A 128,774-nucleotide genomic window follows, 5' to 3' on the forward strand; every position below is an offset into this window, starting at 1 on the left:
CAAACGTAGCACCATAACCTTCATGATGACCTTGAAGAGCACATTGCATAGACTAATTGGTCTAAACTGCATTATCCTCTCCGGTTTGTCAACCTTAGGGATCAAGACGACAAGTGCATCGTTGAGACCTTCAGGAAGTTGACCTGTTACAAAAAACTCCAGAGCAAGCTTCTTCACTGAGCTGCCAACCGTGTCCCAGCATTGTTGATAGAATACCGGCAGAAAGCCGTCCGGACCAGGAGCCTTAAACTTCCCCATACTATAAAGAGCCTCATCGACCTCCTGCTCAACAAAGGATTTCTCCAAGCCCGCCACTTCCTCCTGACATAAGCGAACAAAGCCATCTCCGGACAACTGATCGACAACCAAGTCAACATCATCCATGGAGTATAACCTCTGGTAGTACTCCAGAGCCAGCTGCTCAAGTGCTTTCGCATCCGTAACCCATCGACCCTCTTCATCTTTCAACATTTCAATGCGGTTTCTTCTCCTCCGAATAATGGTCGAAGTATTGAAAAAGATGGTATTTCGATCAAACCATTTTTCGCGAGATTTCTGAAACCAAATAGTTTCTTCTTGCTCTAAAACCACATCAAACTCTTTAAGAAGCTCTACCTCCTGTTGTAGTAGACTATCGGTCTGATGAGTATCTAACAGCTCTTGAACCCGTTTGATCTCCCTCGCCAACTCCTCCTTACGTTTATGAACATCTTCAAAAACCTCTTTATTCCAACACTTTAGCTTCTTCTGCAGTTTAAGCAGAGCCTGCGGAGTAGAGATTTGACTATCCTTAGAATTTGCCAACATCTCTTTGAAGCTCTCGTGTTGCAGCCAAGCTGCTTCAAAACGAAACGGTCTCCTTCTCGGATCTACCTCCACCGCAGGACATAACTGGATGTACAGTAGAGCATGGTCTGAAGCAAGGAAGGGGAGATGTGACACCGAAGCCTCCTGCCATTTGAGTCTCGCATGTGCGTTGCAAAAAACGCGGTCTAGCCGTTTAGCCACATATGTACTCTCCACACACCCTCTTCTCCATGTAAACTTGCTCCCCTTAAACCCCATATCAATAAGGGAAGTTGCATTCACCCATTCCCCAAATGCTAGTGAGTCCATCCACAACCGCCCATTACCACCAGTCCTCTCATCCAAACGGAGAATTGTGTTAAAGTCACCACCCACCATAACCGGACCCACAATCCCATGGAGCATATCCTGCAGTTTCTCCCAGAGCCCACTTCTCTGGCTAACCGTCGGAGCTGCATACACCACCACTAAGTGCAAGATATCATCTTCCTCTCCCACTGTTGAGTAGACGTATTGGTCCGTCGCTTCCACAATCTTCACCTCCCCAACACTCGATCTCCAAAGTAGCAACAACCCACCACTTTGGCCTACCGCATCTACCCGAAATGAATTCTCAAAGCCAAACTCCGACAAATTGTCCCGGCTCTATCTCCGCTAGCCTGGGTCTCGAACAGAGCTAAGATGTCAGTATGAAACCGTTTCAGCATATAACGGATAGACCTTCGAAAGTTAGGTTTATTTGCCCCCCACAGTTCCACATTAGTAAATTCATCATCACGACCACAACCAAAAACGATCGAACAACCAGGGCCAACTGTTAGGCAACCACCAGCTCCATATCGCCATCCGACAAAGCCACTTGGTCTGCAGGATCCCTTTGAATCGGATTTGGACCCAACTCCTGGCGAACCGAACCCGGAACCTCCAATCCCGCCGATGTCGCACCGATGTTCGAATCGTCTGAACCATCACCACTCTGTATCGCAAGATTACCATCGTCCCTTCGAGTACCGTCTCTCTCGACTCTGAGACGTTTACCCGATGTGGACCAATTAAGCTCCTCCAGGACTGGGCCAAAAACTAACCCTCTGGTGGATCTGTTATTCGACTTGGGCCTTGGCCCATTCACAACCCCACATTTTTTGTATCTGACCCGCTTCTCTTTCAAACCCACTCTCGCGCCATTTCCTTCCTTAATTGATGCCATATTGAGTTCCCCTTTCTTCATGTTAAATATATTCTTTCCATTCTTGTTTGGAAGCCCAACCAATTCATTCTCCTTATTTGCTCCCCGAGAATCTCATACTTCCCTTGCTGGCAATGAAGATATATCTTCCCCCAATCCGGAAAAGCTGTTTGACACCGTAATCTCCGCAGTTTCCTTAACTGTCGAGATCTCCCTAAGGTTTCGGCCCAAATTCTCTCCCGATCGACCCGTCGAAAAGGAAACCTGCTGAGGTTGCTTGTCCGATCTATTTCCTAGTCTACGCACCACCGTTAAACCCTCCTCATCCTTGTCCCCCCCACCGGACCTCCTCTCTACCGGCGCGGAAGCCTCCACCACTTCCTTTACCGGTTCCCTCAGTGGACAACCATGAACCAAATGTACGTACACTCCACAACCAGAGCAAATATTGTTCAAACCTTTGTACATAACATAGTACCGTGCATCGTTAATGACTACTGATCCCTTCAGTGGATTCCGCAAATCAACCTCCACACATATACAAGCAAAGCGTGCTCTCTCAACATTGGGTCGATCTTAATCGGTCTCCCAAGGCTGCCAGCTATTTCCAACAAGATAGCTCTATGGTACAGATTAAACGAAATATGAGACAACCTGATCCAAACTGGGGTGGTAACAATCTCATCCATAAGTGGATCAAAGTTCGGTGACCACGCTTGCACCATGAGGTAGCTGTCAAACGCTTTCCATGGACCCCCTGTAACCGCTGCCAAATACTCTTCTTCAACCTCAAAACGAATCATAAAAAACTGTTGTGGAAGATCCAGAATAGTCATCGACCCTCGAGGTTTCCATAACTCCCGCAACTTCCTGTTCAAGACTGGAAGTGGGACATTCCGACCAAGCACTTTCACAATCATACAATGCTTCCACAGCCCATTCATAGCCTCCAACACATCATTCTGAATAGTAATCACCGGTTCTCCATGTTTACCGTCAGAAAACTCTACACGTAACCTCTCCGTCACGTAATCATCCGGTAATATCCCCTCCGGGGAAAGTCTACCTCTACTCAGACTCCCCGTCACCTTCCTTACGCATATCCCAGGAGTGTCTGGTGGATCTCCCGGTGGAGCTCTTGTAATGACTTGTAACTAGAAATATGGACCCGACGAAGAAACGTGTCCAAAGACGAGGAGGAACCTCGAGGAAACGGAGACAAGAAACACTCGAGGAAAGACTAAGAGACTTGCGAGAGAAGTCATCAAGTTGACAGATGAACCAAGACCGGGGAAGGGTCAGGAATCGTTAGAGTTCCCGGTGAATTGGACAAGGGATGGTCGAGGTTGATGGAAAAGACCAAAAGAAAAATGGCCGTGGAAGAATGGCAAGGAAAAGACGTCACGGAAGGGAGGTCCGGGGACGGCCGTGAAACGTGTATGTCACGGACGGGAGGTCCGGGGACGTACGAGAAAAGTCAATCTCGGACGAGAGGATCGAGAACTGACGAAGAAAGTCGAAGTCTTGGATGAGAGAATCGAAGGCTGACGAAGAAAAATAACTTTGGACATAAAAAAAATGTGAATTTGCAGAAAAGCGCGGGAGCTTGGGACGCAAGAGAGACGTGGGAAGGATGGAGGAAGTGGAAAGGTCTCTCAGAGGGCTGAGAAACGCCACGTGTCACCATCACAAGCTCTCTCGCCAGAGAGTGAGATGTACTCGCGGGTGAGTGAGACTGGAAGTGCTCTGCATGCAGAATTTCTGCCACTTGCCTAGACAGAGAACTCGACCAAGGGCTTATAAAAAGCCTCTTTGGTCTCTCATTTTCAACAAAGCCTCTCTCAAACACAAAACTCTTGCAAATTTCTTGAAGAAAATCAAGAGACTTCCAAGGGAGGAAGAGGAAGAAGCTCGGCGGAGCTAGAGGAGAAAGAGGAGGCGAAGCGCTGTCGGATTTGCGGTGTGGAGGTGGAGCTCGACTCAGTCAATCATCGGCCTAAATCACTGTGAGTTGAGGATGAGACCCTAGATTTGTTGAGTTTTACTCTTGGTGTGAGTCTAGAGAAGTACATGAGCTTGGGGGCTCATGTGACTCTCTTGTTTTCTTGAGTGTTGCATGTTTATCTTTTAGATCTACATGGCAACAAGTTGAGATATGGGGAAGAGACTAACATGCATACATGGAGTGTGGCATCTAGTCTTGTTTGGGGTTAAAAGATCATGCATGCATAAAGAATTGAGTAAATCGGTTGCATGTAAGGTCAGATCCGAAATGGATAATCATGCATGCATCTTTTGTGAATTATTTCTCAACCGGATGGGTAGAAATATTTAAGTGGTGAGATGGGTGAAATTTGCAATAATTAATTGCATAATTTGAGAATTTTTTTTTAGTAGCATGCATGATAGAATTTGGAGAAAATTGGGGTTGAATCACTTGCATGTCAAGGAAAAATATTTAAGAAAGGGTTCTTAATTTTTCCTTGAGAGTTGTTTGAGTTGCATGCATGTGGATGTGGTCTTAAATGCTTGAATTTTATTTCTTGCATGTTCAGAATTTTTGGGTGATTTTTCCTTGCTTATTTCTTGCATGAGTTGCTTGATTTCTTGCTTGGAAATTATTTGTTAATTAAGTACTTGATTCTTTGTGTCGGTAGACTTAGAATAAGTACTTGTCTAGCTAGTTCTCATGTGTCATGGTGGACTAGCAATCGACTTCTGTCCCCGAGAAATGTGGTGTTTCAGCAAGTTAACTAGTGAGGTCTCGTGGCTGGACAAATCGGCGTCTAGTGAGAGACGAGACCGATCTTATGCATGATGATGAAAGTGTGTGTGATCCGGTTGGTAGCCTTTGTGGTTTCAATGCGGTGTGGTATGGGGAGATGGGACAGAAGGTCATTAGGGCCCTAGGTTGCGTGTGTGAGAGGAAGTTTAGTGTGTACCAAGGGTGGTAGCATCACTAGTACTTTCATTCCTATGAGTTTTGGGAGTTGTGTTGAGATAGCCTATGGTGGCTATGAGTCTAGAAGTGTCATGTTGGGTCATTTCTAGTTCTTGATTGCTTGATTGCTTGATTTTTTGATTGCTTGATTGCTTGATTGCTTGATTGCTTGATTGCTTGTTTGCTTGTTTGCTTACTTGCTTGCTAATCGCTTCCGCATAGTGCGATTCTGATTGTGGTTGTGGGTAGATGTTTGGGGGTAGTTGGTTTGAGAAGTTTGAATTTTAGAGAGTCTCCCAACTCACTGAGTAATCGTGGATTACTCACTCCTCTCCTTGGACTGTTTTCTTACAGGGAAAGTAACTGGGTAGAGGTTGGCAACTAGGAAAACCGGATAGGATGTTTTGTGCTGTGTGATTGTTTGAATGAAACTTCTTGTTTTCCTTGACATGCATTTCTTCAAAATGGATCAAACTGTTTTACTTTGTATTCTTATTTTGAAAGTAAATCGAGATATTTTCTATATATACGGACAAGTGGAAAAGTACATGGTCTAGTCCGGACCAGCACAACACCGTGCATGCACCAAAGGTTGCAAAGCCGGAGGTGTAGGTGTAGCGGGTAGGTGATGGCTAGTGGACTGGTCGAAGAACCTAATTCGTTAGTGGAACCTCGACTGGACTACGGCTGTCTACCTCTTTGTGACACTCTCCCGGACCTGTCCGCGGTTTGTCCGGCCAAGTGATGGCCAAGTGACCTCACTCATTTTTTTATCGGTTCTCAAAAAACTGTATATGCTTTTGTAATAACTCTTTCATTTTAATGAAACTTGTTTTTGCCAAAAAAAAAAGTGTAATCATTATAATGAATGCTAATACAAAATACAAAAGAAATTATCAAATATCAATAAAGCAAAACAGATTATTTTTATTTACCTGTCAAAATGTAACTAGAAATGTTATTGGATAATACACTAATTGTTGATTATGAATAGACAAAACACAAAAGGGAAGCATCCTCGTTATGTAACTAGGGTTCTAAAATGGAGAGTCTCACCCGATGGAGATGGTCTTATTATGTAACTAGGGATTTTACTTGGCTATCACTATTGACACATAAGAAGGAGATGAGCGATTCCAAGGAAATGACATGCAAAGACGATTCAAACCAGCCGATCCTTATCCTGGACCTGATTAGATCGATCTTGGAGCGCTTGAGCTTTGATGAATTTCATCGAGCCAAATGCATTTCTTCAGGATGGTACTCGGCTTCGAAGTCATGCATCAGTGTAACAAACCCAACAACTCCATGTCTCCATGGATCATCCTCTTTCCAAGAGAACATGTGGAAAGCAACAACGATTCATGTAAGTTGTACGATCCTCACGAAAAGAAAACTTACATAGTAAGAGATCTCGGATTTGATTTATCTAGGAGTCGTTGTTTGGCCAGTTCTGGTAGTTGGTTCCTTATGCCAGACCATAGATTTGAGTTTCATCTTATGAATCTGTTTACTCGTGTGAGGATCCCTCTTCCGTCTCTAGAACCAACGGATGTCAGCGATATTGGAATATGCAATGCGGTTTTGTGGGTAGATGAAGAAAGCAAAGATTACTTGGTTGTTTGGAATATTGGTAGCCTTTTTGCATATCACAAGAAAGGAGATAATGACAACAATAGCTGGAAAGCGTTTCAACCTTTAAAGAATCGAGGCTGCATCGATATGGTGTTTAAAGAAGGCAAGCTTTACCTTCTTAGTGTTACTCGAAGGGTCATTGTTTTTTATTTCTCCGGTAATTATCTCCAGTGGAATGTGCAACTTTTCGATTTATGCCGTACGATGATTATCCCTTCGTTGGAAAGTGTCATTACAAGCTCGCTGTGACTTTGTCTGGAGAAGTTTTGATTATTGTAGATCAAGTGAAACGATTTCCTACGACGACCGTCTACAAGATGGATCCCAAATCGTCAAAATGGCAAATGATCAAGTCTCTAAAGAGAGAAACATTGATTTTAGATCTTGGATTGACGGTTGAGAGGGAAGTTATGAAAAATTGCATCTATTTTAGTACCGATCAATTTCGTAGATACAAAGAGATTATTAGTCTATGCTATGATTATTACAATAACGGTATTCGCATCTACCATATGCGAAGCCGTATTGTGGTCCAAGTGTTTGAACATCTGACTGCTTCCTCGACAATACTTTTCAAGGATGCTCGTTGGTTTTTGCCTACTTTTGGTGTAAAAGGGTTGCTTTAAGACTATCAAGTTTTGTAGAGGGCATTTCTCTTCCACTCATGTCACGGGTTCAGTTCAAAAATGACAACAGTTTTTAGTTTACAAAATGGCTCAGAAGTATGGTTGGTTGGAGATGGTGCTTATCTTCCTATTTCTCATAGTTTCTTTTATATGTTGTCGAACAAGAGTGTTGCTAGTACGAATAATAACTGTTTTATTTCATTATCCATGTTTAAATAATGAATTACTAGGTAGTAACCCGTGCTATAGCACGGGCAAAATATTTTATTATTTTAAATATCTAATTTAAGTTTGGTTTTAATTTGGATTATTACACGTATATACTATATAACCTAGAGGAACGGGAAACACGTCCCTGTCCCGTTTTATCATGTCCTGTTCCATCTCCTATCTTCCCATATCTATCATAATTTTTTGTCTTATTGTAACGCTCCGATCATCACCTTAGTGGGCCCACTCATGTCCATTCCCGATCCATAGGCCCACCTTGCTTAGTGGGCCCACATCCATTCCTGGCAAGTGGGCCCATCCATATCCGACAGTGGATTTGTTACGTCCAGGAGGTTTTAAAGATTTATTTACCATCCCTACAAATCACCACATGATCTTTCAATGTGTTTTGTCTCCATTCGCACAGTTCCGACAATCACTTTCCGGATGGTCACTCATCCTGAAACTACTCCAGCTCAAACATGCTTAACTCTAGAGTTCTCTCAGGACCTTTGACCGAAAAGAAAACTGCACTTTGGTGACATAGGTGACCAAATAAATTTTTTTAAACCTCTCCGCAAACCGGGATGTCACAATTATGATCGTTCTCTTTTACATAATTACTTGGTAGACAATATTTTTAATAGAGATTGGGTAAGAAATTTAGATGGGATACCCATATTCTTCTTGAATATATATATATTTTTTATAGAATTAGTTTTTACTATCCAAAAAAATACAATTTTAACAAACTATCTAACAGTTTTAAAAAATACTAAAATATTAAAGTTACCCGTTCCAAAGTGGAGAATTACTTCACGAAATATATAAAGTCTCCATTTGAATATTTTCAACCAAAATTTCAAAATATCCATCTCATATTAGTTCTTTATATGTCATATAGTGAATTTTTTTAAGAAAATTGTTTAAGTGCAATCTTTTCTATTATACGAATTACCCATTTCCATTGCATATCCATTATTTCTCATTGTAATACCTTAAATTCCCCAGACTTAATCATAATTTCATTTACATAATACATCAAATTTTTTAGTTTTATATGTTTTTTGTTTAATGGCACACAAAAAAAAAAGGTTTTTCTTATTTTTTTGCTCTTTAGTCGTGGAGTTTAAAAAAAAAGGTTTTTCTTTATTAGGTGATTACAATAATGATTTCTCATGTAATGTAATTTATTGCATATTGTCTTTCAACAAAGACAGTGATGATGAATCAAAAAGTTTTTAATCATGGACTGATGATTGTGGAAAAATAAGATACTTATTTGTCATTTTTTTTGGTCATCAGATATAACCAAAAATAGTTTGAGAATCGAAAGTAACCCAGAACAATAATAAAGACCAACAACATTATTCATCAACATGCACTTGATCATGAAGCCAAGATGGCCCACCAAGTGCTAAATCGTAATAAAATCTACCATTTCTCGTGACACTATTCGCGATAACAATCGTCACTTTATTCGCCGGTAAGAAATTGGGATAGCAGAGTTCTCCATTGAATATTTTTTTATTTAGTTAGTTGAAATTATCCAAATTTATAATTTTCAAAAAGATAATTGTTTTCAAAATTAGCAAAATTTTCAAAGTGCCTATTCCAAAGTGGTTAATTACCTGTCACATAGTCAATCCTTACCTAAATTAGTGAAAACTTGACAATTGAATTTATTTATCTATATTTTCTGATTTGTACTTTTATCTAAAATTTATGTCTCTCTTTTTCTAAAAAAATTGATCAAAATATTGTTTTTCATTATTCGTATTACCCGTTTCAGTTTACTTATACTATTACAGTATTTGTGCTTAATTAGTAAATTAAATTACTTAAAAACACTGATAAAACATATATTTAGTCAAATAATTAACATTTTTAGGCTGTAAAACTTTAATTGTCTAATATTAATATTTTCTATAAAAATTAGGTTGCCATTCTTTTTAGGTGTTTTGTTAATATTTTGGTGTATATGTAGAATTCTCCAACCCGTACCGAAAATAAATATGATCATCATCTTCACCAGCTGGAAAATATACATTTTTTGCAATCCATCCATAATAATCAAGCACAAACCGTGTTTGTTAAAAATGTTAAAGTAATTTTGTTACGTGGTGTTAAATCTTGTCCCGTCACATCGCTTTCCTTCCCGTCCTGATCCATCCTGTTAGATATTTTATGTCCCATAATCATTTCTTTTTAAATAATTACTCATATAATAAATTATGACTAAAAAATTAGACAAAATACACGTATTCTCCATTTGAATGTTTAATATATATAGTTACAATTCCATTTGGGCTGAAATTTTTGTTTTTAAATATGTTTTAGAAGAATTTTATTTTAAATTGTGAAAATTTTCTACACCAGTATCCCTACTTAATTACATTTCCATAATTTTCATTTTGTTTTAGTTACAAAAATATTTAATATATGGCAAAAATGTAATCCATACATTTAAGCATAATAAATCACGTTATATGAGAAATAATTGTATCAGTTAATACTTGCATAATCATTAATGTACTTTCCAGTTTCCATGATATTAATAGAACTTTTGATTCAATTTTAGTTAAAATTGTATATTATTTTTTTAATATCATTAGATACAGTTTCTTGTAAAATACAGTTTCTTGGTGAGAAATTCTGCTTGGCTCTCATCTTCCATCTCATTAGATACAGTTTCTTGTAAAATAAAATCAGCACAATAAACTTTCATAATACTGTACTTAACTTTTTTGTGTTTACTATCCCCACATGTCTTCGTTATCAATATCACCATCTCTTTCTTATAACTTTTTTGTGTGTCAACAACATCAAACTCATGCAATAACTCCTTCTCATCCTCATTTACACCAGGATCAAGTTCTAGTTCTACAACACCATCTTCCCTGTCAGGCTTAGCTTTGGCCTCTCCGTGAACATCAATCTCACCTTCTTCTACTTCAGACTCCACCCCACCATCGTCATCAGCCTTTCAACCACATTTACACTGGTGTAGAAAATTTATTTTATACAAAAACCTAGAAACAATAAATCATGTAACAGCTTCCAGCTTTCATATTCTATTTGAAACTAAGAAACCAAGCTGAATTAGGTTTGATAACATATGCTGGTACTACTCCGCTTTTGAAGAGAAGAAGAGCCTTTGAGCACATAATCACCTTTGTACGTATAACACAAACATTATTCTCATTATTGGTCGAATGTTGTATACGTTTCGGTTGGTTGGTTTGAGTTTTGGGAAGTCTATTGAGGAGGTTGGAGTTCCATTGGTTCTTTATTCTGTTGTCTGTTCAGCCTGGAAGCCTCCCCAGCTATCAATGACCATCTGCATTAATTAATTATCATGTCAGGTAACAAATAATTTTACTACAAAAAGAAAACTTCTATGTGGTTTGGTGAAATACTGTTTCGAAATAGATTATGGAGACGGATTATGAGTTCTTTCTCAGATGAGGTGCTGCGGCGCTTTATCCCGGTCTCAAATAGTTCTTCCACCGAAGTCTACAACTTTTGTTAAACTCTTGAGCCCTGTTATGTTTGCAGAAGACTATTACTGTACGTCGAAGATGTACCATGTACACATAAAGATGGATAAATAGAGAGATTCGTACCAGCTTGGTTTGGGAGAGTGCTCCACTTGCCTTCACCATGAGTGGTTATGTATTCTCTTAGGATCTTGTCTTCATGATCAGTCCAAGCTCCTCTGTTTAACTCCGCTCTCTTCAGAGTATTAGTTGCTCTCTTTCTCATTCTCTCATGGTTGTGATGGCTACAAATTGTCTTTAGTTTAGTGTTGTGAACAGAAACTGTTTTTGTGTTTAGCTGAGTAATTTTTATAGGGGAGTTGTTGCAATGTCCGTACGGCAATCGCTTTACAACTAATCTCTGCAAATTTATTCGCAATCCATCAGTGTAACAAACCAAACCAAACCTGCAAAATTAATTAATCAAAACTTGCAACTTAGATTAGCCAAAACGTAAGAACCATCTTTTCTTGCTTTATATATCTCTGTTTTTCAAATCCAAAATTACTTAAGGATGCATAAATCTTTCTATCAGTTTTATGACTGTAGGTATCATAATGTAAAAATGTTGACCAAACGTTTTCTCATCAAATCCGATACTAATGAATGAAACATTTTAACTGATTACCAAACCTATCGACATGTATAAGAAATCGGTTTGCTGCAAATTGAGAGGAGAAAGACAAAATCTAAATAGCATGTGTCAATTAACTTAGCACAAACTTACGATCAAAGATAAACTAAGCGATTTGCAGAAAAAAAAAAATTGAGATAGAATCAAGATCAAAGAACTAATTTTGCCCTAAACAATGAGTGGAAGTCAAAAGAGATCTTATATCTCTATCATTGAACGAAATAAAAAGAAGCAATTAGGGAGAGAGAGAGAGATAAGGGACGATACCAGAACGGCTGCGTTCGCCATGTTTATGTCTCTCCTCTATGGCTCTATCGGTTCGCCTGCGTTCTCCATGTTCTCTTCTCTTTCGAAAAGAAAAAAAAAACAAAAAACAAACACAATAAAGAGAAAAGAAGATCCGCGTGTTTTAACCGGGTAGGTTTACTAATACAACCTTTTAAAAAAAATATGGATAGAGTGATGAACGGTTATGATTAAAAGAATCTCAAAATCTATGGCCAAAAGTTTTAAATTGTTAATTAATGAAAAAGATCCAACCCGGGAGATGGATCCGCGCGTTTATCCGGATGAAGAGATGAGTAAAAAGATAATTTTACCTTTTTTCCAAATGAATAAAATAGTTTTGAAACTAATGGCATTGTATTGTAAATTCTTACAAAACTAAGGTTTTTTTCAGGCAACGTTTTTCTTTTAATAGTAGGGATATCATTTACAATTATGGATTATACATGTTTGATCGAGATGTGTTTAGTATCATCAAGATATCATGAAGTTGATTTAGAGCATTTTCAAGGCAGTTAGGCAAATATAAATTAATGTCAATAAGATGAAGAAAGAGTAATATACATTAATAATATTCCTGAGTTTCAAGGTTCTTGATCAAGACAAGAGTAAAAACAATGATGCAAGAGAGTTGAAGGGTACACTCATATTTTGATCTACATTCACTTAACGAAGTAAGGAAGGTCAAGAACGTAAAGAAGGAAGTAAGCCCAAGTCACCCCAGAGATCCCTCCGAAGAAGAACCCTCCTGTGAACTTAGCCCATCCCTCAGCCGTTTGAAGCTGGTCAGGCTGCTTCTTCCGCCCGGTCAAAGTCAAACTCGGTGCGATCGACGGCTCTCCTTCCTTGAAAGAAGAGATTCCGTAGATGGTGAGGCACATGCTGAGGATGATGACAAGCCCAGCCGCGGCTAAAGAGCCGGCCTGGCCAGCGTAAACTGTGTTCCTTAATGGACCAGCCTTGACGAATGGACCCACTAAGAAGAAACCATGGGCTAGACCCACTTCGACACCACGGAGGAGCGGGTTGACAGCAGTGCGGTAGCCAGGGAGGTTGGAAAGGTACCACGCGATCAAGGGACTAGATGTCACGGGAGTTTCCAAGCTTCCGATGAACGGATCACCATTGATTGGTTGAACCACTTGGAACGTTGGCTGCCAATTTGTATACTAGTTGTTAGACCACTATACATAAATCACCATTGCATATGTTATTCTTTTTAACTCCTATAAGTGCCCATGGAAGAGGTTCTATAGAATCATCAAAGACTTTTATAGATAATAACAAAACATAAACTAGAATATGGCCAATCTACGAAACTAGTGGTACTATTGTATGTCACATGAGTTAATTCACACTTTGTGTCCGATGATTAATAAAAAATATACCTTGTCGGATTTAACAGCTCGGACGGTGAAGGAAGAGACTCTTTTGGTCGGAGAAACACCGAAAGGAGCCCCGGAGATGCCCTTCGGAACGGCGAGGCGCTTCGCTAGAGAAGTGGAGGAGAAGCTGCTCCTTAGCTGGCTGGCCATTGGAGATGCACTCGCTGCCATTGGTTTTGTCTTAGTTGTGTTCTTCTTCTTATGAAAATAAAATAAAATCGAGTGTGAGATCAGTTTGTGATGAAGAAATAAGCAATCTACGAAACTTGAGATTGCGTTTGCTGATGTGGCAGGACAGAGGATCTGGTTCTTGAGATTGTTGTGGCTCTTAAGCGTCTATGTGTTTGATGTATCTGAGTCTCATTGGATGTTATCTTATCCACTTCGCCCCCAACATTTTTTTTTTAAAATTAATTATTTTTTAATACCTTTGTGAAAAATATGTCTTTAATTAATATATATCTTTGTAGAAGATGATTTTAACATTAATTTTTAAATAACCTTATTTAAAACTAAATAATATATCAAAAACAAAAAAAAAAACTTTTTTTTGGTACTCAAATAAGGCCATTGGAGATTCAACCGCTTATAATTTGGTTACCAATAAAAAATGAATGACTCAAAAAAGAAAAAATTAATGCCTCAAATAAATAAATAAATAGTTTGAAATTCATCCAGATTCGCATGTCTTTGTTTTCTTCTTTCATTTTCTCTGCGATATGGAACATGAATCCGGACTAGTAAAACATGTTTTTCTTTTAAAATGAAAGATTTATAGATTTTAATTTTTGAATTATTATGTGCTAAATTGGATAGAAACAATCATCGTTAAAAGAAAGAATTATGACAATAATTTTATATTTTTATATCAAACACATACACTTACAACATCTGGACCATAGAAACTCTTCTTCAAATGTAAAAACTCAATCTATAAATCTAGTAAACAATTAGTAGATATTGGAGCAAAGAACAAAATAAAAATATAAGTAATCTAAAACGACGTCATCTAATCCTCCGTTTATTTCAGGCTTTTGTCTTATAATGGGCCTATAGAAAAGGCCTATAAGGGTTTTTGGAACTAAAAAGCAATACATAGAAGAAAGCAAATTAGGGTTTTGGATTTTCGAAAGCGCAGTCTTAGCCGGAGGAATAAGGATCTCAGAGAAGAGAAGCTCCGTTCACCGTCGCCGCCATGGGTCGTATGCACAGTAGAGGGTTCGTTTCTTCTTCTTCTTCTTCTTCTTCTTATCTGATTGGGAATTTTTAATTTGAATTACAACTAAGTTCTCTTATAACTCCGTATCTGTTTTTGTGCTGTGTAGTAAGGGTATCTCAGCATCTGCTTTGCCGTATAAGCGTACACCACCGGCTTGGGTCAAGATAACATCTCAAGATGTAAGCAAGATTCTTATTTAGATTTTAGATTTTGATTTGTTTGGCACCGAGCATAGGCCTTAATCATAGTTTAGGTGACGAGTTGAGAATCATTTTCATTTAGTATGTGAGAACAAAGTATTGTAATCTTGGAGAAGCTCTTTTATCAATCATTGGGTAAGGTTCCTTTTGGAGATTTCATGTGTTTGCTTGTCTCTCTCCTTGGGAGTAACATGTTTAGTCTAATTGATCATGATGTTTGTGTTGATGTATGGATTTAATCTGTTGGTGCTGGTCTCTCAGTTACATGATGCGGCTGTAAGATTAATGTATTTGATGTTTGTGTTGATGGAACCATATAGGTTGATGAGTCCATTTGTAAGTTTGCAAAGAAAGGTTTGACACCATCTCAGATCGGTGTCATTCTTCGTGACTCTCACGGAATCCCACAAGTGAAAAGTGTTACCGGAAGCAAGATTCTTAGAATCCTCAAAGCTCATGGTAATCTTACTTTTTTTTTTTATCATCCTGTTTGGAGTCTTCTTTTAGTGTCTGTTTGCTACAGACTAAAACATTCAAGCAAAGCAAACTAAAAGACTTCTTGTAACTTTGGTTTAAGGTCTTGCTCCCGAGATTCCTGAGGATCTCTATCACCTTATCAAGAAAGCAGTTGCTATCCGCAAGCATCTTGAGAGGAACAGGAAAGATAAGGATTCTAAGTTTAGACTGATTCTTGTAGAGAGCAGAATCCACCGTCTTGCTCGTTATTACAAGAAGACCAAGAAGCTCCCTCCCGTCTGGAAGTAGTAAGTACTTTTACAAAGAGTTTTCTTAAAGATCTCGATGATTGATCATATTACTTATGAATATTGTTCCTACTTCTTGTTCTTGCTTTTGCAGCGAGTCTACTACCGCAAGCACACTTGTGGCTTAAGAAGCGCAATACCATAGCATTTGTTTAGGTCCTTGGAGAACAACCATTTTCATATGGATCTTTATTTCCAACTTTGTTCAAGTTACTTACAATGAGATTTTGTTTTGGAATTCTTTTTTTTTTTTTGTACGCAGAAACCATACTTCATTAATTAAAAGATTCTCACACATTTTAGTGTTTAATAGCATGGATTGTGAAAGATAAATTTGTTTTTGCAAATGGAAATTGGCTTTTTATGTAATTTTTGGATACACGTGAGACACGTTGTGGAGACGTTGCTTTAATTTTGTGTGGTCAAATGCACAAAGTCATTTTACTATTTCAAAGAAATAAAAATAATAATAAATAAAAAGTCTTATTTAACAGCATAATTTTATTTTTTTTTGGCCAAAAAAATATATTTCTTTCTTTTAACAAAAATAAAACCATTAATAAGAACCCTAAACGAAAAAAAGAGGTCTTTAAAACGCAACAAACCAAAAAAAAAAAAAAAAAAAAAAAAAAAGGGGAAGGTCTTGAAACTTCTCTTCTTCTTCTTTTGCTTGTGGTTTAGGTTTTGAGAGCAAAAGAAAAAACGAAGACGCGTCAAAGGTGAAGTCATATAAATCATCTTTGCACCTTTCTGGGTTTCGTTTCAATCTCGCAAAAATTGTGTGGGCTGCTTTTTATTTCTTCAATTTCTCTCTAAAATTTAATTTTTTTTTTAGGTTATCTATTTCATCAATTCGTTTTGGGTTTAAGTGTGTCTTTCAAAACCCTAGCTAAAATCGTGTATATGGGAGTTAAAGTTTTGATCTTTTTGCCTTGTTTCAGGTATTGAAATGTGTCTATTGCTTCTGGCTTCTTCTGGTTTATGGGTTCCTGTGACGTTTTGAGAGTGTTGTTTGGTTTAGCTGTCTGGTGCATTGCTTATATAACTGTTGCAATCTTTGCATCTTTTAGAATCTTTCACTCTATTTGTTCAATTTGAAGAGTGTTTTTTGTGGAGGTTTGCTCGCTACAATGGGTTACGCTCAGCTTGTCATCGGTCCAGCAGGCAGTGGAAAGGTTATATATATTATTATATTGTCTATGTCAAGTTAGTTCTGTAAACTAGTTTCATCGCTTAGATTTGACTGAACTGTTTTTGTTCTGTGTTTTGGATCTATCAGTCAACTTATTGCTCCTCTTTGTATGAACATTGCGAAACTATCGGTCGAACAATGAATGTTGTTAACCTTGATCCTGCTGCGGAAATCTTCAATTATCCTGTGGCTATGGGTGAGTCAGTGAAGTTTCCTCTTTTTGAATTCCCTTCCTTGGGGGTAGTTTTGAGTGGCTTCTCACTTTCTTGGTTTCATTGAATGCAGATATCAGAGAACTTGTTTCTTTGGAAGATGTCATGGAGGAGCTAAAGCTTGGTCCTAATGGCGCCCTCATGTATTGCATGGAGTATCCTTTACTTGTCACATTGACAACTTGAGAATTTTACTGGTTTTGCACAATCGGGTCTTGAAAAATTGTTAGCTTTTCATATGTGAAAACAAAGAGTCGGTACATGATATGTTTTGGGTGTTGTATTCTCTCACAGTGGAAGAGCCATAACTTACAATCTGTAGATACCTTGAGGATAGCTTGCATGATTGGGTAGATGAAGAACTGGAGAACTACAGGGACGATGATTACCTTATATTTGATTGTCCAGGTACATACATGATCAATGGTTTTATCTCTGATATTTGTTAATGTATGTAGTTTCTTTAAGCCGTTTGTTTGGTGTTGGCGTACCAATACTGGATAGAAGTTATATAAGAAGCATCCCAAACTATGTTTTATCTCTAAATTCTTTGAAATTTTGTCCTGTTAATATAGGTCAGATAGAGCTGTTTACACATGTTCCTGTACTCAAGAACTTTGTGGAGCATTTGAAGCAGAAGAACTTCAACGTCTGTGTTGTTTATCTGCTTGATTCACAGGTGTCTATATAAGTTTTATTTCCCTTCTACTACTTACTCTTATTATAGTGAACCATTTTGTGTTGACAAGAGATAAATTTTGTTGGATCAGTTCATAACAGATGTAACCAAGTTTATCAGTGGTTGCATGTCATCTCTCGCTGCAATGATCCAGCTTGAATTACCACATGTCAACATCCTCTCAAAGATGGACCTCTTGCAGGATAAAAGCAACATTGATGAGTATGGGTCCTATTCTTCCGTTTGCTTTGTTTGTTGTAGTTTCGGTATTCTAATTTGCTTCGCTTTTTTCATGACTTTAGCTACTTGAATCCGGAGCCTCGCACATTGCTGGCAGAGTTAAACAAAAGGATGGGTCCTCAATTTACAAAACTGAACAAAGCCTTGATTGAGATGGTATCGTATATGATTGGATTCTTGCTGTTAATGTTGACTATAAATACAAGTAATTCGATTTCTTGATTGCATTTTTGGGCTGTGGTTATTAGGTGGGAGAGTATGGGATGGTGAATTTCATACCCCTTAACTTGAGGAAAGAGAGGAGGTAAACTATTTCCTCTCAGTTCGTTCTTCTAACTTTATCCAATCAAAATTAACATCACCATTGCTTTCTATGGGCAGCATTCAATATGTTCTGTCCCAAATCGACGTTTGTATTCAGTTTGGAGAAGACGCTGATGTGAAGATCAAAGATGAGGATGAAGATTTTGGTGACGATGGTCCTGATTCATAAGTTGTTTTCGGTTCCTACGACTTTTGGCTTGAAATTGTAAACAATTTTGGTCTCATTGTTCTTGTCAGAGACCAATGAGTTTGTGAGAGCTACTTTACTGCTGACTATAAAAAGCCTTAAATGAGAGACTTTCAAAATTGTCAGAATTTCTCAAATCAAACTGTATCAATTCAGTTGCATTTTAAATCCAGTTGGAGCCTTAATGCCAGGATTGGTCGGGCTAAGGTCATTAGTGTAACAAACTTAGCCGAGTTCACTATCTTCGTACTTGCGCTCCAACATTTTTGAGGAAAGCCTACAATGCTCACGCACATAATCTAAAGAAAGTGAGTTTTAGTAAAACCGTAATGCTTGTCTCAAACCAGATCAAAAACATATAACACCTAACCGGTCATTCAAGTTCTTATGACATCTAATCACCCTTTTTAACAGTTTTATGTTCAACAATCAACCATGCCATTCATTCCATGCAATCCAACATATGACAAATTAGTATCATCTGTCTCACTCACCTCCATGCCTCTATAAAGAATATTCATGTATATGCATATATATAAATAGTTTGGAAACAACAATACACAGCTCTCAAGTATTGTGTTTTGATACAATAATCAACATCAATACATTTGACATCGTACTCTTAAAGGACGGGACACAAGAAGGATAATGACGAGGAAAAATTAACAACAAAAAATGAATGCCCAATTGCTGCAATGTCTATAATGATGCAGTGATGGGGTAATCAATCCTGGAGATACATACTCTATTGACAACTATCTGGCTCCAACTTGGACACCATTTTTGGATACTTAACAAGTGCCACATGCTTCATCGTATGGGCGACACACAGACAACACTCTCAAAACATAACCCCAATGTTTTTTTAGAAGAGTTCTTCTGAGTTAAACTTGTTCCATGCTTCCTGTTTATTGCCATAACAAAAGAGATGAAGCTAGCAAATGTAGATATGTAGAAATCTGTGATTTACAGTTATCAATGAGAAGCAATCTAATTGGGTAATTCGTTAGGTTAAGGTCTTTTGTTGGTGGTAGCTGGTGGCATCTGAAGTAGCAGTGATGGATTATTGGATTTAGTTCCAGAAAGATTCACAATTCACTTACCTTGAGCATGTCAAAAACTTTCTCGGCAATGTATTTCTGCTGGAGATTGGCACCTTTTTGTTGAACTTTGTCAGGGTGTATACATAGAGTGGCCTTCCTGTAAACTTTCTTGACAGATGCAGCCGTAATTAAATCGGTCAATGAAACAGGCTGCCATCCGCATTCTGGCCAAAGAACCTGCTCATTTACATAACAACATCAGAATAGATTGTGGACTCATAACATCAGAGGTACAAATGAACACCAGAGGTGCAAATAATAAAGAAAACGGACAATACAACTTACATATTGTAATGTCGAAAGCAAAGCACGCAAGTTTCCCTCCTTCCCCGCACCCCAACGTTTTATCTCAACATCCAGGGTCACCCCAATCCTCTGAAATCCAGGATACGCATGATGATTGAACAAAATAAATTACAGATCCTCTACAATCCAGGATTAAGTACGGTGTATAAAAAAAACAAAAAAAAAACAATGAGACGGGTGATAATAGTTGAGACAGTTCCCTAAGGTGGCGCAATTTCTTATGCTAATGGCTGCAAGAGGCCCCAAACTTAAGTCTCTCAACAAAGCAACATGGTTTGAGATGTGCACAACAGAGGAGGGAAAAGGAAGAAACCACATGTAAATATTTCAATCTGAATCACGTGATAAGGAAACTTACATCTTTCTCAACTTGTTCTCTTTGTACTTGAAGATCACGTTCATTTTTCTCAGCAAGTGCTTTCGCCTGATAGAGAAAAGAATTCATGTTATAAAATATGCTGGTGAATCTTGTGTCATTGTCAGATACAGAACCCATCAAAGAAAAACTCTAATGATACATACAGCCCGCTCCTGTGTCCTCTGGTGGCGTTCCAGCCTGGCACGTCGTCTCTCTTCAGTTTCTCCATCCACATCTTGAAAACCACCAGACTGGGAAGCTGGAGCTATATAAAACACAGGGGGGGTTTCAGTGTGACCAAGTAAACAGACATGAACATATTATTATGGATAAACGTCAGAGATTGCAGTACCTCCAAATATTGAACTGAGATCATCAACAATGTTTGTTGATGAAGAGGTCTTTCTCAAGTTCTCTGTTGCTCTAGAGGGCACTTGCGAAGATGGCCTGCTAGATTCGAAAGATCCTCCTTTGTTCCATGAATCCTGGAAAGGATCCTGAAACACAACCAGAGTTATAGGAGGAGTCTAATTTCCTGTAAGGTTGTAAAGGACTTAAATCAGAACAGAAGTAGATAATCCCATCTCACCAAAGGGTTGGTTCTCTGTCGTGGAGCACTGTTTGGTCTAGAAACCGAGTTAAAGAAGGAGTCAAGATCATTGTTATTTTCTTGCTGCTGCTTAGCTTTAGCTTGGGCAGCTGCCCTTCCACGTGCCTCAGCAGCTGCCCTTTCCACAGCAGCTCGTTCTGCCCTAACCCTTGCTTCCTTCTCCCGCGCTTCAGCATTCGCCCTTTCTCTAGCTTCTGCTGCAGCTTTCTCAGCTTTTTCTCGTGCCCCTGCAGCTGCCCTTTCACGTGCTTCAGCATGGGCTCTTTGAACCGCTGCTCTTTCTGCACGCTCTCGGGCATCGGAAGCCTTCCCAACAGCAGCTCTCTGAACTTTCGCATGAGCTTCAGCGGCTGCTCTTTCACGTGCTTCCCTTGTAGCCCTCTCTACAGCTTGCCTTGCCAATAATCTTTCCTTTTCTCTCTCAATTCTTTTCTGCTCTCTTTCTCTATCCTCTCTCTCCTTCTCCTGGGCTTTTTCCATCTCTGCCTCCCTCTCTGCCCTTTCACGCTCCAATCTCACTTGCTTTTCTCGAAGTTCCCTTTCCCGAGAATCATGATTCTCCATGTGATCTCCTTCTCTACTTCTACTTGCCTTCAAATTTTCTTTCTCTCTCCTTTCCTTAGCATGTCTAAACTTCGCTTCTGCTTTATCCATGGCATCCTTCATGGCAGCAGCTGATGCAACAGCAGCAGAGAAAACATCAGAATCTTCACCAGAGTTAGGTTCAGGGTGTCCATTCGCAGCGGTCTGCTTTCTGCCCATAGAAAAATCATCAAGTTCATCCATTTGAGATGCTGTTGGGCTATTTACAGAAGCTCTAGCTGAACTAGGAACATAAGAGTGGTGGTTAGTGGAGCTCGATATAGAAGGCTCGTTGACCTTCTTTTTTACAGGACGTGTAGGTCTCGGTGGTGGAGGTCTCGCAGGTGGCGGAGCACTAGTAGGTTCCGTAAAGAGAGGGATCTCAGATACAGTAAGCCACACATCATCAGACGACTCAAAACTTCCTTCTGTACTGGTAGGTGGTGGAGCACTCGTATTTTGTGGCTCTAAAACATCGTCAAATGACGCTTTCTTAGAATGGTAACTCCTAGAACTTTCTACAGGTGACTGGGAGCCCCTGAACTTTCTTCTATTCATATCTGGGCCTGATTTACCAAGACTATCGAGAGGGTCAATTTCAACAAATACTCCTCCATGGACAGATGCATGATCAGTTTTTCTGCTGCTGGAGCTATTGAATTTACCAATTTCCTCCAATGGATCAGTGAACCCTCCCTTGGGAGGTTCTCTAGGGATTGACGCAGACTCCTCCAAGACTACAAACGGGTCTTCTTCCACAAGTTTGGAAGATGTCTTGGAAGGCTGATACGCAGGTTGCTGGGGTTGACTGGTGTCTGAAGTAGACCTGTAAAAAAAAAGTAGAGCATAATTTAAATGATAGAAAGCTATGCATACCAAAACAAAAAATCAAGCTGAAACTTTGCATATGAATAACAAACAAAACGTTCAAGCTTTAAGAGATTTTTTTCAGTAAGTTTCAGAGAGTACACATAAGAGAAGCTTCTAAGCAATCAAACAGCTCTCCATAAGCGCTAAGCTATATTTCATTATGTAAGTGTGGTGGCTCTATATCTTGAGCAAGCTCTCAAGTCATCTCTAGGAAAAACAAATTAGTAGCAATGAAGCTAGACACAGATCAAGATGAAAATTTGCATATGAATAACAAGCAAAAGGTTCACGCTTTTGGAGATTTTCTCAATAAGTTTCGTACACCTAAGAAAACCTTTGTTGCAAGCTTACAGCTCCTCCATAGGTACTAATATCGTTCGTAACAAATTTGAAGAGCAGTGACCCTAGGCACAGATCCAAATGAAATTATGCATATCAATGACAAGTAAAAGGTTGAAGCAACTAAGTTTCGTACACATAAGAGAACCTTTTATGCAAAAAAAAACAAGTATCCATAAGCGCTATACACAAATTTGAAGAGCCATGACCCTAACCAAGAACCACAGATGAAGACGAAGAGTAAATATGACTGTTTCGAAGAAGGGTAAATATAACTGTTTCGAAAGAGGACCAAACCCCGGGAATCAAACAGATCTACATACAAGAGATTGCTTTTAAGGTTCAGAGAGTACACATATAAGAGAACAGGTCTCCATTACGAACCAATATAGTTCATGCTACAAGCTCTATACCATTGAGCCATTTCACGCAAGCAAGTTCCCAGATTAGAAGAGCAGTGACCCTAACTAGTAACAACAGATGAAGAAGAGTGAATAGTACCGTTTAGGTGGAGGGGAGCTAGTGCGACCAAAGCCGGGAATCAAATCATCAAAAACGGAGCTACCCTTGTTCTCTCGGTCACTGTCTGTCTCACTTTTCCCCAAATTGGTGCCCATGAGATCATCGAAGGGAGAAGTGTTGTGCTTCCTGTGCTTTGCAGGTGAGGAGATGGAAGAGAAAACGTTCTCAAACCTAGCTGAGTGAGAAGAAGTGGAAGGGATTTGGAGCTCAGGAATAGACTCAAACACATCCTCATCATCGTAGACAGGTTTGTCATAGACCGGCACGGACGCTGATTTGGATTTGGGCTCCTTGAACATAGCATCATAGTCAAAGGCCGGTGCAGATGGAGAACGAGAATCACCAGAAGAGGATCCGTACTTTGGTGGTGGGCCGCTAAACACATCTTTGAAGAGAAGATCATCACCATCGCGGCCAAGATCGTCAAACACCGGCGAAGGATCGGAATTTTTCCCGGCGGCGTTGGCGAAGCTATAGGAAGAAGCGAAACTGTTGAAATCAGCGGCAGAAGAGTTCGATTGAGGAGCCATCGGAGCTGATTTGCCCTGTGGTTTCAACCCGAAGTCTCTCGCTAACAATCCTGTGAAATCATCCATTTGGGTTCCTTTAATTTTTTCTCCTCCTCCAAAAATCGAAAAGCTTTAGATTTTCCCACCAGAAATGAGGACGAGATTATCTTCAGATCTGAGTCGCCATTAACGAGTCGGATCAAAGCATTTGATTTCGAAAAGGCTCCTTTTTTTTTTTTTTTTTTCCTTCGTTTTCCCAACTTGTTTGTACATGTTCCCCCAGTCCCTTCTTCAATTGTTAGATCGGTCCTACATTTTCAGAGACTACAAATTTGGTACCCATAATCCTAAAGCTACATGGCACTCCCCAAAATTTTGGATTTTGCTTTTGACCTCCTTTTGTGTAGGGATTAGGGCAAAACAACTTAAAATATTGGAATAATGTCTCAAAAGACCTTTCTAATCAAAATATAATCCAAAACGACCCTTTTATAAAACTATACATATATTTTTTCGAAACCAATATAATTTTACCCCTTATAACTTTTGTTATCTATTGGTCTAATCATGAAAGTCACATAAATATATGGATAGTAAATAGTCCTGCGACTTTTACCTGAACCAAGAAAATTGAATTGAGTTTTTCAGTTTTTGGTCGAGAGTTCAGACAGTTTTAATGAACTGATAGTTATTTTCGTCTTAAGATCTTGAGATCATTTTTGGCCATGACAGTTGTAGAGTTCTCTTCTATATTAGGGTTTCGTAGATTGAAGATGAAGTTTTTACTTTGTGTTTTAAACAAACAAAAAAAAAATTGTTTTATTAAAATATTTTATGTGTTTGGCCCAACTTATATTTAAATACCATAATAAAAGGAGCCCTAACCTTTTTTAAAAAATTTCATAATAAAAGGAGCCCTAACCTAATATAATAGAAGGAGAAATTCCTCTAGTATATGAAATAACATAAAATCATGAATTTGGAATGATTAAATTAAAGTCTAATAATAAAAGAAGCCCTACCCCTTTTTCTCAATTTTCCAACGACGTCGACAATTTTCTTTCAACATGACATCTTCTTCAATTCCTTCTTTTTAGTCGTTCTTCCTGTTCAACCATCACATATGAAACTGTGATAAGTTCTTGAGACTACGGCCTGTTCGGGAGAGAATCGCTGCGACTAATTCCAGCGACCGGAATTTCTTTTAGTTTTCTTCTAACTTCACTTTCATCTCTCTTTCAAATTTTTTAAATTCCGGTCGCTGCGACTCTAAATTGAAGATTTCAGAATCGCTGTTTCATCCAGCGATAGAAACTCAAGCTTTAATTTGAACAGCGACAGTCGCTAACTTTTTAAAAATCAAATTGCCATTAAAACTACTTGCAGATCTGTAAGTTTTTTTGCAGAAGAAGAAGCTGCCATTATCGAGATTTGCAGAACTTTACATAAACAGGCCCTACGTCGGTAGGTGAAAGACGATGTACGACAATGGCGTTGGTGCAGATAATTTTGGTTAAATCTTCAGTAGCCTAATTAACCAATTCTCAAATCGAACCGTAACTAGTTTCGCTTAATTCGGCAGAATTTTTAAAATCTTTAATAACCAAAAATAAAACTAACCGGCTAAGTTTGGTTAGGTTAAACGCATGACTAGTAAATCAGATCATAATCGGGTTACAACCTCCCCACTAAACAATTTTTTTTTTAATTTTCTTAAAAAATATTCATCTCTCAGTTTATGCTACCTCAGTTTATAGTGTTCTTCATTCTATACTTGATTCTAATCGATATGGATTTTGGATAACTAACTCCTAATTCCATGAAATAGACTCGCTAACCATGCAGACCTAATTATTTACCGGAACCTAGATTTAACTCCTAATTGCATGTTTTACTGCATTGTTGCATGAAATCGTTGAGTAACGAAGTAATTTAGACATATATAATTTAATCCTACAAAAATATTGTTTTACAATTTTGTGTTCTGAGCGATACCGAGTTTTAGAACATGTTACTAACTGATCGATTATATTAGAATTTCTTAAGTGAACCTTTTAATGAGATCCTGATTTTAGACCAAAGCGGATGCAAGATGAGATTGAAAAGAACTTCAATTTAATAGTAAGCATAAACAAATGTAAAATGGCTAAAAGCCATAAACATCATCAACCGTGACCATAAAAAGTAGTTTTCTAGGCTGAAAGATTTTCACTTAGCGCTCCTTCCTTTGTTTAGTAAAATTCTAAATTTCAATAAATTTTTGTTATATTGACAATTAGTTGTTTTTTTTAGAACTACTATGAGCCAACAATGTGTCAGACACAATACTTGATTATGTTGTATTAGATATGTTCCTTATATTTTTTGTGTGCCTTGCAATCATCCACAAGATGTGGTATATATATGGTGTCGTCGTATATATCTTTGTACAAGATGGTTGTTTTATGAAATGCACACTTAAAGGATAATTTTTGGTTGTTGTGGGAAGGGATGCTAGCAATGGTATATATAATTGCTTATGTCGTTGTTGATACAAAAAATAAGACAATTGTGGTTCATACAAAAGTTGAAGGTTGATTTCAATCTACAGACTACAGGATGGAGGGTTTACTGTAAAATCTGATAAAAATGTATATCTCCATTGTGTTAGCTTTACAACAAGGTAAAATGCAATGGAAGTTTACTAATATAAGCTGTTGGTTTTACATATTTAGGGCTTGTTGGATGCACTGGAAAGGAAATTACCTTATGTTGAACATAGGTTGTGGGCTACACATGTCTATGAGAACCTGAAGAAGATGTTTTCTCATCAAAGCGATATGAAAAAACTGTTTTGGCAAGTAACAAAAAGTTACACCATGACTCAGTATGAAGCAAATATGGAATTAGTTAAGACCTATGAAGTGCGTTTGTTTGAAGCCATCATGGAAAAAAATCCAAAACATTGCAGCCGTGTTTTTTCCACAGGAGCATCCTCTTGTATACATGTTCACAACATCTCTGGATCTTTTAACAATGCAAGGTATATGCCAATAGTGAAAATATTGGAGACAATAAGGAGAAGAGCCATGGCACATACTGATTTGAGAAAAACAGAAGTGTGTAGCCATACATGTACAATACCTCCTAAAATAGAAAATTTGATCGAGGTTGAGGAGAAGAAGCTCAAGTTCTACAAGGTTGTTCCATGATTAGAAGGTAGAAATAAAGTTTGTGAGTCAAGTATCTCTTATTATATGTGAACATAAGATTAAAAAGATGTGCATGTAGATATGAGTGGAGTTCCTTGTTGTCATGTTTTGCGTATCATCACAAAAGAAGCTTGATCATGAAGATTACATTTTAATTGGCTCGTCAATTCAAGGCATCAATAGATCTGTAGTAATTCAGTAGGATTTAAATCTCTCTGGTCCCTTCTCCTCCAATTCTATTCTATTTAACCCCCCTAATTAAAAATTGTATTTAAAATTTTATTTTTATTTAGAAAATTAATAAAAGACAAATAAATTTAAGGTTTCTTTCATATTTACAGACCCAACCTAAATTTGGGTCTAGATATGGGTATCGGATCTTAAATTCCCAAATCCATAACCAAACCCTAATTTCTTTATTCTCTTTTTTTTTCTTCTCGTGTTTCTTCTCCTCCGACTCGAGTCGACAGTTGCAGAGGTCGATTAATCCCGTTTCATCTTATTCTTTTCTTCTCCTCTCGATACTCTTTCGTCTTCTTCTTCTCTTTTTTGTCATCTGTTTCTCTCAATCCCCTTTCTTCTTCTCTTTGGAGAAATCCGCCGTGAGAATCAAAATTCGCCGTGAGAAATCGGAATTCGCCGTTCGTTTCCTCTCAGCTGCCGGTCATTGTAAGCCATTCTCTTTATTTCTTTGCTTTGATCGACTAGTTGTTGGGTTTAGTTCTCTGAATTTTGTGAAAAGGATATGAAATCGGGAAGTGTGTTTTTGAAATGATTTCGTGAAATGTGTTGTGAGTTTGAGTGTAGATAGATAATGAGATCCGTTTATGTGAGGTTGTGTTCGGATTGAGTTTGTGAGATTGTGTTAGTTTGAGTTTGAGTTTGTGTTTGTGTTGTGTTTATGTTCGGATTGTGTGAGTTTGAGTTTGTTTTTGAGTGAGTTTTTATCTCTTTGCTTTCGATAATGAGATTGTGAGAGTTTGAGTTTCTTTTGGACCCGTTTGGATTGTGTGAGTGTGAGTTTATGTAGATAATGAGACTGATTTTCAAGGATTTTCAAAGTTTGATATAAATTTGTTGTTTTAGGTACCAATCAAAATGGTTAAAACCAGAGGAGGAGGATCTACTGTAAGAAGTGGTACTAGAAGATCCGAAAGAATAAAGCAATTGGAGATAGCAGGTGAAAATGTAAAGGATGATGTAGTGGATGATGTCGTGGGAGAGAAAGTTGGTGAAAATGTAGTGGATGAGGTCGGGGAAGATCAAGTAGGCGAATCTGGTCCAGTGAATTCATCACATATCCATCCGAGACATGTCTCTGACCAGGAGGTAATTTATTTTGTTTAGTACAACATATTACAACTAGGTACAACTATGCTGTGACACTTAATTTTTTTGTAAAATTGTGTTTGTATTTCAGGAAACAGAGACTGATACGGAGGAGGTTACTCAACCTATTGAACCAAAGTTATATTTTAGTGATCCAAGCGTCTATGGAAATCATCCCAAGCTTTCATCAAGGTGTCAAATTGCTAGTACGCTGGATATGTTAAAGAAGCTCGAACCATCAGAAAAGGCATGGTTTAAGAAACACAAGCAGTTCAGGCACGTATGGCACATGGCTAGGCACGAAAATAATAAGGTTATGGCAATGTGGATGCTTCTATTACGGACTGCTCGTATAGCTAAACGTAAAGTCTGCTGGTTCGTAGTGAATGGCGTACCCATACGCTATTCAATGAGAGAACATGCTCTCATCACTGGTTTTGATTGCCATGATTATGATTTAGGATTTAATGAGAAGGAATATGGAAATTTTGACTTTTTCTTAAGGGTTTTTGGGTCTAAAAATGTTACAGTGAAGGATGTGGAAGAGAAGCTAGATTCAATGAAGGATAAATGCAATGGAGATCGCTTGCAAGTGGCTGTCCTTTTATTCTTAGCCAAGGTGATAAGAGGAAAGAAAAAGTATGATAGCATATATCCTTTCATTCTGAAGATAGTGGGTGATTTGAAAGCGGTAGAAACATTTCCATGGGGGTGAATGACTTTTGAAGACAATATCAAAACGATATATCATGAGATGAAACATTGCAAAGGCAAAGTGATAGATCAAATGTTATTTCCAGGGTTCATAATTCCTCTTGAGGTAATAGATAAGGACTAATTAATAAGTCTGTTTATTTTCTATGATTTTAAGATATTTGATTGTGTAACATATTTTACAGGTTTTGGCGTTTGAGTGCATTCCCCAGCTGTCCAGAGAATATCAAGAAGTGGTAATAGGCGCTAGAGATGGCTGCCCATTGATGTGCAAGAAAAAACTCAAATATTCTTTGATGAAAGGTTATCCACTTGAAGAAATAAACGAAAAACTTGGGACAGAGAAGGTAAGATGTCGGGACCATTAGTAGATTAGCAAAATTTTATAAGATCATTATTTTAATCTTTGTTTTATTGTACTTTACAGGACATCATAAGTATCTTAGAACCATTGGAGGAGCAGCAACATCTTTTGCATCGCATCATGGAACAACATGAAGATGATGATTTTATGGACCCATTTGCTGATGAATGGAACGAGCGTCTGGATGTAGAGAAGAAGGAGATTTGGTGGGAAAAGCTTTATAAGAAAGATATTGCTTCTCGAGGATTTGGAGAGGCAAATGTTCCACAAGTCGAACATTTGGAGGAGCAGCAACAAGAATACGTGTCAGCAGCTGAACATATGGAGGAGCACCAACAACAAAGAAATCTGACTAGTTTGAAGGAGCTTGAGGAGAGGTTGATGAAAGCCATGGAAAATGGATTCACATAAGTTAATCAGAAGATAGATAAGAAGATAGATGAATTTGATAGGAGGCTCAAAAATATTGAAAGCTTGGGAATAAATTTCCAGTATAGAGAGAATCTTGGGAATTCATTTTCTGCATGGATAGATGCTGAGGCTGGGAGGACAGAAGGAACTAGTGCTGGTGATACAGGAACAGGAACAGAAACAGAAAGAGAAGTTGAAATTCAGATGGGAGAAAGAACAGGAACGAGACCAGAAAAACAAGGAGAATTTGTGAGTGATATGCAAGAACGATTTGAGGTTCAGATGAGAGAAGGAATAAAAAAAGAAGGAGAAGGAGAAAAAGAAGGAGAAGGAGGAAAAGAAGGAGAAGGACAAGGTGAGCCAGCTGGTGATGGTGAAGGAGAAGAAGAAGGAACGGAAAAAGAAGGAGAAGGAGAAGAAATAGAAAAAGAAGGAGTTGGGGAAGAAGGTGAAGGAGAACATGAAGCTCCGAGAGAGCCAACTGGTGATGGTGAAGGAGAACATGAAGCTCCCAGAGAGAAGAGGAAGCTCAGTCCGTCAAAGTTCATCACTACTCCTTTCACGGCTGCGAAAAAAACAAAGAAGTGATATTTGTTTGTGTAGTTATGAAAACTTGTCTGGATATCCAACATGTCTTTTATGTATCCTTTATTATGCAACCGATTTTAGGTACAACTGGTGTTTCTAGGGACAACTATGTTCTTGGGTTATTTTGTTTTGGGTTTATGGATTATCCTGTGTTTATTATGCAACTGATTTTAGGTACAACTGGTGTTTCTAGGGACAACTATGTTCTTGGTTTTTTTTGTTTTTTTTTCACTATTATTCTGGTACAACTGAGTAAAGTTAAGTACAACTACGTATCTGTTACAACTGATATTTTGTCCTTTTGCACCGTCAAAAGTCTACATTGTGACACCTGGCGCCGTCAAAGAACATCACATGTATAAAAAATAATTGTTTGCGCCGTCAAAAATTCATATAGTTGTCCAGTTGTACACAATTGTACTTAAATTAATATAGTTGTTCTTTGTTCTAAAAACCACAAAAATTAGTTGTTCTTCACTCTAGATCAATTTTTTCTAGTTGTACTTATGATATTACATAATTAGAATAGAATCCCTATGTCATCTTGTATATAAATGTTTGAAATCACCATTATTTCTTGATTCTCATAATTTGTGGTCATTATATACAAAGAAACTCTAAAATACTAAGATTGTTTATTGAAGAATTTGGATTTCTATGGTTTAGATTTGTTTTTCACATGTGAAGTGGATTATGTTAAAATTTTGTGATTGTTACATACAAAGTAACCTTAAAAGACCAAATTTTTATATTTTGGTTCTAAGTTTTCTAATTTAATTTTATATTTTGGCAATAGACTATAGTTGTACCGGTTGTACCTAGTTGTACCAAGACAGGACAACTCAATCAGAAACAGAACAAATACAAACACCAACGTTCCTAAAATCATCAATCAGATATCAATTTTTGGTCACCATCTTTGTCAAACCACTCACTCGTACCAGTCGGCTTCTTCGACTTCTTCTTACCTCCTTTTCCTCTATGTTCTCCAACAGATGCGAACCTTTTTTCTTGTCTTCTTCCTTGTTTAACATCATAATTCGGAGGCAAGATTAACCGTTTCATCGTCTCCTCGGGAACAGTCCATTGACAACTATGGGGAACCGGATAAATCGTCCTTGAATACGCCAAAACCCAAACCTCAATCCAGTAACATTTTGAGCACAAGTCATGTAACTCTATCTCAGGATCTGCTTCCTTCTTTGCTTCTCTTGCAGCTGTTACTGCATGCACACATGGATATTTGTCTATATCAAATCGTTTAAAGCTGCAAGTTTTGCATCTCAAATTAACCACATATTGTAGACCATCACTACCTATCACACTATATTCAAGTCGGTAACAGTTTAGCTCATTCACCACCAACAGTTTTGCTTCCTTACATGTTTTGTGAAGTTCTTTCTCCACAAAAGGAACCAGCTTCTGTGCAGTTGATATTTCTGCAGAAGCTTTTCTATGTTTAGCAAACCACTCAATCATTTTCTCGATAATAGCATCTATCATTTGTAACAGTGAGTAGTTCCTTGCATTTTCTAAAACACCATTAATCGATTCAACAGCATTGCTTGTGTCCAGGTTGTATTTTTCTCCAGGAAAATAACATCTAGCCCAGTGCTTTATCTCCGTCTGCTCATCTAGATACAAACGTGCCGAAGGATATGTTGACGAAAAATCACCATAAAGCTGTAAGAACTCTGCCTCTGTATAAGCCCGAGCACATTGCCTGAACTTTTTGGCACATATTGCTCTGTTTACTCCAATAACTTTTCCTTTCACATTCTGAGACAAATGGTAGATACAATGCCCATGGTGAGACAATGGATAGAGCATTGCTATTGCCCTGAGGAGACTGAAGTTTCTGTCAGAAACAAACACAATTTCAGGTCCATCTGGTATTAGCGATTTGAGCTTTTCGAGAAACCAAAACCAACTTTCATTATTCTCGCCATCCACTACACCAAAAGCAAGCGGATAATGGTGATGATCGGGATCTTGAGCTGTAGCAACAAGTAGAACTCCACCATATGCAGTCTTAAGGTGGGTTCCATCCAAAATGATCACTTTTCTCATGACTCGGAAGCCTTCAATGGAAGCTCCTAGTGCGAAGAACAAGTACTTAAACTTATGTTCCTCATCCACTTCCACATATGACACTGTATCAGGATTCATCTTTTCTAACATGAACATATACGAATACATAAGCCTAAAACCTTCCTCTAGGGTACCTCGAACATCATCTGCAGCTTCTTTTTTTCCTCTCCACGCGGTAGAGTATGACACCTTCACACCAAATCTTCTTTGAACCAAGTGAATGAGAGCTTTTGGAGTTGGCGTGGCAATTTCACCCGGATAATCTGCAGCCAATAAAGAAGCAACCATATTTGGTGTACCTTTCCTTCTAATTCGCCCTGTACTTGTTCTTGACCGAGAGCATGTATGAATATTTCTATGAGTTCTTATAGAGAAAGGCTTAGACTTATCCCTCCTTGCAGCTCTTACGTACCAATTGCAACCATTATGTGCTTCAGAACATTTTGCCACATATCTCAATGGCTCCGAATGCTTTACAACAAACTCAAAACAATTCGTATGTCCAGCCTTTTCAATTAAACTTTGTATTGCTTTTTTGCTTCCAAATTCCTGGCCTATCGTGAAATCAAGACCATCTTCCCATAAAAGAGGTCCAGACTGGTTTCCTTCTACATCTCTATCTTCATTCTCGACCACCACCAGATTTTGTAGTGATGGTTCTCTTACGTACATATCGATGATACCACCACCACCACTACCATTCACTCCACCAACTAGAGCAATCTCTTTATTCACTCCATCAATTAGAGCAATCTCTTTATTCACTCCATCAATTAGAGCAATCTCTTTATTCACTCCATCAATTAGAGCAATCTCTTTATTCACTCCACCAGTATCATTTGCTCCACCACTATCATTCGCTCCACCAATTAGAGCAATCTCTTCATTATTTGGAAGATTTCTTGTTGCCAAATCCTTTATCAAAACTTGATCAAACCCCTCATTTTCATCGATCCCCTGATTTTGTTCTTCATTATTGGTACTTTCGACATGCAAAACACTTCTAAACCCTTCTTTAGACACATCCTTTAAATAACACACAACATCTTCATCATCTCAAATATAATTTGGTATTCCCTTATAGTTTGGGAATGAGAAGGGAAAGTAACTAACTCTCAGATTTTTCATAGCCACATCTACCTTTATCTTGCTGCATATCTTCTCAACCAAGTTAGCATATGATACATCACTAGATGATGTCTTCATAAGAAAAGAATACACTTCCTTATCTTCTCTTGAAATCCATCGTACATCTTCTCCAATACTTGAATAGTATCCATCATAAAGAAAGCGTATGATTGCAGTCTTTGGCATTGTCACCTGAAAAAGAAAGAGAAAGAAAACAGTCAATTTCCATTTTTTAGTAGCAGTTCATAAACATAGTTGTACCCATGTGTCTCAGTTGTACCAAATTTCTGGATCCTTAATTTCCTACATAGTTGTACCCATTTGTCTCAGTTGCACCAAATTTTTGTCCCAGATCTGAAATCCCCAAAATTGTTTACAGAATCCGGCATTCAATCTCAAATTCAACATTTCTCAATCATAATAACCAACGCAAGACCTTAATCCACTAAGAAAACAAGTCTACTAACCTTAACAAGCATAAAGACCAAATAAATTTACAAATCTACAATTTTTTCACTCATTCAAATTGAAATTCCACAACAATTTCATTAAACAATGTTATATCTAAGGAAATTTAGAGAATAAGAGAGATTAAAACTACCTGCAAGTGTGTGTTAATGGTGGATGAAGAAGAAGAAGAAGAAGAAGAAGAGAGTCTCCAAGCTCAACAAGAGCATGACCGTTGTTTTATTTGATTTTTTTGACAAATGAGAGAGGAGAGAGAATTTTAATTATTGGTTATTTTTTTTTTCTTTTTTCTTTTGTAATTCAAATTTATTATATAATATAAGAAGAGAGAAGGGTAGAGATGGATTTTGAAAATATTGGAAAAGATGGGGTAGTAAGAATAAGTAGGGATTTTTCAAATTAAAAATGAAGCAAAATGGGCTATATAACATTTAAGTTCATGTTTTGGTTTAAGTAATATTGGTCTGTTGTAAGAACCTTTTAGTTCACCTTTTTGGTCTTTATAAGAACCTTTGAACCATGTTTTGGTTATAATCTTTTGTAACACCTTTATGAACTAATCACATTTCTTAAATATTGTCTCAAACACAAACACAACACCTTGTACATCTACCATGCCATACATATTACAATACAAACACATAAACAAGAACCATCAACACAACACACACGACAATGTTCTTCAATCCACGCAATTCCATCTTGCATCCTTGAAGTTCTTTCTCAAAACTCCTTAGCTCTTTATCAAATCGGCTGACCACAGCTTCACATGTGCGAGTCTCCATTGCAAGAGTTTCCATTTCTGATTCGCACACATCTAAACCTTTTCTTAAGGTCAATGAAGCTCCTTCAAGATCATTAATTCTCGGAATCATATCTTCAATCTCTTCAACCATTGATTCATCGGTCCACTTGAACAAGTGACCATGACTTTTCTGCACATAATTAAAGAATATATTAAAATTTCACAATTTCTAGCTTAACTACCCAATAATACAACCATTACCTCATCTGCAAATGGACATGCATAAAAAAGTCTCCCTGGATTTTTCACAGTCTTTGATGTTCTCAAGAATGCATTCTCTCCACATCTACATTTCTTTGGAATTCCTCTTCCTCTCTCACCCATTTCAGCTACAAATCCTTCGCTTCTCGATCTCTCAGTGTTTCTCTCTGTTTTACTCTCTCAATTTTGCGATTTGTTTTGCGAAATAAGGAAGGAGAAGAACCCTAAATCGAGAAAAACCCCCAATTCTATAAACGACGTCGTTTAACTTATGGCCAAAGAACGTGTTCGAGTGTTAAACGACATCGTTCGAGTGCTTACGTGTAGTCCTAGTCATCATCCCGTTAACGGCAACGCAACACCGTCTCGAGATTTGGGGTTTTAATCCGGAATGGTGTAGTTGATGTGGGAAATTCAAATTTTAGAAGAGTTGAGGAAGTATTAGGCACAGTTTAAAGTTTCAGGAATGTGTGCGATAAAGTAACTTAGTTCAGGAGGGAATAGGCCGTTTTCCCGAAAGAAACCAAAGTGGAAGATTCTTTAACAAAGAAAAAGGTTAGTGGTATGGATTATAAAAAAGGAAGGATTCCAAATCTTTAAATTTTTATAATCGATTACCAAAAAAAGAAAATTTAAGGATTTAGACAGTTAATTGAAATCCTTAAAGTTTCTTTAAATCCACCAAATCTTTCGATTTGAACAGTTAATTATAATACTTAATTTTATTTTATTTTTATTTTTTGGTAAGAAGGACTTGAGAAAAAAATGAAATTAAAGGATTTGAACTGTATCTCAAAAATCCTTCTTACCAAAAAAAAGATTGAAAAAAATATTCCAAATCCTTTTACCAAGGAGGTGAATCCTTAATCCAAAATTTTAGGAAGTGCCATTTCATTTCTAAGATTTTAGGGACCAACTTTGTAAAGTATGTAAATGTCCGTCCAATAATTAAAAACAGAATAAGAAGTTATGGAGACTGGGAAAAACAATGTACGAGTCGGAGAAGAAACCATAGACACAAAACAAGTTGGGAAACCAAAGAAAAAAAAAAAAAAGGGAGCTCTTTTGAAATCAAATGCTTTGATCGGATTCGTTAATGGCGAGTCAGATCTGAGGATAATCTCGTCTTCATTTCTGGTGGGAAAATCTAAAGCTTTTCGATTTTTGGAGGTAAAAGAGAAATTGAAGGAATCCAAATGGATGATTTCACAGGATTGTTAGCGAGAGACTTGGGATTGAAACCACAGGGCAAATCAGCTCCGATGGCTCCTCAATCGAACTCTTCTGCCGCTGATTTCAACAGTTTCGCTTCTTCCTATAGCTTCGCCAACGCCGCCGGGAAAAAGTCCGATCCTTCGCCGGTGTTTGACGATCTTGGCCGCGATGGTGATGATCTTCTCTTCAAAGATGTGTTTAGCGGCCCACCACCAAAGTACGGATCCTCTTCTGGTGATTCTCGTTCTCCATCTGCACCGGCCTTTGACTATGATGCTATGTTCAAGGAGCCCAAATCCAAATCAGCGTCCGTGCCGGTCTATGACAAACCTGTCTACGATGATGAGGATGTGTTTGAGTCTATTCCTGAGCTCCAAATCCCTTCCACTTCTTCTCACTCAGCTAGGTTTGAGAACGTTTTCTCTTCCATCTCCTCACCTGCAAAGCACAGGAAGCACAACACTTCTCCCTTCGATGATCTCATGGGCACCAATTTGGGGAAAAGTGAGACAGACAGTGACCGAGAGAACAAGGGTAGCTCCGTTTTTGATGATTTGATTCCCGGCTTTGGTCGCACTAGCTCCCCTCCACCTAAACGGTACTATTCACTCTTCTTCATCTCTTGTTACTGCTCTTCTAATTTGGGAACTTGCTTGCGTGAAATGGCTCAATGGTATAGAGCTTGTAGCATGAACTGTATTGGTTCGTAATGGACAACTGTTCTCTTATATGTGTACTCTCTGAACCTTAAAAGTAATCTCTTGTATATAGAGCTGTTTGATTCCCGGGTTTGGTTCTCCTTCGAAACACTTATATTTACGCTTCTTCTTCATCTGTGGTTACTGGTTAGGATTTGGGTTGCATGAACTGTATGGTGCTTATGATAGCTGTTTACTTGCATAAAAGGTTCTCTTATGTGTACTCTCTGAACTTAAGAGAGAAATCTCAGAAAGTTTCAACCTTTTACTTGTCGTTCATATGCGTAATTTCATTTTGATCTGTGCCTAGGGTCACTGCTCTTCACATTTGTTTCTCCTACAGCTGACTTGAGAGCACATAGCTTAGAGCAATAACATTTACATAATGAAATGTAGCATGAACGATATTAGTATTTATTGAGGAGCTGTTAGTTTGTACTCTCTCATTCTTTCTGAGGAAATATCCACAAGCTTGAACCTTTGGCTTGTCATTCATATGCAAATTATCATCTTGATCTGTGTGGCTAGGGTCATTGCTTCAAATTTGTTTTTCCTAGAGATAACTTGAGAGGTTTCTCAATGTATAGAGCTTAGAGCCATCACATTTACATAATGAAATGTAGCTTAGCACTTATGAAGCTTCTCTTATCTGTATACTCTCTGAAAGTTTCATCTTGATTTTTTTTTTTTTTTTGTATAGGCATAGCTTTTTATCGTTTGAAAGATGCTCTACTTTTTTTGAACAGGTCTAATTCAGAGACCAGTCAATCCCAGAAATCTCCGTATCAGCCTGCCAAGACATCTTCCAATCTTGTGGAAGAAGACCCATTTGTAGTCTTGGAGGAGTCTGCATCAACCCCTCGAGAGCCTTCCACGGGAGGGTTCACTGATCCTTTGGAGGATATTGGTAAATTCAACAGCAGAAAAACCGATCATTCATCTGTCCACGGAGGAGTATTTGTTGATATGGACCCTCTCGATAGTCTTGGAAATCCTGTGCCAAGTACGTATAGTAGAGGCAAGAGTCATTTAAGACCGCCAGGAAACATTAGTGGCTCTCAGTCACCTGTAGAAAGTTCTAGGAGTTACCATTCTAAGAAAGCGTCATTTGACGATGTTTTAGAGCCACAAAATACGAGTGCTCCACCACCTACCAGTACAGAAGGAAGTTTTGAGTCGTCTGATGATGTGTGGCTTACTGTATCTGAGATCCCTCTCTTTACGGAACCTACTAGTGCTCCGCCACCTGCGAGACCTCCACCACCGAGACCTACACGTCCTGTAAAAAAGAAGGTCAACGAGCCTTCTATATCGAGCTCCACTAACCACCACTCTTATGTTCCTAGTTCAGCTAGAGCTTCTGTAAATAGCCCAACAGCATCTCAAATGGATGAACTTGATGATTTTTCTATGGGCAGAAAGCAGACCGCTGCGAATGGACACCCTGAACCTAACTCTGGTGAAGATTCTGATGTTTTCTCTGCTGCTGTTGCATCAGCTGCTGCCATGAAGGATGCCATGGATAAAGCAGAAGCGAAGTTTAGACATGCTAAGGAAAGGAGAGAGAAAGAAAATTTGAAGGCAAGTAGAAGTAGAGAAGGAGATCACATGGAGAATCATGATTCTCGGGAAAGGGAACTTCGAGAAAAGCAAGTGAGATTGGAGCGTGAAAGGGCAGAGAGGGAGGCAGAGATGGAAAAAGCCCAGGAGAAGGAGAGAGAGGATAGAGAAAGAGAGCAGAAAAGAATTGAGAGAGAAAGGGAAAGACTATTGGCAAGGCAAGCCTTAGAGAGGGCTACAAGGGAAGCACGTGAAAGAGCAGCCGCTGAAGCTCATGCGAAAGTTCAGAGAGCTGCTGTTGGGAAGGCTTCCGATGCCCGAGAGCGTGCAGAAAGAGCAGCGGTTCAAAGAGCCCATGCTGAAGCACGTGAAAGGGCAGCTGCAGGGGCACGAGAAAAGGCTGAGAAAGCTGCAGCAGAAGCTAGAGAAAGGGCGAATGCTGAAGCGCGGGAGAAGGAAGCAAGGGTTAGGGCAGAACGAGCTGCTGTGGAAAGGGCAGCTGCTGAGGCACGTGGAAGGGCAGCTGCCCAAGCTAAAGCTAAGCAGCAGCAAGAAAATAACAATGATCTTGACTCCTTCTTTAACTCGGTTTCTAGACCAAACAGTGCTCCACGACAGAGAACCAACCCTTTGGTGAGATGGGATTATCTACTTCTGTTCTGATTTAAGTCCTTTACAACCTTACAGGAAATTAGACTCCTCCTATAATTCTGGTTGTGTTTCAGGATCCTTTCCAGGATTCATGGAACAAAGGAGGATCTTTCGAATCTAGCAGGCCATCTTCGCAAGTGCCCTCTAGAGCAACAGAGAACTTGAGAAAGACCTCTTCTGCAACAAACATTGTTGATGATCTCAGTTCAATATTTGGAGGTACTGCAACCTCTGAGGTTTATCCATAATAATATGTTCATGTCTGTTAACTTGGTCGCACTGAAACCCCCCTGTGTTGTATATAGCTCCTGCTTCCCAGTCTGGTGGTTTTCAAGATGTGGATGGAGAAACTGAAGAGAGACGACGTGCCAGGCTGGAACGCCACCAGAGGACACAGGAGCGGGCTGTATGTATCATTAGAGTTTTTCTTTGATGGGTTCTGTATCTTATAATGACACAAGATTTACCAGCATATTAACATGAATTGTTTTCTCTATCAGGCGAAAGCACTTGCTGAGAAAAATGAACGTGATCTTCAAGTACAAAGAGAACAAGCTGAGAAAGATGTAAGTTTCCTTACGGCGTGATTTAGCTTGAAATCTACACGGTGTCTTCCTTTTCCCTCCTCTGTTGTACCCATCTCAAATCATGTTGCTTTGTTGAGACATTTAAGTCTGGCGCCTTTTGCAGCCAGTAGTGTAAAACAAATTGTGCCACCATCCTTAAACCTGGATCTGTCTTGATTTTATTTTGTTTAATCACCTACGTATCTTGTGTTTTAGAGGATTGGTGAGACCCTGGATGTTGAGATAAGACGTTGGGGTGCGGGGAAGGAGGGAAACTTGCGTGCTCTGCTTTCGACGTTACAATATGTATGTCTTATTGTCCTCTTTCTTTATTATTTATATCTCTGATGTTCAATTTAGGAATCCAAACTTTCTTCTAATGTTAGGAATCCAAACTTATTCTGATGTTGCCATGTAAATGAGCAGGTTCTTTGGCCAGGATGTGGTTGGCAGCCTGTTTCATTGACCGATTTAATTACCGGTGCATCTGTCAAGAAAGTTTACAGGAAGGCTACTCTCTGTATACATCCTGACAAAGTTCAGCAAAAAGGCGCTAATCTCCAGCAGAAATACATTGCCGAGAAAGTTTTCGACATGCTCAAAGTAAGTCATTGACCATTTTTCAGGAACTGCTACTTCAGATGACCCTAACGAATCAAATTAGATTTTGCATTTCCTCATGGATAACTAGAACTGCACAATGCATTGGGCTTCATCTCTTTTCTCATGACAATAAACAGGAAGCATGGAACAAGTTCAACTCCGAAGAACTTTTTTGAAAAAACCTGGGACTATGTTTTTGATAGTTTGTTGTTTGTCTGTCGCCCAAAAGATGAAGTATGTGGCATTCATAAAAAGCCAAAAGACGGTGCCCAAGTTGGAAGCAGAGAGTTGTTCATAGAATATGTATTCCCAAGACTGATGACCCAGCACTGCATCATCATATACCACGCAGCAATTGGGTATTATTTTATTTTTGTTGCTAATTTTTCCTTCTCATTACCCTTCTTTAAGAGTATGATGTCAGATGTATTGATGTTGATTTCTGTATCAAAACACAATACTTGAGAGCTGTGTATTGTTGTTTCCAAACTATTTATATATATGCATGTAACATTCTTTGAAGTGGCACGATGCGACTCTGTTGGCGATCTAGTGTCGCTTTTTCTATCCATCATGGTCTGAAGTTAGTATAATCAGGCTAGATAGTCTTTGTGAGCGTGTTTGTATATTCCGATACATCTTCACAGAGGAATTAGACAGTTTTTGTCTTTTTGTTAGGTATATTGTGATATCAGTCGGAGTGTCTCACGATTTGAAGTTTGAACTAGTAAAACAGAGACCCGATCCAGTTTAGAAATCGTTTTATCCGTAATGTCTATATTGAATTATTGATCACTTGTCCGAGTTGCAGCGATTAGGATTATGTATTCTCAACTTTCACAGTAAATTGGATTTCAGCATTTCCATTATATAAGTATAGAGAAGAAGAATGTTGCTAAAGTCAAATAAGCGACATCTGCAGAATTCCACCGTGCCTAATGATCTCCGGGAAAAATTATGTGTACCCATCTTTTAAAGTTAAAAGCTTATACAACAACCTCAAATGTATTACAAGCTTCACATGTTATGTACAAGGCCTTCAAATTATAGTTAGTCTGAACAGTGAACTCGGGTTTCAATCTGCATCCTCTCTCGAGATGCTCAGCGTGCGCTTCTGCTAACCGTTCTTGCAGAATGTCCAGATTAACCTGATGCAAAGAATTGAATCCGAGAAAGAAAAAAAATCAAGGACAAGTTCAGGGGCTGAGAGTGACAAAGAGAGCTATAAAGAAGAAGAATCTGAACCTCTTGGCCTTTGTTCAGCTGCATATTACACATGTTGCAGTAGATTTGTCGGTGATTCTCCATAAGCTCTCCTTGCTTGCATATCGGACACCATATCTGTTTTAGCTCCTGGAAAAACATATCAGAACAGTTAACTGGTTTCTAAGGTATTTGAGAAAACAAGGCTGCCCTGTGAAAGAGAAAACCTACCAGTTGACTATTTAAACACATATTCTGAGAAACCAAGGTGGCCAAGTAATCATCTTCCTCGTCTTCCCATGTTTGGATCTGAACATACGATCCTGGAAACAGCGCCACGAAGGCATCAGTATTCACTCATGTTTCTTTTTCAACGCAAATATCATGGAGAAAAAAAAAAAAAAAAAATAATGGTTTAACCATTTACTGTAGTAGTCTCTGAACACAAATCCTTGTAAAATATCTGTTGCATTTGCAACAAAATCTCTTCACTATCACCTTCATAAACAGCTTTAAGACCTTGCTCCTCATATTCCCATAATATATCATCACAATCAGGAGTTACAGTCTGATTCCCCGAGAGGTTTCTCGACGAATCCTCTAATTTTTTCAATTCATCAGTTACAATATCATGGAAAGCAGAATTGATAATCTCCTGAAAGTAAAAGAAACCTAAACCTCATCAGCATTTTTTTTTCTCCATTATTGGGATTCCAAAAACAGAGGACGAAAAGAAAGAAAAAAAAAAAACAAACCTTTTGATCAGAAGATTGACAATCAGAGAGCCTCAACTTCCACAGCAAACGAGTCCTATCTTCTCTAACTCTTCTGAAACAGTTTTCTCTAAACTGTGTATATATATATCAACGCACCCATTTTGACATACATTAGCCAACAGCAACCATAACACATGAAAGATTCTTTTAATAAGCTATGAACACAAATTCATAAACAGAGAGATTCCAGGTCATCTAAAACAGAAACGGAAATTGAAAGGTGAACCTTTTGTTTCCTTATAGAGTGATCGAACTCGGATTGGGATTTAATAGAGGTCCGTTTCGAAGCTGGTTTCGCCAAATTCTCCTCCATTGGAGAAACAAGGAAGACGATTGAATTTGTGAGTGATGATTGATTATGTTGTTGTAGTATAATATATCTCGAGACCCGGTTCAATTTTGAAATAACCGGATTTTTAAACCGGTTAAATGATTTTCCCCCGAGAAAACCCTAATGAGGCTAGGCTAAACGACGTCGTGTTGTGAACAGAGATATTTTTAGCATTTTTTTTTTATGTGAGAGCAAAAAAGAGAAAATAAAAAAAAAGAAAAATCCGTAAAACCCCAGAGGGGAGAGACTGAGAGAAACAAAAGGGAAGATGATAAAAAACCCAAAACCCTACTCTCTCTTCTCTTTGTAAAATCCTTTACTCCTCTTCTTCTTCTTCTTTCTTCCATTTCTCTGCAATTTTGATTCTCTCTCTCTCTCTCTCTCTCTCTCTCTCTCTCTCTCTCTCTCTCTCTCTGTAAGTTTCCAAGGCTTGTAAATTTTTCTGGGGTCTTTTTTTTGGGTGTGTGTGCAGTGACTGTGTTATTATTAGTTCAGTCATCATCATCGTCATTTCGTTGTGTGTTTTTTTCATCAATTTCGCTGAAACTGATACTTGGGTATCTTCAATTTTAATGGGTTTTGTGATTTCCTTTGCTCTTTGCTTCTAATTTCACTGTTAGTGTTGTCTATCAGTCTCCGTTGTTCGCCATTTTTTTTGCAGTCTAAGCAAGCCACCGTGTTTATTGTTTTTGATTTACTGTGATTAATCAATCGGATGCGTTTCTTTTTTTATTTGGTGGATTCATTTCCGGGAATTTTGAATTTTCTTGTGTTTTAGAGTTTAACATGTGTAAGATCAAGGTGGTGATCGCATCTTCTTTGTTGGTCTGATAGCTCTAATGCCTTTTCGATCTCAAGTCTTTTTTTTTTTTTTTTTTGTTTTATGGGATGATGATTGATTGATTGTTTTATGTTTCAGAAATGTTGGAGACGGCTTTGACTATTATGAGCCTGTTTTTGACATCTTGAGAGTGCGAGAGATTTCTGGAGTTTATTTAAGTCGAAATGAAGAGGAAATCGCCTGTACAAGTTCAAGCTCTTGAGGCTTTTTATTTCGGTACGAATATCTTTTGTTTTATTAGCTTGTGGGTGTTGATCATTTTTGTAAGAATTTGCCCCTCTTGTGTATAATTTTACCATGGATCTACTATTATAATTAATTTTCTGTCTCTGATGGTTGTTATGATGGCAGAGCAAATATATCCGACACCTAAGGAAATGGAGGACATGGGCAAGTCTTTAGGGTTAACAGTCAAGGAAGTACGTGGATGGTTCAAGAGGAGAACAAGTAGAGGAAAAGGCATGATATCGCCGGCGGATGATGTGGTGGGAGCAGAGAATCCTCAGTCATACAATACATCTCGCATTAGGACTTCCAGATGTGATTTTAGAGCAGGTGTTAAGAAAATATCTAGTGTTGAGACAAGGAAGGCCAATTGCCAAGAGCTGTTTACTTCACAACACATTTTGGCCAAGATCTTTCGAAAGGATGGTCCGACGCTTGGTTCTGAGTTTGACCATCCCTCCTCTGGAGCACGCAAAGGTATTTTTACCTTTTTGGCTACATTGCAAGATTAAACATGTCACACCCTATGGAGAAAGGCTTGGATTTCTCTAAATTTGACTTTTAACACCAACGCTTTATACTGTGGCAATGAAGTTAGTGCTTTCTTATTAGTTTTGATTTTTCTTATGAGAAACATCTATGACTGGACAATTGGACCCCGAATGAGTCCAGACTTGATTTGTTTGCATGACTTCAAAAGTATGTGACAGTTATGTTTGATTCTTATTTGTGACTTCTTTTCCTTCTCATAGCTTCTTGGCTAGGCACTTCATCTGTGGAGCAACAGAAACAGAGAATGACAAGAAAGAGAAAGGTAGTGGATATATCTTATGTGTTGTTTCATAAGGTATTTTTACCTGGGTTTGCTAAGTTACTTAGTCCCTGATCATAATTTTCTTTAGATTTCCGAGCTAATGGATCATACCAGTCAAGATTGCGTTCAAGAGAATGCTACTGTGATGAAACATGGTATTGGAAAGGGTTTGATGACAGTATGGCGGGTAATGAATCCAAACAGGAGGGATGTATCTCCTTGCGTTGGTTTATTGGGTGAAAGAGCTACATTACCTCAAAGCTCAGCACGTAATCCCCCACATCAAAAGAAAAAGCAAAGACAATTAGCATCAATACTGGTATGTTTTACCTACTTTATCTTTCATAATTCTGATTCATTCTCTTTCTGTTGCCGTTTTCTCTTAAATTTCTTACTAACTGCATTTTTCATTCTTCAGAAGCAGAAACTGTTGCAGAAGAGGTCGACAGAAAAGAAGAGGCGTTCTATAAATAGAGAGGTGGCTTGATCTTTATTTGGAACTTGTTATTCATTATAGTCACATGGAAAGTGCAAATAAAATGTTACTGTTGCTATAGGTGGAATTGAACAAAGATGAAACTCAAAGGGCATTTAAAGAACACTGTGATCTTGCCGTGGATAGGGAGGTATTCAAAGAAACCTGCCAAACAACTTCGATACTAGTGGATGACGAGGAATTAGAGATGCGTGAGCGACAGGAGAGAGGAAATCCGTTGACTTGTTCATGCCATCATTCTAGTAGTGGATCTCATGGTTGTTTTCTTTGCAAAGGTGTGTATGTCAGTGTTACATGACAGAGTCTTCGTTCATGTTCTTCTGTTACGTGGCCAGTGCCATGCGGTCCTCTGACAGTTTTTAGTTGTTTCCAGATTTATTGCCCAAGTTTCCCCCAAATTCTGTTCAAATGAGGGTGCCTTTTGGTTTGCATCCATGGAATTCTTCTCCAGAGACTGTAAAGAAACTGTTTAAGGTATGTAAACTGTCAAAATTGGTACTTGACGATTTAGTGTGTTTGTAAATTAGCTCTCATTTTTGACTTTCTTGGAAGTGACTCAGTACTCTCTTGGCAGGTTGTCCATTTCCTTTATACTTATTCAGTAACTCTTGATATATGTCCTTTTACACTCGATGAGCTCACGCGGGCATTTCACGATAAGGTGGTCGCTTTTCTATAACAAATGCTCAGTTTCATACAATTTTCTATTGTGGAAGGAAATTGTTTATTCACAGCTCTCTCACTCTCGCTTTATCCTTCTGACAAATAACGTATACTGTGCTTGCGTTTGGACATCAGGATTCCTTGCTCCTTGGTAAAATTCATCTTTCCCTGCTGAAGCTGCTTTTGCTTGATGTTGAAACCGAGCTGCAAAGGGGATATTTTTCAAACTTGAGTATATCATGCAAGTTTTTAGCCCTGCTTCAGTCGGTATGCACTAATGTTGTGCTATATTTTAACTTTATAGTTTGATGGAGTTTTAGGATCAACATTAGATAATTTATGATAAAATCTACCTGTCTACATGGCCCATCTTTCGGCGTGTGTCCTTTTCTAGTTTATTTTTCATAAACGCCTAAAAAAAAAAGAGCACAGTGGGACGGGGACAGATTTTAACATTTTCCATGATATTTTTCAGGTTGAGAGCCAAATTCTTATTCTTGATCTGTGGAAGGATTCATTAAATTCTCTTACATGGACGGAAATACTGCGCCAGATATTGGTTGCCGCTGGTTATGGTTCAGTGAAGGGTTCTGTTCAATCAGAAGAACTAAGTAAGGTGCTGATTTTGTGCTCTTGCTGACACATTTGATCCATTGAAACATTTGGCTATATTTTATTCAAAACCATGATTATTCTCTTGTTCCTTTTTTCATATGAAGTTCAGCAACTAGCATGTATTAGTTTTGCTTGATTTTATTTTGTTATTGATATCCACATGTTTGTGTTGTTTAGTGCGTTATTTTCTTTTCTGATGCATTGTTGGTTGATGTTACCTTTTTCTTCTTCCTCTAGGAAAGGAGACTCATGAAAAAGTATGGCCTTCATCTTGGAACGTTAAAGGGTGAATTATTTAGAATGCTTAATGAGCAAGGCAATAATGGCTTGAAAATATCCGAGTTAGCCAATGCTCCAGAGGTAATTTTTGTGAAATTATAATCAGCTTCTGTTTGTAAATAAAGGGATCTAGGTCGTTTACTTGTACTGTTCGGCTGTTTTATGAAATCCAAAATGATATCTAATGGAATATGCTGATGGCATGTGGTTTTGTAGGTTGCTGTTCTGAACCTTGCAACTGCCCAAGAAGAACGAGAGAATTCAATATGTTCAACTCTGGCAAGTGATATTACATTATTCGAAAAGATATCAGAATCAACATATCGTGTACGTGTTAATTGTTTCTCTGAGGACCTTGACAAGAGCCAGTCTGATTCGGACGCGTCTGGGAGTGTTGATGATGAATCTGATACTTGCTCAGTTAGTTCTGGTGATGACATTGAACATGTTTCAGAAAATTCTGCACTTCGAAAAGTTAAGTGTAGGAAAAGGCGGAAGCATAAAAGTAAAATGCGGGAATTATGTAGTGAGATTGATGAAAGCCATCCCGGAGAACCATGGCTGTTGGGGCTAATGGAAGGGGAATATTCAGACCTAAGCATTGAAGAGAAGTTAGATGTTTTTGTGGCTTTGATTGAACTTCTTAGTTCTGGTTCCACAATCAGAATGGAGGTAATCGCCATACTATCTAGACCAAATTTTTCTACTGAGTCTAGAGGTACTTAAATAAGTTTTAAAAACTGAGTGTTAGATCGCTCCATCGTTGCATCTCTAACAAAAGCATGGGCAGATAGAATTTTGATCCAGATGAACTGAATACTTGACGTCCTTCTCCGAAACTTTAGAAAATGATACTTCTTTTTGGCAGTTACTGGAAAAGAATTTTTTACGTGCGTAGTGCTAACATTTATTTTTCACCACAGGATCTACCGAGAGCTATAGTTGACTGTGTCCCTAGTATCTATAGTCATGGTTCTGGTGGAAAAATTAAGAGATCCTCCTCTAACCAGTGCAGCTATCCACGTGGATCATGGGTCCATGGAGGAGAGCTTCCTGGAATTAAAGCGCTATCCAAGTCGTCTGATTCTCATCCAGTTGATTCTTCATCAGTTGTGGGGGACTTTGCAAACCTGGCTGGAGATAACGCTAATAATGTTCACCCTATGCAATCTGTGTACCTTGGTTCTGATCGTAGGTTCAACAGGTACTGGCTTTTCTTAGGCACATGCAATGCAAATGACCCTGGTCATAGGTGTGTGTTCTTTGAATCTTCTGAAGATGGTCATTGGGAAGTTATCAACAACAAGGAGGTAATGTCATTGTGCTCTTCCTGAAATCTTAATCACTCTGGATGGAAACCTATATTATAAGTTGTATTACTCTGTGCCTGATTTTTTCCTCTTTTGCTTGGTGTAGGCTTTGCGGGTGCTGTTGTCAGTTTTGGATGATAGGGGCAGACGGGAAGCTCGTCTTGTTGAATCATTGGAGAAGCGGGAAAGTTTTCTTTGTCAAGCCATGCTGAGTGGACAGGTGACCCAGTCGGAGAGATCCCATTTCACAGACATAGTCAGAGAGGATAGTTCTTCACCAGTCTCTGATATAGACAACAACCTATGTCTGAGTGAGATTGCAAATGATCAGTTCTCCTCGCAACATGCAGCTATAGTGTTTGAGATCGGAAGTAAGCGGGAGAAAAGCCTATTGTGGAGCCTTCTTCAAGAGTTTGATGAATGGATATGGGCTAATTTTAATTTTAATCTCAGTGCTGTTAAACACCGCCGAAGATCCTACCTTGATTCACTTATTAGGTGTAAGAGTTGCCATGATTTGTATTGGAGAGATGAGAAGCACTGTAAGATTTGCCATGCCACGTTTGAGGTTGATATAGATGTAGAAGAGAGATACGCGATTCATGCGGCCACATGTTGCAAGAAAGAAGAGTGTGATACATTTCCGGATCATAAAGTTCTATCTTCCCAGTTGCAATCGCTAAAGGCTGCAATGTACGCCATTGAGGTATGTCAGTAGTTTTTAGCTTTACTTTTTTTTTTGGGTCTAAATGCTCAAATATTTATTTTTTAAGAAGTGCCTCCGTCATATTTTGTGTGCTGAAACATTTTGCAGTCTGCTATGCCTGAAGATGCCTTGATTGGTGCATGGAGAAAGTCAGCTCATAGGTTATGGGCCAAAAGACTTCGGCGAAGCTCAACCGTGTCTGAAATTACGCAGGTTTCATTCTATTAGATAAGCTTCTTTTCTGTGTGGCACCATATTCTTGTTCAAATTGACTGTCCTCTAATTGGATCTTATTTAATTATGTGCAATTGCTGAAGGTAATTGGTGACTTTGTTGGGGCAATCAATGAAGATTGGCTGTGGCACTCTAGTGATCAAGGGCATTCTAATGCTTTATTGGGAGAAACTATAAGTTGCTTCCCTTCGATGCCGCAAACAACTTCTGCGATGGCTCTATGGCTGGTAAAACTGGATACCTTGATTGCTCCCTATGTGGAAAAAGCTCAACCAGAAAGGAATCAACTGTTGTGCAGAACCAGAAATACAAGTATGATTCTCATGTTCTGGTGGTAGTCTGACTCTTGAACTTTGATAATGTTTCTCACTTGTGTGAATTACTCTAATATTCCAGGTAGGCGAGCCTCTAGGAGGGAGTTGTAGCTCTGATCTGGACATCATGGAAGGCGCGATAGAATAGAGGAAGAAGATTGTATAGAGAAGCAGCGTTTTGTTCCCTGCATTATCCAATAACATTGGAAAATTCTACAATCCAAGTGACTTGAGATAAAAATATGTACAGACAATTTAGATAATAGATAGTAGCAGGGATCACATTCAGTTTTGAGTTTGATTGCCAAAATCTTCTTTTGTTTTTGTTTTGTGTATGGGCAAGGAACGACTGTTTTATGTTATGTTCGAAGATCTAGAAATGATCTTTCTTCTTTCAGTTCCATCCTTATGTCAAATCAGTCCTTTTAAAATACAATTTACATATTACAATCCCCAAAGTTGTGTTTTTTTGCATAGTTCGTCCCCCCAAAGTATCGAAATTTGCTAACTTCGCTAATTATATAACGGAAGTGTCAATTTAGTCCACATCCTTATTGAATGGCTTGTCTTCTTCGCGTGGCTCGAAACCCTACATTTGAAAGATCAACGGTCGCTTCAAAGAGACAAAATCCAGAGACCATTCCAAGTTTTCACTGCAAAGCTTCGAGCTTTAGGACCAAAACGATGTCGCAATCTTCTGCTCCTGGCGAGAAACTCAAGAGAAAGCGTCGAGAGAAAGAAGCAGAAGAAGAAGAAGAACCGATTGGAGGAGATATAGAGGATCTCTTTAGCGACAAAGAAACTCAAAAAATCAGAATGTCTTTACTTGACTGGTACGATGCGAATCAGAGAGATCTTCCATGGAGGAAGAGAAATAATGAAAGTGAAAAGGAGAGAAGAGCTTATGAGGTTTGGGTATCGGAGATTATGCTGCAGCAAACTAGGGTTCAGACTGTTTTGGAGTATTACAAACGTTGGATGCATAAGTGGCCAACCATTTATGACCTTGCTCAAGCTTCCCTTGAGGTGAGTCTTCTTTTCTTGGGAGAATCGATTAGATGAAGAAAGAGTTCTCTTTTCTTGGGTTTTGGCAAATTGGCTAATTAGTAAAGAGTTTCTCTGTGTTTCATTGTGAATTTGGCTATAAAAACCCTACAAGTGTCCTATTTGAATCCTTGTGCATTACTGGGAACTAAAGACTTCATCTTTTTTTTTGGTATTGCCCTGCATTTTTCTTTCACCAGTAGATGAAGAATGAGCTTAATTTTCTCATGTTTCTTGTCATTGTTTTGGCACTTGGCAGATGGGCTCCTTAGTATTGGGTGTTATGTGTTTTTTTATAGTCTATGTGGGAAACTGGGATTAAACTTTACACTATATGAATCCTTATTCGCATCAGTTTGGAAGTAAAGCTTCATCTTGTTGGGCTCCTTAGTATAGGTTGTTGTGTGCTTTGCATGATCCTATCGTTTATTAGATGAAGAAAGATCTTTCTTTTCTTGGGTTATGTTGTTTGTCATTGTTTTAGCAAATTAGCTATTTTGTAAAGAATGTGTGAGTGTGTGTTTTTTCAGTCTTACTATGTGGGAATCTGAGAAGAAACTCTACATTTGGATAGTTATGTGCATTAACTAGTAAGTAAAGGCTTTGTCCTTTTTGTTGTTTTTTTTTGCTGTTCATTTTCCTATCATTAGTGTGGAAGAGAGAAATCTATTAGTCTCAAATGGGAGGTCTGTATATAAGTTAACGCCACACCATTTTGAATTTGTGTTTTCAGGAGCATGAGAACAAATTATATGCAGAGCTTTCTTTTCTTGTGTTATGTTGTACTTGCTTGTCTTTTTTTCCCCGACAAATTGCCTCCTTTTGTAAAGAGTGTCCTTTTTCTTAATCTAACCATGTGGGAAATTGAGAATATACCCTACAAATGCCCCATTTGATTCCCTATGTGGTTGTGTCTTTGGTAAAGACGGTGTTAGAGAATCCTGTTTGATGTGTAATAACTGAAAGTAAAGGCTTAATCTTCTTCAGTTTGCTGTGCATTTTCTCATCGTTAGTAGGGAAATGAGTACTCTATTAGCCTCTAGCTTCAAATGCCACACCATTTGGGATTTGTTTTTCTTCAGGGGGAATGAGAAAAATTGTGATTTTGCTGCTAAGAAAATTGAGTTCTTCCCGCTGCAGGAGGTAAACGAAATGTGGGCAGGTTTGGGGTATTATCGGCGGGGGCGTTTTCTTTTAGAGGTGAATACACTTCTGCAATCTGGGGTTTGACACTAGTTGATACGTTCGCTGTATATCATTGTAATGCTTTCTTCTTGTCTTGATTCTCCTAGGGAGCGAAGATGGTTGTTGCGGGGAAGGATGGTTTTCCTAATCAAGTGTCTAGCTTGATGAAAGTTAAAGGAATAGGAGAGTATACAGCCGGAGCAATTGCCTCTATTGCTTTCAATGAGGTTAGTCAGTTTTATTTTTTTCAGTCATATATGTAAGACATTGATTAACTATCTTTACATCTTTTGGCACTTATTCTGTTCCAGGCGGTACCTGTTGTTGATGGAAACGTGATAAGAGTACTTGCCAGACTAAAGGCCATCTCAGCTAATCCAAAAGACCGGCTTACAAACAGGAATTTCTGGTGAAAAACCTTTTGCATTTTCTCGGATGTCTTAGTTGAGACAATAATAAAAGAGAGGATAAATAAATAATTTCTCTTTGTCAGGAAACTAGCTGCCCAGCTAGTGGATCCTTCACGTCCTGGAGATTTCAACCAATCTCTGATGGAGCTTGGTGCTACTCTATGTACTGTTTCAAAGCCAAGTTGCTCTTCTTGTCCTGTTTCCAGTCAATGCCGTGCATATTCACTTTCCCTGGAAAACAGAACCATTTCCGTGACAGATTATCCTACAAAAGTGGTCAAGGCCAAGCCACGGTGCGACTTTTGTTGCGTATGTGTTTTGGAAATACTGAACCTGGAGAGGAACCAATCAGGAGGTAGATTTGTTCTTGTAAAGAGACCTGAAGAGGGTCTGCTTGCTGGTCTTTGGGAGTTCCCATCTGTTATATTGGATAAGGAAGCTGGTTTGGCAACAAGGAGGAACGCCATCAACCTCTACCTTAAGGACGCATTTCAAGTAGAACCCAAGAAAACATGCACTATAGTTTCGAGAAAAGAACTTGGAGAATTCGTCCACATTTTCACACACATACGTCGAAAAGTGTATGTGGAGCTATTAGTTGTACAACTGACAGGTTTGACCGCTAACTATTTCTTTCTTTCTCGGTCTCTCTTTTACATGGACATGGACATAACTATAGTCAGAAATATTGACAAGAAATTACTCTCTTCTCTGTGTCATACAATGTGGTACAGATGATCTGTTCAAAGATCAGGCAAATGACACTCTGACATGGAAGTGTGTGGGCAGTGATGCTCTTTCTACCATGGGACTGACATCGGCTGTTAGAAAGGTATCACCTTTTCGTCTTCAAACAATATAAAATGACTTTCTCTGGATGTGATTGTTGAAAAGGAACAACTTTTGCAATAGACAATGTTATTTGAGCTTCCCAAAATTGATAAGGTTGTTCTCAGGGTAATTCATGATTGTTTGATTCGAGAACTCCATGTTTAAAAGTGTGTATATGTTGATGGAGGTACAGGTGTATTCAATGGTTGAAGCTCACAAGCAAGGTTCATCTGTTGCTCCTGGCTCATCATATAGAGCAGCCATATCGAGGAAACGAAGAATCTCATGATCTTCTTCTTACACTTTTCTATTTATTGCTTAGCTTCTATATTTATTGTTGTAGCATTCGGATACTAAGGTCTTGCTTAGTTTTAACCAAAAACACATTTGATCTTGGTTTAAAATTGAACAATTGGTTCTTTCTACTTAGTAAAGTGACTTGATGATCTCTCCAGGGGTTGATTATGTAAATGGTGTGTCTCTCCCTCCGCCTTCATATATATCTACAGTGACGGGCTTGTCTACAAGACTCATAGGATTTGTATTGTTAAGGTCCACTTCAACCCATAAACGACTCCGGCCGTTGGATTCATATGGTCGCGTGGAGAAGAAGCATCATCAGCCGCTGCCATCCGCCGAAATTTTAATTTGATGTTCAAACCAACTTTTACAGTTCACACACACCTTTAAAAAGTTTCTTTCATAGACTCTGGAGAAAAATTCCTCGGATACAAAACAACAGGTAGCCTCATCTGAACATAATTTGGGGGAAAACTAGGCAATAAATCTGGAAACAACAAAAATCAGTCAAGAGGACCGCATGGTACTGGTCATGTAATAAAAGTACTTGAACGAAAACTCTTTAAGGATCGGACCTAAGAAAAATGACATACATACCTTTGGAAAAGAAAAAAACCATGAGAATCAAGACAAGAAGAAAAAATTGCTATCAAATTTAATCAACTATTGTCAAACCCTGGATTGCAGAAGAATATTTACCTCCAAAAGAAAACCTGCCAGCCCGACAGTAACCCAAACACTTTTTAGCAGTAACAATCACCTTTTTCTAACTCGCCCGGAAGAAAAACAAATCTCAATGGTGTGGCATTTGGAAGACAGAGAATGATAGAGTACAGATAACAATCTTTACAAAGGAGCCAATTAGCCGAAACAATGACAAGCAAACAACAACATAACACAAGAAACAAAAGCTCTTTCTTCATCTAATTATATATTCTCATGCCCCTAAAAAAAAAAAAAAAAAAATCAAATGGTGTGGCACTAACTATATAAATAGAGACTACTAGATTTCTCCTTTCCCTACTAACGATAGGCAAATGAAGAGAAAAACCAAAAAGACTAAACCTTTACTCTCGAGCCAAGGCATAAAGTATTCGAATGTAGAGATTAATCCCAACTACTCACATTGTAAGGTGCCCATTTGTTAAAACAATGACAATTAACGTAACACAAAAAGAAAGCTCTAATGATTGGACGATGCAGAGCAATACCAAAAAGATGAAGTCTTTACTTCCCAGTTAATGCACACAAGGATTCAAATAGCTCTTCTCTCCTTTTCAGCTTCACATCCTGATTTCCTGGGTCTCATTTTCGGTAAAGAGCTCCTCAATATTTTCTCGAAAGGGATGTTCTTCTTTATCCCGACTCTTTCTCATCAGTTACTCGACATCTGTTTGGTCTTAATACTGTTGGAGTAAGCTTGAAATGGAAACTAGTCCTAATCCTACTGTGTTTGTGATAACAAAGAGATAAGGATCTAATGTCTAGGAGTTATCTAGGTATGTGATGATTCCTATTAGGATTAGGATTAGTAAAGTCTTATATAAGGATGTGTTGAGTTGTGACACAACTTATGAGGTTTTGAGAGATTGTGTGAAAAAGAGAGACCAAAGTTTTGAGTTATTTTCTTTGGTATTAATAAAGAGAGATATTCTTTGTTAATTCAGTTCTTAAACAATCTCTTAATTCTATATTTGGTATCAGAGCAAGAGTTCTTTTATCATGTCGGAAGTCACGATAGCTGGGCCACGACCTAAAGAAATAGGAGGAGGATCTCCCTCGATTGTCTGTCCTATGTTAACATCAACCAACTATACTGTATGGGCGATGAAGATGAGGATAGCCCTTCGACTACATAAGGTTTGGGATGCCATTGAACCAGAGACTGATAATGTTGATTCGCTTGAAAACGATATAGCTATGGCCTTACTATTCCAGTCAATACCGGAGAGCTTAACACTGCAAGTTGGAGAACTTGATACAGCAAAGAAGGTATGGGAAGCAATACGTTCTAGACATGTTGGAGCAGAGAGAGTTCAAGAAGCTAGACTTCAAACCTTGATGGCTGAATTCGAACGTTTGAAGATGAAGGAGTCAGAGACTATTGATGATTATTCGGGAAAGCTAGCTAAAATCTCATCAAAGTCAGCTGCCTTAGGAGTTAATATAGAGGAATCAAAGATTGTTAAGAAGTTTCTTAACAGTCTTCCACGAAGGAAATTTATTCAAATAGTAGCCTCTCTAGAACAAGTTCTAGATTTGAATACCATAAGCTTTGAAGATATCATTGGACGCTTAAAGGCTTACGAAGAGCGTATACAGGAAGAAGAAGATACTCAAGATGATCAGAGTAAATTGATGTACGCTAACTCAGAGCCACAAGCAAATCAATCAAATCAGCAGTACCGAGATTACAATGGTGAACCTGGAAGTTACAGAGGAAGGTGTCGTGGAGGTAGATCCTTCTACAGAGGTAGAGGACGAGGTCACTACGGAGGCAGAAATCTCTCACAGATTACATGCTTCCGTTGTGATCAAACTGGTCACTTCGCAGCACAATTTCCAGACCGACTGTTGAAGTTGCAGGAAGTAGAAGAAAACAATAATAAGGATACAGAGGATGCAGACGAGCTCTTGATGCATGAAGTGGTTTACTTAAATGAGAAATTAGTTGTACCAAGCAAGTTTGAGACAAACACAACTAGAAACAACATATGGTATCTCGACAATGGTGCGAGTAACCATATGACTGGGGATAAGAGGTATTTTAGCAAGCTTTACACATCTATAACTGGTAAAGTACGCTTTGGAGACGATTCACGAGTTGACATCAAAGGAAAGGGAACCATTGCTTTCATCGATCAGAATGGAAAATCGAGAGTAATGACTAACGTCTACTATATTCCCGATTTGAAAAGCAACATCATAAGCCTCGGTCAGGCCACTGAAGCAGGTCTTGACATACGACTAAGAGGTAATTATCTAATCATGAAGGATGAAGAAGGGAATCTACTTGTTCGAACAGAGAAATCGAGAAACAGGCTGTATAAGGTTCAGATGGGATTGCAGGATAACACTTGTTTGAATTTTTCAGAGACAAACGAGACAAGTAGGTGGCATGCAAGGCTGGGACATAATAACTATGCCACCTTAACATCAATGCTGGGAAAAGGATTAGTACTTGGAGCTCCAAAACTTGCTCTGGGAAAAGAAGTTTGCAGATCGTGTTTGCTTGGCAAGCAAACAAGGCGTGTATTTCCTCAAGCAACCAGTTTTAGAGCTACAAAAAGACAAGAACTCCTACACGGAGACCTATGTGGTCCAATTACACTGAGTACACCTGCTGGAAATAGATATATTTTTGTGATCATTAACGATTACTCTCGCTACATGTGGAAAATGTTGCTAAAAGAAAAGGGAGAAGCGTTTCTTAAGTTTCAGAAGTTTAAAGCTATGATTGAAAAAGAAGTTGCTGAGAAGATACAAACCTTCAGAACAGATAGAGGAGGAGAGTTTGTATCTAATGAGTTTAATGCTTTCTGCAATACTGGTTGTATAAAGAGACACTTGACTGCACCATACACACCACAACAGAACAGAGTAGTGGAGAGACGCAACAGAACCTTGTTGGAAATGACTAGAAGTATCATGAAGCATATGAATATACCTAACTATCTTTGGGGAGAAGCTTTGAGACATTCAACCTATTTGCTAAACAGAGTAGTAACAAGAGCTCTGAAGGATGTTACACCATATGATCTTTCGCGAGAAGAGACCTACTGTTGAGCATATTAGGATTTTTGGCTGTATCGGTTATGCTAAGGTTGACAAACCAAATCTAAGGAAGTTAGATGACAGAACAAGGGAACTCATTCACTTAGGAACAGAACCGGGTTCCAAGGCTTACAGATTGTTGGATCCTGTTTCAAAAAAAATCATAGTAAGTCGTGATGCGGTGTTTGATGAGTCTAAAGGATAGAGTTGGTCAAAAAATGCAGAAACAGAGAACGGTGATGGAAGTTTTAAGATTAGCTTTGATGTGTTTGGGAATCATGGTCTTCAAGAGTTTGGTGATCATACTGGTGAAGAACAGAGTATAGATGATGAGACTCACAGCAAGGATGACGGAGATCAACTTTCAGAGAAAATAATCGAAGTTGCAGATACAAAACACGAAACTACAAATGAAACAAGAATTTCCTCTGCAGAACTACTATCTCCGGAGTTACGGAGATCAACTCGAGTGAGTATCAAGCCTAAATACCTAGAGGATTATATTCTACTTGCAGAAGAAGAAGGCGAATTCCTGTTGCTTAGTATTAACAATGAGCCTAGAAACTTTGAAGAAGCTCGAAAATCTAAGGAGTGGACACGAGCATGTGAAGAAGAAATAGGCTCGATCGAGAAGCTTAGGACATGGGATCTTGTTGACTTACCTATAGAAGCAAAACCAATTGGTCTAAAATGGGTGTTTAAGTTGAAAAGAAACTCTGATGGTAGTATCAACAAATACAAAGCTAGGCTAGTAGCTAAAGGTTATATCCAAAAATATGGAGTTGATTTTGAAGAGGTCTTTGCACCGGTTGCTAGGATAGAAACCATACGGCTACTCATCGATCTTGCTGCTTCTCATGGATGGGAGATTCACCATCTTGATGTCAAAACTGATTTTCTACATGGTGAGATCAAAGAGACAGTGTACGTATCTCAACCTGAAGGTTTCGAACAAAAAGGACATGAAGGGAAAGTGTATAAGCTCAATAAGGCCTTGTATGGATTGAGACAGGCGCCTAGAGCCTGGAATAACAAGTTGAATCACATTCTTCAGGAGTTGCAGTTTGTTAAATGTTCGAAGGAGCCCTCTGTTTATCGGAAGAGCATCGGCCGTGATCTTCTCATTATTGGAGTTTATGTTGATGACTTGTTCGTAACTGGAACAAGCTTGGTTGTCATTAACAAATTTAAGGAGGAGATGTCTTCTAAATTTGAAATGAGTGACTTGGGAAGACTGACTTTTTATCTTGGTATGCAAGTGGATCAACATCAAGGTGGTATCACATTGAGCCAAGCTTGTTACGCTCAAAGAATTTTAGAAGACACATGAATGGCTAAGTGTAATTCAGTTCTTATACCGATGGAACCAGAACTGAAGCTGTCGAAAGCAGAGAAGGAGAAGGAGATTAATGCAACCACTTACAGGAAGAACATTGGTTGTCTTCATTATTTGTTACATACCAGACCGGACCTGTCTTATGGTGTTGGAATTTTGAGTCGTTATATGCAGAGTCCTAGGGTGTCGCATGGAGCAGCTATGAAGCAATGCTTAAGATATCTTAGAGGAACCGTTACACTTGGATTATCTTATGGGAGGATGAAGGTGCCTCGGTTAATAGGCTATACAGATAGCAGTCATAATGTTGATGAAGATGATGGTAGGAGCACTTCGGGGCACATTTTCTATCTCGAAGAAGGTCCTATCACATGGTGTTCGCATAAACAGGATGTAGTGACTTTATCATCCTGTGAAGCAGAGTTTATGGCTGCTACTGAAGCAGCAAAACAAGCTGTGTGGTTACAAGACTTGATGGTGGAGATCACCGGAGCTGCAGAAGAGAAGGTCATGATCCGGATTGACAACCAGTCAGCAATTGCACTCACCAAAAATCCTGTTTTCCACGGGAGGAGCAAACATATACATAGGCGTTATCATTTTATTAGAGAAAGGGTTGAGAGTGGTCAAATTGAGGTGGAGCATGTCCCTGGAACCGAGCAAAGAGCAGACATACTCACCAAGGCATTGGACAAGAACAAATTCAGAGTTATGAGAGATCTCTTGGGAGTTCAAGACTTGATGAAACAGAGCTTCAAGCTTAAGGAGGAGATTGTTGGAGTAAGCTTGAAGAAAGCTTGAAATGGAAACTAGTCCTAATCCTATTGTGTTTGTGATAACAAAGAGATAAGGATCTAATGTCTAGGAGTTATCTAGGTATGTGAGGATTTCTATTAGGATTAGGATTAGCAAAGTCTTATATAAAGATGTGTTGAGTTGTGACACAACTTATGATGTTTTGAGAGATTGTGCGTTTGAGAGAGAGACCAAAGTTTTGAGTTATTTTATTTGGTATTAATAAAGAGAGATATTCTTTGTTAATTGAGTTCTTAAACAATCTCTTAATTCTATAAATATTTCCTCGAAATAGGGAGGTTCTTCTTTATCCCGACTTTTTCTCATTAGTTTCTCGACATCTTAGTCTTAAACTCGAAACTTTGCAATGAAAACTTCGAACGTCTTTGTCACTCATAATCAACTTCATTTTTCAGATGTGGGATTTATAGACATTCAAATTAGGAGGAATGGACTAAATTGACACTTTCATACAAAATTAAAGAAATTAGAAATTAAATTTTGAAATTTACGAGGGATGACTATGCAAAAGGACACATGTTCAACATTGTGTAGTTCACAAAAATAATATAGGAAGATGCGAAGGTTTGGCAATCAAATGTGAACAGGCACTTCGATCGTACATATTATCTCAAAAGTCATTGTATTGTAAGATTTTCTGATGTTATAGGATAATGCACGAAGAAAACACCGAATCTATTCATCATCTTCCGAGCTGTCCACATGAGAGTCGCTTGAAGGTTCGCCTACCTACAAACAAATTGGCAAAAACATGGTCAGTCTTGAAACTTTGACGCACACAAAACAAGCAATTACTTTTAACTGTAATTCTAGTTAGGCCTGGTCAGTCTTGAAACTCAAACCCACAGAACAAGTAACAAATAGAAGATCCAAAGTCCACACGCCTATCACCAGGGCCATCCTCCGTGATGTCCACATGACAGTTACAGTTTGAAGGTTCCCCTACCTATAGACAAATTAGCAAAAACCTGGTCAGTCTTGAATTTTTGACGCACACAAAACAAGTTATGGATGAGCACAATGATATTACCTCCCAGTGGTCTACCATGCTTAGTGAGCGGAGCGAAATGTCCACGGGAAGTATCTCCAGGGGCAGTTAGTTTCCTGACAAAGATATAACTTATACTTGAAATGATACAATTGTAAGAGGATTATACCCATCGAATTAATGAGTATATTAACCTTTTTCTGTTGTTACTTGTGTTTCATTCATCCATGTATGACCAACAGAATGAAAAGAGTAAACGCTCAGGGTTATGTGGACAACTATCCTTGTACCAATCCATATGTTCACTACCAGCAAAATTGTTTTAGGAAACGTACATGTATCCACCTCATAGTAGACCTTCGTTTGCGGGGTATCATAGTGTTATAAGAGAATCCATTAAAACTATTAATGGAGTAGCCGTTGCAATGTACAAGTCCAGCAAATGGGGCACACGTTGGTCGTGGTGGATACCTGTACAAATTTTGGTTGTAATTATTTAATACTAAAATTCTTTTTAATATCTAATAATTAAATTCAAATTTTTAGTAGACGATAATTCTTCCTTGACTATCTTCACAAATAACATCGGATTAGGTAACGATCCGCACTATATGCGGAATAAATCGATTCAAATAAAATTATTATAAGTAAAATTATTATTTGGAATCTAAGATTTGTTTGTATAAAACAAAATATTTAACTAAAGTTTTTTTACTATTAATAATCAACAATTATGTAATCTAAATTTGTATAGACTTTATTTTAAAAAAACAAGAGTAATTATTACTTTTTTTTTAAAGAAATTTATTTGTTGTTTTTTAAAATAAGTACAATATAGATTCAAATTAAATAGCTACAAATAGTTTTAATTTTATTCACTGAATTTCAATTAAAACCTATAGTGGCATGTATTTAATTAATATTAACTAATGAGGTTACAATATTTGTTTTATTATGCCTCAAGCCGATACACCAGTATTTTTTCAAGAATGTTTTTCTATTAATATATATAAATGATTTATAAAATTAACAACAAAAATCTTATTCCACCATTTAAATATATATATATATATATACATATGTATATATAAACAAATGAAAAAAACAAAGAACCTCGAACAAGGAATAAAAGGAACAATTGGAAAATGGGTAATTATTAAAAAAAAAAAAACAATTGTAAGACATAAATTTATTACGGACAAGAGACATGACGACATAGGATTTCTGCTCCAAAATAAATATATTTAAATTTTAAATATATAATAACTCAAGCTAAAGCTGAATCCAAATCCAAATCAACTTATTCGAAATATTTTAATTAGTTTATAAATATACACTTAACCTCATTTAATATTTTCAAGTCAAATATCTTAAATTTGTCTTGTAAATATAACCTCGTATATAGATGATCCAAATCTAATATCAAATTCTTTTTGCAATATCAAATATTTTTTTTTGTTTTTAAACATTATATGTCTATATAGTATATCGTTCTTGCTCGTTTTCTAACTCAAATATCAAATTCATATATCAAATTCATGCATTTTAATTATTGTATATATATATATATATAGGTTTATTCTTTTTTTTCGGTTACTTATATAAATATATATATTTACTTGTTGGTCAAAACATCTGAACATGATTAAAGTGAAATTAAAAACGAGTTTTTATCAAAAAGTAATAATAATAATAAACAATGAGTTTGTCTAGAATGACATCACTGACAGTTTGACACGACTTTGATATGTTTCAAATTTCATATGTTCGGTCAAACATCTGACATTATTAAAGTGAAACATAAACTATGAGTTTTTATCAAAAATAAATCTTTATTCTATAAGTAATAAGTATATTATAAAAAAACTCTCACATCCTCCGTCTGACACGTATTTTAAGTCTCCATTCTTACTCTTTTACTTTTTCTAAACGTTTACATATATTTTATCGACAAAAAATTGTTTACCTTTTCTTTAAAAATATAAAACTAAAAATATAAAACAAAAAAATTATCATCAAACTTCTTTTCTTAACTGTTGAGTCTCACGATCTCCGAAATCTCCTCTTCCCGTGCACTCATTAATAATTCGATAAATTGTTTGCCTTCATCCCACGAATTAATCTACTTTCTGCAACTTTAAAATCCAATTTTGCTCTTCAATTCTTTTTACGTTTTCTTATCATCCACAAATCTCTTATACACTTATCTCTTTACTCTAACTGAAATTGAGTCAACAGATGGCTTCGCCACCACTACTAGCATGAGGGATCTCATATTCTCATGCTGGCTACATCAATTAAGTATCTCCTATATCATTGGTGAATATTCTTTTTATTTTTCCTTTTTCTAAAATATGTTATCTTCTTCTTCATTTTATTTATGTTTTGGCTTTGATGTAAAATGTGTAGAGAAAGATGGCTGAGTAGAAAATTGAGGCAACTAAAAGTGAAAATTCCTCTTGAGTCAAGGATCCTTGCACATTCAAACAGTAAAATTAAACGATTTAATCGATCTCAATATAAAAAATATGAAACTATAGTACGTGTTGACAAACTAAGCAAGGGATGAATATGAAACTATAGTACGTTAATGTCAACAACTACAACTACAAATTAATGTATACGGTTTTTGGTCTCTATTTCTCTAGATGTACGAGCTACGTTAAACTTATGAAATTTGTTAAAAGGCTGTCTGACCACTATTACTATTTAACACAGCTATCATTTGCATTACAATTTTAAGCTATTGTTTTTGTTTTGATCTACTATTGATGTAAAAGCTTTTATTTCTTTTATAATTCTATCACATTTTATTTTCCATATATTTTCATAATTTTAACTGTTGTAATTGTTAAAAAATCTAACAAAATAAATCCTGTGCAAAGCACAGGCTTTAATACTAGTAAATAATAAACAATGAGTTTGTCTAGAAATCTAGAATGATATCACCGACAGCATGGCACGACTTTGATATGTTTCAGTTTGCATATGTTCGTACAAGACTAGATTAATCGCAATGAGAAGAGTCGTTTAACGTAACCATCGCAGTATAAGTGCAATGCCTCATCGCGAGAGAGATGCCAAAAGGGATAATAGTTCTACCGTTTGAGTTTTATGTATGGTTGTGTAACCCACGGCAACATATTTCGCATGTGTAGACAATTAACAAAACAAATTTTGGTTGATTCTTGGTTTCTCAAAAGATTGATTGGGATGTTAGATTGATGAGAGTAAAAGTGTTTAGAAAGAATTGTTATTATTAAACTTTTATAATTCTAATAATACAATATGTATTCTCGAATATAGAGATACTAGAGGGTTATTCCGTGCTACGCACGGATTTAATTTTACTTTTATTTTACAATCAAACCTCATATATTAAATTATTGAAAAAGACTCTTTCTCTCTTCAAAAGAGAGTTACCCACAAGCTTAAGTGAGAAAAATAGAAACCTCCTGTTCTTGTAAATTTCACTTGGTACATATATTATCCTTAAGAGATATGTCTAATACAAATTCAACATATCAATTTCTAAAAACCTAAAATCATTCAATTGTGATGAAAAGATCGGCTAATTTTCGATATTTGACATTATCATCACAAGGAGATTTGAACAATCTATAGCATAAATAATAATTTATCCATACCCAACCCTAACCGACACTCCATTACTAAAAACAAACCTTGATGTATAATTTAATTTATTAGTCTTGTTTAATTTATTAAATAACAAAATGTATAAAAGATTAAAATATCTCTCTGTTTTACAATTAGAATGTGTTGTTTTGGGATGCTACCAATTTTTAATATATATACGGTGAAATTTGAAATTTGTACTGTCTTCTTTTTATGTGGCTTGTATTTGTCTTTGCTTCGCAGATGAAACAACAAGTGATTTTATTCCCTTTTCCTACTGGTTTTCCCAACATCAGAAGTTGTTTTACTTTTGTTATTGTATTTTCTATCAACAATAGACCAGTAATGTTAAAACCCCAATCAATGCTTTTATCCCTTGCAAAATCTTGGAGAAACTTCAACCTCGGTTTTAAGCTTTGGTTTATATCATCAGTAATTATCTGTTAAATTAAAATAACTAAAAGAAAAATGTAAAATTGAATATGTTAAAATTCAAGCGTAAATGATTTATGATTCCTTGTTGAAATTTTTTCCACATGTTTGTCTCAAGTTCTAAGGGTAAGTGGTGTTGATCATCTTTGATAGATGTGACAGACTGACAGTGAAACTCTGGTACATAGAGCCGTGAAATTGTATGTAGACTCTTTGACATTGGAATAGAATGTCTTCCCTATTAAGTCTTTGATGAGGTAAGCCACCTCGTCGTCCAATTCATCTAAGTTGGCCTAAGAATAAAAAAGTGACTTAGGTTGGCAATTTTAGTTTGAATAGTACCTTCAAATAGTTAGTACACAAAATAAAATAAAAAAACATATGAAAAGAACTATGAAACAACGGATTGCCACACTACGGACTCATTGAAAACAACACACCGGAGTATTCCCACAGCTTCGAATGGAGAGAAAGTGTAACGTGTCAAGGTCAAACCAGAGTTTTTCATTTTCAAATTACAGTTAGTGCATAAAATGTAGTGTCACCTATTGTCAATACACAACTTCAACCACTTTCGCTTAACACCAAAAACAAATGTTCCTTAAAAATATCAAGACGATGTTTTAAGTAATAGTAGTAAAAATAAAATATAAATTGGTCATATTACCTGGCCTCCATCCTTGTTATTTGACGTAAGTCTCTATTTGTTCAATCATGTACAAATCTTTTGGGTCTTAATAAATTTTGGCAACTAAAATTGACGGGACATGACTTGCCTTGAAATAGTTACTGGGGAAAATATTAAAGACTATAAGATTGTTGTTCATTTAAAAAGATTATTGTACGAATATTGGGAAAAACTGATGTGCAAAGTAAGACAAAAACTGATTTAATTGGAAGCAATATATATTACATGTTGGAGAATGGGAAAAAACAAATACAGAATTAACCAGATGTATATGAAATATAATATCTTTTGCGGAATTGTTGGAGTTCAAAAAACATTGGGTTGACGATGTTGCATTTAAATATAAATAGTCTGCCCAGAGTGTAAGAAGTTTGGCATGTGTTTCAATGGCAAGTTTTTCCCAAAGAGAGACACTGCTTTCCCCGAATCAACAAATCTTCGAACTTAGATAGGCGAGTTGCATGTCTGAAAACAAGTAAAAAATTAGTTAGAGAGGAAGTTTTTAATATACAGTATGTGAGATAGGTGTGTTGTGGATTAGGTAGGTTATTTACATTTTCGTCTAGAAAGAGACATTTAAAGCTGAATAAGAGATTGTTTCTTCTAAAGTATGGAGCTTCCCAAAAACAATCATATTTTTATTGGTGGTCATCGTTAGAGAGTAATTCTAGAGTAGAGTAGAGAGAAATTTTTTTAGGTTGTAACATTTTTAAAAGCGTAATTAGTGTATGGGGTGGGGGTGTTGATTCCCAGTAGATTGAGGGAAGGCGATTATAATAATAATAAAAGTAATCAGAAATTGAATTCTATTAGATTATAATTTTATGGAAAACAAATTACTAATATTTAATTGAAAATAAATAAGAAAGCAATTATCAAATGACTTAATTTACTTTGATGGCAAGACGTTACGTTTTCAAAAGCAGAATGCAAAACTAAAACTAAATTCGAGCTTCAATTTAAATACCGTATGGGAGGAAGAGAAACACAGGTGCTGCATGTTCAGATCCTATTTGTTTGTTTGTTAAGACAAATTTTTTAATTACCAAAGGATTAAGTTGACAGTTGTGGCAATATTTAATTAGCAATGGACAAGTGTCAACTATACAAAGCGCCAAATGTCATCGCCTCAAACAAAGTTTAGAAGAAACCTTCTCTTATTATATAAGATAGTTTTCTTGGCGGTGACATGAGGATTAATTAACTCACCCGTCACCACTAGACCACGACAGTGCATTGATTATAAATTAAAAACTAATGGTATATATAGTACTCCCTCTGTTTCACAAAGAGTGTCATTCTGGAGAAAATTTTTTGTTTCACAAAGAATGTCATTTTACATTTCCAATAAGTGTTTTAATGCTAAATTTTCTTTTTTACCCCTAAACCCAAAGCTATTTCATTGAATTTAGATCATTAATCACTTATTAAATAGGGGTAAATATGTATAATTCAAACTTTTCTTAATTTGTGTAAAATATGTCAGAATGACACTCTTTGTGAAACAGAGGGAGTATAAAACTTTACAGTTAAAAATTAGAGCCGTAAGAAATTTTGTTACATCCGTTTACGACTGTTAACTCGTTGATACGTATTCAATCTAGGAGCCAAATCCCACACCGGATGACCTTAATGGTAAAACACAAGTTGAATTCAAAAACAGGTTTTAGAGAAGATTTTTGTATTATTAAGCTTCTGTTTTGAGAATTGAATCCCCCAATGGTTTCAATGAATAGTATTTATACTATAAAGTGTAATTAGTTATTGATCAATACAATTATTTTTCATAAATGCATATGTATCATTCCTAGTATTCATGTCGTAACGCTCTAATCCTTTGGTTTGACCGGATCTCTTGTAAGTCTCTCTCTTTTACTCTAATCTTTCGACAAACACGCTTGCTGGTTCGGAAAGCCGAACTCCTTCGAGTCCCTGAACTGACTAACGCCAAGCTGATCTTTCTCTCTTCTAAGGTCTTGACCTTTCTTGACACGTGTCGCATAGTGGACCACATGACTTTTGGTCCACTTAATAAAAGTTGAGCCGAACCTAGAGGGGTTCTTGGTCCCAACATTAGTCATCCAAGTTCTGCAAACTGGTCAGTTCAGAGGACTTAGGCATTGATGCGAATGTGAACATTTAATTCAAATTTCTTAATTACTTTATGTCTTCTTAGTGTATCCCTCGAATCCCGGGATTTTCCCTAACGCTCGATACAAGTCGATTTAATATGGTTTTTATAATGTTTTAAAAGATTTTTAAAGGATTTATAGGGTTTTACAAGGTATTTATAAAGTTTTTATAAGTGAAAACCTTATTATAAAACTTTATAAATTTTTTAGAAAACCTTATAAAAATCTTGTAAACGCTTTTACAAAGTTTTTATAAAGTATAATTTTCAGCAGTTTTTATAAGTAGAAACCTTATAAAAACCTTATAGCAAGCTTATTAAAACCTAATAAAAAAACCTTATAGCAAGCTTATAAAAACCTTATAAAACTTTGTAAACGCTTTTATAAAGTATAATTTTAGCAATTTTGCCGTGAAAATATTAAAATTTTGGCGGGAAATTTTTTCAGTTTTAATGGCTGGATATTTTTGTTATCATTCAAAAAAGGTAAGTTGGACAATCTATATATACATTTTTGGAAACAATTATAAAATAAATCCTGAAGTTCATACCTATTTACAAGCATACCATTGACATTAATTACTGATTTGTTTTTCATTTAATTAATTAATACTCCCTCCGTTTCATAATATAGGATGTTTAGAGAAGTATTTTTGTTTCATAATATAGGATGTTTCCAACTTTCTATGCAACTTTTAGATCAAATTTATATTTTATATTATGTAGACTTGTTTATGATTGGTTAAACTTTTTAAAAGTAACTATTTATTAATACAGTATGCATGTTTTCACTAAAACATCCTATATTTTGAAACAGAGGGAGTATTAAATTTCAATTTTGGAAAACAAGATTTTCCATCCTAATAAAATTTTCAAAACAATAGGAACCACTCCCTTTAACATTAAGTATTAAGTTTATGATTAATTTAATTAATATTAAGTTTCCAATTTTAGAAAATAATAGGAATTAATTCTATAAACATACACAGTATTTTCCTTCTATAAATCACTACTTATTTAATTGTATGTTATAGTTCCTATAATATAAAACAATAAATCTCAAACAAAATACTTTCTACACTAACTAATATATATATATATATATATATATATATATATTTGTAAGGTTGTACATTTAAAAAAATACAAATTAAATATTAGTTATATATATAGTTAATCTACAAAACAAATAACATTTTATTTTTATTAAAAAAATAGCCCCGCGGTGTAGTTTGTACATAAAAGGGATATATTTGAAAATTAACAACATGTATAGGTGTTTTTGAAAATAAGAATCCAGGAAATCGTTTTAATGGTTCGTTGATCGCAGATTTTTATGAACCAAAAAACAAAATTTTGAAAGGAAATCCGTCTGCATCGTCAATCACAACCTTTTTGATCCTATGACCACACCTTTGGCTTATCTAAATTTCGCAGGTATGCTAAAATCATCCATTCATTCAACGCTTTGTTAACGAAAGATAGGTGACGCATACGACTGCAAGGTGCCTTCTATCACTCCCGCCTATGAGGAAGTGGTCTGGCCAGAAAATGACGTTCCTTCTGAAATTTATGAGGTATGTATCCTCGGAAAGAGAAGTGGTCTGATACCATGCGTCATCATCCACGACCTACCCCATTCAACACGCGGAAGTGATGGAATTCATCAATAAGGTGAACGTGGAACATAGCTTAAATTTGACCATAGACAATGTTCCACTGATCAATGTGATTTGCCTATTTATATTTTCAAAATTTTTCTGTTTAAAAATAATTTTTTGTTATATAATTCATATTTTCTTAGATTTTTTTGTTCGATTTTTAGTTTCTTATACTCTTATAATTTTATATATTCTTGTATATAGTGTTTTACTTTTATTAGAGATAGCTTTAGTAAGAATCCAAACTTATAGTATTAAGCATATATTATTTTTGCAATATGTGACAATATTTGGGTATTGAAGGCCCAACTGAAGCCCATAAATGAACCCAGACGATGGATACATAGAAAATCGTGTAGAGAAGGAAACATAACTCGATTAGAACATTTAGAAGCATCATCAGCCGCTCGCGTCCGCCGAAATACCGAAGATGCATATGTTTGGTAAACAGGATCGTTATGTAAAGTTGTACTGGGATGAAGTGGCCAAATCCGAGGTTATTCTTGCATCTTCTTACTTTTAGGATATTCATGTGTCAGAATTTATCCAGATTAGGATTTGTTGGTCATCATGACTAGTGTTTGGGTCTTGAGAAAACTGCGTTTAGGGTTCCATGTTTTCCAATTTTCTCAAGCCCAAACACTAGTCAACCAAACATTAATCATATTAAGTTTATGATTAATTTAATTAATATTAAGTTTCCAATTTTACAAAACAATAGGAATTAATTCTAACTATTTGTTGCAGGATGATTTGTCTGACTTGAAGATTCTGGAAGTGGCCATGGAAACCAAGGAAGATGTTCAGCCTCCGAGTGAGAGGCTCAAGGAAAAAATGCAATCATCTACATTAGGTACCATGGCAAGCCTCGAAAGGGTAACCCTGCTGATTGCATTGCTATAGTTAGAAGAACCTTCGAAGAGATAAATGGCAACTCACTTCTGTCTCCTTAGTAAGATTCTGAGCGCAGAAAATATACCGAAAATGACCAAGGATCATAGTTTGCCAGTTGTGTGTAGGCGTCGTCCCTTAGGTGTCCGTAAGGGACCGTCATTCAAAAACCACGGCCTCAGCTTGGCTCGCCATGTGAAGCGTCAGGCATACAGAAGCCACACTGACCGCTTGGCTCGTCATGTGTAATTCACCAATGGAAATGTTGATGTTAAACAGGGTTTGGGTTGTTAAAGTGGAGTGGTATATGTGCAATATGTGTGGTTTTTGGATGTCTCGTCGTCTCTTAATAAAAACGTATGTGTGAGAAAATATTTTCTTCATACTTTTTCGGACGTTTAAGTTTTCATTTCCACTTCGTGTTTCCACATAAAACTATAACAACGTTGTGTCATCATGGATTTAAAATACCATTGCGTGAATAACTTCAAGAAGCAAATTTCACATCACTGCTTCCTTAAGATCCTTATATCTATTGTTTCCCTTGTATCTTTGTAGCTAATTGATTATGTGTCCCCACTTTGTGTCTTTGTTGCTTTTGTGAATTGTCTTGCAGCTATGTCTTCTTTTAATATCAGTTAATTCTTTTGAACCTTTTGCCACTATGAAACGTGCCAACCGTCATTTTTCATAATGGGCCTTATGTCCTCTCTGGATCCATGAGCTCACTTTTATCCTATGGCCAGTTTGTTGTTTCCATGAGGCCTTATTTACCAAACAAATCACCGTATGATATTTTTCTCTGTTTGATCCTCACTCTCACAGTTTTTACAATTACTTCTCAGAAGGTTACCCACAATAAAATCACTTCAGCTTAAGCACTGTTAACTAGTGGAGTTCTCTCAGAATGAAGTGCACTTTTGTGACATATGTGGCTAAATCAACTCTTTTAAACTTTTCCATATGCACCAACATATTTTCTAAACATGGGTGTCACACATTCCTTCTTTTTAATGCTCTTTGTCCTCTGCTTGAGATGCAACCATATCACCTAAATGAGATGTGGTAGAGTCAATAGCTGCTTGGTGTTTTTTTTTGCAGTCCCTTGAAGGGTTTTAAAATCCAGTTTTGCACTCAGCCTTCATATCTTCCATCTGTTTAATTTGTTTGTTAAGTAGTGTTGTCATGGATTCACTCTCTCCCACTGAATCGTTTGGTTTTGATACCATATTAATATGAACCAAAGCCTTAGACTGAACTCTTGTTAAAAGATTCATTTCTAAAATCTCTTAGTTTTGTGATATTTTAGAAAAAAATATATATTAATGATATTTATGATAATTTTTCTACGCTATAAATTTAATAAAAATTACATATATTATTTAATAATTAAATGCCTTCAGTATATGTAGGAGCAGCCATCATTGAGAATTGAGAAATTATTTTTATTATCTATGTTTCTAATTTAGGAAGAAAAGAAATAAGAAAATCATTTCTGTTGATATTAATCTATATATATAAAGTGTAGTTTACTCACTCTTGGTGCTGCCACGTCATCACCTCTATCAGTTAACAAAGACCATTTTTTTAAGCCCAATTTTAGGAGACAACGATCTCAACCGTCCCCCCATCTTGATTCCCTTCTGTCACCTCATACGTCCCTCATCTTCTTCATTCTTTCTTTACTTGCTTATCCTTCAAACCCTTTCACTATCTCATTGAATCGTTTTCCTCTAAAACCGTTACTCAAGTCTTTCAATGCTCTGTCATTCAAATGAAGCCGCACTACTTTTTCTTCAATGCGTGCAAGGTCAAGTCCTATATAATGCCCTCTCCTCCAACCTCATGCCTCTCACAATTTCCTTACTCTCTAAATTTTATCTTTATTAACATGGATTCCACTGTTGTTTCATTTGCAAATCTCAAAGCTGGCCGTCTGCACCAGCAGATCTTTGGAAGATTACTTAAAGGAGGCCAACTAATGGGAGTAACACACCAATAACATAAACAACCCACTAACTACCACCACAACTACCAGATTATGCTGCTTTCACCATGTTTCCGCATTCACCGCTACAACCACCGCCGCAGCCGCTTGCATTTGCTGCTTTGACCATGTTTCCACAACCACCACCACCCACCACAACCCCCGCCACAGCCACTGCTGCCGCCACAACCGCTAGCTTTCACTGCTTTCATCATTTCTCCACATTCTCCACTACAACCACTTCCGCAACCACTAGCTTTCACTGCGTTCACCATGTCCCCGCATTCTCCACTGCAACCACTGCCACAACGGCTAGCATTTGCTGCTTTCACCATATCTCCACATTCACTGCTACATCCACTACCACAGCTGCTAGCATTTGCTGCTATGTTCACCATATCTCCGCATTCTCCACTACAACCACTGCCGCAACCACTAGCATTAGCTGCTTTCCTCATGTTTCCGCATTCACCGCTACAGCCACCTCTGCAGCCGCTGCCTTTTTCAAGAGCTATGATAGCAACTGCAGTCCCCACATTAGTGGAGTCTGCATTCACTTTATTTTCTGTCACAGCTACAAGTTTAGTCTATTTGCTTTCCTCTTTTACGTCTTTGGTTCCGACAGTGACGCCATCAAAACCACCTTTCTTCAGAACAGCACTGAGTATGAAAGTAGATACGATTCCAGGCAAAACCAACCAATTCTCTTTTACCTGCATATTGAATAACAGAGTGAAAAAGAGCATGGAGAAGAGAAAGAAGAAGTAACATTCCAAATTTCACACTTGCCTCAACGGAACCAAATTTCATATCAACCAATCCCACAACTTTTACATATGGATGTTGCTTAGAAAAATCAACAAGAGTCACATAATCTTTATCACTTCTAAGGTTTGCGTAGTATTTTGGTTCATAATCCAGCTTCCTCCCAGAGAAAACTTTCAGTTGCAAACCAGTAAAAAGCATTGCATCATTGGAGTGTATTACATTGTCAAAAACAAGAAGGTGACTCTCTTTTTAATTGAAGTGATGGAATGATGGAATATACCACTTGAGGACCCAAAAGCTCGAAGAGCGGCATATCTGCACTGGAGGTGTTCATTTTTTTAAGTGACCATTTGGAGTTCCACAAAGACCAGAAACTACCAGTATAATCCGCAAGCACGTGAGTTTCACCAGAGTCTGTCTCGCCAATCACTTGTCTTTGATCATGTTCAAGTGTAGCTCCACCAGTAGAGTTCCTAAAACACAACAAAGAGGTGATCACAGCAGAAAAACGTGTTTAGTTTTCAAGAGAAAGTGTTGTGTTGTGTCAAACGCCATACCTCATTTGAAGTCTGATCACCTCTGTTTGTGTTTTATCAACAATGTGTCTTAAGCTCATAGAAAGACGAGAGTTCCCAATAATTGGAAAGAAGCAAGAGCCTTTGCACGATGGTCTTGATTGAACCATGTGTAAGACTGATGGACTGCGTATTGGTTTACTTTTAAATACAGTAGACTATAATAATTAGCAATAAAAAGACCACAAAATTCAATAACATAAATATTAAGCAAAAACTAAAAGTGAAAAATACTCCTACTTAAACAACCCACTAACTTTAATTAAAAACCCCAGAATTAAAATTACCCCACTAACATAAGCTAACGGAATGAATAAGAAGGCACAACATTAGGAAGTAAATGATTTAAAATAAATTAGACCAAACATAGATCCAAAATTAAACAGACACACCAATATAACAAAATATGTGAAGTGAAACTTAACTAATATCTACTAATCTTCATTAGAATATGAGAATATAATCAGACACAAACCTATGTTAGCATATACATACATTAGAAATAGTTTTCTAGGGAAAATAAAAATTATATTATAAATGGATTTTAACAATACGCCGCATGTGTGACATTATACTTTTGTAAACAAATTTTCTAATTGTTCTTAAGTTTGAATCGATTAAAAAATTAAAGGACCACAAATTTAAGAAGTAACACCACTCTCCCAATTTACACTAACCATTATGCTATAAATTAATGATTAAGAACTAAACGGTAAACCTCATAAAGACGTGCATATCAAAGAATCAACAATAAGGGGAAAAGGGAGGCCAACAGGTAAAACAAACATCACAGAAAAACGTATCTCCAACTCACAACCAGCCTATAAATAACTCTATGCAAAGTCTAAACTAAAAGTCACACACAACTTCCAAAAAATGATTCCAAACACAGCTTACTCCATTGAAGAACTACCATATGATGTGCTCTGAGATATTATCTCTCGAGTTGCACGGAGGTCACGCACAAACGTCAGACATGTTATGCAAGCATCACCACATCTAGCCAAAGCAGCACAAGATCACCGAATTTACAAGCATATCAACCTACGGCCACTAGCAATCAATCTCCTAGCAGCACTCACGAAATACCAAGACCTCATGCAAAAAACCATTGCAAGTGGAAACGTGGAGGCACACTACATCAAAGGGATCCAGGAGTATTTCCACAAAAACAATACAGAAGAAGGGTTGGCACACTTGAAGAAGGAAGCATAAAGTACTTACGAGAACGGTATTTTACCTTTACGGAATTGTACAGTTGTGCAGGGATGAGACAGCAGAAGGAAAATTTTGGTTCGACAAGCTAGGCTGGAAAGAAAACAAGGTAAAGAGTGATCAATGCTGGAACAATATCAAGAAATCGTTACACAGAGTCAATGTACAAAAACTCGAGTGCTACTACAATACATTGGCAGAAGTCCGTCCAACTATCATCTGCACCCTCAATGATATGGAGAATAGATGCAAACAATGCTACTTCTTCAAACAACTGATCAAGTTTGCATTTTTCTGTTAGCTTAAGGCAAAACAATAAGTCTAACCAATGTTATCATCCTCTACAAATTTCCAAACTTCATAATAAAGTCATTGTTTTCCTGCTTCATAAACAAAGAATACGCCTCCATAATAACAAGAGAAGAAGATAAAGTAATCAAAAGTATACCAAGAATAGAAAAAGATAGAGAGAAAATAATAAATTATCCCACAAGTTACCATGAAAACAAAACACGGCATACAAGATCAACAAATTTAGAAGAAAGCTCAAACAAACGATCTCTAAAACAGGTCTCTCTATGAATATTAGCATAGACGTATGGAAAGAGGTCTTCAGATTCAGCAACACTTATAGCATTAAAAAACTCTCATTTGTAAAACAAGCATCCTTAAAAACAAATGATAAAAACAATTCAATCAAAAACTTACAAACACGTACATAGAATAAGGGAAACACAACTAACAATTAAATTAACATTATTCGACAAATATATACGAAACCATTACCAAGCCGGGGAAAAAACTATGACCTACACACACCATTAGTTGAAGGGAAAGATGCTAATATTCAAGTTCGAGATTATCTTCACATTGGACCTAAATTCATTGAATTAATAAACCGGCGAACATAATAATACACCTCACAATTTTTTGGGGACAAACCGTCATAGAGGCAAATATTTAATTTAACAACACACAATTCACATCCGATCGAAACCCACACTCTGGAGACCCAACGAAACAAAATTAAACAAAAATCGGCAATACAATTCACAAATTAATTATGAAATGAAACCCAAAAAAACAAAATCAATAAAGGCCAGATTTCAACACCAACAAATACTTAACTGGAACAAAACTAGCAGAGAAGAGCCAATTAACCCGTACGGATGTGAAGCGCAGAGAGATAAATTATGCATCACTGAAACGAATGTATGAAAAATGATTAGCAGGATGAAGGAAATACTTTCAAAACTCTAACTATACTGTAGTTCGGGAAAATTACTTCTCCGCTATCCGTTCAGGCGACATCATATTTTGAAAGGAAAGAAAGCCATTCCCACATCAAGGAAAAACCAATAACAACCTAACGGCCCAACATAATTCTAAGTATTAAAGAAATTAAGGCCCAATGTAAAACAGAATAAGAACCAAATTAAAATTACAGAATTGTAAGTAATTGAACTGGCAAAAAATTTGACATCAAAAACCATAAACACATTATTCCAAAAACAAAAGCGTTTTGAAAAAAACAACTACCACATGTTAATTATTTTCTTTTAAAAAACAAAAAACATTACCTACAACAACATCTAAGAAAACCAAAGAAAATAGGGAACGACAAAATGAGAAATAAAATTAATAAACCACAACTAAAGACAAAACCAATAAAACAAACAATAACTATACAAAACTTAACTTCAAATTCTATATTTTATGAATACAAAAAAAGATCATCATGATTTAATAAATTTTAGATTTCTAAAATAGAAAACAAAATACAAACTTGAAAAAAATACCCAAAAAAATAACAAAAGAACAAAGAACAATATACGAACACCATAACCACACGGAAAGATGGAAACAAAACATACAAAATATTAAACTAACAAAACAACAAAAATAAAAACAACCTCATGAAACTTCAGCGCGTAGCGCGGGTCAACTGCTAATATATATATATATATAACATCTTAAATTAAATAAACTAATCAAAATAATCGTCATGGAGTCTCGATGAAATTAGGCATGTCAATATAGCCCACGGGCTGGTCCGGCCCGGTTCTGAAAAACATCAGGCTCAAACTTAAATATACAGTATAAATTCTTTTTTGGTTTTTTTTTTCTTGATTAAGTTGGTTTTAGTAAATATAGATGAGTTAATTTTTTTTTGATTGATTTTTTTTTTTATATTGCACCTTTAAACATTACTTTTTAAGACATGTTACAAATTTATAAGTTTGAATTTTTGATCCGTAAGATAAATCCGAAAAAGTCCGAAAAGCCATGTAGCTGTTAGGGCTGAGACAATCTTTAAAATATAGGTTCGGAAATATTTTGGGCCAGACTAAATCAGACTCAAATATATGCAGGTTTTGTAGGTTTCGAGTTTCGGTTCAGGTCGGACCAGGTCAGTCTGATTGACATCCTAGGTGAAATGACAGCGAAATTTACATGGAGAGTATAAAGTCCTTGAGATTTACGTATACGAAGACTTGTCAAAAGACATAATTAAAAAGGACAACGAAACTGATTAAGCTTGCCGAACAAGGTAGATGTCACTTTCCAAAAAAGAGACGTGTTTACAAAGAAGACTCACTGACTTCTTTCACCCACACCATCCTCTTATATATATTATTATTATCTGACATGTAAATTAACAGAAAAAACACTCAACACTTAAAAGAGTTTAAGAATTTCAAACATGTCGTCACTCTGCACACTCTTCTTCACTTGCTTTGGTCGAAAATCTGATTTACGGATCGACACAACCGACACTAACTTGGAGGTCATGTCTTTGAAGAAACCGAAAAGAAAAACCGAGTCCCCGAGAACTCCCACCATCGTTGTCTCGTATTTTCCAGTAGGCTCCAACCTTTCCCGTCTGTAGAAATTTGGAACGATGAAAACACAAATTTTGTAGTGATGAGAAGACAATGACCAAGAAAATATATGAGGCTGATAAAAAAAAATAATAAAATAAAAAAAAAATAAAAAAAAATAAAATAAATGAGGCTAATACTTATCATCCAATCAGATCTTTTTTTTGTTCCTTTTATTCGTTTGATTACGTAATAGACCAGTGAAAGAATATCATTATGGTCGACATTCTTTTTTTATTGATTTTGTTTTGTATAACTGTTATGAAAGTAGAGAAACTAGAGGTTGTATTCTCTTGTGTTATTCATTCAATCGAATAAGAATATATATATATAGTAGTACATAAAACCCTAAACATAATGGGAATTCTAAATCGACAATGACTAAGAAGAGGTAGGATGATGGGCCTTGTGGACTTGGACATGTATGGACCGGTTATGGAGATCCATCTTCAATGGTTTACAACACTCTCTCTTGGATGACATAACCATGTAGATGCTAAGAGATCATCATAATACGTTTGGGGATGCTGCCTCATTAAAACCTTACCTGGAAAACCCAGTGGGACAAAACCATGGTGAAGGAAAAAGAGTACACCACGTATTACTCCTCCTGTTCTAAGCATCACTAAAAGTTCTTGAGTCTACGCATCCCAATCCGATGCGTGAGCTTCCTAAATGTTGATGTCGGTATTGATTTGGTGAAAAGATCGGCTGAATTGTCGCAAGATGGAACTTGCACCACTGAACTTCTCCGGCCTTTTGTAGTTCATGTGTGAAGAAGAACTTCAGCAATATATGCTTCGTCCGATCTCCCTTGATGTAACCTTCCTTGAGCTATGCGATGCAAGCTGTGTTGTCTTCATATATGATAGTCGGTTCCTTGTCATCGACCATGCCACAATCTGATCTAATGTGTTGAGTCATTGATCTCAACCAAACACACTCACGGCTGGCCTCATGCATAGCCAAAATTTCTGCATGATTAGATGATGTGGCCGCAATGTTCTGCTTCATTGAACACCATGAAATTGCTGTACCACCGTGTGTAAACACATAGCCGGTTTGAGACCTAGCATTATGTGGATCCGATAGATAATCTGCATCAGCAAAACCAACTAAACCTTCTTTGTTAAGGTTAGTATAGAATAGACCCAAATCCATCGTACCTTGTAGGTAACACAATATATGTTTGATACCGTTCCAGTGCCTTTGGGTCGGACAAGAACTAAATCTTGATAGGAGGTTCACGGCAAAATAAATGTCTGGTCTCGTGTGGCTAGCCGAAAATATTAACGCTCCTATAGCGCTGACGTATGGCACTTCCGGACCGAGAATTTTTTCATCGTCCTTCTTTGGACCGAATGGATCACTGTCCAAATTTAGGCTTCTCACAACCATTGGGCTAGGCAATGGGTGAGCCTGGTCTATATTGAATCTCTTGAGTACTTTTTCAGTATATGCCATTTGATGCACATGGATATCATTATTTATGTACTCAAGCTGCAATCCCAAAAAAAAACTTAGTTTTACCTAGGTCTTTCATTTCAAACTCTTTCTTGAGATATTCAACTGATTGGGCAATTTCCCCAGAGGTTCCTAGGATGTTCAAATCACCCACATATACTGCTATGATTACAAATCCATTGTTTGCAAACTTCTTTATAAAAATACATGGACTGATGGGATCATTCTTATAGCCTTCTTTGGATAGGTACTCACTCAATCTATTGTACCACATACGCCCACTTTGTTTCAGTCCATAAAGGAATTTGTTTAGCATTATGCAGTGCTGTTCTCGAGAACCATTCTTATCTTTGATCTCAATACCCTCTGGTAAACTCATATATATTTCATTATCCAGTGGACCATATAAATATGGGGTCACTACATCCATTAGCTGCAAGTCAATTTTTTCTCTTATAGCCAGACTTATCAAAAATCTAAAAGTCGTTGCATCCATCACAGGGGAGTATGTCTCCTCATAATCTTTACCTGGACTTTGTGAGAATCCTTGTGCTACAAGCCGTGCCTTATATCTCACGATTTCATTATTCTCATTTCTCTTCCTCACAAAAACCCATTTGTGTCCCACTGGTTTTATATCGAATGGTGTCCTTATGATCGGACCAAACACATTCCTTTTCTTTAATGAATTCAACTCCACGTCTATGGCTTCTTTCCATTTTAACCAATCTGATCCTTGAGTACACTCTAATATAGACGTAGGTTCATGATCCTCATTTATTTTAAGTGCTACCTTGTATGCAAATATTTCATCGATGTCGACATCCTTTCGGTTCCATTGAATTCCAAACATGATACAGTTTATTGAGATCTCATTATTATCAATAGCTTCAAAACCTTGAGGTTCAGCGTCCCAAACCTCATAGATCGGTTCCTTAGGGTCTGCCACGGCCATGTCTATGGTTTCCTTAACCTCGGTTTGAATTGCACCTTTCTTTGATTTCCGAGGATTCTTATCTTTGGAACCTATTGGTCTACCACGTTTCAAACGTGTCTTAGACTCTGTAGCAACTTGATTGTGTCCCTTTTGAACATCAATGCGTACTGTTGCATTACAAGCTGGTATGTACGATTTTGTCACTTTCTTTGGGTCAGCAAAGGAATCTCGCAATTGATTAGCTTGCTTTTGTAAATGTATAATCTTTTGGATCTCTGCTTCACATTCCAGAGTCCGAGGATCTTGCCAATTCAAGGATGTTTGATTCCATGATATTTCTTTGACCAGCTTATTTGTCTCTCCGCCTAATGTAGGGAATTTGGATTCAGCAAACTGACAATCCACGTATCTAGCCTTAAATAGATCACCCATGGGTGGCTCTAGATACTTAATAATGGTGGGAGAATCATATCCAACATATATTCCCATCCTCCTTTGAGGTCCCATTTTTGTTCTCTGTGGTGGTGCAATCGGTACATAAACGGCACACCCGAATGTCTTTAGATGAGATATGTCTGGCTCATGACTCGTTAGTAATTGGGATGGTTAATATTTATGCTCACTAGATGGCCTGATGCGTATAAGTTCTGCTGCATATAATACTGCGTGTCCCCAAGCCAACACATGAAGCTTCAACCTCATGAGTAATGGCCGAGCAATCAATTGAATTCATCTAATGAAGGATTCAGCTAATCCATTATGTGTATGTATATGTACCACGAGATGTTCCACAGTTACCCCCATGGACATATAATAATCATTAAACGCTTGGGATGTAAATTCACCAGCATTATCTAGACGTATAGTCTTAAGTGGAAAATCTGGAAAGTGTGCTCTCAGTCGTATGATCTGGGCTAACAATCTAGCAAATGCTAGGTTTCTAGTGGACAATAGACAAACATGCGACCATATGGTCGATGCATCAATAAGAACCATAAAATATCTAAACGTCCCACAAGGTGGGTGTATTGGTCCACATATATCTCCTTGTATCCTTTCCAGAAAATTTAAAGTCTATTTAGTTACTTTTACTGGTGATGGCCTTACAATGAGTTTCCCTTGTACACATGCTACACACGTGAGATTCTTAGGGATAACTCGTCTCTCTTTTAGAGTGTGCCCATTTGAATTCAAGATTAGCTTACGCATCATGTTAGAACCGGGATGGCCAAGCCGGTCATGCCATAAAGTGATTTTTTCATTGAACATCTTGTTCATTGCTATATTAGCTTCTATCATATTAATTTTAGCATGGTAAAGACCAGTAGATAATGCGGGTATAGTCTCTAGGACTTTCTTAGATCCTTGGGTGATCTCAGTAATGTGTAGGAACCCTTGGTTCCCTTCACCCTTAGTTTCAACATGGAAACCATTCAAATGAATATCTTTGAAACTTAATAAGCTCCTTTTTGAGCTGGGTGAATATAGAGTATCTGTTATTTCAAGATGTGTGCCCTTAGGTAAAAGAATATAGGCCTGGCCGTAGCCTTCAATAAGACTTGCTATACCCACTATTGTGCTAATATTGGCATTTTTCAAAATGAGATTAACAAAATATCTCTTGTCCTTCAAAATCGTGTGGCTTGATCCACTATCCACCACAAGTATGTTCTTGTCCTCAGCCATTTCTTAATATGTAAAAGAATTATGTTTTAGACATAAAAGAATAAAACAAACAAATATATATTGAAGGAAATAAAATAATTGAATTTAAACCAAAATCATAATCCAAAATCATAATCCAATAAAATTCAAAGCATAAAACATGGAAATTAAATCAAGACAATATTTAAATTTAATTATCCTCTCTTAAGCAATCAGAAGTCTCATAATCCAATTGATCATCTTTCTCATGGTCGAAATCTCCTTCACCATCGAGATGAACCAGGTTAGCTTCTGGATTCTTTTTCAAACTCTCTTGATAGAGATTAGCAAGGTGCTTAGGTGTTCTGCACGTCTTTACCCAATAATTCCCCATACCGCATTTGTGGCAAATAGATTTGGTCTTATGTTGCGGTTTGAAAATTCCGCGGCCTCTACCTCGACCACGATAGAAGTCTGATCGATTCCCACGACCATGACCATCATAATTGTTTCCTTGGTAATTTCCTCTACCACCACGGCCACAGCCGTGATACTTGTCTCTCTGGACGTAGTTTGACTCTTTAGGCCCTTGAGGCTCTTTCTTGGTCATATCAATCTTGTGGGCTTCTAGTAATGGGGCAGAACCAGGAGGTCTCATTGCACTGTTCATCAGCAATAACTAATTGTTTTTCTCAGCAAGTAGCAAACAAGAGATTAGACTTGCATATGTCTTAAAACTCTTTTCACGATACTGTTGCTAAAGCAGTATGTTATTGGTGTGAAAGTTTGAGAATGTTTTCTATAGCAAGTCTTCCTCAGTAACCCCTTTACCACATAGTTTCAAGATTGAGACTATCTTAAATAGCTCTGAATTATACTCATCCACATATTTAAAATCCTGGATCCTTAGATTCTTCCAATCGAATTGAACATTTGGTAGGAGCACCGTCTTTTCGTGACCATCTCTGTTTTTCAACTATGTCCAAAGGTCAAGAGGATTCTCAATGGTAAGATACTGGTTCTTGAGACTCTCTGCAAGGTGATGGCGTATGAGCAAAATCGCCTTATACCTTTCCTTTTCAGTGCAATCATTATCATCCTCAATACATTCACATAGGCCATTTGATTTCAGAGTAATCTTTGTATCCAATGCCCATTGTAAATAGTTGTCACCAAAGACATTAAGTGCAGCATATTGGAGATTGTTGATCTTTGACATCTATAAAATACAAAAACATGCACCCGATTATTTCATGCGGTATTTAAGACCAAACCATGCAATCGTTTTAGTCTAGGTCATGCGGTATTTAAGACCGAACCATGCTAGTCCTAGTTAATAATTTCTTGTTTTTATTACATAGTTTAATATATGCATGAAACAATCCTAGACAAAATTGATCTAGTATGAATAAGGAAATATGCAAATTATCTTGGGTTTTAAAGTTTTCCATTTTTTTTTCTTTGAATAGGATTATGATTTCTCTAGGGTTCTGATTTTAAGGTTTGATTTTAGGGTTTCATGCAAGACATAGAACAATCATACAATAACAGTCAATCTATCCTAAGCAATTCTTAACCTCAAAACAATAGAATTTTAATGTCTTAGAATTTAGGATTTAAAGCTTTAGGGTTTTGATTTGATGATTGTGTAATTGTAGATTTTAGGGTTCTAATATAATTTAGGATCAGATTCGATATATGTGTCCGATAAGTTTGATTGTTTACCTTAAACACCGATGGGGTTGAATGGAATTGATCCAGGAGCTAAAGACCTCGGATATACCTCGAGCTTGATCACAAACTGGTAACGAACCTTGGACTGGTCACGAACACGAGCTGACCACGAACACAGATTGATCATGAACAACAAGCTGACCACGAACACGGATTTGAACGACCACCGAGCTTGAATGAACTCGAACTGATCCGGTTGCGAGTTTGAACAAACAAGAGATTGATGTGCGGCGGTTTAGGGTTAGGGAATTTTCTCAGTGGAGTTTAGAGCAAACTCGTGCTGATAACGTGTTATGAAAGTAGAGAAACTAGAGGTTGTATTCTCTTGTGTTATTCATTCAATCGAATAAGAGTACATATATATAGTAGTACATATAGCCCTAAACATAATGGGAATCCTAAGCCGACAATGACTAAGAAGAAGAGGTAGGATGATGGGTCTTGTGGACTTGGACATGTATGGGTCGGTTATGGAGATCCATCTTCAATGGTTTACAACAATAACTAATTAAGTTGTATATCTCAAATTTTACATAGTTACGACCATGTAAATTGTTTTTTTGTCTGGGTCAAGTGATAATAAATTGGAAATATTGCACTCTAGCACACTTTTTGAAACTTTAATATCATAATAGCACATTTTTTGTCCACAACATACTTTCTTAGATTGAATTATCAAAAACACCCTTCCACTTCTTTCCCAACCAATTCTTTTTACGCACACAATAATCTTCAATAAAAAAACAAAAATATCATCATAACCACATCTTTTCTTCAACAAACCTCACAATATCTTTTTTTTTTTCTTTTATTTACAGCAAATATAAAAAAAATATTAAAAAATATTTCACTACAAAATAAAAGGAGAAATAAGGAAAAACCATAGATCTCCAATTCATCTTCTATTGTTATCGTTCTCACTTGCTTCGTTCTCTCCACAAAGACTTTAAGAAAAGGTAACATATGGGAATTGGTTGTTGATGGTACAAAGAAACTAACCATATGGTCACTGTTTTGTTGACATCAGGTGGTCAATTTACATGTAAACTAACCATATGATCAATGTCTCATGGACAACCCTTAAGAAAAACAACATATGGAAATTGGTTGTTGATGACACAAAGAAAATAACCATATGGTCATTGTCTCGTGGACATCATGTGGTCAATTTACATCTAAACTAACCATATGACCATTGTCTCTTGGACAACCTTTTACAAAAACAACATATGAGAATTGATTGTTGATGCCACAAAGAAACTAAACATATAGTCATTGTCTCGTGGACATCACGTGGTCAATTTACATGTAAACTAACCATATGGTCATTATTTTGTGGACATCATTGGTTTTGAGGATTAAGGGGAGACGAATTAGACATGAACGAAATCCAGAAAACGAAATCGAAATCCAGAACAAAACCCAGAAAACAAATTGAACTCACACTATATAAGCAAAGCTTCTAGATTTTCTTTCATGAAAATTGTATTAAAAAAAAAAGGAAGCATGAATGCAATTTCCTTTCCGTTGACAAAAAATAGAGAAATAACAACAACAATACACCTAAATCAGATATGAGGAGATCTAATTTCAAGTTGGACATGACCAAATAGAAAGAGAAATAAAAAAATTGATGGAGAGGAAGAAGAAGAGGAAGAGAGAGATGAAATTAGCAAAAAAGTGGAATGACATGTTTGAGGCTAAAATGGTTTAAAAATAATGTGAACAGTGAAAAATTGGCAAAAAAGTGCATAATGGTCAAAAAGTGTGTTAAATGAACAAAGTTTCTTACAAAGTGTGTCTTCATGTAAATCTCCCTAATAAATAACAATGATGATTTGAAAATCCAAACTGGATAAACATAATAATAATTAAAAAATATTCATGTGAGCACTGTAGTAAATTTTCCACTTTATAATTTAAACTATTACTGGTGATAAAAAGAAAAACAGAAGAAAGCAAAAAAAAACTTATTTCTTACCAAAAAACTTTGATGTGTTGAGAATGTAGAGTGACCATTTTTTTTAACGAGTCACTCTGTCTGTATAAACATCACTTTTACCTCTTTTTAAAGAAGTCTACGGCAAAAATTAGAGCTAGACATCCAGATATGCGGATTACATGAACATACACATAACTCGGTCTAGGAGTTCGGCAAGTTTGGGTTTTTTGAATCGAATTGTTTGGTTAGTATGAAATTCAGTTAATGAAGATCTTCACCAAATCCAAAATTGTATTCGGTTCGGGTCGGTCGGTAGTCGGATTAAACGGGACGGTGACCTGATTTATTTGTCTTTTGAGAACAATTGAACTTTGTCTCAAATTGGGTTAATTTAACCTAAAGTAGACATTTTCCTAAGTAAAACCATACATAAGCTATTAAGTTTCTGTACTTGTAACTTAAAGTTGTGTTGTAAGCTTAAAGCTACTAGTACAAACCAGTACAGACAATTACAGAAGCTGCTAAGCTAGTTTAATAACAAACCATTACATCAACAACAAAAGGCTGCTAATCCGCATCAAAAGGTTCTCAAAAGGGTGGTTTCAAGGTCAGTATTGTTAAGGCTGATTTCCGCATCAGGAAAAAACACAACTTCAAAGTATGTACTATCCAATCCATTGTTAATACTGCTTTCCACATCAAAAAGGACAAAAGTGCAGCTTCCTACCTACCTGTGAACATCATAAAAAAGACTTGATAATATAAATCAAAAACAGAATCAAAACTTGACAATTTATAAAGTTTTATGTAACCAAATCATATCTGCCATGACTATTCATAAGTTTTACCAATATGAAAATTTTAACTGAGATAATGGATTCTAAAAAAATAAGTTTTCTTACTAGTGAAAGCATTTATAATGGTCAACCATGATAAATTAACATTGCAATGCGAATAATTTTTTTTTTATTTTAATAACACCATGAGCGTTGGTTATTTCTTTATCTTTTTGTTTTTTGTTTCTGATATATTATTAGTAACAAAAATATCTTTATTTTCTTTGGACGGCTCACCTCATATTTAGCTTTAGGTGGTACGGCGTGGTTACACAATTTGATTGAGCGAGAGAAGCAGGATGGATGCTGAGGTTTTGCTCCTCTGATGTTTGCCTTTTAATTCTTTACTAGATGAATACTCGCGCTATGCGCAGGTTTATGGCCTATCGTTTTTAAAATAATTTTACTATTTGTTTTTTTTTTTATATATGTAGATTTTTTTTAACTGTAGAAATCTTGAAAAATATAATTTGACGTTGATATTTTAAATACTTCACATAGGTTTTCTCATTTCGTAATTGAATGATTAGATATATGCATGAACAACTTTATTTTGAGAGATTTAAGCATTCTACAATTCTTGTCTAAAACGTCAAAAAATATATATCAAATGAAAGCTTGATCTAAAGATTCATATTTTGTAACAAAGAGTTTTTTTGTTGAATAAATTTTACATTCATAATAAAAAAAAGCTTAAGTATTTAGATATATACATACTTTAGCTTCTCAATTAAAGCTTAATATTTTCTTTTATCAAGAATTGCAGCTTAGCTAACTCTTTATTAGATATAATTAAGATAAATATCTTCCTTTCATGTTAGCTTTTCAATTTCTTGAATATAACTCTAGAATTTGTTTTTTAATAAGAATTTCATTTAATTTTGTTTTTGACAACTTGTAAATATTAGAATATGGATACCGATATTCATGAATTTATTCAACTATCTTTCTCTTTGTCTCTGTATTTTTCTAAACCGACATTCTACATTTTTATTCAACTATCTTCCATTTGATAGTGAACAAAACTCTAATCTTCTTCATATATAAAAATTTATTTTTTTAGGGACACACTTTCATGAATTTCTCTACAATATTAACTAATATCTCGATCACTGCTGTAATTCTTCAAACTATTGACAAAATTGTAATGCGTAAACCATATGTCTATACATTCATGGTTTACGTCAAGAGGAAGAAGTGGCTCTTTGATTCACTCCTGATGCTCTTTTGTCTTTTGGTGATGCATCTATTTACTTGGGACATGTTTTAAATCTCTCCAAATATCGTAGACAAATATTGAAATTGTTTGTGATATAAAAAAAAAGAATAGAAAGACATGAAAGATGTTTCATATTCCTTTTAGTTTAGGTTTGTTTGCTTTTATTGAAGATAAATATATGGTACTCTCTCCACTACTAACGTGTCACTCAAATGGAGAAAGTTGTCCATCTTTCATAGTATAGATTTCTCACTAATTTACTGTTTTACTCTGTTTCCTTCTTGCCAAACTCTTTTATTATTTCAGCGTTAAAAAAAAAAATACAAAAAAAAAAATACGTTTATTCCTTTTTCTTTGGAATATATATGGTTTTGATTGTGGGCCTCGAAGTCTTCTTGCTAAATAATTTAGACGGAGAGTCAAAAGTCCTTGAGGTTCAGGTATACAAAGATTGTATGAAGACATTATTAATGACGGACAACAAAACAATCAAACTTGCCCAACAAGAAATAGTCACTTTCCAGAAAGAGATGTCCTAAGAAGATTCAACATTCAATGAATACCTTCAACATCCCCTTATATCTATACTAGTATTTTTGTAATAGTTTTTGCTCAAAAATACATTTTAGAAAGTTTTTTCATTTAATGCTTTGATTTTAATATTAGTTACCAAAATTTCAAAATTAATTATAGGTAAGATTTAAAAAAATAAGGAAATCTTTCTACCTCATTCAAATATAAATATATGATTCCTTTTTATTTTTTATTTGAATTTATATTTAAATTATATTTAAATTATCTTGAATTATTCTATAATACATTTAGTTAATAAAAATTGTGATTTTTCCTGCATATAATGTAATACAAAATTTTTAAAACGGGCATATATTACTCAATAGATGAATAAAAAAATACGGATACAATATCCCACACTGTCTAAAAAATTGGGCAATGGTTTAGAGTCATTCTATAAAAGAAACCAAAAAAATTTCGAATACAAATGAGTAGAAAGCTTGATTTTAAAGATTTTTAAAATGTTAAATATGAAAAATATTTATAACTTTTAAAAAGTTAAATATGATAAATATTATACCGTAGATACACAATAAATATTAAAATTAAGATGATATAGTGTGCGTTAAAATATCTCGGGACCGGGTTATATAGCGGGACGGGTTTTATCGATATTTATATAAATTAAAAATATAATTAATTCGGTGTTACTAGGGTAAAACATCATTTCATTATTTTGTTAACACTGTCGGTATCAGAGAATATACATATCTAATTAATGTGATTAAATAAATATTATGTAAAAAATAAATTATATTGAGGTATTATATGGTTTATTTAACAAATATTATATAATTATAACATATTTAACTAACAAATACAGCTTATAATTTAAATATTTTAGTTATAAATAATTTTGTCCTGCGGTACACCACGGGTTCTAATCTAGTATACACTTATAGTAGTAGCTCAAATTAACATAAAAACTCAATTACTCAAACACTGAAGTCTTAAAATCCCAAAGATGTCTCTCTTTACGCTCTTCTTCGCTTGCTTTGTTCCGAACTCAAGTTCACGGGTTAACACAACCGACGACACTAACTTGGAAGTCATGTCTACTTTAAAAAGACGGAAAAGCAAACCCGAGTCCCTAAGAACTCCGTCTCCCATAATCATCGTCTCTTATTTTCCAGCAAGCTCCACCCTTTCCCGTCTTTAGGAACTAGGAAGGATGAAAAGTTGGGTTTTGTAGTGTGAGAAGACAGTGACACGACCAAGAAAGGATATGTGGCTGATACTATATATTGATCCAGACCAATATTTATCTGTCTCTTTTGTTTGTTTGATTACGTACCATTCAAAGAATCTGCTTTTTTATATATGGTCGACACTTTTTTGTATTGATTTTGTTATGCGTAGTTATTCGTTAACCAAAAATAAAAAAAATAAAAAAAAGAAGGTATGTATCAAATTATATAATAATTAATAACATGTGCAACGGCAAATTTACAAAACAAGTTGATCGAATCTGATCCTTTAAATAAAGCACCACAAGGAGGTATGACCACGGTAACAGTTATTATAGTTACGGTTAAAATTTTTGTTTAACCTTAATCGAGTTCCGCTTAAAACGGTTACACTTACGGTTACAGTTATTTAATATTATTTGATGATAAGATATGGTTGATAATATTTATTTTTAGTTGATATGTTCTTTTAATTGTACTTATATTTCTATATATCATACTAGGTAGTAACCCATGCTATAGCACGGGACAAAATTTTCATACAAATTTTAAATTCATAAAAATGATTTAGAATTATATTATATTGTATTTGTACAATATTAATATGAAATCGAAATATGAATTTCAGTTTGATTCTTAGTTTAGATTATTATGCGTATATAACTTAGATGCAGCTACTTTGGAATGGAAAAAACGTCCCCTCCCGCTCAATCCTTTCCCGTCCTATCTTGTCTCGTATCCATCAGATTGTTTTCTCCTATGATCGTTCTCTTTTAAATAATTACTCATAGACGATGTTTATTAATAGACTAGATTAGGACCCGCCCGATGTGCGGGTTTGGAGTTTTTAAAATAAAATAAAATTTAACAAGAAATAGAAAATAAATATTTTTAGTAAGTAAAAACTATCTATAAAAAAAATTGATACACGAAGTTGTCCAATGTGATATTTGATGTAAATGGTGCGACTCTGCGGTTGAGACTATTAATCATGTTTTTTTTGAATGTCCTCACTCGTGTGAAGTTTGGGATTTATCTCCGACTCTAGTCTCGTCAGAGCGTTTTTGAAATGCCTCAACCCGGTTTCTACCTTGCCGCGGCAACTCGCGGCCAAGTTTTACCGAGGAATTACTTAACATTTTCCGATTAAATTCTAGACAAGTCATTTTAAGCATAAAACAGAATACTTGAATTAATTACGAGGTTCCAGTACAACGGTGAGTTTGCTAATAAGCTATTACACGTTACATACTAGACCGAGTACAAATACCCATAATTAACCATCCTTCCTTCCTTGCCTTAGTCCCGCAAACTGGTTCCAGCGTCCCAATTACCTTCTCGATCAGAATTATTTCCTGCGACACAAAGGAGTCATAAGCAAAAGGATTTGCTTAGTGAGAGCGGTCGTCCTGTCTCACAGGCCACAAGCAAGTAATCGCAATCAAACAGTCAATATTGCAAGTTGCGGACAGAAACTTGTCTAGCGTAACCATGCGGAGTTACCGAGCAATCTTCCCGCAATCGGACAGTCCTTAGCGACCATTACTGTTCCCAATCAAACCGCCGATCTAGATCCTCGATAAACCACATCGATCACCAAGACTAAGCAGCAGATAATCAGGATAACGACAAGCAAGCATACAAATCATACAGGACAATCAAGGACTAAGTGAATCTATGCAAGAAAACGACACAAGACTCGTCTCCACGGTCACGCAACTCACCTTTTTCTCTCGAATACAATTTCTGACACCTCTTGTCGCGTAGAACCTTGACCAGATCTCTCTATCGCTCGCGCTTCCTAGAAATCTAAGACAAACAGACCAGATTAACGTTCCCTTCAACAAAACTCAATAAACTGTCGACGAACACACAGTTCAGTCAATACTTACCGGAACTACTCGATGATCTTTCTCGGTTTCTCGGCAATCTCCCTCGGTTTCTCGGCAATCTCTCTATTCTTTCTCGGCAATCTCTCTAATCTTTCTGAGTTCTTATCTTTCTCTTTCACGCTCGCGAAGAACGACGCTCTAATCTCTTTTATAATCGATTCCTCGCAGTTAACGCCGAAGAAAACTGCTGAAAACCGTCAAATACGATCTCCGCGTTCTTTCTCTCCCGCAAATAACCGTTCCCGCGTTTTATAAGTAAAATGACACCATTCCACTAAAAACCCGAGAAAACACGCGAATCAGTGGACATGGTCGAGAGTTTACCCGCAGTTTCACGTATCACCGATAGCCGCTCGTCCGCTCCCCGACCAACTGTCCTGCGAAAAATCGCATGTCCGAGACTTGATGCGGATTTATCGGATTCCAGGTCAAATGATCGACTAACTCGATCGACCATCGCTCGGTCATCCGGAAGACTCGCAGAGACGGGCGTTACAATTCTCCCCCCCTCCCCCCTTAGCCTGGATTCGTCCTCGAATCTAAGCCTTTTTCCTTGGAACCTTCTGCTTTTCAAACCATTTCTTGAAGTTAGCTTTCATCACATTTTCCGGCTCCTAAGTTGTTTCCTCGTCGCCATCACAATCCCAAACTACTTGAATCAGCTTAACCTTTTTCTTCCGATCCGACCTTATTTTCTTATCCACTATCCGAACTGGTCTTCCCACAATAGTCATATTCTCTTGCAAATCTGGCGGTGGTTCAGCAATAACATTTTTCCGATGTGTTATGCATTTCCGTAGTAAGGACACATGGAAAACTTTGTGAAAAGCATCCATTGCCGGTGGCAATTCCAGCTTGTACGCAACAGGTCCGATCCTCTCCAGAACCCTGTACGTTCCCATGTACCTTGGTGACAATTTCGTGTTCAAGGATGCTCGGTCTTTACCCTTATACTTGACTGTCTTAAGGTAAACCATATCTCCCACTTTGAACTTCAACTCTCTCTGACGCTTGTCCGCATAGCTCTTTTGGCGATCCTGAGCTTCTTTCATCTTAGTCTTCAAGACTTTGATTCTCTCGGTTGTTTCTTCCACAAAGTCCCGTCCATAAACGCTCCGCTCCCCCACTTGGGTCAAACACAGCGGTGTTTGACAAGGCCTACCATACAACGCTTCGTACGGTGACATCCCAATGCTCGCGTGATAACTACTGTTATACGCGAACTCTGCCAAAGGTAAATCTTCGTCCCATTTGCCGCCCTAATCCAACACACTAGCTCACAGTAGATCCTCGAGTGTTCGGATTGTCCGCTCGGACTGACCATCTGTTTGCGGGTGATAAGCTGTACTCATGTTCAACCGTGTACCAAACCTTTTCTGAAGTGCCCTCCAGAATGCCGAAGTAAACTTAGAGTCGCGATCTGACACTATGCTAGCCGGTACTCCATGATATCGGACAATCTCCCGCACATAAATCTCAGCCAGCTTTTCTGATCCGTCCTTTTTGTTCACCAGAATAAAGTGTGTGGATTTAGTTAGTCTGTCGACGATCACCCATATCGCATCCTTCTTCTCGCTTACAGGAAACCTAGTGACAAAATCCATGGTAGTCATGTCCCATTTCCATTCCGGTATCGGCAAACTTCGCAGCAAACCACCCGCCACTTGATGTTCTGCTTTAACCAGCTGACAAGTCGGACAACTAGCGACCCACTTAGCCACGTCTTGCTTCATACCTTTCCAATGGTAATAGCGCTTTAGGTCACGATACATTTTAGTTGCCCCCGGATGTATCGAGAACTTGGACAGATGCGCTTCCTTAAGAATCTCCTCTCGTAGTTCCTTATCCTTTGGAACACAAACTCGTCCATTCATCAGAATCGTCCCATTGTTCGAAGTCTGAAACTCAGTCTTGTCATTCTTCGACCACTTAATCAATTCCTCATCTTTTCCTAAGTTAGACGGACGCGACTCAGTAGATCTGCTTGATCAGCCGCTCCGAGACCCAATGGTTCCAAGTCGTCGGACAAGGCTGCTAACCGCAATGTCACGACCATGCTAATCAAACCTTCCATATCTTTCTCAGAATCTGTCGCAACTCTCTTCCGACTTAACGCATCCGCATCTAGATTTTCCTTTCCCGGATGGTAATAAATGTATATGTCATAGTCTGCCACAAGCTTCATCCATCTTCGTTGCCGCAAGTTTAACTCCGGCTGAGTAATGATGTATTTCAAACTCTTATGGTCCGTGAAAACCTAAACCTTCCCACCATACAGATAAGATCGCCAAATTTCTAGTGCAAAGACAACCGCTAATTCAGTTCATGTTTCCTCAACTGCCGAGAGGTGTAAGCGATCAACTTACCCTCTTGCATCAGAACACACCTTAATCCCATCCGCGATGCATCACTGTATAGAACATAAGGTTTATCCGGCTCCGGTAAGGCTAATACCAGTGTAGTTGAAAGCATTTCCTTAAGCTTCACAAAACTTTGCTCACAATCAGCAGACCACTCAAACTTCACATCTTTCCCGGTCAACTTGGTCATTGGCTGCGCCATGCTCGCAAAACCTTTAACAAATCGACGGTAATATCCGGCCAAACCGAGAAAACTCCTTATCTCCGACGTGTTTTGAGTTCTCGGCCACTCCTTTATCGACTTAATCTTTTCCGGATCAATAGATACACCCTTGTCCGAGACAATATGACCCAAGAATCCGATTTCCCTTTGCCAAAAGCTACACTTACTAAGCTTGGCGTACAGCTTAAACTCCCGTACTCTACTCATCAACGTCTCTAAATGAACCTTGTGCTCCTCCAGATCTTTTGAGTAAACTAGAATATCATCAATAAAGATGATTACAAACTCATCTAAGCAGTCGCTGAAGACGCTATTCATCAGCTTCATGAAGGCAGAAGGCGCATTAGTCAGCCCAAATGGCATGACAACAAACATGTAGTGACCATACCTTGTCCGAAAGGCAGTTTTCCAAATATCAGGATCAGCTATCAGAATTTGATGATAACCCGAAGCTAAGTCTATCTTTGAGAAACAATTAGCACCTCGGAGTTGGTCCAATAACTCGTCTATCCTCGGAAGAGGGTACTTGTTCTTTACCGTAACTCTGTTTAAACCGCGGTAATCGATACAAAGCTTGAAGCTTGCATCTTTCTTCTTAACAAAGAGAACTGGTGCACCCCACGGTGAACTACTCGGCCGCACAAAACCTTTCTCCAACAGCTCCGCTAACTGTTTCTTTCACTCGGCCATCTCCGCTGGCGCCATTCGATAAGGTGCCTTAGAGATCAGATTCATCCTCGTCTCAAGCTTAATAGTAAACGGGTCAGAACGAGTCGGCGGTAAATCGATCAGCTTCTGGAATACGTTCGCAAATTCCTTAACTATCAGAATATCATCAAGTTTAGCGTCTGGCCCAACTTCCGCAATTGTGATCGTGGCCAAGTATGCTTCCCATCCTTTCTCAATCAACTGTTCTGCCTGAATCGCCGAGACAATCAAACTTCCCAATGTTGGTCTGATTCCTTGATACTCCAACGTTTTCCCATCTTCTAATTCAAACTTAACTCGCCCGCGGTGACAGTCTAAGTGTGCCTTGTGCTTTCCGAGCCAATCCATTCCAAGGATCGCATCATACAACTTCACTCGGCAGATCACCAAGTCAGCGGGCATGTTCATCCATCCAACCATCACCGAGACATTCAGGACCTTTCCATAAGTCCACATGATTTGTCCGCCAGCTGCTCGGACCAAACCAAAGTTATCTCCAGGTTCTTTCAAGAACCCGCCTTTCCCAACCATATCCGGTTAACAGAACAGTGTGTTAACCCGAAGTAAAACAAAACATGGGTTTCAACACCACCCATGATTAAGGTCCCTACACATTCACCTAGAATGCTAAGAAACCAAGCAACACGCAACAAGAAATTTTCTCACAGAAATTCCTAAGGTAAGCGACAGGACTTACCAGTGATCGGACGAGAGGTGCTTGGCTCCATCGCCTCCTCGGACATCGCATACATACGCGGCATTATCGCTGGTCTCTTCGGTGGAGGTGGCAGTCCATCGTTTGCCCGTTTCCCATTTAACTGCACCACCTTTGGACATTGCGACTTGAAGTGTCCAGACTCATTACAATTGTAGCACACCTTCACTCCCGGTTCACTTCTTGGCCTCTTTGGCCTTGTGTTCTCTTCCGGACAGTCACAGACCTTATGATTCATACTATCGCAGCGAAGACAAGCTCCGATAGCTCTCCAGCTCGTACTCGCATTCGGTTTTGCCATAGACGATCCAACGTTGCGACCGGCCAATGCTTCCTAGCAGAAGTTTCATTGCCCCAAACTTTCTTCTTTTCCCCAGTATCATTTCCATATTTTGCAAACTGTGAAGTCTTAGGCTGCATCCTCTCACTGCGCAGTCTCGCTTCCTCATTCAGACCTTCCTCTAGCAGCGCCGCCTTTTCCACCAGTTCAGTAAGCGTGTTGTAATCCCGGACTAGGCAACCATTACGGAGCTTAACTCGTAGCCCACACATAAACCGGCAAACTTGCACTTTCTCATCTTCAAGCTCGCGTCCAGCATATCTCTTAAGGCGGTTAAACTCAGCTTCATATTCCCTCACGTTCATCATTCCTTTTTCCAGATCCAAGAAGGCTGCTTCAAGCCTATCATAAGCTTCCCACGGAGAATACTTAGCCTGGAACTCCTTTCGAAAAGTTTCCCATGAACAGTCTCCCACACGCCCACCCGTTCCTTTCCACCAAAGATGTGCGTCCTCCGCTAGACAATGAACTGCAATATCTTTCTTATAATCATCTAGACAGCAGACAGAACTAAAGTTCCTCTCTAACCGACTCTGATAACACTCTAATTTACATGTTTTTAGCATCTTTTGTTGTCCATATTTTGCATTGTTCATACCCCTAACTTAGCATTTTTAGGTCATTTACTGTAAGAATCAAGTTTTAGCATGTACCCGAAGGAGCCATCGAGCTACAAGAACAAGTCCGAACCCCAACACGATCGAAGAGGATCCAAGAGCGCGAAGAGCAACCTGAAGATCCACCCGAGGAGTTACCCGACTCAAGCATCGTGTACCCCATCGAGTAGACCATCGGGCAGGTCTGGGAAGCTAGGTCAAATGGGTTTCCATATATAAACCCCCTCTTTCCCTAGCTCGCAAACGAGCACACCGCAGACCCTCAAACCAGATAGCAAGAGCTTCTGTGAGAGAACTGAGCGACTCAACATATTTTGTTGTTTTTGTACTTTTATTTTGTAGTTTTTCATAGATCTTTATCCCATACTCTTTTCTACTCTACTCTATCTTTTTAATAATGTCATTTTCCTTTATTTCTATGGCTTTGTCATTCGTTTCTATGTCCGAGTAGTGTAGCAAAGTTTCTAGGGATGGGATAGATGATTAGGTGTTCTTGATCAGTTAGGATACTTTAGTTGATTGTTATGATTGATAAATTTCCTTCTAGGTTGATGTTCTTAATGCGGTCAACAGACCGAAAGGTTGAGATTAGATCTAGGGCGTTTACAATGCTACAAGCCGAAAGGAGTAGATAAAATTCTTGATTAGGTCAATGCTAGAAGTATACTTAACTTTGAGTGACAAAATCAGATAAGTAAGTATACTGACAAGAATGAATTGTTCTTAATGCCTGCTTGTTCATATTGCTAGTGCGACAGTGTGGTAGTATGTTCAAGGTTGATTGTTGCTAGTGCGAAAGTGTGGTGACAAGGTTTTAGAGGTTCATTTTCTAGGAAATGATTGCTTGAGGCATGTAAGGCATCCGTACTGGTCTAGGACACAGAGGATTCGATTACCCCCATCCTTAGGAACTTTCGTATTTCATTTCTTGCATTTTCTTTACTTACTCGACCACTTACCCGATCAGGTACACGATAACCTGCATCGAGTAATACCTCGAGCTATTCATAGCTTACTTGCATACTCGATCCCCCCACCCGATCCTGTACTCGATTGCTTGCATCGAGTGCTTAGGTCGTGGGTTTACTTGTTTATATTCTTTACTTTGTTTATATTAGGACTGTTAGAACCAAACCCCTTTATTACTTGGCTTGACTTGCTTGATCCTGATTGCATCCTATCTGCTAGCATAACAACCATTGGATTGATAACCCTTTGTACTACAACTGCATAGGGATTTGATACCCTGGGTGAAAACTTGTCTATCAATTTGGCGCCGTTGCCATTTGGTTGTTTTAATTTTGCTACGTTTAGGATTTCAGGACTTGCTAGATCAAGTTCGTTTGTTTATATTTTTTTCGGATACTGACTTGTTTGCCTTTGCTTCTGTTTGTTTTGAATCTCAGGTACAACCCGAGCACCCACCCGACCCGTCACTCCATCACCTGGATCGAGTTGATTCTCGTGTACACACTCGGACACTTGCCTGTGCATGCAAACACGATCCAGAGGTAGCCAGAACCTGAGTCCTTTCATCGACAATATCGACAGACCTCGGCTACTCAGACAACAACAAGTTCAACCGGAACTAGCAACCATTGAGGAGACGATGAATAATCAGAACGGTCCACCAGCTCCTCAAGCAAGGACCAACATAGGAGTAGGAGATGCTCCGACTACTCACACTCAGAGGAATGACATTGTGCCACCAGCTGTGCAGAACAACAATTTTGAGATCAAGAGTAGTCTCATCCAGATGATACAGAGCAACAAGTTTCATGGACTGCCAATGGAGGACCCATTGGATCATCTGGATGAATTTGATAGGCTCTGTAGCCTCACTAAGATAAATGGAGTCAGTAAAGATGGATTCAAGCTCAGGCTTTTCCCATTCTCTTTGGGAGATAAAGCACACATTTGGGAGAAATCGTTCCCTAAGGAGTCCATCACCACTTGGGAAGCGTGCAAGAAGGCATTCCTAGCCAAATTCTTCTCCAACTCCAGAACAGCAAGGCTGCAAAATGAAATTTCCAGCTTTGTACAGAAGAACAACGAAACGTTCAATGAAGCCTGGGAACGTTTCAAGGGGTACACTACTCGATGTCCACATCACGGATTCAGTAATGCTTCATTGTTGAGCACACTATACAGAGGATTGGTACCCGAGATACGGATGTTGCTGGACACCGTAAGTAATGGTAACTTCCTCAACAAGGATGTTGATGAAGGTTGGGACCTAGTTGAGAACTTGGCTCAATCTGATGGCAACTACAATGACGAATATGATCGCTCTGTGCGATCTACAGGAGAGGAAGATGCCAAGTATAAGAGGGACATGAAAGCCCTAAATCACAAGCTCGATCAGCTCCTCAACCAGCAGAAGCATGTACATGCTATATCAGAGGAAGAGCAGTTTCAACAACAAGATGGGGAGACTATGCAGCTAGAGGATGTTAACTACATCAATAACCAAGGAAGGTACAACAGAGGGTACAACAACTTCAAGCCAAATCCGAATCTGTCTTATCGAAACCCAAATGTTGCAAATCCTCAGGACCAAACCTACCCATCTGCAGTTCAAGGGAACCAGACCCAACAGAAACCTTTTGTCCAGTATAACCAAGGCTATGCACCTAAGCCACAATACCAAGGGACATAGAACCAATCACTTGGGTTCCAACAACACCAAGGTCCACCGAACCAGTCACAAAAAGCCAAGTTACGAGGTCTTATTCAGCAAATGATTCAGCAACAGGTTACAGCTTCTATGGACATCGCGAAACAGTTCGCGGAAATGAGCAACAAGATCGACTCAGGATACAATGACCTCAATGCCAAGTACGAATCACTCAACACAAAGGTTCGATACCTGGAAGGCCACCACAACAACCAACCCGCACCAAAGGTCAATCAACTGCCGGGTAAAGCTGTTCAAAACCCAAAGGATTATGCGACTGCCAGGCCATTTTCCTGGATGATGACTATGAGGACTACCTCACTGGGGACAGTGATGATCAAGATGGGGAGGATGTGGATAACTCAATGAAAAATGAGGCCAAATACTATATATCCGAGTATGAACCCGAGCCTTCACCCAAAGAGACTGATCGAGCTGATGATCGAGCACTCGTTCGAGAATCACAAACTGAAGAACAACCCAAAGTGGAACCCGATGACCTACACGATGGTACTGATCGGATGATGCATCGAGTAGATGTTGAGAAGGTAGATCAGCCTCAACCACCTGCATTGGTAGGAGGGGAGTTGGAGGAAAGGTTCAATGCTGCACTTGACATCCAGTTGGAGGCGCTTGCAGAGCGAATGGCTTAGCACAAAGCTCCACCACCTAAGCTTTTGCCCCCACATGAGCTTCAGCAGGAAGCTGCAAATGAAGCAGCTAGATTGGAGGATGAGGTCAAGGAAGCTGTCAAGGAGATCGGATTTGAGATCCTGAGGAGTGGAGTTTGTTTGGATCCTGAGGTAAGAATTGAGGAAAAACTTGAAGATCCTGGCTCTTTCACATTGCCGTGTTCGATAGGATTTTGGATCTTCAAAAGCTGTTTGTGTGATCTTGGAGCTTCGGTCAGCATTATGCCGCTTTCAGTTGCTAACAAGTTGGGATTCACCGATTTCAAACCAAGTAAGCTGTATTTGGTTCTAACAGATAGAACGGTGAGACATCCGATTGGTATTTTAGAGAATCTGCCTCTAAGGATTGGGAGACTGGAAGTGCCTACCGACTTCATGATCCTGGATATGGATAAGGAACCAGATGATCCACTGATTCTAGGAAGACTATTTTTGGCAACAGTTGGTGTGGTGATCGAAGTGAAACAAGGCAAGATCAAGATAGAGCATGGTGAGCACTTCAAGATGGAGTTTGATGTGAAGAGAGGGGTTAAGAGGCCAACCGTAGATGGTCAAGCTTTTTCCACCAGGACCAAACAAAGGAAAATGCTACATCTGGAAGAGGTCAAAACCACATTTGCCATAGAACCGGGACAAAATCTGGAAGATCTTTTGAACCAACCCACTGTAGTGGAGAGGATTCCAGAACCTCTTCCACATGGATCCCATGCGTAAGGAGCATGAAGAGTCAAGCTTTGTGACTCTAAACAAGCTCACTTGGGAGGAAGTCCCAAAGGTATCTTTTAATATTAGTCTATTTGTTTTATTTACTTTTATTTAATTTTTCTATTTTTGCAATTTATTAAAAAAAAAATGGAAAATTGGAAAGAGGGAATTGGTAAACCCGAGGGTCAACCCGACACCGTACTCGACGCGCCTGATCGTGTCCCTGCTCGGGTAGCGAGTGGAGTCCGAATTCCGCAAGGAAGCCCACTCTCGGTGAAGCCCACCAACCGAAACCCTAGCCTATTTAAGGAGGTCGAACCCTTCTCCCTCTTCATCACCGATAAGTCTTCTTTATTCTCTTAAGCTTTTCAATTTCCATAAGTTTCTATCCTTCTCTCTCGATTCCAAGCTCATCCAATTTTCTTTGGAGACTAACCCTATTAATCCCAAGAACTAGCTTTTCTTTTTCTTCTCAAGGAATTGACATGGAGCTAACCGCTAGAACCTACCAAAGGAAAGGAAGAAGATCCACCTCCGCCGCTGCTACAACCGGAGGAGACGCCACCAAAGTTCAACAGTCTCAAGGGAGAGGAAACGTTCCACATTCTCAACTGTTAGGTGGACGTTTAGCCTCCCCTACCCGATGCACAACTCGATCCATCACCTGACCCGATGCTCGAGTGACCGATCGAGTAGGCCCCCGAGTTCGCTCACCAAGTCCAATGGCGAGTGCTGTCCGCCGTTCTCCTCGACGTAGGGACCTGTCTACGTCTAAAAATACACTTACCGACCCTATGTTTGTCGATTCTCATGATGGAGGAGAAGAACAAGGTGAGATCCAAACCTCTCGATTGAGGAGTAGAGCCGAAATTGCAACGGGGAAGAGACCGGCTTCGGAGAAGGCTGAGAAGGTGGTTGAGAGAGCAATTGTGGAAGAAGATCAACACACCGAGGAGGAGGAAAGAGAAAGAGAAAAGGAGCAGAGAGAGAGAACCCGCCAAGCCTCGCGGAGGCTGAAGCAAAAGGAAGTAGACACTCCGGCGAGACTATTCAAGGTCTTCCAAAAGATAAGCATTGTTGGTACCCGATACTCTCACCGTGAGACTATGAAGCAGTTGGGAATCGCTAGAGATGTAGAATTTCTGTTCGATATGTGCTACCTGGGCCAGATGATGCGATCTCATCTAGAAGCATATGAGGAGGAGACGGTCCACTTCCTTTCAACCCTGAAGCTTCACTATTTCGAGGACCACCCGACCCTACTACCCGATGGGGGGATCGGGTTCATCACCTTCTCCGTTAGGAACACGGAATACCGACTCACTTTCAAGGAGATGGAGAAGCTATATGGCTTCAAAGCTGGTAGAGGAGAAGGGATGGAGGTCAGCAAGGAAGAGATGAGGTCCCTATGGCTGACAATAGGAGACAAGAACCCCTACAAGTCCACAAGCTCCAAATCCGCTCAAATAAGGAGCCCTATTTTGAGGTATTTTCACAAGTCCCTAGCATGCACTCTTTTTGCTAGAAAAGAGACTGGGAATGTGAACGACCATGAGCTTCAGTTGTTAGATGTTGCACTGTGTGGAGTTTTGGATAGTGCTAGGGATGGAACACCGCTAGTAGGAGACATAGCTGATACTAGTATGTTGTTCGTGCTACTCGATCAATTCCTGTACTTGAAATCATGGGCTGTGAAAAGGAGAGAAGGAGGCGGAGAGATCTCTATTGGGGGACTAGTCACACCAATCTTAGTGGCATGCGATGTGCCCTTGAAGGGAGTTGTTCACGAACCAAGGTGGCTGGATACGGACTACCTCGTGCTGGCGAGATTTTTGGCCTATGAGAGGCCTAATGACATGACATTGTTCAAGTTTGTCCATCCAACCGCCGGAGCTGCTCAAATGATTCTACCTAATGTCACATGCACCAAAGTCCGGCTAGGAGACAACATTGACTTTGCACCACCGTTGGAAGAGCTGTACAACCCGGAGGAGGAGTCCGAAGCTGAGAAGAGAGAAGAAACCGGGCAAAGACAAGGAGATAGCTCGGAGGAGTTTGATTTTGAAGAGTATGCATGCTCTCAAAAGCAACCGGTTGGAGTGAGAGAAGCTCACAAAAGGATCGGGTGGTTGAAAAATATGAACAAGTTCTTGGTGAAAAAGGTGAAGGATCTTGTCGGTTTGGTGAAGATAATGGGAGGTCAGATCAAGGAGTTGCAAGACAAGGCAAGCTGTGCCTCAGCTCCTACCTCGGAACAAGCACCTACATGGATGGGGAGAAGCGGACCGCTAGGAGGAACTCGAGGACTGCCACCTCCGGAACCTCAAAGAGCATCATCATACGAGCCCCGAGCTGAGGAGGACATAACCCGACCAGAAGCATCGAGGATAAGCCACTCTGACGCCTACCCGACACCCAATCCGATGGGGTACACGATGCACTATCCGATGCACCCATTGAGCACCCAATCGGGTGATTATGGTGGACTTTTTCCTCCACCGTACCAGATGCCATTCACGATGCCGTACACGATGCACCCTGCGAGTGGATACACCGGTGATCATTTTGGACCCCTTCCGCCATTTCCATCCTACTACCCGATGCCCTACCCGATGAGCTACGCGATCCCACCCTCGATCATCACCTCGGATGCTGGTCCGAGTACGTCGTCTGTACGCATATCTGAGCTCCCTGACGAGCAAACACCGGCACCTGCTGAAGCCGAAGACGACCCTGGGTACACGTTGGCAAGTATGGAGGCTGCTGCAACCTCCTTCTTCACCAACCCATGAGGTACCTACTTCATCCAATACTTGTATATAAAATTGCTTTTAGTTTCATTCATTTAGTGTGATTCTTGGATTCTTTTCCAACTTTTATTTACACAGGGACTGTGTAATTTAAGTTTGGGGGAGGGTCCTAGAATGTATTTAACATTGTGTTTTATTTTCTTATTTTTATTATTTCAAATTTTTGCATGCTAGTTTTATTCATTTGAGTCTGCATTTATGTGCATTAAAAAACCCAAAAAAATTTGAAAAATTTCACAAAAAAAAAAAAGAATGTTCATGTAGTTGCATTTACATATTAGGATTGAGTCTAGTTTGTTTCATATAGGATTGTTGCATATGCATCTTAGGGGACAATGATTAAAACCACCTTGTTTAAAAATCAAACCTTAGGATTGAAGCTATAGCCCTTAGTCACAGTTCATTGTTGCTAGATCAATCTTTGGAAAAAAAATGAAAAATCTTTGCTTAGACCCTTTGTGTCGATTGAATGCTTCCTCCACTTGCTTGAACATTAGAACATCCCTATATTATTGGAATTAATTTGAACTTTAATTGTCTTGCTTATGGAACTTGAATACTTGCTCATGGTAACTCTAAACTCGGGTTAGCACTCCACATTTTTACCAATCTTTTCGTTTAACCCGATTCATTTGTCCTACCCATGAACCCAAACCTTTCTTTCAAACTTTGTTGTTAATTGTTGAGTGAGGCCTTTTTTATTGTGCTATAGGTTGTGAAACCTTGAGAGTATTGAGAACGACAAAGAACTGCCTCTTGATTTAGCTAAGTTAGATTTGAACTAGCTAATAGATTCGGTTTTCAAAGATAGGTGGTTAGACTGTTTATTTGGGGTTGGGTTGTGGAATAAAAAAAAAGAGAAGAAAAGAAAAGAAAGTCCCTAAGGTTAGAACTAATTAGCTCTAAGTCTCTAAGTAAAAAAAAAAAAAAAGAGAAAGAAAAAGTTCTTGCTATAGTCTCCTAGAAAGAAAGAAAAGAATATATCTATGTTAGGAGTTTAGCAAAGAAAGAAAAAAAAAAGAGATTAAGAGCTAGAAGGGTGTGGGTAGTTAAATTCTAGGAGATTTAAATAAAAAAATATATGATGAATGTATGAGAAAAGGGTAGATCATCAAGAGTTAAGCTTTGTATGACCAAATTGTTCTCAGTCTTAGATAGTTTTCACGACTGTCTAGCATTCCACTTTTTGAGAGAAAACCACCTAAAGAATTTGCTTGAAACCACCTTATCAAAAAAAAAACCTTACCCTTGAAACCTATTGAGCTTTTCACCTTCCATTTGCAAGAAATCTTTAGTTGGAGGTTGAGCTAGATCGATGCATGGTAATAGGCATAGAAAAATATTTGTAAGTATGTTGATTGATCTTAGCACCATTAAACTATCTTTAAGTACTATAGCTCGCATCCTTCGGTTAGCATCTTAAGGTTATGAGTCCCCACTTTCAAACCCGTACCCTCTTACTTCCTTGCTAGAGAACTAGCAAGATTTAAGTTTGGGGGTCTGATAACACTCTAATTTACATGTTTTTAGCATCCTTTTTTGTCCATATTTTGCATTGTTCATACCCCTAACTTAGCATTTTTATGTCATTTACTGTAAGAATCAAGTTTTAGGGCATTTAGGGTGTTGCATTTATGCATTTGTATATATTGGATGAAAACAGGTGCTAAAGAGCCAAAAATGGGGGAAAAACAAGGACAATTCGAGCATGTACCCGAAAGAGCCATCAAGCTACAAGAACAAGTCCAAACCCCAACACAATCGAAGAGGATCCAAGAGCGCGAAGAGCAACCCGAAGATCCACCCGAGGAGTTACCCGACTCAAGCCTCGTGTACCCCATCGAGTAGACCATCGGGCAGGTCTGGGAAGCTAGGTCAAATGGGTTTCCATATATAAACCCCCTCTTTCCCTAGCTCGCAAACGAGCACGCCGTAGACCCTCAAACCAGAGAGCGAGAGCTTCTGTGAGAGAACTGAGCGACTCAACATATTTTCTTGTTTTTGTACTTTTATTTTGTAGTTTTTCATAGATCTTTATCCCATACTCTTTTCTACTCTACTCTATCTTTTTAATAATGTCATTTTCGTTTATTTCTATGGCTTTGTCATTCGTTTCTATGTCCGAGTAGTGTAGCAAAGTTTCTAGGGATGGGATAGATGATTAGGTGTTCTTGATCAGTTAGGATGCTTTAGTTGATTGTTATGATTGATAAATTTCCTTCTAGGTTGATGTTCTTAATGCGGTCAACAGATCAAAAGGTTGAGATTAGATCTAGGGCGTTTACAATGCTACAGGCCGAAAGGAGTAGATAAAATGCTTGATTAGGTCAATGCTAGAGGTATACTTAACTTTGAGTATTGTTTACTTACTCGACCAATTACCCGATCAGGTACACGATAACCTGCATCGAGTAATACCTCGAGCTGTTCATAGCTTACTTGCATACTCGATCCCCCCACCCGATCCTGTACTCGATTGCTTGCATCGAGTGCTTAGGTCGTGTGGTTTACTTGTTTATATTCTTTACTTTGTTTATATTAGGACTGTTAGAACCAAACCCCTTTATTACTTGGCTTGACTTGCTTGATCCTGATTGCATCCTATCTGTTAGCATAACAACCATTTGGATTGATAACCCTTTGTACTACAACTGCATAGGGAATTGATACCCTGGGTGAAAACTTGTCTATCAGACTCCTCCACTCATCTGCCTCAATCGGCTGAGTTCCACCCGAGAAGAACTTGGTTCCCAACTTATGCATCTAATCCATCACATCATAGTACGATAGTACCGCAGCAACTTCCTCAACCGCGTCCACTACTGGCAGGTTAAGTCCTCGCGGATTCACAGCAGGCGGTGGTGCCACTTGAACAGGCGCAACAGCCGGTAAACGCTCCAAGATCTGCGCCAATACAGTTAACACTTGTCCCAACTAAACAGGAGCAGCATCATTTGCACCAACACCATCACCTACATCAGCCGCATCAAAATTCTCAACAGCATTCTCAGCAACATTCTCAGGATTCCTCCTCTGACTTCGGTTACTCCTAGCCATCTGCAATGACCAGATTAGATACTAAGTTAGCTTCTCACTAACTTAGTTTCACACCCACAGAATAATAACACTTACCACGAGACTTCAAGCATTGGAAGGATGGATTTCCCACTAACCCACTTATGCTAAGAATGTCCTAGAATCGACCATGCTCTGATACCAAATTGAAATGCCCCAACCCGGTTTCTACCTTGCCGCGGCAACTCGCGGCCAAGTTTTACCGAGGAATTACTTAACATTTTCCGATTCAATTTAGACAAGTCATTTTAAGAATAAAACAGAATACTTGAATTATTAACGAGGTTCCAGTACAACGGTGAGTTTGCTAATAAGCTATTACACGTTACATACTAGACCGAGTACAACTACCCATAATTAACCATCCTTCCTTCCTTGCCTTAGTCCCGCAAACTGGTTCCAGCGTCCCAATTAGCTTCCCGATCAGAATTATTTCCTGCGACACAAAGGAGTCATAAGCAAAAGGATTTGCTTAGTGAGAGCGGTCGTCTCGTCTCACAGGCCACAAGCAAGTAATCACAATCAAACAGTCAATATTGCAAGTTGCAAACATAAACTCGTCTAGCGTAACCATGCGGAGTTACCGAGCAATCTTCCCGCAACCGGATAGTCCTTAGCAAACATTACTGTTCCCAATCGAACCGCCGATCTAGATCCTCGATAAACCGCATCGTTCACCAAGACTAAGCAGCAAATAATCAGGATAACGACAAGCAAGCATACAGATCATACATGACAATCAAGGACTAAGTGAATCTATGCAAGAAAACAACACAAGACTCCTCGCCACAGTCATGCAACTCACCTTTGTCACTCGGATACAATTTCTGACACCTCTTGTCGCGTAGAATCTCGACCAGATTAATCTATCGCCCGCGCTTCCCAGAAATCTAAGACAAACAGACCAGATTAACGTTCCCTTTGACAAAACTCGATAAACTGTCGACGAACACACAATTCAGTCGATACTTACCGGAACTACTCGATGATCTTTCTCGGTTTCTCGGCAATCTCCCTTGGTTTCTCGGCAATCTCTCTATTCTTTCTCGGCAATCTCTCTATTCTTTCTGAGTTCTTATCTTTCTCTTTCACGCTCATGAAGAATGACGCTCTAATCCCTTTTATAATCGATTCCTGGCAGTTAACGCCGAAGAAAACCGCTGAAAAACTGTCAAATACGATCTCCGCGTTCTTTCTCTCCCGCAAATAACCGTTCCCCGCGTTTTATAAGTAAAACAACACCGTTCCACTAAAAACCCAAGAAAACATGTGAATCAGTGGACATGGTCGAGAGTTTACCAGCGGTTTCACGTATCACCGATAGCCGCTCGTCCGCTCCCCGACCAACTATCCCGCAAAAAATCGCATGTCCGAGACTTGATGCAGATTTATGCAGACTTGATGCAGATTTATCGGGCGTTACAGTTTTCCATATGAGTCGGTGTGCTCGAATTTGGAGTTTGTTTTCTGGAAGGGTGCCTCTCAACAGGGTGATCTTGATTAACTTCTTCAATTATCATGGAATTTATGAGCAATCTGGAAAGCCATAAATAAAAAAGGTTTTCAAGGTTTAGAGGTCAAGGAAAATGATATAATTGCTCAGGCTTTGGGCAATAAGTTAGCCTGGGAAGAGGCGCTCTCTTTTACGGCGGTCATGCCAGCTCATCTCCGTCTTTTGATGTCCAGGTTTCTTCACCTGGTTGTCAGATTAATGGTTCTTGGAAAGCAACCAATGTGGATTCAGGATGTGGCTGGTGGTGTTGCATTGGTGAGGAGCAAACCTAGTTGTTGGGGGCCAAGTGTCTAAGACGGAGCCCCTCAACCCTACATTCGGAGTTAAAATCGTTGTTGTCGGTTATGGAGCGGATACGTGCTGCAGGGATTGCTTGTCAACATTTCGAGACTGATTGTGCTGAGTTACTCACTATCGTGCAGTCCGTGAAGATTGGTCATCCTTCTTCAACCTGCTCAATGGGTTTTAGCTTGCTAGAGTTCTTCGCACTATTCTATATCTCTTGGATCCCGCGTGCGTCAAATATGAAGGCAGATTGTCTTGCCCGTACTTCGCGTTCTCTTATCTCTGAAGTTCCTTTTGTGAACTCCTTCCCTCCAGCTTGGACAACTAACCGAGAAATTTCCTTTTAATTTATTGTTTGGTTGAAAAAAAAGTAAATAGATAAACTATATTATATAAAAAGTAAGTATATTTTCACAATCATTTTTTTATCTTATATAAAAAGTACACATTTTTCTTGTAAAATTAGCAACTTAAAATTAAAATAAATAAACTATATTATAATTTCAACTATATTACCAACTTGGTTGTCGCTTGTTTTCCTGGTTAATTGTTGTTTGTTAAACATTGGAATCTCAGTTGCTTGTATGTATAGCCTAGTACATGGAAGGATTGCCTCGCTAAGTATTTATGATAATTCTTACGCATCTCAATTGTTGGTTTTGGTATGCAGGTATGTGATGTGGAATCATGCCGATGAGGAGGAGGATGATCTAGGGTCTTGTTTGTGTGTTGGTGGTCTTTGTTATATTGTTTTATGTTGGAACCTCGGATAAAGTTATGCTAGGTTGCTGGATAGAATGGTTAGAAATGTTACTGTATTGCTGATATAATTGTTTTGTATTATTGGTATGTTTCTGGTGTGCTTAATGTGTATTGCTGGTTTAATGATGAGTTGTGGTTTGGGTTGATTTAATTAAGTAGTATGAGATGCTTAATTATATATTGTATTTATTACTATTAATAAAAAAACGGGTCGGGTTGTTTTATATACACACAAATATATTTTACTTTTAAATATACTATTTAGTCTTTACTACTAACAACAATTATCGTTATGAACACATTAAATAACCTATTATATGTCTCTTCGCTTTAACATTTTTATAGTTAAAAAACGCATATGTTAATATTACATACGACTATCTTATATATTACAATAGCAGTCTTTTTTTAATAAATTATTTGATTGGTGAAAAAAATATGAGACGATCTATTTTTTTTTTTTACTTCAACCATGTTTTTCTTTATGTAAAGGTGAGTATTTACATTTTTTAGAAACAGTAATTAATTGCATATTTTCACAATCATTTTTATCTTATATAAAAAGTACTCATTTTTCTTGTAAAATTAGCAACTTAAATTAAAATAAATAAACTATATTATAATTTTAAATTTTATGATATATATATATAATTTCTTTGTAATGATCTTTTTTAAATTTTAAAGCTGTTTCAATTTTCTAATTTTCTAATAATTGCCTTTTAATATTTTTTAAACTGCTAATAGTTTTGTTTTACATTTGGAAGTTTACAAAAGTTTTTTTTCTTTACAAGATTTTAAATAAAATTACGTTTTCTTTTCTTTATTTTACTTTTATATAAAACCTTTTTATGGTAGATTTTAAATTTTTACATGTTTATTTTTTTTTTAATTTTCATAAATTTATAATTGACATGTGTTAACATCTGAATAATATAATTGACATGTGTCACAATCTTGTTAATGAGTAACTTTGACATCAAACTTTATATAATAAGATAGCCCAATTAAAAATATAATTATTAGTATCTATATATACATTTTGTGTTCTACCCTTTTACTTGTACTTATTTAAAATTTTATTTACAAAGTTAATCCCTAAAATTTTTTTAAAATTTGCATTACTTCAGATTTTGTTTTCTAAATATTTTACATTCCATTCCAACTAGAAAAAATACAGCAAAATCAATATGGAAACGGAAACTATGATATATTTAACCACACCTTCTATTATGTTTTGATGATATTCTATCTTTGAATCTTTTGCAAACAAAGAAAACAACAATTTGATTTTCATTTTGTTTTCCAAAACCTGCGAGCTTTGATTCTTAACGTAAGAAGAACTTCGATTCATATTTATTTAAATATTATAATTAATATATATAAACTCAATAAAATTTTAAAGACAATTTTTGAGAAATACCCCTTTTGGTATACCCCTTTTCAAAAATACCTCTTTCATCTATCTATTTTCAAAATACCCCTTTTTAAATATGAAAAATTATAAAGTTTTATATGGTTCACAAGGTACTTCTAGATAATAACTACTACCTCTAGACTCGATCCAAATATTTATAAAGTTTTAAAACATTTTAAAAGTTTTTTACAAGGTTTTTTTTTTTCAACCATTATAAAGTTTTAAAAACATTATAAAGTTTTTTTTTCAACCAAACATTAATTAAATTAAAAGATAACTCCAAGATTGGTTGCCCAAACCGGAGGAAAAGAGTTTACAAAAGAATTTTCAGTAAATAAAGATCTTGAAGAACGGGCTAGACAATCTGCCCTTACGTTGAGCTCTCGAGTGATCCTGGTCAGGGAGAAGGAAGGAAAGCGTGATCTGAGCAAAAATAACTCCTCCAATAGATTCGAAAAAGCTGGCCAATCATCAGGCGTCTGCACCATCGCCACCAATTCTGCACAATCTGTCTCGAAACTCTGGCAGACAACTCCAGCCGCCAATAGTGACTCCATAGCCCAGATTAAGGCTTGTAGCTCTGCATGTAAGGATGTAGGAGCGCGCCTCTGACTCCGTGCTCCCAGAAGAAGCGTCAAATTTTCATCACTTCAATACCACCACCCCAGACCCTGTAGAGGATCTGAACCTTTCCATGAACCATCAATCTGACAGAGAGGAAACACCCCTCTATCCTCCAACAGGGGTGTAGTATGCAAATAACTGTCCGAGTAAGATTTGGCCTCTTCCCACAATACTTTATCATTATTCGCCTGAAGTAAAATCTCCATCGGCTCGGCCTCTAACCCCTGAAAAACTTTTTTATTCCTATCTTTCCATAGTGACCAAAGTATCCAGGGAAGACAAAGAGCTACATCAGGATCCCCCGACTAAGAAGCTGCCCGCCAGAAAATAAAATCCAAATTTGCATAGATGGAAGCATATGGAAAACCATCTGGAACTAACAAAACTGGTGACAACCCTTAAACATCGCGCGAGCGAGGGCACTCAAAAAGAGCATGATTAATTGTTTCTGGTACATACTCACACCGTTTGCATAGAGTATCACACCGGACACCCCTATACGCAAGCCGTTCTAACACTGGGAGAGTGCCCGAAGCAATCTGCCAGAAAAAATGTTGGACCTTCGAGGTAACATCGAGTTTCCACGATTGGGCCCTAAGGGCCATACAAGTCGGCCCGTATTCGACTTCCGTCATTAATTCTCTGGCTAGCCGGTATCCTGATTTAACCGTATACTTTCCTGACTTGGTAAAGTGCCATACTAATCGATCCGGTTGCTGGACTTTACTGACCGTCATACTCCAAATAATCGGTATATCCCCCAGATCCAGAAACTCCTCCAGAGTAGGCAAATGCCAATCCTTCGTAACAGGATTAATTAGATGGTTCACCATCAAACTCGGTAACCAAAGTCGTCCCCGACCATTTGCTGGACGTGGTCGAATATCCGGTAACCATGGGTCTCGCCAAACCAAAATAGAACAACCCGAACCTACCGCCCACCGCGCTCCATGTTCTACCAATGCCTTAGTTGAAAAAATACTCCTCCAAGCGAAGGAGGGATTATATGGTTTTTTGGCCATAAGAGGGTGTTTATTTCTAAAATATCAGCCTTTCAACACCTGAGCCATTAAGGACGTCGGATGTTGGATTAACCGCCAATACTGTTTCACTAGCATAGCATCATTAAATTGTTCCAGGGCTCTGAAACCTAGACCCCCTTCACACTTTTCCTTACATAATTTATCCCAGGCCACCCAATGTAGACCACGAGTCCTATCATTAGATTTCCACCAAAAAGTGGAGATAGCACTCGTTAATTTAGATGTCAACTCTTGCGGCAATTTATAGCAGGATATCACATGAGTAGGAAGTGCCAACGCCACTAATTTAATCATAATCTCCTTACCACCTTTCGATAAAAGCTTTGCATTCCAGCCATTGACTCGGTCATCCAACCGATCCTTGACATATCCAAAAACCTTCGTTTTTGAACCTTGGAGGCTTTCAGGAATGCCTAAATAAGAGCCCATACCTCCCTCTTTAGAAATACCAATGACTAACTTCAACTGATCTCTTGTCTCAGAAGGAACCTTCTTGCCAAACATTATAGAAGATTTCTCTAAATTAACCTCTTGCCCTGAGGCTTTGCCATAATTTCTGATAATTTCCATGACTCAGTCGCCTCTGCTTTACAGAAAAACAGACTGTCATCAGCAAACAACAAATGCGAAATGGTAGGACTATCGCGAGCGATTGAGATGCCCGTTACTTTCTTCTCCCGTTCTGCCTTTTTAATATTCGCTATCAGAACCTCCGTGCAAAGTATAAACAAATACGGTGACAACGGATCCCCCTGACGTAGACCTCTCTGTGGTTTAATAAGTCCCCGGGGTTGACCATTGAGAAGAACTTGATATGACACCGAGGAGACACACCACATGATCCAGGAAATCCATTTCCTATCAAACCTTAACTTAACCATAACCGCTTCTAAAAAATCCCATTTCACACGATCATAAGCCTTACTCATATCCGTTTTAAAGGCCAGAAACTCCGACTTACACCTTCGATTAGTATTTAACCCATGAAACATTTCCTGCGCAACCAAAATATTATCTGTAATTAACCGACCCGAAACAAAAGCCGACTGAGTTTTGGAAACCAGGGATGGGAGGAACCGTTTTAGCCGAAAACACAGAACCTTAGAAATAATTTTATAGCTCACATTACAAAGGCTTATCGGCCTAAACTCCGCCATCCGCTGTGGCCGATCAACTTTAGGAATAAGACAAATATTCGTCTCATTTAAACGTGGATCAACACTACCTGATCGGAAAAATTCTCTAACCAGAGCAACTAAATCCCCTTTTAAGGAGGACCAAAATCGTTGAAAAAACAAAGCCGTCATGCCGTCAGGTCCTGGAGTTTTCTCCGGATGCATAGCAAACAGGGCTTTCCGAACTTCCGCTTCAGAAATATCCCGAATTAAATCTCTGTTCATAGCTTCTGAAATTAAAGGGGTAATCTCCTGTAACATCTCTGAAACACCTCGGACATCCGAATTCCTAAAAAGAACCTCAAAATATTTTGTAGCAATATTCTCCATACCTAAGACCGATTCATTCCATATATTATCTGCATCAAACAACCCAATAATCATATTTCTTACCCGTCGTTGTCTAGTAGAGGCTTGGAAAAATTTAGTATTCTTATCCCCAACCCGTAACCAAACTTCCTACTCTTTTGTTGCCAGTATAATTCCTCATCCCGATACGCCTCTTTTAATTTCCTCTCTATATCCCGAATTTCCTCCTGAGGAATCGAATCATCCATTTTCGCCTCCTGTAACGCCGCCTTCAAGGAAGAAATGAGCCTTGGGCCAGAATAAATAATATTCTTTCGCCACCAAGAAATCAAATTCCTGCAATTTTTTATCTTATCCACAAAGCCTGGAATCCAAAAAAAATTTGTACGATTCCATCCTGACTCAACCGCCCCGAATAAACCATCTTTTCGCAACCAGCGTTTGTCAAACGAAATTGCCTATTCCGTCTCGTATGCATCTTTAGGCAAGTAGCTAAAATTTGACAATGATCAGAACCAATCATTTCTAAATAATCTACCTTAGAATTCAGAAAATAGCCCTGCCAGTCCTCATTACCCAAAGCCCGATCTAACCGACAACGAACTACCTGGTTATTGTACCAAGTACCTCTCCATGATAATTGTTCACCATAACAAGGGAACTCTAGCATCCCACAATGTTGGAGCATGGAAATAAAAGGCACAAAGGAAGAGGCTGGACGCAAAGCACCTCCCCTTTTCTCATGATTGCCAACCAATTCGTTAAAATCACCAATCATAAACCAAGGATCAACACGAAAAGACCCGATATCCGATAACTTATCCCATACTTTTTCACGATTTTGGGGAACCGGATCACCGTATATAAAAGACATATAAACTAATTGTTCACGAAAAACGATTGTACATCTATAATGCGATCATAATCATAAAGAACTGAGAGTTTTATTTCATCCTTGTAAAATAATGCTAAACCACCACTAGCCCCGCTGGGTTCAACAGTATACAAATTATTCAAACCAAACTTATTCTTAAATTTTTGCAAATAAGAAAAACATTTCTTAGTTTCTGATAAAAATAAAATGTCTGGTCGATGTTGTTTCCACAAATCACCCAAATACTCCTCTGTCAGATCAGCCCCTATGCCTTGACAGTTCCAACTTAGAATCTTCACGTTTCCGCCGGTGGTTTCGGGAGAGCCACCGTCCCTTTCTTGATTTGATGACCACCATCCGCTGGTTTACCACGCAAAGAAATGTCTTGCCTCCCTGTCCCCTTATGTTTGTTCCATGCACCTGCAGGTTTAGACAAAACCTTAGCCAACAATTGTTTACCGGGGGAAGCCAATGCCAAAGCAGCCCTCCTTGGAACCGTAACTCTTTTCTCAACACTTATCTTGTTCACACTTCGCCTATGATTGTGCGAATCCCCTAGAGTGATATCAGCCAAGGCACAATTAATAGATCCCAAAGCTATATCACCCGGAGTCGAGATAAGAATGGTACCTCATGAAATATCATTCTTGGTTGTTTGATGATCAGTCCCCTGTTCCGAAATAGACTCACCCTCCTTACCCAGATCTCCCTCGATCAAACCACCACCCTCCGGGCACTCACCATCTTCCAACAAATCATCAGTCTCCTCCATGAAATCTGGATCCACCAGATCCTTCACCAAACAGTCAGGAATAGCATTCCCAGAAACCGAACCAAGCTGTGACCCTGTGGCTATTTGGTGCTCATTCTCATCCTCCTGTAACCGCTGATCAGTGACTTGGTGTTTGGCTCTATACAACGGTTTAGGCCACACCGGTCCCAAACCCTTGCGATTGATATTAATAGATGGAGCCTGACCCAGAAAACCACCACTCACGTAAGAACCTCCAGAACCAGAACCTCGCTGCCCATCAGAACCACTAGAATGACCAGCAGTAGATTGTTTCTTCTGACCCCAGACCGGACCAAAAGCTCTCTCATGATGGCGAGAGTTAACAGGACCCATATCACCGACAGTAGGATCTTGATTATTAAAATCCAGAGCTCTCTTAACAACCTTTCTTGGTTTCTCCCAACCACCTTCATTATGATAACCCCCTTGTTTAGGTTGGAGGTGTTGTCGCTGACCACCCCTCTTATCCGTCTATTGTTCTACAGCCTGCTCACCGGATCTCTTTTGCAACTCTGGACACCCTCTGATATCATGAGTAAGGCAAGAGCAGTGATCACAGTATCCCGAAAGCTTCTCATACTCAAGAGACACAATAATCTCATCCCCAGTAGCAAAGGGAACAACCAACTTGAAAAGAAGAGGGTTGAAACCATTGACAGTCACGCAAAAGCTCCCAGACTCATCATCAATTTCCCTGAGTATACCAACCTTCTTAGCAATAGCTCTTAAAGTTGCATCCTCCCAAAGATGCACTAGAATACCAGTGACCTTCACCCAATAATTAATACCTGAAGGATAAGTGGATGAGATGATCGGCTCCCACTTCACCAAAGAAACCATCCACCCATCAAAGTGATAAGGCCCGTTCCGCAAAACCGATTGGAGCTCCTCCTCTACTTCAAAGTTAAACTGAAATAGACCTTGCCCCAAATCAGCACCCACCACCTTGTCTTCCATCTTCAAATCTTAGGCAAATTAATCAACAGAGATTCCATCCTCTGAACACTCAGATTCATAAGATGCCCAATGAGAGTCATCGAGAATTGCTGGATCCTCTGAGCTAGAACAGAAGAAGCAATCCTTACTGTTTCAGTACGAACAAACAGAGCTTTGCCTTTGTTTAGCGACATTTGAGCCATGATAAAACACTCACCAAACAAACGATACGCAGACCACAAAGAATATGAATCCTCTCTGAGGGATACAAAGAACACGCCACAAAATAGAACGATATGAGAGAGAGAGAATGCCCAAGAAGAGATTCTTCATTCCAACGCCTAAATAAGCCTTGAACATACCACCAACTCGAAAAAATCCTTGACAGAGATACACCAAATCTGCCAAACCCAAACATTCCATAAACGATCAACCAATATCCCATCGCCTCTAATGCAGAATCTGAAATTATTCTCAACCATAATGGAATAAATGGGTAATAGCCATACTTAGCAAAACCCCGGATCAGCCTCCTAACACACTCGAAACAAAACCCAATCAGAAGGGAAGGAGAATCGCGATATGATGCCAAAATCGTATCCAATCTCCACATAAACACCGGCCAACTCCTATCAATTCAGGCAATAACTACTGCCGAATCAAACCGAATCAACCAAGAGAGATCCGATCGAAACAAAATCCCTTTTAGGGAAATCAAATCCCGCAACCCCAAAGAAATCTCCAACAGATTCGAGGACGGATTTCCGATCCATCCCCAATCCTTAGTCTCAAATTGATACCATGGTGAATCATCCCTCCACCCCCGATACCCACAAAAACAGTACATCTCAAACCCTAGAACTCATCGTCAAAACCGTCACCGTCGCCATCGCTATATCTTTTTGTTCAAAGATTTTTTTTTTGATGGTAAATTTTTTTTTTTTTTTACAAGGTATCAGAGCCTAACCTAGATCCAAAATTCTTGTGAACGGTTTCGATCATGACGAGACAGGGAAGCCTACGACTACTGAAGGGAAAGGTAAAGAGATTGTGAGGATGTCTGAAATCCCAACATCCTCACCTCTTTACTTGCATCCGTCCGAAGGACCGGGAAGCTTGATCACCACGGTGCAGTTGAAGGAGGATAACTAAGAATGTGCGGAATGCCTTGCGTACTAAACAAAAGTTGGGTTTCGTTGATGGGACTTTGGAGAAGCCAGTTGTGGCGGAAGAAATTGAGCAGTGGGAGGTTGTTAATTCAATGATCGTGGGATGGTTGATGAACACAGTCGAGCCAACGTTGAAAACAACGATTTCGATGGTGGATGATGCACACACGTTGTGGGAAGATTTGAGGTTACAGTTCTCGGTTGGGAATGGACCAAGAGTACATGAACTGAAATCAGAACTGGCGAACTGCAAAACAGAAAGGGGATAGCGTGATGGTTTATTTTGGGAGACTTAAGAAGATGTGGGATGAGCTGGTGGTTTACAAGCCGTTGAAGTCGTGTTCGTGCGGTGAATTGGCAGCACACCTTGAACAAGATAGAGATGAAGAACATACACATCAGTTCTTAATGGGGTTAGATGATGTTCGTTTCGGGGGAATACTATCTACTTTAACAAACATGGAACCAATGTTGAAAGACAACAAGGTATCACTCGAAGCACGGAAGAACGTGTTGATACTGTGGGTTTTGCGGTTCAAGCTGGGAACAGAGGTAAAACAGGGGAGTTTCAATATCGTGAAAAGGACGTTACATGTACGCATTGCGGTAAATACAGTCACGCTCTCTCTCACTGTTTCCAGATCAAAGGGTATCCAGATTGGTGGGATGAACGTGGTAGAAATTATGGATAAGGGAGAGGGGCTGGAAACAGAGGAGGTCGAGGACGTTTTGGGAGAGGGGGAGGAATGGTTGGAAGTTTTGGTTGGGGAAGAGGTTCTCATCTGGCTCATGCGAATGTGGCTCAGACCCATCATGAGGTTGGAACTGTGAATTCAGCACTCGCTCAACCCGTCACAAACTCAGCAGCAACCACACGCAAAGAGCTGGATCGCGCCTCTCTACCACAGTTTACCGATGAGCAGCTAACATCCTTGATCAGCCTTCTCAATCAACATAAGACAGCATCCTCGGCATCAAAACTTTCTAGTAAGACAGATATGATCATAGACTCTGGTGCGTCACACCATATGACTTCGAATATCGATCTTTTGAGTGATATACAATCAATATTGCCTTGTGCTATACGACTTCCCGATGGAGATTGGGCTATGGCTGAAAAACAAGGGCGGATGTGTTTAGGTGGTGATATTTGGTTAAATGGAGTGTTGTACTCTCCAGATTTGACGTGTTCTCTTATCTCTGTTGCCAAACTACTTAAAACAACTAAAGGATTTGCTACTTTTACTGAGGATGTGTGTGTTTTGCAGGACCATACTTTGAAGATGATTGGTGTGGGTGAAGAGTGTGATAGGGTTTACAAGTTCAGAGGAGTCTTTGGCGGTCAAGCAAACAAAACAACAAGCAGTGATCAACGTGAGATGTGGCATCGACGTCTTGGGCATCCATCTGATCCTGTGCTATCTTATTTATCTAGTATTTTTGGTGTTGGAAAAACTGTTGGAACAGACGGGGGTTGTGATATTTGTTATCGAGCTAAACAAACTCAGGATTCTTTTTCTGAAAGTAATAATAAAGCTAGTGCAATTTTTGATTTAATCCATTGCAATATTTGGGGAGCTTACCGCACTCCGTCTATGTCATGAGCTGTTTATTTTCTAACCATTGTGGATGACTATTCCCGTGCCTTTTGGATTTATCTGTTACTTGAAAAACGAGAAGTTTCTGAATGTTTGCAGAATTTTTGTGCCATGGTCACTCGTCAGTTTGACAAGAAGGTGCGTGCAGTTCGTTCTGACAACGGCACTGAGTTCACCTGCTTAAAACGATACTTTGATAAGGAGGGGATCTTGCATCAGACGTCTTGCGTATATACACCGCAACAAAATGGACGCGTCGAATGGAAACATTGACATATCCTTAATGTTGCGCGTTCTTTGATGTTTCAAGCTTCTTTACCGGTGAAATTTTGGGGCGAATGTGTTCTTGCTGCAAGTCATCTTATCAATAGAACTCCCACACCGTTATTGCAAGGTAAAACCCCTTATGAAATGTTATATGGCAAGCCACCCTCATTTGACAGTTTGAAAGTGTTTGGATGTTTGGCTTATGCACACAAGCTCTCGGGATAAGGATAAATTTGGTGAAAGGAGTCGCAAATGTGTTTTCTTAGGCTACCCGTATGGCAAGAAAGGATGGACTCTGTACGATTTAGAGACACACGATTTTTTTGTCTCACGTGACGTTCAATTTCATGAGACTGTGTTTCCCCTAGCCACGACGTCTGCTGCAGAGAGTGACACTATCCACCCTTCTCTGCCTCTGCAGTTGTTTTCTGATGATGATGATTTCGGGCCAATATCGCAGGTGCGAGTTGAAACAGAGGAATGTGTTTCGGATAGTGTTGTGGATATATTGCCTTTGCTTGATAATAGTAATGGTTCTCCTCGTACGACGGCTGATGACAGGGGGAGCGCTGATACTGCGACACCGACTTTGCCACAAGAACCTGTTGCTGAACAGTCGATAGAACAGCTTGGCAGAGGCCATCGTCATAAAGTCCAATCTAAGGGACTGCAGGGATATGAGGTTTCGTATCATTCACTCACAAAAGATCTTCCCCCATCACCCTCTTCTCCCTCCGCCTCATCTTCTTCTACAGGTACGGTCGCTTACCCTATAGCAAATTATGTCACCTATGATCGTTTCTCTGCCAATCATGCAGCCTTTCTTGTTGCTATCTCGGCTGAAATTGAACCTGATACATATGATGAGGCAATGCAACTCCAAGTATGGTGAGATGCTGTTAAGTTTGAGGTTGATGCTTTGGAGGCACAACATATGTGGGATGTCGGTGACTTGCCGCCGGGCAAAACAGCTATTGGTTGCAAGTTTGTGTTTAAAATTAAATATCATTCAGATGGTACGATTGAGCGTCATAAGGCTAGGTTGGTGGTCATGGGAAAGAGACAAAAAGAAGGGAAGGATTACAAGGAGACTTTTGCACATGTTGTCAAGTTAACAACAGTACGCATGTTTCTCAAAGTGGCTGCTGTTAAGAACTGGATAGTGCATCAAATGGATGTTCATAATGCTTTCCTCCATGGGGATTTAGAAGAAGAAGTTCATATGAAACTTCCACCAGGTTTCAAAGCATTGGGTCCAAATCAAGTTTGTAAGCTCCGGAAGTCGCTCTATGGTTTGAAGCAAGCACCTAGGTGCTGGTTCTCCAAGCTTACAAAGGCGCTGCTTGCATATGGATTTTCCCAATCCTATGCGGATTACTCATTGTTTGCTCTAACTCGTGGGAATATGTGTCTCTATGTGATCGTATATGTTGATGATCTTCTTATTGGTGGCAATGACGAAAACGCCATCAATCGCTTTAAGGGATATTTGAATCAATGTTTTCACATGAAAGATTTGGGTTCCCTCAAGTATTTTTTGGGCATTGAAGTGACTAGATCATCTCGTGGCATTTACTTGTATCAACGGAAATATGCATTGGACATTATCAATGAGTGTGGTTTATTAGGTGGGCGACCTGTTTGTACGCCTACTCTTCAAAATCACAAATTAGAAGAGGATACAGGCCAATACTTTGACACTCTGGAACGATATCGACGTTTGGTTGGTCGGTTGGTGTATCTAACGATCAGTCGGCCAGAACTCATGTATACGGTCCACATGCTAGCGCAGTTCTTGCACAAACCTCGGTTGAAACATTGGTTGGCCGCGCTGCGTGTTGTTCGTTATCTTAAGAACAACCCTGGTCAAGGGGTTTTATATACTGCGAATGGCGATTTACATGTCTCAGGGTATTGTGATTCAGATTTTTCTACATGTCCAATATCTCGTCGTTCTCTCACGGGTTTTGCTATCCTACTGGGTGGGTCTCCCATTGCTTGGAAGACTAAGAAACAGAGTGTGGTGTCTCAATCATCTGCGGAGGCTGAGTACAGGGCGATGTCTTTCACAGCCTCCGAGCTCACATGGCTTCATGGTCTCCTCTCTGATTTTGGTGTCTCGTCCCCAGAGCCTTTTAGTCTCTACTGTGATAACAAAGCTGCTCTTCACATTGCGGCTAATCCCGTCTTTCACGAGCGCACCAAACACATTGAGCATGATTGTCATTACGTACGGGACGAGATTCAGAAGGGTTTGATAGCGACAGAATATGTCCACACTACTCAACAACTTGCTGATATATTTACTAAAGCACTCGGTACACCAGCGTTTGACTACCTTTGTCGCAAGTTGGGCATTTGTGACTTACATGCGCCAACTTGAGGGGGAGTATTATGGGGTCGGTGCGTAAATATTACATTGTATTTAGGTTTCCTAGATTTCTCACGCTTGTATATATACGCTATGTAACACATCTTAATAGAGTCGAGCCGTTCTATTCCTATCTTCATAGCGTATATATTTTTGTTTTTTACAAGGTTTTTAAAAGGTTTACAAGGTTTTTAAAAGATTTTTAAACATTTTTAAAAGTTTTTAGACACAAATTTTGAAAATTTGTAAATTTTTAGTGGATTTTTTGGTAAAGTTTGAAAGAGGGGGTATTTTTATAAACGGGTATTGCAAAAGGGGTATTTTTGAAATTCTCCCAATTTTAAAATCTTACGAATACGTAAAATTAAAAAAAGTTTTAAATACTATATAATATGGTTATATAGTAGATGGATTATAAAGAGGACATGTTGAAATTAATAAAATATCATTAAATTTGTGCTCTTACGGGTTAAATACTCATTTTATTATTTGTTAACACTATTAATATTAGAATATTTGACATATAAAATTAAAGTAATTTAACTAAGATTGTGTAAAATAATTAAATCATTAAAAATGTGGCTTAATCATAGCGTACAAATGACTTATTATGTATTTAGATCCCTTATTTTTTTGTTATAATAATTAAACATCAAAATAGAATCTGAAATACTAAACAAAACAAACTAAATATAACAAACAAATGTTCATGAAATATATTGCAGGTTAAAAATTAATATAAATATTTAGCCGCACAAACAACCGCGAAATTTAGCCGCACAAACAACCGCACAAACAACCGCGAAATTTAGCCGCCCGGCGTGCCAGGTGATGTCTAAAGCAAGGAAAAAGTTTTTGAATCATAAATAGTAAACTGTCATTAACCGCTACACTAAATCAAACTTTTGTAATTTGATGCTCTCAAATTTTCATATAAGTTGGATGCCTCAAGCCCTTGCTTGTTCGGATTTAGCTCCGGGCCGGGAAATGATCCAAATTGTCAATACGTATGGACATGCGATGAAGAGATATGTACTAGTAAGTATTACATTCATCACCTGGCACTATCAATAACAGACTTGCGATCTCACATACTCGTAGATAGAGTTTTTTTAATTTTGTATGTTGTGTGGACAACCATCATCTACGAGTACGTGAGACCGCAAGTCTGTTATTGATAGTGCCAGGTGATGAATGTAATACTTACTAGTACATATTCACCTGATATCTTTTTTTTTGGGGATAAATTAGATCTTTTGTTTTCAGCAGAGAAAGTTGGCTTGTACTCGTCTTCCTTTTAGAGTGCCAAATATGAATATATGGTCCAATTAATGTCAAAGGAGGTTGTGTAGCTATGATTTGGTCAACTATCATATGAAGATGTGACTTTAGCACACCAAATAAGCCAATCTAAAGAAGATCTACCTCCAAAACTCCATAACAACCATTTTCTGTAAAAAAAAAAAAAAAAACAACTTACTTTTTGGTCTACTTAATTTCAAGTGTTTTTATGTACAATTTTGATGTGTCACACATCATGTGTGACATTATGTTTGTATTAAAAGTTAATGTTATCCTCACTAGATCAATGATCAACGCCAACATCTCTAAAGAAATATGTTTACGGACCTCAAATATGAAAGAAACGTTCTTCGAAATAATTGATCAGGGATGGTCACTACAGATGTTTCCTCCCCCACCCCAGAATTTCAAACTGATTTTGTTATGATGTAGGTACGTAAGAAATTGTTATTTTCAAAAATTATTATTTTTGACAAAATATATGTTGTATTACTAAATAAAATAATTTTTTTTTACATTTATATAAATTGATGCTAAAAAATTGAAATAATTATAGAGAAATACCTTCAAATAGCAAACATCTAAGTTTTTTTTCCAAGATTAGCACACATTCTTAAATATTCAAAAAGTAGCATTATTGAATTGATTAGAAAATAATAAAATTAAGTATAATTTTTTTGGAAATTGCTCTGGTTCTCACGAGTCACGAGCTCCTCCTCGTCTCTGAAGGAACAACATCAACAACAGCAAAACTCGTCAAAGAGATAGAACTCCGGTTCTCATGAGTCACAAAGCTTCAATCTCTTTGACGAGTTTTACCGTCCGATCCATTTGAACAGCTCGATGTAGCTCACCAATCACATCCATCGCTCTCTCGACACGTGTCTCTGCTCCTGAATCGGAGTCGTCGGATCTCCATGAACTTCTCGCAATCACATCTTGACACTTCTCTCTGATGCGTTTCAGAAACTTTCTCTTGCCTATGGTGAAAAGGTCCATCACAAAGAATCGATTGGCCATAATCAATTCATCTCACAAAACGAAACATCTCAACATTAGGTAACTATCTCTTACATGGATTTCACAATGCATTTTCAACTGTTTGTGAGGAGGATTTCCACACTGGTTTTGGCATTGATGTTTTGTCAACTCCTCAAGAAGAGAAAGTAGCAGTTTTAGATGTCTCTGAAATGGTTAAAGAGTGGTAAGCAGTCAACAAAGTTCACGACCAATCATTTTGCACACCAAGTGTCCGACTAATGCTTCTTAAAGGCCACCATTTACATCAGAAGATGATGGAAGAAAATCTGTCCAAATCATGGAAAGTTCAAGATCAATAACATGTCACAACCACAAGGTTTAGTATATGAGGCTGTCGTTTTGGTGATTTGGATCAGACAGGTGGGCTTACGCTAAAGGATTGGGCCGGTAAATGTAAAATATGCCCAGTTTGGTCTGCTAAGAATAAGCCCTGGAATCTAAACGGCAAGGACACTGTCGCTTTGGTCGGTCACACACATGATGCGTGAACCGTACAAGCTTGTCTTGTTCCACCCTGCAAGGCAGCGACAGAGTGCTATTAAAGGAGTGAGGAGCAGAGGGAACAAAGTAGAGAGAAGCATTTGGCGTTACATTACAGAGAAAGGACTGAGTGGTTAGAGAGAGAGAAAACAGAGAGCGGGTGAGAGAGACTTTTGTCTTCTTCATTGTTCTTGTTCTTTCTTGGGGTCTTGTTCTTTGTAGGGTGAGCGACGTGAGCTTGGGGTGAGTTTGTTCAAGTTGTAATATCTACTCTGATACTCCTTGTGAACCGGTTTCAGGTTCACCGAGACGTACCAGGATCACATTGATCCTGGGAACTCGTATATCCTCGTGTCTCTTTATTTTTCTTGCACAACAAATATACAAACCTGCAAAACACAAAACAGAGCACAAGTAAACATAACCTGTTAGTCTTACTCGGTCGTTTCTCAGTTAAACACTCAAGGAAAATCCTAACAGTGGTATCAGAGCAAGGTTAGAGCGTTCTAACTGTAGAAAGAGTAGATCTACAAGGAGCTCTACAAGCCTGAGGTGTTTCTGTTCTAAAACTCAGAAAGGTTCAACCTTTAAGGTACATTTCTTCACCAAGTTTGGTTTTTTATGTATCTGGGTTATTTCTGAAGTAGATACAGAAACAAAGTTGGAAAGTTAGAGTCTTGTTAGAAGTTCTGGTTGTGTGGTTGGTGTTGCGTGAGTTTTGCTGAGACAGTTTGTTGGTTTTATCTTTTGTGTTGGGTTTTGTGGTGTGAGCCTCGAGTTCTGAAGAGGTCTCAGAGATGGAACCTACACAAGGAAGATTTGACGTGGAGAAGTTCGATGGAGAAGGTGACTTTGCTTTGTGGAAACACAAGATGTGCGCTCAGCTGGAAATCTTGGGCCTTGAGTCGGTGCTACAACCACCACCAGCAGAAAGTGCTGAAGGAAAAGATGGTGAAGACTCAGAAGGGGCAGCGAAGTCAGACCCGAAATGGCTAGATAAAGACAGGAGGGTAAGAAACCTCTTGAGTCACAGTCTGGGAGATATGGTGCTTATAAAAGTCATGAAGGAGCCAACTGCATATGCTATGTGGACAGCACTAGAGAACAACTATCAGGCTAAGACATTACCACATCGGTTTTATCTTAAGCAAAGGTTCTTTAGTTTCAAGATGGAGGAGGACAAGAATCCTTACAAGAACCTAGACACCTTCAACAAGCTCATATCAGACCTATCAAGCCTAAACGTGGAAATGAGCGAGGAAGATACGGCTGCGATCCTCATGAACAGTTTGCCTAAGAGGTTTGACAACCTCGTACACACCTTGAAGTATAGCAACAAAGACAAGGACTTTGTCACTCCCAAGGAGATTATCACGTCAGCATATTCTATTGAATTGGAGCTGAAAGATAAGGGGGTACTGAAGAAACCTGCAGAAGAAGGGTTGTTTATACAGACGAGAGGCAGAACTGAAAAGAAGACGCAGCCAAAGGGAAAAGCAGACTCAAGAGGCAAGTCTAAGACCAAGAAAAGGACTTGCTGGATTTGTGGTAGTGAAGATCACTTGAAGAAGGACTGTCCGAAGAAGAACCAAGCAAGCACTAGTCAGAAGGGCGAAGCAGGCATTGCACAAGCCCAAGGTGGAGAACCGTTGATGTTGACTGTTACAGAATATCAACCGAAGGATGCTTGGATCTTGGATTCTGGATGTTCTTACCACATAACATTCAGAAGGGATATGATGTTTGATGTAGAAGAGGTCAATGGAGGAAGGATTCTGATGGGAAACGACACATACTGTGAGATCACAGCAATCGGGAAAGTCAAAATTGTGAACAACAATGGGACGGAAGTAGTGTTGTCTCAAGTCAGATACTCTCCTACAGCAATAAGAAATCTAATCTCACTGGGATAGTTGGAATCAAACGGATGTTGGTTCCAGTCTAAACATTTTAGACTTCATGTGTTCAAAGGAAACAAAGAAGCTCTCGCAGGAAACTATAGAGACACCCTATACTTTCTAGAAGGAAAGGCGGAGCTTGAGCAGGTAAATGCAGTTGAAAGAACGGTGAACACTACCGCTTTATGGCATAGCAGACTGGGCCATACAAGTGAGAAGGTGTTAAAGCTGTTAGTCAAGAAAGGATTACTCAAAGGAAGTGAGATAGCAGAATTGGGGCAGTGTGAAGACTGCATTCTGGGAAAATCTCACAGGTTGTCATTCAAGACTGGCAAGCATACTTCAGAGGGAATTTTGGAATATGTACACTCTGATCTTTGGGGCTCTCCGAACGTGACACCAAGCTTGGCCAAGTGCCAATACTACATATCGTTTGTAGATGACTTCTCAAGAAAAGCATGGGTATTCTTTCTCAAGACAAAAGATGAATCTTTCTCCAAGTTTGTTGAATGGCTGGCATTAGTTGAAAATCAAAGTGGAAAGAAACTGAAAGCTTTAAGGACAGACAACGGTCTGGAATTTTGCAACAAAACTTTTGATGACTACTGCAAGGAAAGAGGGATTATGAGGCACAAAACGTGTCCTTATACTCCACAGCAAAATGGAGTTGCTGAGAGGTTAAACAGAACCGTACTTGAGAAGGTAAGGAGCTTACTGAGTGAAACAGGATTGGGAGAACCATTTTGGGCAGAAGCTTCATCAACAGTCGTATATGTGATGAATAGAACTCCATCCTCACCATTGAACTTTCAGATTCCTGAAGAGGTTTGGTTGGGAAGGAAACCGGATTATGATCATCTCAGAAGATTTGGCTGCTTGGTTTACTATCATATTGATCAAGGAAAGTTGAAACCAAGAGCCAAGAAGGGGGTATTTATGGGTTATCCACAGGGAGTTAAGGGTTACAGAATTTGGAGCAGCGAAGACAGAAAGTGTGTTGTCAGTCGAGATGTGACGTTTTGTGAGGATATTCTGTACAAGGATATTGGAAAATTGCCTGAAACTGAAGAGGCGATATCTGAGAAACATGGGAAGCAAGTAACATTCATTTTACCCAGTGTAACTGAAAGAGGAGAGACTTCTGGATCCACAAACGAGCCAATAGAAGCAGGTGGAGCTCCAATAGAAGCAGGTGGAGCTACGTTTGAGAGTGGGTCAATAGAAGAAGAATCAGAAGAAGAATCTGATAGTGATGGTGCTTCGCTCAGAGGCTATCAACTTGCAAGAGATAGAGAACGAAGAGTTAACATCAAACCACCAAGTAGGTTTGATGATGGTGACGTTGCTGCATTTGCATTCACCATGTCTCAACTGGTAAATGCTGAAGAACCGAAAACCTATGAGGAGGCTATAAGCTGTAAAGAAAGACTGAAGTGGATTGCTGCAATAGAGGAGGAGATGGACTCACATCGGAAAAGTCAGACATGGAAAGATGTAGACAAGAAAGAAGGTATGAGAACCATTGGGTGTAAGTGGATTTTCAAACTTAAACCGGGAATACCAGGAGTGGAAGAACCGAGATACAAGGCTCGGTTAGTGGCAAAAGGATTTTCTCAGATTGAAGGGGTAGACTATCATGAAGTGTTTGCGCCAGTGGTTAAACACATCACGATCAGGCTGGTGTTGTCAATGGTGGTCTATAGAGACCTTGAACTAGAACAGATGGATGTAAAAACAGCGTTTTTACACGGAAAGCTAGAAGAGGAAATTCTTATGGAGCCGCCACAAGGGTATGAAAATGGTGATAAAGTGTGTTTACTAGAGAAGTCTCTATACGGATTAAAGCAATCTCCACGACAGTGGAATCTAAGGTTTGATCAGTTTATGAAATCTCAAAAGTATACAAGGAGTCAGTATGATCCGTGTGTCTACTTTAAGTGTCTAGGAGGTGATGAATATGTCTATCTACTACTCTACGTAGATGACATGTTACTAGTTGCTAAAGACATGGCAGAGATTTCAAGATTGAAGGAAGTGTTGAGCAAAGAATTTGAGATGAAGGATCTCGGAAATGCAAAGAGGATACTGGGCATAGACATCATCAGGGATAGAGAAAAGGGTACGCTATTACTGTCACAAGAAAGCTATCTAGAGAAGGTTTTAGCTAATTTCGGTATGAAAGATGCAAGACCAGTTCAAACGCCTATGGGAGGAGAATTTAAGTTGTCTGGCACTAAACCAGAAGACAAAGAGAAAGCTGAGGCAGAGATGAGAAGCGTACCTTATGCAAGTGCCGTAGGGAGTCTCATGTACTCCATGGTTGGGACTCGTCCGGATATAGCATATGCAGTGGGCCTGGTGAGTCGATTCATGAGCTCTCCTTGCAGAAAACATTGGGAAGCAGTTAAATGGGTGTTGCGGTACATAAGACACACAACAGATTTCAAGCTCACATTCACTAAGTCAAAGGATTTCAAGGTTACAGGCTACTGTGATAGTGACTACGCAGCAGACCTAGATAAAAGAAGATCGATTACCGGTTACATATTTCAGGTTGGTGGAAACACGGTAAGTTGGAGATCTGGTCTTCAACAAGTAGTAGCCCAATCGACGACGGAAGCAGAGTATATGGCACTCTCAGAAGCTGCCAAAGAGGCTCTGTGGTTGATGAGGATAGTGAGCGAGCTCGGAATTCCGCAAGGGCGAGCTGAAATCTTCAATGATTCCCAAAGCGCCTTATGTTTGGCCAAGAACAGTGTACACCACGAAAGAACAAAGCACATCCAGGTGCGGTATCATTTCATTCGAGATGAAATTGAGAAGGGTACATTGAGGGTTTCGAAGATCAACACAAAAGAGAATCCGGCCGATTTGTTGACAAAATCGATACCGGTGAAGAAATTTGAGGAAGGTTTGAGTGATTTGAAAGTGCTTCGGCACTGATTCATAGCTCGGTGAAGAACTAGGGTTCCGTCGGTGAAGATGGAACGGTGGTTTCTGGTGGTGAAATCAGAAACACGAAGGGGGTCGACTCTTCGGTTGGTCTGTCTGAGCAAATCAAGGTGGAGATTGTCGTTTTGGTGATTTGGATCAGACAGGTGGGCTTACGTTAAAGGATTGGGCCGGTAAATGTAAATTATGCCCAGTTTGGTCTGCTAAGAATAAGCCCTGGAATCTAAACGGCAAGGACACTGTCGCTTTGGTCGGTCACACACATGATGCGTGAACCGTACAAGCTTGTCTTGTTCCACCCTGCAAGGCAGCGACAAAGTGCTATTAAAGGAGTGAGGAGCAGAGGGAACAAAGTAGAGAGAAGCATTTGGCGTTACATTACAGAGAAAGGACTGAGTGGTTAGAGAGAGAGAAAACAGAGAGCGGGTGAGAGAGACTTTTGTCTTCTTCATTGTTCTTGTTCTTTCTTGGGGTCTTGTTCTTTGTAGGGTGAGCGACGTGAGCTTGGGGTGAGTTTGTTCAAGTTGTAATATCTACTCTGATACTCCTTGTGAACCGGTTTCAGGTTCACCGAGACGTACCAGGATCACATTGATCCTGGGAACTCGTATATCCTCGTGTCTCTTTATTTTTCTTGCACAACAAATATACAAACCTGCAAAACACAAAACAGAGCACAAGTAAACATAACCTGTTAGTCTTACTCGGTCGTTTCTCAGTTAAACACTCAAGGAAAATCCTAACAGAGGCGTTATGTGTTCAAGAGATAAACAGCTGATGTCACAAAGATTGGAGATACACACACCACAATTGAGTAAACAAAACATCAAGCATGGTGAGGTTGATGATGTGATGTTTTATAATCATATGCTTCTATGTCTCTTTTTGTTTTAAGAGGGGTATTGAACTTATATTTTAAGAGATTTTGTGGGTTTTATATATTTTAGGTTTTTGCAAGATTTGATTGAGCTTTTAGAAGATTTTTAATTATTTATTAGAGTTTTAATATATTTTTTAAAAAATACTTTGTGATTTGGTGAGATTTTATTATTAGATTTAGAGAGATTTTAGGATACTTTATAACAAAAAAAAAAATTGACTTTATAACTGAGATGATGATGATGTAATTCTGTCGACAAAAGCCTCTCTTAGGTACTCGTAGCTTTCACTGCCCCCATCTCTTCCTATCCTCTTACATAGACCATCATCGAGAG

At 38.2% G+C, this 128,774-nt stretch overlaps 15 protein-coding genes, 1 non-coding gene and 3 pseudogenes across 25 annotated transcripts; 9 read left to right on the plus strand and 10 right to left on the minus strand.

Annotated features, from left to right (window-relative positions):
- Window positions 1–286: 286 nt before the first annotated feature.
- LOC147930899 (uncharacterized) lies at window positions 287–2,035 on the minus strand. The gene is made up of 3 exons (XM_087477079.1): window positions 1,637–2,035; window positions 395–1,341; window positions 287–344 (listed from the first exon to the last, which is right to left on the minus strand). Exons 1-3 carry the CDS (start codon window positions 2,033–2,035, stop codon window positions 287–289), a joined length of 1,404 nt encoding a protein of 467 aa, XP_087333205.1.
- Window positions 2,036–2,499: 464 nt separating this feature from the next.
- On the minus strand, window positions 2,500–3,258 carry LOC147930900 (uncharacterized). The gene is made up of 2 exons (XM_087477080.1): window positions 3,247–3,258; window positions 2,500–3,147 (listed from the first exon to the last, which is right to left on the minus strand). Exons 1-2 carry the CDS (start codon window positions 3,256–3,258, stop codon window positions 2,500–2,502), a joined length of 660 nt encoding a protein of 219 aa, XP_087333206.1.
- A 2,802-nt stretch (window positions 3,259–6,060) lies between these two features.
- LOC104733729 (F-box protein KIB2-like) lies at window positions 6,061–7,366 on the plus strand (annotated as a pseudogene).
- Window positions 7,367–10,043: 2,677 nt separating this feature from the next.
- LOC104711055 (transcription factor TT2-like) lies at window positions 10,044–11,255 on the minus strand (annotated as a pseudogene). Its single transcript, XR_015573888.1, has 2 exons — window positions 10,825–11,255; window positions 10,044–10,745 (listed from the first exon to the last, which is right to left on the minus strand). The product of XR_015573888.1 is annotated as a transcription factor TT2-like (transcript).
- Window positions 11,256–12,408: 1,153 nt separating this feature from the next.
- On the minus strand, window positions 12,409–13,807 carry LOC104732402 (photosystem I reaction center subunit XI, chloroplastic). The gene is made up of 2 exons (XM_010451945.3): window positions 13,252–13,807; window positions 12,409–13,017 (listed from the first exon to the last, which is right to left on the minus strand). Exons 1-2 carry the CDS (start codon window positions 13,417–13,419, stop codon window positions 12,526–12,528), a joined length of 660 nt encoding a protein of 219 aa, XP_010450247.1. The 5' UTR covers window positions 13,420–13,807; the 3' UTR covers window positions 12,409–12,525.
- A 134-nt stretch (window positions 13,808–13,941) lies between these two features.
- LOC104732401 (small ribosomal subunit protein uS15y) lies at window positions 13,942–15,741 on the plus strand. Its single transcript, XM_010451944.3, has 6 exons — window positions 13,942–14,166; window positions 14,279–14,466; window positions 14,574–14,646; window positions 14,988–15,126; window positions 15,245–15,431; window positions 15,526–15,741. The coding sequence occupies exons 2-6, from the start codon at window positions 14,444–14,446 to the stop codon at window positions 15,557–15,559; spliced, it is 456 nt and encodes a 151-aa protein (XP_010450246.1). The 5' UTR covers window positions 13,942–14,166; window positions 14,279–14,443; the 3' UTR covers window positions 15,560–15,741.
- Window positions 15,742–15,884: 143 nt separating this feature from the next.
- Window positions 15,885–18,384, plus strand: LOC104732400 (GPN-loop GTPase 3). Of its 5 annotated transcripts, none has more exons than XM_010451940.3 (10): window positions 15,885–16,150; window positions 16,373–16,606; window positions 16,711–16,819; window positions 16,909–16,990; window positions 17,158–17,243; window positions 17,411–17,514; window positions 17,606–17,736; window positions 17,817–17,910; window positions 18,003–18,058; window positions 18,136–18,384. In XM_010451940.3, the coding sequence occupies exons 2-10, from the start codon at window positions 16,562–16,564 to the stop codon at window positions 18,245–18,247; spliced, it is 819 nt and encodes a 272-aa protein (XP_010450242.2). In that variant the 5' UTR covers window positions 15,885–16,150; window positions 16,373–16,561; the 3' UTR covers window positions 18,248–18,384. The 5 variants fall into 5 exon arrangements, with proteins under 5 accessions (XP_010450242.2, XP_010450243.2, XP_087336022.1 ...); XM_010451941.3 differs by having other exon boundaries at window positions 15,945–16,150; window positions 16,548–16,606; XM_087479896.1 differs by having other exon boundaries at window positions 16,016–16,210.
- Window positions 18,385–18,772: 388 nt separating this feature from the next.
- LOC147930901 (auxilin-related protein 2-like) lies at window positions 18,773–23,904 on the minus strand. 3 transcript variants are annotated; one of them, XM_087477912.1, is made up of 8 exons: window positions 22,935–23,904; window positions 20,622–22,050; window positions 20,385–20,529; window positions 20,197–20,297; window positions 20,033–20,098; window positions 19,654–19,743; window positions 19,369–19,545; window positions 18,773–19,169 (listed from the first exon to the last, which is right to left on the minus strand). In XM_087477912.1, the coding sequence occupies exons 1-8, from the start codon at window positions 23,549–23,551 to the stop codon at window positions 19,131–19,133; spliced, it is 2,664 nt and encodes an 887-aa protein (XP_087334038.1). In that variant the 5' UTR covers window positions 23,552–23,904; the 3' UTR covers window positions 18,773–19,130. The 3 variants fall into 3 exon arrangements, with proteins under 3 accessions (XP_087334038.1, XP_087334039.1, XP_087334040.1); XM_087477913.1 differs by having other exon boundaries at window positions 20,197–20,291; window positions 22,935–23,865; XM_087477914.1 differs by having other exon boundaries at window positions 18,782–19,169; window positions 20,033–20,141; window positions 20,197–20,291; window positions 20,368–20,529; window positions 22,935–23,865.
- Window positions 23,905–34,374: 10,470 nt separating this feature from the next.
- LOC109128165 (uncharacterized) lies at window positions 34,375–34,877 on the minus strand. Its single transcript, XM_019233984.1, has 2 exons — window positions 34,755–34,877; window positions 34,375–34,683 (listed from the first exon to the last, which is right to left on the minus strand). Exons 1-2 carry the CDS (start codon window positions 34,875–34,877, stop codon window positions 34,375–34,377), a joined length of 432 nt encoding a protein of 143 aa, XP_019089529.1.
- A 622-nt stretch (window positions 34,878–35,499) lies between these two features.
- LOC104732398 (auxilin-related protein 2) lies at window positions 35,500–40,569 on the plus strand. Its single transcript, XM_010451937.3, has 8 exons — window positions 35,500–36,567; window positions 37,414–38,860; window positions 38,953–39,097; window positions 39,184–39,284; window positions 39,379–39,444; window positions 39,661–39,750; window positions 39,871–40,047; window positions 40,185–40,569. Exons 1-8 carry the CDS (start codon window positions 35,951–35,953, stop codon window positions 40,221–40,223), a joined length of 2,682 nt encoding a protein of 893 aa, XP_010450239.2. The 5' UTR covers window positions 35,500–35,950; the 3' UTR covers window positions 40,224–40,569.
- A 313-nt stretch (window positions 40,570–40,882) lies between these two features.
- On the minus strand, window positions 40,883–42,373 carry LOC104732397 (uncharacterized). Of its 2 annotated transcripts, none has more exons than XM_010451936.2 (6): window positions 42,253–42,373; window positions 42,006–42,098; window positions 41,749–41,905; window positions 41,482–41,573; window positions 41,293–41,400; window positions 40,883–41,195 (listed from the first exon to the last, which is right to left on the minus strand). In XM_010451936.2, the coding sequence occupies exons 1-6, from the start codon at window positions 42,337–42,339 to the stop codon at window positions 41,034–41,036; spliced, it is 699 nt and encodes a 232-aa protein (XP_010450238.1). In that variant the 5' UTR covers window positions 42,340–42,373; the 3' UTR covers window positions 40,883–41,033. The 2 variants fall into 2 exon arrangements, with proteins under 2 accessions (XP_010450238.1, XP_010450237.1); XM_010451935.2 differs by having other exon boundaries at window positions 41,671–41,905.
- A 183-nt stretch (window positions 42,374–42,556) lies between these two features.
- LOC104732396 (homeobox-DDT domain protein RLT3) lies at window positions 42,557–49,251 on the plus strand. 2 transcript variants are annotated; one of them, XM_087479899.1, is made up of 18 exons: window positions 42,557–42,772; window positions 43,277–43,414; window positions 43,550–43,900; window positions 44,176–44,237; window positions 44,326–44,556; window positions 44,656–44,715; window positions 44,795–45,008; window positions 45,107–45,207; window positions 45,308–45,394; window positions 45,532–45,663; window positions 45,872–46,012; window positions 46,249–46,371; window positions 46,507–46,962; window positions 47,214–47,600; window positions 47,707–48,306; window positions 48,415–48,519; window positions 48,624–48,852; window positions 48,937–49,251. In XM_087479899.1, the coding sequence occupies exons 2-18, from the start codon at window positions 43,363–43,365 to the stop codon at window positions 48,963–48,965; spliced, it is 3,360 nt and encodes a 1,119-aa protein (XP_087336025.1). In that variant the 5' UTR covers window positions 42,557–42,772; window positions 43,277–43,362; the 3' UTR covers window positions 48,966–49,251. The 2 variants fall into 2 exon arrangements, with proteins under 2 accessions (XP_087336025.1, XP_087336026.1); XM_087479900.1 differs by having other exon boundaries at window positions 42,597–42,772; window positions 45,872–46,007.
- LOC104733726 (adenine DNA glycosylase-like) lies at window positions 49,148–52,772 on the plus strand. The gene is made up of 7 exons (XM_087479901.1): window positions 49,148–49,880; window positions 51,039–51,098; window positions 51,191–51,310; window positions 51,395–51,492; window positions 51,577–52,106; window positions 52,228–52,325; window positions 52,518–52,772. The coding sequence occupies exons 1-7, from the start codon at window positions 49,413–49,415 to the stop codon at window positions 52,611–52,613; spliced, it is 1,470 nt and encodes a 489-aa protein (XP_087336027.1). The 5' UTR covers window positions 49,148–49,412; the 3' UTR covers window positions 52,614–52,772.
- A 23,425-nt stretch (window positions 52,773–76,197) lies between these two features.
- LOC109128122 (uncharacterized) lies at window positions 76,198–76,532 on the plus strand. Its single transcript, XM_019233919.2, has one exon. It carries the CDS (start codon window positions 76,227–76,229, stop codon window positions 76,410–76,412), a length of 186 nt encoding a protein of 61 aa, XP_019089464.1. The 5' UTR covers window positions 76,198–76,226; the 3' UTR covers window positions 76,413–76,532.
- A 10,942-nt stretch (window positions 76,533–87,474) lies between these two features.
- LOC109128127 (uncharacterized) lies at window positions 87,475–88,101 on the plus strand. Its single transcript, XM_019233928.2, has one exon. The coding sequence runs from the start codon at window positions 87,718–87,720 to the stop codon at window positions 87,910–87,912; it is 195 nt and encodes a 64-aa protein (XP_019089473.1). The 5' UTR covers window positions 87,475–87,717; the 3' UTR covers window positions 87,913–88,101.
- An 8,705-nt stretch (window positions 88,102–96,806) lies between these two features.
- Window positions 96,807–96,913, minus strand: LOC147930902 (small nucleolar RNA R71). Its single transcript, XR_015576829.1, has one exon. It is a non-coding gene; the product is annotated as a small nucleolar RNA R71 (small nucleolar RNA).
- Window positions 96,914–111,959: 15,046 nt separating this feature from the next.
- LOC147930903 (uncharacterized) lies at window positions 111,960–112,753 on the minus strand. The gene is made up of 2 exons (XM_087477081.1): window positions 112,268–112,753; window positions 111,960–112,148 (listed from the first exon to the last, which is right to left on the minus strand). The coding sequence occupies exons 1-2, from the start codon at window positions 112,751–112,753 to the stop codon at window positions 111,960–111,962; spliced, it is 675 nt and encodes a 224-aa protein (XP_087333207.1).
- A 1,264-nt stretch (window positions 112,754–114,017) lies between these two features.
- Window positions 114,018–114,503, minus strand: LOC147930904 (uncharacterized protein At4g02000-like). The gene has a single exon (XM_087477082.1). It carries the CDS (start codon window positions 114,501–114,503, stop codon window positions 114,018–114,020), a length of 486 nt encoding a protein of 161 aa, XP_087333208.1.
- Window positions 114,504–115,538: 1,035 nt separating this feature from the next.
- Window positions 115,539–118,408, plus strand: LOC147930905 (uncharacterized; annotated as a pseudogene).
- Window positions 118,409–128,774: the final 10,366 nt, after the last annotated feature.

Source organism: Camelina sativa, chromosome 12 (genome assembly GCF_030686135.1).
Source record: "Camelina sativa cultivar CO46 ecotype springtype chromosome 12, ASM3068613v1".
NCBI lineage: Eukaryota > Viridiplantae > Streptophyta > Magnoliopsida > Brassicales > Brassicaceae > Camelina > Camelina sativa.

What these genes read in the sequence shown, in the direction of transcription:
- LOC147930899 (XM_087477079.1), bottom strand. Translation starts at nt 2,035, where the DNA reads ATGAAGAAAGGGGAACTCAATATGGCATCAATTAAGGAAGGAAATGGC. An exon ending in CGGATGGCGATATGGAGCTG is followed by an intron (nt 1,342 to 1,636) that starts GTGGTTGCCTAA and finishes GGGGAGGTGAAG; the next exon opens with ATTGTGGAAGCGACGGACCA. An exon ending in GCTCTGGAGTACTACCAGAG is followed by an intron (nt 345 to 394) that starts GTTATACTCCAT and finishes AGTTGTCCGGAG; the next exon opens with ATGGCTTTGTTCGCTTATGT.
- LOC104732402 (XM_010451945.3), bottom strand. Translation starts at nt 13,419, where the DNA reads ATGGCAGCGAGTGCATCTCCAATGGCCAGCCAGCTAAGGAGCAGCTTC. An exon ending in GAGCTGTTAAATCCGACAAG is followed by an intron (nt 13,018 to 13,251) that starts GTATATTTTTTA and finishes ACAAATTGGCAG; the next exon opens with CCAACGTTCCAAGTGGTTCA.
- LOC104732401 (XM_010451944.3), top strand. Translation starts at nt 14,444, where the DNA reads ATGGGTCGTATGCACAGTAGAGG. An exon ending in GGTCGTATGCACAGTAGAGG is followed by an intron (nt 14,467 to 14,573) that starts GTTCGTTTCTTC and finishes TGTGCTGTGTAG; the next exon opens with TAAGGGTATCTCAGCATCTG. An exon ending in TAGAATCCTCAAAGCTCATG is followed by an intron (nt 15,127 to 15,244) that starts GTAATCTTACTT and finishes CTTTGGTTTAAG; the next exon opens with GTCTTGCTCCCGAGATTCCT.
- LOC104732400 (XM_010451940.3), top strand. Translation starts at nt 16,562, where the DNA reads ATGGGTTACGCTCAGCTTGTCATCGGTCCAGCAGGCAGTGGAAAG. An exon ending in TTTATCTGCTTGATTCACAG is followed by an intron (nt 17,515 to 17,605) that starts GTGTCTATATAA and finishes TTGTTGGATCAG; the next exon opens with TTCATAACAGATGTAACCAA. An exon ending in GATAAAAGCAACATTGATGA is followed by an intron (nt 17,737 to 17,816) that starts GTATGGGTCCTA and finishes TCATGACTTTAG; the next exon opens with CTACTTGAATCCGGAGCCTC.
- LOC147930901 (XM_087477914.1), bottom strand. Translation starts at nt 23,551, where the DNA reads ATGGATGATTTCACAGGATTGTTAGCGAGAGACTTCGGGTTGAAACCA. An exon ending in AGCTCCCCTCCACCTAAACG is followed by an intron (nt 22,051 to 22,934) that starts GTACTATTCACT and finishes TTTTTTTTACAG; the next exon opens with GTCTACTTCAGACACCAGTC. An exon ending in GAGAACAAGTTGAGAAAGAT is followed by an intron (nt 19,744 to 20,032) that starts GTAAGTTTCCTT and finishes CCTGGATTTCAG; the next exon opens with AGGATTGGGGTGACCCTGGA.
- LOC109128165 (XM_019233984.1), bottom strand. Translation starts at nt 34,877, where the DNA reads ATGGGTGAGAGAGGAAGAGGAATTCCAAAGAAATGTAGATGTGGAGAG. An exon ending in CATGTCCATTTGCAGATGAG is followed by an intron (nt 34,684 to 34,754) that starts GTAATGGTTGTA and finishes AATTATGTGCAG; the next exon opens with AAAAGTCATGGTCACTTGTT.
- LOC104732398 (XM_010451937.3), top strand. Translation starts at nt 35,951, where the DNA reads ATGGATGATTTCACAGGATTGTTAGCGAGAGACTTGGGATTGAAACCA. An exon ending in AGAGGACACAGGAGCGGGCT is followed by an intron (nt 39,285 to 39,378) that starts GTATGTATCATT and finishes TTTCTCTATCAG; the next exon opens with GCGAAAGCACTTGCTGAGAA. An exon ending in AAGTTTTCGACATGCTCAAA is followed by an intron (nt 40,048 to 40,184) that starts GTAAGTCATTGA and finishes GACAATAAACAG; the next exon opens with GAAGCATGGAACAAGTTCAA.
- LOC104732397 (XM_010451935.2), bottom strand. Translation starts at nt 42,339, where the DNA reads ATGGAGGAGAATTTGGCGAAACCAGCTTCGAAACGGACCTCTATTAAA. An exon ending in GTCAATCTTCTGATCAAAAG is followed by an intron (nt 41,906 to 42,005) that starts GTTTGTTTTTTT and finishes TTTTACTTTCAG; the next exon opens with GAGATTATCAATTCTGCTTT. An exon ending in AGCTGAACAAAGGCCAAGAG is followed by an intron (nt 41,196 to 41,292) that starts GTTCAGATTCTT and finishes TCTTTGCATCAG; the next exon opens with GTTAATCTGGACATTCTGCA.
- LOC104732396 (XM_087479899.1), top strand. Translation starts at nt 43,363, where the DNA reads ATGAAGAGGAAATCGCCTGTACAAGTTCAAGCTCTTGAGGCTTTTTAT. An exon ending in TCTTGAGGCTTTTTATTTCG is followed by an intron (nt 43,415 to 43,549) that starts GTACGAATATCT and finishes TTATGATGGCAG; the next exon opens with AGCAAATATATCCGACACCT. An exon ending in GTGCAGAACCAGAAATACAA is followed by an intron (nt 48,853 to 48,936) that starts GTATGATTCTCA and finishes CTAATATTCCAG; the next exon opens with GTAGGCGAGCCTCTAGGAGG.
- LOC104733726 (XM_087479901.1), top strand. Translation starts at nt 49,413, where the DNA reads ATGGCTTGTCTTCTTCGCGTGGCTCGAAACCCTACATTTGAAAGATCA. An exon ending in TTGCTCAAGCTTCCCTTGAG is followed by an intron (nt 49,881 to 51,038) that starts GTGAGTCTTCTT and finishes TTCCCGCTGCAG; the next exon opens with GAGGTAAACGAAATGTGGGC. An exon ending in ATTAGTTGTACAACTGACAG is followed by an intron (nt 52,107 to 52,227) that starts GTTTGACCGCTA and finishes AATGTGGTACAG; the next exon opens with ATGATCTGTTCAAAGATCAG.
- LOC109128122 (XM_019233919.2), top strand. Translation starts at nt 76,227, where the DNA reads ATGTCGTCACTCTGCACACTCTTCTTCACTTGCTTTGGTCGAAAATCT.
- LOC109128127 (XM_019233928.2), top strand. Translation starts at nt 87,718, where the DNA reads ATGTCTCTCTTTACGCTCTTCTTCGCTTGCTTTGTTCCGAACTCAAGT.
- LOC147930903 (XM_087477081.1), bottom strand. Translation starts at nt 112,753, where the DNA reads ATGTCTTTTATATACGGTGATCCGGTTCCCCAAAATCGTGAAAAAGTA. An exon ending in GGTTGAGTCAGGATGGAATC is followed by an intron (nt 112,149 to 112,267) that starts GTACAAATTTTT and finishes TCTTCCTTGAAG; the next exon opens with GCGGCGTTACAGGAGGCGAA.
- LOC147930904 (XM_087477082.1), bottom strand. Translation starts at nt 114,503, where the DNA reads ATGGAAGACAAGGTGGTGGGTGCTGATTTGGGGCAAGGTCTATTTCAG.